The sequence below is a fragment of the Leuresthes tenuis genome, unplaced genomic scaffold (genome assembly GCF_036924035.1).
Source record: "Leuresthes tenuis unplaced genomic scaffold, fLeuTen1.0.hap1 SCAF_6, whole genome shotgun sequence".
Lineage (NCBI taxonomy): Eukaryota > Metazoa > Chordata > Actinopteri > Atheriniformes > Atherinopsidae > Leuresthes > Leuresthes tenuis.
This window is the reverse complement of record NW_027325360.1, coordinates 36,269,445-36,413,623: the sequence shown is the minus strand read 5'-3', so window position 1 is coordinate 36,413,623 and position 144,179 is coordinate 36,269,445. Positions and strand designations below refer to the sequence as shown.

At 40.9% G+C, this 144,179-nt stretch overlaps 2 protein-coding genes across 3 annotated transcripts; one reads left to right on the top strand and one right to left on the bottom strand.

Annotated features, from left to right (window-relative positions):
• The first annotated feature begins 31,176 nt into the window (after positions 1-31,176).
• On the top strand, positions 31,177-140,451 carry LOC140310335 (activated RNA polymerase II transcriptional coactivator p15-like). 2 transcript variants are annotated; one of them, XM_072388609.1, is made up of 5 exons: positions 31,177-31,181; positions 135,280-135,352; positions 137,323-137,442; positions 139,810-139,918; positions 140,112-140,451. In XM_072388609.1, exons 2-5 carry the CDS (start codon positions 135,284-135,286, stop codon positions 140,189-140,191), a joined length of 378 nt encoding a protein of 125 aa, XP_072244710.1. In that variant the 5' UTR covers positions 31,177-31,181; positions 135,280-135,283; the 3' UTR covers positions 140,192-140,451. The 2 variants fall into 2 exon arrangements, with proteins under 2 accessions (XP_072244710.1, XP_072244709.1); XM_072388608.1 differs by lacking the exon at positions 31,177-31,181 and adding an exon at positions 134,132-134,211.
• hmgcra (3-hydroxy-3-methylglutaryl-CoA reductase a) lies at positions 55,669-88,165 on the bottom strand. Its single transcript, XM_072388607.1, has 20 exons — positions 88,010-88,165; positions 87,392-87,568; positions 81,355-81,466; positions 81,158-81,245; positions 80,996-81,080; positions 80,807-80,912; positions 80,018-80,124; positions 79,824-79,940; positions 79,589-79,749; positions 74,300-74,526; positions 74,052-74,218; positions 72,607-72,801; positions 72,371-72,529; positions 69,892-70,049; positions 69,687-69,792; positions 65,547-65,717; positions 62,673-62,813; positions 62,425-62,583; positions 57,102-57,256; positions 55,669-56,061 (listed from the first exon to the last, which is right to left on the bottom strand). The coding sequence occupies exons 2-20, from the start codon at positions 87,554-87,556 to the stop codon at positions 56,016-56,018; spliced, it is 2,625 nt and encodes an 874-aa protein (XP_072244708.1). The 5' UTR covers positions 87,557-87,568; positions 88,010-88,165; the 3' UTR covers positions 55,669-56,015.
• Positions 140,452-144,179: the final 3,728 nt, after the last annotated feature.

The following is a 144,179-nucleotide window of genomic DNA, read 5'->3' as shown; positions in this document are numbered from 1 at the left end:
GTTACAAAAGTTTTTTTAATTTAATTTAAAAAGTTTTTATTTTTATTTTAAACAAGTCTCTTGTGTTTCAGGGGTGAATGCAGTGCAGATTTTGCAAATTTGCAAGCTCCAATCAAGAGACTCTACTAAAGCATTTTCGCCTTCATCACGGACAAGTTGCACATTTCCCTTGCGTCCACGCAGACTGTGTATGTATATTTAAAACACTTGCGGTCACACCTCTCAAGATCACACCCAACTGTGAAAATACACAAAAAATCCACATTTCAATGTGAACTGTGTGATTTTAAAGAGATTTGCAGTGAAAAAACATTTTGGAACCATCTTTGTCCGTTTTTAAGATGAAACTTTAAATCAAATGCTTGCCCAACTTTCAGTTCACATCATAGTTGAAATCATAAAAATTGTACACTTGACAATTTTCAAACAATAGCAAGAACTGTTACTGAAGATGAGAGAATTGATGGTGAGTCAGATAGTGAAGCAGGGACATCATTTCACAATGTTGTGAGAGCAGATGAAGTTGAAGAAATAGTTGAAAATGTGAATAGTGAGACACTTGAGCACAAATTGGCTTCTCTTTCTGTCAATGCAAACAGTATTGCATGTTTCTAGAAGTGCAACACAAAAAATTGTTGAGGATTTGCATAATCTACTGTCTTTCTCTAACATTCAGACTCTCAGCTGTGTCAAAGAGGTCCTTTCAAAACATAAAATTGAAGTAAATTAATCTGTTTTGAAGGAAATTTCTGTTGCTGTTGTTCAAACCAATCCACTGCTTTTGACGACATCAGAGACATGTTCCCTATCTACAGATCACAGACGAAATTTATATTTCAGGGGTTATAAAGAATTTGTAGTTTTACATTATGTTAAAGTTCACTAGAGTACTATACTGCAATGACTGAAAGTTTTGCCTTTTTTTTTTCCCCGACTGGATACTGTAGACATCCAACATTGTGTCTCACCGAAAGACAGCAGCTTTGAGAGGACTGCCCCTCTTCCTCCGGGATGAAGCATCAAAGTTTTACCTGACATGTTTGGTAAACATAACTGTAAAATATAACTTTATCTGTACTTATCTGTATGCTTAATTCAGACCATCTTTTATGAGCTTGGTGGCTCTCGATACTCGCAGCGCATTGGGTCTCTAAAAACAAAGTTTTTGCTGTAAGTTTTTAATGGGGTAGCCAATCAGCTTTTACCTCTGTATAACCTGTTCTAGTGCATTGTTAATCCTGCATTTTAAGATTGTTATTTTCAGCCGTTTATCTTTTGGAATGGTGTGAGTTGTCAGTTACAAAGAGATAATGGTTCAGTATTGTATAATTGAACAGTGACTTATTTTCTTTCAAGGTGTGCTCTCAACGTTCCTGTTTGTTGTATGCAGAAACTTCTCTTGTGTGGCAACTGACAGGAGTATTGGTAGTAAATCATGGATTTTTATTTTTTTACTTCGATAAATTGTTAAATTGATAATCACTAGAAATGTCACTGAGGAGTCCATTTCATAAAACAGGACTGGGGCTACTGAGTTTTATTAGCTTTTATTATGCCACTGTCAGCCACTTCACAAGAAGCAGTAGTAGTTCATTGTTTTAAAAAAGGAAAAAGAAAAAAAATGTTTGCTCTTTGTAGAAGTTGCTCATGGGAAACAAACTATTGATGTAATGGTACAAAGCCAGTCAGTATCACTGTTCATGTCCTCATATACCACCTGAACAAATGTAGAAATGTGCCAATTTTTCCATTCATTTCATGTGTAATACAAGTGCACAGTTGACATTTTATCTAAATAAAAAGGATTTCAGATCATTTTCAGCTGTGCTTTGTTTTATTATTTTATCTATCAATTGAACTTTAAAAAAAAATACAATTAGTCACATTTTCATTAAGATATGGAGAGATAAAGTAAAATTAAATTAAAAAGATTAATTTTTTTAGTGAATATTTGTGTTTGGTAGAGGTAGAAATACAAAACATTGAAGTTATAATTGTATGTTTATTAAACAAGAATATTTGTATTGGGTAGAGGTAAAAATGCATCACATCAAAGTAATATTCGTATGTTTATCAAACAAGAATATTGGTGTTTGTTAAAAATATCTGGTATTAAAGAAAGAATTTCTTTGTTGGTGTCACAGAATTATAATAATTTAATGAACAAAAAAAATCAAAGAAGGAACAACTATTGTCTGAACTTGTAAATCTTAGTACGGTCAAAAAAAGCAGGCAGAAGTTGAGAAAACTCAAAAATCTCTTGCATCATGTTGCCTTGATATTTTATGTTTTCTCAACTTATTCAGTTTTACGGTATATGCATCCAGCACAAGTGCTGCCAAAACAACTTTTTACAATCATAAGATCAGCACTTCGACAGTTAATAAGAAATGGCTGAAATTTATGCCTTTGAAATACTATTCATTCCACCTCCACCAGCCACAACAGTCTCAGCTGATAACTAGAAAGGTAGTGGCTCTCAGCAGCATTTGGACAGAAAGTGGTCTTTGTTTAAGGACATATCACCCTCCCTGGCCAGCACTCTCTTTAAGAGCAGAGCATCCTATAACATATAGTTCTACTATATGACCATTGCACCTGTACCTCTCGGCCTCCTGGAGGCCATGATATTGCTAGGAGGAGCAGCTTTTTATGTCACCACAGCTTAGACAACTACCTAACGCTACCCGTCATTCCCACCAGATGACCCCACAGTCAGATATCCACATGGATGAGTAAATTCCACCTTGGACAAAAAGTCTAAACTTATTCCAGCGAAAATATATATCCTTCATAATTATCCAAAATTATAGCCATTTCATCTCTTGCTGCCAAACCAGTTATCTTTTTCCAGCAGTATTGCTTCTGTCTGTCAATCCTGCACATTTGCATTTTAAAATATTTGAAAATAACAACGTTGTATCTGACTCAGTATGACACCCTTATCTTGCTACAGTCCATTATAACGACTTAGTCACTGCGATGCTCTTGTAGAAGTTCTCCCAGCACACAGGGAAACGCCTACAGATGGTCCAGAACATAGTCGCATGTGAATCCACTATGTATTTAACATAAATTATTCTTTCAAGAATATATACATGCAATTGTGTCGTCGTGATGAACCAAAATTATCATTAAAGAAGTCAGATATACAGATTTAAAAACTACCTGCTTCTGCAGCTTGTGGTATGGCACTTGATCATAACGTAGCACACAAGGATCTCCAATTTTCATTGACATTCTGTTGTACTTCAGGCTCTACACTGCTGCACCCTGTAATGCATGGTGGTTGTGACATTTCCACGACTTCTGGAAAACATCAGAGTGGTAAATTAAGACCACCTGCAGATGAAAAGCTGTTTTGGTTCAACTGGAGTACAAAGCATGAATTAAAAAAACCTTAATTTATCCCAAAGGAGAATGTTATATATATATATATATATATATATATAGAGAGAGAGAGAGAGAGAGAGAGAGAGAGAGAGAGAGAGAGAGAGAGAGAGAGAGAGAGAGGAATATTCAGTACCAGTCAAAAGAACTCTATTGAACTCTTTTGTTCTTTTAAGTTTATTTTTTAGACTTTTCAGAGTTGTCACTGTTTGCTTTACTGATACTATTGTGCACTGCAGACACACTTGAAGGTGAATTCAGTCAACAGGTGAGTAAATAGGTAGAGACTGATATTTTTCAAAGTTTCTTGAAGTGCCGAAGCTACCCCAAATTGTGGGATTAAACTGTTACTTATGTGGACAACCCGAGGGAAGGAAGACTAAGAATTCAAGGCAACATTAAACCAGTATGGCTTTCAGAGCATTCTCAATTTTTTTTCTAATACTACTTTGCTAAATGACCTCATATGGCTGAGATAAGTTGGACCTCAGAGAAAAGAAGAAACAGCCAGCAAGTGTGCAAAGCTGTCACCAAAGCTACTACTTTGATCTTCTTTCAATGACCGAAGAATCTGAAATATATTTTGTTTCGTTTAGATTTTTATCTTTAATCTGGGGAATTTCATAGTTTTAATTATTCTTATTAATTTTAGTGTATGGTGTATGGCCAGCCTGTTATAGAATTATACTGATCAGCCATTAAGCATATGTTGGTTTGAAACAGTAAATAGTGTATATATACAGTGTATTTCATTATTTGATACACCATGTGCACTAATCCACCATTCTGTCACTGCTGTTGCCAATTGAACTGTATGCTGACAATAAGTCTAATGGTCCCTCTGCTTTGGAGCCTGAAGGGACTTTGTTTTGTAATTGAACTCAGGTTTAGAGAGGGTGGATACATTTATGGAACTTGTGTATATATGTTTGTTTCTGAAGCATTGATGAGTTCATGCAGTGATCTCCACCACAGAATAAATGTTTGTTTTTAACCCTTTATTGTCATAACTGAGATTTAATTTCCTTGGGGTAAGAATAATGGGATGCACGGTGGTGTAGTGGTTTGCACCAATCACCTCACAGCAAACAGATTACTGGTTTGAATCCCAGCAGGGTTCTTTCTGTGTGGAGTTTGCATGTTCTCCCCGTGCATGGGTGGGTTCTCTATGGGTACTCTGACTTCCTCCCTCCATTCAAAAATATGCATGTTAACGCAATTGGTGTTTATAAATTGACCGTGGGTGTGAGCATGTTTGGTCTTGTTTGTGTCTGTGTTGGCCCTGTTGTGCCCTGTCCAGAGTGTACCCCGCCTTTTGCCCAATGGGGTTAGGGGAGGAGTTAGGGGAGTGGTTTCAGTTACGTCATTTTCGGTGAGATATAATTGTTGAGTGTATAAATGAAATAATATTTTATTACAGAATAAATGAAAGAATGGTTCATTAAAGAATAGGAAAGGTTGATTTTAGGAGAGAAGCTGCCAGCATTTAAGTATCGTATGAGTCGGGGCCAGGAAATGATGAAAAATCGTCATTCTGGTAGCTTCGACGATTCTATCCCTGTAAAGATGAGAAAACAATTAGATGTGGGAGGTATTGTCTGTCCCGTGACTTTGAGAAACTAATGAGAGGAATGTGGTGGAGTTTTAGTAGTGGATAAAACCCCGAGAAAAGCCATGTGTGAAAGATAGCTGGTTCACGATGGCTAAGACAAGAAGCAGAGTGAGGCTGGAAGAAGATAAATCTACACAGACAATGGAGAGTTTATGGAGACGGTATGGACTCCTCGGTCTCTCATTTGCGAGACTCCAGTAACGATACATCAAGATCCTCCTGATACCAAATGCTCCTAAGAAGAGTATGGTGTTTCTGTGCAGAACACAGCAACCACTGCCTGGATCTCTCCAGGAAGAATGGTCGCTGGAGCCCTATGGAATGCGTGGAAGATGGGGCTATGTGTTCAAGTATGAAACAGGCGACCTCTGTCTGTATCAACTCGACAAGGAAGACGAGAAGCTGGGCCCTCTGACCACTGTGGGTATGCTAACTTCCAATGCCTGGGGAGTGTTGAAACTCGCGGTTCCCCGTCTTCTAGGAGGAGCAGGAGGAGGTTTGGACTCAGCGGTTGAAGTGGTATCAGTGAAAGAAGAATCTGAAGAAATCCCGAGCTGGCCAAGAGAAGGGTAGTTTTCACTGCTGTGTGGCAGTCGAGAACAGGTGTTACTGGCCGCTGGTTCTTCCGTTCTGGCTACCGGAAATCTGATGAAAAGACACATGGGGATCTTTTTGTTCTGGAATGCTTTAACTCTGACTGCGGAATGTTTAGAATCTTGCTAGCGATACCTAAAACAGAGTGGGTGGAGAAGATGAATGAAATAGCGGATCGGGTTTCCCAACTCTTCCACGGCTCCCAGCTGGGTTGAAATTCTAGCAGTCAAAAAAAACACTGGCTTTGTAAACCCGTTTACTGCGAGGTTGCTCCTCCTCCCAGACATTAACCACACCCCCTGCAGGTTTATAAGGAGGCATTCCTACACAGACCCAGACACACAGCAAACAACATGAAGAACGGGTTGAGAACCGACGTCCAAAAGATGCTATATGAGGAGGCCCCTGATTGGGATTCGGAGAGTGGTGCTCCAACGCTCTTGATCACACCAGGGAGTCCTTCTTCATCGTCCACAAAACCGCAGTTTGGATCATCAGACAGCAATAGATACAGTCAGGATCTGTATCACCCACCTTCACTAGCGACTTCGCCGGAGAGCTTCTCCGCCTCTTCTCCCGAGATTGAATTCTCACATTCGGCACCAGACGGGGTCCTCCTAACGTTCTTCCGGGTAGATTCCAAGACCACCACCGACAGGACCGGGGTATTGGAGGAAGCAGAGTCTGATGAGATGGAGGACTCTCAGCTTCCATCAGGTCAAGGGACCCCGACAGGATCTCGGGATGACAGAGGAGAGGAGGGAGAGGATGAATTTGATGGGTGGATACCTTCAGGTTTTACCAAAGTTGTAAAAACTGCAGTGATACACCTCCTGAATGAGACCATTAAAAAGTTTATGGTAGAATGCTGCTATGGTTGTACGGTGGACCACCCCAGTTTTACGTCAACATCAGTACAAAGACATGCTTGAGGACGAATTCTCTCATAAACATTACTGCAGTCTGATGCGAAAACTTTATAATCAATGATTCATTGCTTCTATTCAATATTTTCTGACTGCACGCAACATTCGTGAGGATGACAGCAGAGTCAGGGCTGTGGTGGAAGCTTACTTGTATGAACTGACATTGATGAAACAAATCAACACTCCTATTCACGACATGTATGAGCAGTTGATTGGAGAAGATGTAAAAAAATTGCAGCAGCAGCTTCAGACCATGACAAAGTTTTGGGTGGGATAAAGGAGGGATGTAGCTTTAACTTTTTTTTTCCTGCTTAGATTAATATTTGTGTTTAGACTAATATTGTAATCATGTATGATGTTGTTATAACGATTAACTTTTTTATCTTTTATTAATCATATTTTACTAACATTTATACTTTTCATGAATACGTACGCGGATGTGTAATGGTACAATACAAGAGAGAGAATAAAGACCAGGTTGAAATATACTTGCGTTTGGTGTTTTCTGTCATTACAAGCCAGAGCCTGCATAAGGTAAGATGGCTGAAAAGAGGTTATTGAAAAAGACTTACTACGATCCTGCTCACCTGGGTAGTTTCGGAGGAGTAGAGAGGTTACATAAAGCTGTGCAGGATGAAAGTGGTAAGAAGGTTATGATCGAGAAAGTGCAAGAGTTTTTATCAGAGCAGGATACATACAAGCTGCATAAACCTGCGAGAATACGTTTTCCAAGAAACGTTTTTGTCACGAGTTTTTGTCACCAGACCTTTAAATCAATTCCAAGCAGATCTCTGCGACATGCGAGCCCTGGTGTACCACAATGATGGGTATAATTATCTATTGACCGTCATTGACATATTTTTCTAAAAGGCGTACGTTCGTGCTCTGAAGAGAAAAACTGCCACAGAGGTGGTAAAGCTTTTGAATCTGTTTTTAGAGAAAGTGAGACCCCTAAAAAGCTTCAAACTGATGCTGAATTTCTAAATAATTTTTTAACAAACATTTTAGGTTTTACTGGAGAACCACAGCATTGAACATTTTGCTACGCAGAAGTGAAGGCTTCTGTGATTGAGCGGTTTAACCGCACGTTAAAAACCAGGATGTGGAGATATTTTACCGCTAATAACACGCGTCGAAACCTCGACATCCTGTAGGATCTAGTGAGAAGCTACAACCACAGTTACCACTCCAGCATCAAAATGATGCCGATGGAAGTGACTTTAGAAAATGCCCTTCAAGTGTTTCGAAACCTGTATGGGGTAGGATCTGGTCGACACTGCAAGGGCTAGAGGATAAGGTTTAAAAAAGGAGACCTTATAATAATAATAATAATGATAAAAATAATAATAACTAGAAAAAGCTGTTCCTGCGAAACAGCAGTGAGAATGCTGATGAGCTGAATGGGGATAGCTGACCATGCTAAAAAAGTTGAAAATATTGAAAATTTAGCAGAAAACCAGTTGCTGAAGTCTTGGTTGAAGACCTGATTAAAAACAGAAGGAGAAGAATTCAGATGATAGTTTTAAATTCTGTTTCAATCATAATAGAATGATGGCACCTAAAGTTGTTGAGAAGAAGAAGGAGTTGAAAATATGGAAACAAATTAGCAGAAAATTAGTTGAAAAGGGCTGAAAAATAATTATTGAAGGACCTGGGGCCTCATGTACAAAGACTTGCGTGGATTTCCTACTGAAACATGGCGTACACTCAAACCAAAATGCCCTCCAACGTACAAATATATCCGGATGTATCAATGTGTGCGCGCACGCATGCATCCAAGCACATTTCTTTTGTACATCCCAATCAACGTGGAATTGAGCGCACACGTCGGAGTACCCGACTCCTCCCTGTCCACGCCCCTACTTAAATATGCAAATCATATTTAAATTAGCCCTGCACCTGCGATTCCTCTCACTGCAGGATCAGAAAATAAAGAAAAAAGAATGAGTAAGACGGAAAAAGAATAACTTAATGGAAAGCGAGATGGAGATGACACTTTCTGAAGTGGAGGCCCGCAAAAATGTCCTCTTTGGCACGCTGTCCTACGATATAAGTAGCAAATGTAACAGGAGTGGGTGGGAGAGCGTGAGCGGGGCCTTTAATCCTTTGGGGTCTAAGAAGCGCACACAAGCAGAGGTGAAAAAGAAGTGGTCCAATATTAAGGTGGATGTGAAGCGGAGAGTGTGGCCAAAACAGGCGGGGGAGGCTGTTTGAACAGAGAGTCAGCACAACTATGGGTGACACTGCTCTCTCAGGGGTGGTGGGTGTGGGAGTGGGACTCTGATTAAAGGTAAATATCGGTATTTGTGTAACTCACAACAAACGTGCTCATACAGTAACTAGTGCAGAAGTGCGCCGGGGAAAAGGTGAGACTGATTAAGACATTTCACACTTTACGCACGGGGTTATTAACATTTGCACACAGAGACGATCAGGGGCTTGTTAGAAAGATCTTAAGCTGTTGTTTAACCAGCAAAAAAACTGCAAATTACTAACTTTAACCACCAACTATGATGCTGTGAAGACGGGATAGAAATTTTCTGCGCACATGCTCAATGCACTTCATAGGGAATAATATTAGGACAATTACACGAATAAAGTTACTCACCAAGAAGCCCACCGTCGCGCACAGTGCCAGCTTGTAGTCTGTTCCCAACAATTTTGTTACTTAATGTATGTACAAAGGGTACGTACGCACAAAAAAGTGGCACTCTGCCAATTGGAGCCTCCACTCTATAAATGAACATTCCATATCATTGGAGTGCATTGTAAACTCAGAAATCATCAAGGATTTTAGTACATTTTTAAACTGTGATAGTTCAAAATTGGTTGACTATTTTAAAAAGCTGAATCATTTGTCAGGTTACCAGGGGACTCAGGACACAGATGCAGGGTCGTATGGGTTTCAAGAGGGTTTATTATTTAAATGCAGCACACAGAGCACAGCAATGCAGGGTGATCTCCTGGCAGCGCAAAAGGAAAAGGCTATGAAAAAAACCTAAGCGCTCTTCTCTGTAACCTAGCGGAGGAAGAGCGCAGCTATGAAAGTTACAAACATAAAACTCTCCAACTGGGAGGAAAACAGAAAGGCTATAAACATTAAACAAAACAAAGCCCTAACCCTAACCCTCTCCTAACGAGGCGGAGTAAAACGAAGACGCACTCTGACCAAACAGAGGCTCTATAACGATGAACTTAAAACTCTCCTTTAACGGAGGTGACTATGAAAAGTTACAACAAAAATCAGTATTGTTCATTGTTCATTCCGGTAACCCTGGTAAGTAAGCAGCCGCCCATGTTCCGACTATAGGACAGCACTGTGGGGCCGGTGACTCAGGGCATCAGAGTCTTAAATGTTGCCCAGTCTTCTATGAGGACTAGCCTCAAAGCACAACAGAACACTTTGCACCACACACGTGGTTACTCCAGTAACCAGAGGCCAAATCAAACTTCCAATTGGATTACTTCAAATTGCCACCTTCACAGGTTTACATCCGTTGACTTACTTAGAAGTCAATCCGTGGATGCAACGGGACCTAGACACCAGACCTCAAACCGGCTTGTAATAAGCCTCGATCAGGGTCAAAGTGGACAAAGACAACCCCTTATCCTTTGATAACGGCCATTTTGCAACAAGGCCGCCATTTTGGATCCCATAGACACACCAGTTCGGACACAAACTTTAACGAGGGCAACCCCTTGTTCACCATAAAACAAAAACCCAATAAAATAAAAACCGAAACCAGGGCAAGCTTAAAGATAAAAACTTTTTTTATCACCTAATCACCAAAAAATTGGACACTGGACTAAACCCTGGAATTGATCAACCAGGGGGCCCCCACAAGGGAGAACGTATGGTGATAAACAGCTGAAACGTTCGCTGATCTTGTGGTACACCACTGATGAATTAGTCCTGAAATTGTACAAAAAGAAAATAGCCTAGCTTCCTGATAGTGTGGAAATACAACAGGCATCCCCACACTAACAGCGTTAAAAACACTCAAACCATAGGAAACAAAATAGAAAGCAAAACCAGACAGGGCCAGATCGAATTCCAAAGATAGTTAGAACAAAGAAACAACAATTGAGCCAAACGACGTAGCTATATGGGTTACAACACGGATCCGGAACTGAAACCAGAACACCACCAACAGAAGTCGGAATCAGTCTCAACACCTATGAGCACAATGGAAACAAAATGCAGAACTGGGACCTGCACCCAACCAAACCACACATAATTTGTGGAGACTCAAATCTGAAGAGGTTACCAACAATCCAGAACAGTGAAATCCGGATTGACAGCTACCCTGGCGGAAATCTGACCAGCAAATATTATTTTTATTATTTTTTCTAATTTATAGTTTACCACCTACCCACCATCTTTATACCCTCCCCTCCCATTTACCTGTACCTTAAAGGTCACAGGACGCTAGCCCTAACCATAAGTCCTTCCCCTGGCCACACCACGGGAAAATTAATTTTCATAAGCCTAACAATTTTGGCTAAAACTAACAGTCTCCGGCTATCTGACCACCTGATTCCTTTGTCTCAGGCCTTTCCCGGTCATTTATCCTTACCCTAAGGTCACAGGACGCTAGCCCTAACCATAAGTCCTTCCCCGTGCCACGCCACGGGAAAACTAATTTTCATAAGCCTAACAATTTTGGCTAAAACTAACAGCCTCCGGCTATCTGACCACCTGATTCTTTTGTCTCAGGCCTTTCCCGGTCATTTATCCTTACCCTAAGGTCACAGGACGCTAGCCCTAACCCTAAGTCCTCCCCAAACTCTCTCTCTCTCTCTCTCTCTCTCTCTCTCTCTCTCTCTCTCTCTCTCTCTCTCTCTCTCTCTCTCTCTCTCTCTCTCTCTCTCTCTCTCTCTCTCCCTCGCCTCCCCCCCCCCCCTCTCCACATACACAAACCAAAGGCCTCGAGCCTACTGCATACAGTACACACTCAAACACTTGCACCACTCACCTCAAGGGAAATTCAATTTCCTATCGCACCCGCAGCACACCACAAATCCAAAAACATAACCCTCTCTCTCTCTGTCTCTCCCCCCCCCCCCCCCCCCCCCCCACACATACACAAACCAAAGGCCTCGAGCCTACTGCATACAGTACACACTCAAACACTTGCACCACTCACCTCAAGGGAAATTCAATTTCCTATCGCACCCGCAGCACACCACAATCCAAAAACATAACCCTCTCTCTCTCTCTCTCTCACCCCCCCCCCCCTTCCACATACACAAACCAAAGGCCTCGAGCCTACTGCATACAGTACACACCCAAACACTTGCACCACTCACCTCAAGGGAAATTCAATTTCCTATCGCACCCGCAGCACACCACAATCCAAAAACATAACCCATCCTCTCTCTCTCTCTCTACTCCCCCCCCCCCCCCCCCCCCCCCCCCCCCCCATCCTAGCAGCACATAACACACACCATAAGGACCCTGAGTCTATCGCACCCACATTGCTACACAACTCAAATTGCACGGAGTTTCCCAGGGTCTCCTGAGTTACTCCAAGACCATGGCACTACACGCAGCAGCTCCCAGCGAGATCACGAGTTGAGCGTGCACCCCCTTGGTTTCTACACCAAACTCCATGGTAACCAGCTGGTTGCGTAGGAGGGAGACCACTGAGTAAAAACTCTTGAGCCTCTCCTAACGAGGCGGAGTAAAACGAAGACGCACTCTGACCAAACAGAGGCTCTATAACGATGAACTTAAAACTCTCCTTTAACGGAGGTGACTATGAAAAGTTACAACAAAAATCACTCCTTGCAAACAGAGGAAAAACAAATCTATGAAACTTACCGTTTTAGAATAAATAAACTAAGGCTATGGACGAGGATAATCTATAAAACAAGATAGCACTGCAGGAGGATCGCTCACTGCAGGCTCGTGGAAACTATGACTGAAAGAACAAGACAAAGGGCTAGTAATGATACTTATGTGGTGAGACTGTTGTTTCCCTTGTCTTGTGTCAGGTGGGAACACTTGGAAATCAGGGAATACAATGAGACGCTTGACACGGGAGGAACGGCAAGATACCTGAAACGAGAGGAGACAGTTAGTGATTTCAAAATAAAACAGGAAATGACGAGACAAGACATGGAACAGAACATAAACCGTGACAGAACCCCCGTACAGACGTACGTACAGAAAATATAATAATAATAATTATAATGATAATAAAGATAAACAGGAAATGCTTAACAGCATTCTCACAATAATAATAATACCTTCGTTTCATATAGCACCTTTCAAAACACTCAAGGTCGCTTTACATAATATCTGTGTAAGTGTGTGAGAGTATGTCGGTGTGTGCTTATGGACACTAGAAGCCAAAAGCCTCCAAAAAGAGATGGGTTTTAAGGAGTTGTTTAAAAATGGCCAGTGAAGGGGCACCTCTGACTGAATGTTTGCTTGATACTGACCAGTGTCCCTGTGGTTAGCTCTTTTATATATATATGACGAAGAATCTCGGGTCCTGCGGAGATAGAAAGTCAAGAAGGATCAGGGATTATTGTTCTGTCACGGAGACCGAAGAAGCGACTGCCTGGTGAATTTATGAGGGGATCCCAAATACAGAGAGTGCGTAAAAAGAAGTAGTCAGTTGCACAGAGCAAGCGTAAAGGAAGAAAGTCTGCTCGGAGCAGGGATATATTTCAGTGAATCATAAAAAGAGAGGGAAAGAGACAGAGAATAAAACATGGGTCTTTTACATCACAAATCCTCTTAATGCACCCTAGCGGAGTTGGACTTATTTTAAGTCCCAGCTTTCTATCGAGGATAAGGTCTACATGGAAATTATGCCTCTATCCGCCATTACTGAGAATGGACCAATTGAGTTTTTTATACCGGGAGATGGTGAAAAATATCTGGATCTGAATGATACCTTGTTACATCTACGCGTGAAGATCACGAATGCAGATGGAATGACGCACCTGTGGGTCTCATCAATTATTCTCTTAATATACTGTTCAGTCAATGCGACGTTACTCTGGGGGACAGATTAATTTCACAGTCTAGTGTCACCCATCCGTAGAGAGCTGTGATTGAGACTCTGCTCAACTTTTCTGAAGATACTTTAAAGAGTCAGTTCAGCGCTGGTCTTTATTATAAAGATACAGCCGGAGCCATAGACTCTATAGTGACGGTCCAAACAGAGGATTAAACCAGAGAGCTGCCATTACAGCTAATTCCAGAGAAGTACACCTAATGGGGCCCATTAGGTGTACTTCACAATAATGTTTTTTTCTGTGAAAGACTCCTGCTTAACTCTGTGGATATGAGAATTAAACTAACCAGGGCCGGTGAAGCCTTCTGTCTCGTGGGCGCAAGAGACTCAACTTTCCGATTAATGATATTAGGCGCCTCTCTTTTTATCAAAGAAGTTTCCGTCTCCCCCGCTGTTCGTTTAGGCCATACATCGGCCTTAATAAGAGGAAACGCTCTCTACCCACTGTCACGTGTGAATGTAAAAACATACTCCATCCCTGAAAATTCGAGGATATGTAATCAGGAGAATCTCTTTCTGGGTGCAATGCCTAAATATATTGTTTTAGGTATGGTGCATCATGAGGCATTCACAGGAAGAAGGGACCTGTCACCCTTCAACTTTAAGCATATGAATATAGAATATCTAGCCCGAACTTGGTAAACAAGTTCCCGCCAACGCATTCCAACCCCACTTCAACCAAGGCATTTCAGTCAGAGAATTTTACAGCATGTTGACCGCTACGGGTTGCCGTCTGAAAGATCTTTCTCTGAGTATCACTCATGAAGAATTTAACAACGGTTACTCACTGTTTGTCTTTAATCTTAACCCGGGTCAGGATACTGACGCCTTGTCACCTGTTTCCAACAGTAATTTAAGATTGGAAATTAGGTTTAGAGCAGCGGTCCCCGACCTTTTTTGCGCCACGGACCGGTTACATGTCAGACAATATTTTCACGGACCGGCCTTTAAAGTGTCCGGGGTAAATACAACGAAATAAAATTATACGACTGGCATAAAAACAAATATAAACCGCATAACAATAAAACTCACCATTACATTGAATTAGTAGGAGCCCTGAGTTTGTTTCTCCGAAACGAGCCGGTCCCATCTAGGCGTAATCGGAGACAATGACACCCGAAGTGTGTTCCTGATGTCCAATCTGCTCCGTAGCTTTGTTTTGGTCGCTGTAACCGCAGAAAATCCCGCTTCACAAGGATAGAATGTGGGAAAGGGAAGCAGGGTTTTCAATGGTTTTGTGGCGATCTTAGTATATTCTGCCTTGATTTTAATTCAGAACACCGGCAGAATTGTTGTCTGAAACAAAGTTTTAAGGCCTCCGTCATTTTCAATCTCCAGCAGTTGATCCTCTTCTGGCACCGACAGGCTCGATTCATGTGGTTTGTTCATAAATGGATTGCGGACCCATTCTTTCGCAGTTCGTGGGTCTTCTGTGGTTGGGAAGTACCGCTCGAACTCTGTTAAAAGCAAAGACAGGCGATGTGTTTCAGCTGTGAGAATGGCGGTTCAGGCTCAGTCTCTTCCAAAATCCCTGCTAATGCTTGAAACGTCAAATATCCCTCTGTTCACTCGCTGTCCCCACAATTCCAGTTTGGCTTTAAATGCAGCGACTTTATCTGCCGTCTTGAAGATACTTGTCATTTTCCCTTGAAGTGATACATTGAGTTCATTGAGCAGGTTGAATATGTCGCATAAGCAAGCAAGTTTTAAGACCCAATCCTTGTCACTGAAATGTGCTGCCTGTGGTGACTTTTTCTGAAAGAAATCTCTGCAGCAACTCTCATAAGTCTAACACTGGCCAACGATCTCCCTTGAGATAGCCACCTTACTTCTGTGTGTAACAGAAGGCAGCTGTACTGCTCAAACAGATGCGAATTAAGGGCATGCGCTTTGACATGGTTAATAACTTTAACAACATCATTCAATACGCTGTTTAGTTCAGGTGACATTTATCGGCTAGCCAGCATTTCCCTGTGAATGACACAGTGAGTGGTCTCACATTCAGGTGCAACCTCCTTAACCCTTTCTTTACGTTTCTGAGGTGTGGCGTGGTACAGATCTCTGAGTAAGGGAGCATTCCTTTTTATACGGGCTGACATGATGACTAACTTACTTTGCTTTAGGGATGTAGACAACCGGCCAGTGACTAGGAAGTAGACCCGATCTGGGTCTGTACTGTTCTGGGCAAGAGTGAGTGAGATCAACGATTAAGTACCCATGCGGCTCTCTGGTGGCATCTTCAAAACTCTCCAGGAAGATAGCTTTCTCTGAGGGGAATATTTGACGGGCTAGTATATTCACCTGCAATTTGTCTCAGGAATTCTTGAACAGCACCAGGACATTACTGTTCAGACTAATGGTGCAGCTGTATTTCCCTTGATGAAATACATTTTGAGTCAACATTATAGCTTATATTTCTGTGATGTCTGTACTGCGTGAAGATTTTCACCACTTCGGGATGGTCCGAGGCTTGAAAAATAACATCATCTAAAATAACCATTCAAAAGAATGAGTCAGTCCTTCCACAAACTTAATCTTTTTATCAATTTTCTGCAGTTCAGCATACAAGGGTTGGAAGGAAGTGTAAATCCATACAATATTATCAGGTACAACATCCATCGCATGGTTACAATTCTGTAAAACACTTAACAAAATAAGATTTCCCACATCCACTGGGCCCCACAATCAGACATGAAAAAGGAGTCTTTAGTCTGGGGTCAAAATCAATCTCCTTCACATCAGCGAAGCGCAACATTTTGTTTTTCTAGTTCTTCCTCTTAATCACCTTAATGCCTTAAGTACCAAAAGGCAGAGTTTTCCCGTCAGGAAAAAGGCGTCTCTTGTCATACACCACCCGAAAGTTTTTCAGGAATGTTGCATTTTTTAACAGAAACCTCTTTTTATCTCTTCTGATGGTACGCTGAGGGGTCTCGATCACAGTTTCTCTAGAGTCACCCAAATAACCCTCCACTAACTCTCTGATGCTGTCAAAGTTGACCTTCTCGCAGCATTCGTGTGTCTGAGTGATGACTTTAACGCGCATCGATACCTTTTTCTGTTTTTTGGTCTGGCAGTCGTAACTCTTGAGTCCTGCTGCAACATATTCCTGAATTGTGTCACCCCCCAGCTCGTCGGTCAAATCCCCCAGATAGTTTCAGAGGAGTCTCACCTTTTTTCACCACATAGATCAGACTGTCTGTGTCTATGTAGAGAATTCTGTTTTGCATTACTTCCAGACAGCTGTAAACATGCATAAGCGGTGGTGAATGCTGCAATGAATACATTGTTTACCTTGTTGGGAGGAGCAATGCATTGTTTGTTGTAACTCCACTGCACCATGCATGCAACATGGTTGAGGAAGTGGAAGTACTTGATCGTGTATTTACCCGAGAACATGAGATTAAAAAATTAATTTGGGTCAGCAACGATGGTAGTCTGAGCCAGATGATTCCTCTGTGCGAATTTCCCCCAAAAACTGTTCAGACACAATTTAGCCACCTGTCTTTTAGCAGGGTTCACCTCTATTTTGCTGACATCCAGCTGGATACCTTGATGGAGTTTGTAGTCTCTGACATACCTTAACTTGCTCTCCTCATCACCAGCCTCAGTGGGGTAACCTGACGCCTCCTGTTTTTCTCTTAAGAAAAGTGTGTATGTACCCTTCTATCAAAGTGCCACACCTCTGTGATTTTAGCAATGCGATAACCAAGTTTCAACGCCTTGCTAAACTCCACACTCACCCACACACCCGTTAATTCAATTCAATTCAATTCAATTCAATTTTATTTATATAGCGCCAGATTACAACAATTGTCATCTCAAGGCACTTAAGTAATATAGTCCAATTCAAGCCAATTAGAATTCAATTCATTGTAATCATTATCCAATTAATTCATATAGAGCCAATTCAAAAATTAATATCCTAGCTAAGGAAACCAACAGATTGCACCGAAACTTGTCTTCAGTCCAATCTCCCGTCCTGAGCGTGCCTGTGGCGACTGTGGAAAGGAACGACTCCCTTTTAACAGGAAGAAACCTCTGGCAGAACCAGAACCAGGAAGGGTGGCCATCCACCTCGACCAGCTGGGGTTTGAGAAGACAGAAAAGAGGGATAAGAGGGGGGAAAAACACCATAACACCATTCAAAGGATATCTGTTGGAACAGGGAAACATAGGTTAATAATCACAATAATGTCACATGTACATAAAATCAATTGAGAAATTAAACAGGAGGAAAAAGAGAGCAAAGTGAGGAAAGGTGTGACAGATGAGGTCCCCCAGCAGTCTAAGCCTATAGCAGCTTAACTATGGGATGTTTCAGGATCACCTGAGCCATCCCTAACTATAAGTTTTATCGAAAAGGAAAGTTTTAAGCCTAATCTTAAAAGTGGAAAGGGTGTCTGCTTCCCGGACATTTACTGGCAGCTTATTCCACAAGAGAGGGGCCTGATAACTGAAGGCTCTACCTCCCATTCTACTTTTAGAAACTCTGGGAACAACAAGTAAACCTGCAGTTTGGGAGCAAAGTGCTCTGTTAGGAAAATACCTTACAATTAAATCTTTAAGATATGATGGAGCTCGGTCATTAAGAGCTTTATATGTGAGAAGAAGAATCTTAAATTCTATTCTGAATTTAACAGGGAGCCAATGAAGAGAAGCTAAAACTGGAGAAACATGATCTCTCCTGTTAGTTCTCATCAGAGCTCTGGCTGCAGCATTTTGGATCAGCTGGAGGCTTTTCAGAGAATATGTGGGACAGCCCAATAATAAGGAATTACAGTAGTCCAATCTTGAAGTAACAAATGCATGAACTAGTTTCTCTGCATCACCCTGAGACAGGATGTTCCTGATTTTAGCAATATTACGAAGGTGAAAGAAGGCAGTCCTAGAAACCAGTTTTATATGTGCGTCAAATGATAAATTCTGGTCAAAAATAACTCCAAGGTTCCACACTGTAGAACTAGAAGCCAAGGAAATACCATCTAGAGTAACTATATAACTAGACAATTTCTCCCTGAAGAGCTCAGGTCCAAAGAGAACAACTTCAGTTTTGTCTGAATTTAGAAGCAGACAGTTCTGAGTCATCCAGGTCTTTATGTCTTTAAGACAGGCTTGTAGTCTGACCAACCTGTAGGTTTCATCTGGTTTCATAGATAAGTACAGCTGAGTATCATCAGCATAACAATGGAAATTTATGCCATGCTGTCTGATAATGTTACCTAATGGAAGCATGTATAAAGTAAAAAGAGTCGGTCCAAGCACAGAACCCTGAGGAACTCCATGACTTACTTCAACGTGTGAGGAAGATTCTTCATTTACAAGAACAAACTGGAATCTATCAGATAAATATGACTTAAACCAGCCTAATGCAGTTCCTTTAATCCCAATAACATGTTCAAGTCTCTGTAACAGAATGCTGTGATCGATCGTATCAAATGCACGTCTGTCAAGTGCTTTCTTATACGTTATTAAACTATCTTTCCAGACTAATTGAGACTCTTCTAAATTAGAGGAACGCCACTGTCTCTCCAGCTTTCTTGCAGTCTGCTTTAACGCACGCAGCTGTGAATTATACCAAGGAGCCAACCTCTTCTGACTGATTACCTTCCTTTTCAGAGGGGCAACATTGTCCAGTGTTGTACGCATTGAAACTGTAGTGCTGTCAACAAGAGAGTCAAGTTCTACTGGAGTAAAATTTAGGTAGCCGTCCTCTGTCATATCAGCACATGGCAGTGAAGAAAAGGATTCAATTCAATTCAATTCAATTTTATTTATATAGCGCCAGATTACAACAATTGTCATCTCAAGGCACTTAAGTAATATAGTCCAATTCAAGCCAATTGGAATTCAATTCATTGTAATCATAATCCAATTAATTCATATAGAGCTAATTCAAAAAATTAATATCCTAGCTAAGGAAACCAACAGATTGCACCGAAATGTGTCTTCAGTCCAATCTCCCGTCCTGAGCGTGCCTGTGGCAACTGTGGAAAGGAACGACTCCCTTTTAACAGGAAGAAACCTCTGGCAGAACCAGACTCAGGAAGGGTGGCCATCCGCCTCGACCAGCTGGGGTTTGAGAAGACAGAAAAGAGGGAAAAGAGGGGGGAAAAACACCATAACGCCATTCAAAGGATATCTGTTGGAACAGGGAAACATAGGTTAATAACCACAATAATGTCACATGTACATAAAATCAATTTTGAAATTAAACAGGGGGAAAAAGAGAGCAAAGTGAGGAAAGGTGTGACAGATGAGGTCCCCCAGCAGTCTAAGCCTATAGCAGCTTAACTATGGGATGTTTCAGGATTACCTGAGCCATCCCTAACTGTAAGCTTTATCGAAAAGAAAAGTTTTAAGCCTAATCTTAAAAGTGGAAAGGGTGTCTGCTTCCCGGACATTTACTGGCAGCTTATTCCACAAGAGAGGGGCCTGATAACTGAAGGCTCTACCTCCCATTCTACTTTTAGAAACTCTGGGAACAACAAGTAAACCTGCAGTTTGGGAGCGAAGTGCTCTGTTAGGAAAATATCTTACAATTAAATCTTTAAGATATGATGGAGCTCGGTCATTAAGAACTTTATATGTCAGAAGAAGAATCTTAAATTCTATTCTGAATTTAACAGGGAGCCAATGAAGAGAAGCTAAAACTGGAGAAACATGATCTCTCCTGTTAGTTCTCATCAGAACTCTGGCTGCAGCATTTTGGATCAGCTGGAGGCTTTTCAGAGAATATGTGGGACAGCCCAATAATAAGGAATTACAGTAGTCCAATCTTGAAGTAACAAATGCATGAACTAGTTTCTCTGCATCACCCTGAGACAGGATGTTCCTGATTTTAGCAATATTACGAAGGTGAAAGAAGGCAGTCCTAGAAACCAGTTTTATATGTGCGTCAAATGATAAATTCTGGTCAAAAATAACTCCAAGGTTCCTCACTGTAGAACTAGAAGCCAAGGAAATACCATCTAGAGTAACTATATAACTAGACAATTTCTCCCTGAAGCGCTCAGGTCCAAAGAGAACAACTTCAGTTTTGTCTGAATTTAAAAGCAGACAGTTCTGAGTCATCCAGGTCTTTATGTCTTTAAGACAGGCTTGTAGCCTGACCAACCTGTAGGTTTCATCTGGTTTCATAGATAAGTACAGCTGAGTATCATCAGCATAACAATGGAAATTTATGCCATGCTGTCTGATAATGTTACCTAATGGAAGCATGTATAAAGTAAAAAGAATCGGTCCAAGCACAGAACCCTGAGGAACTCCATGACTTACTCCAACGTGTGAGGAAGATTCTTCATTTACAAGAACAAACTGGAATCTATCAGATAAATATGACTTAAACCAGCCTAATGCAGTTCCTTTAATCCCAATAACATGTTCAAGTCTCTGTAACAGAATGCTGTGATCGATCGTATCAAATGCAGCACTGAGATCCAACAGGACAAGCACAGAAACAAGTCCGCTATCAGAGGCTAACAGGAGATCATTGGTAACTTTCACCAGTGCTGTTTCTGTGCTATGATGCACTCTGAATCCTGACTGAAACTCTTCAAACAGATTATTTCTATGTAAATGATCACAAAGTTGAACTGCAACTATTTTTTCAAGAACTTTGGACAAAAAAGGGAGATTGGATATAGGTCGATAATTAGCCAACACTTCTGAATCAAGAGTAGGTTTTTTAAGTAAAGGTTTAATTACAGCAACCTTAAAAGTCTGAGGTACATATCCTGTCAACAAAGACCGATTGATCAAATCCAATATGGAAGTGTCAATTAAGGGGAAAACCTCCTTGAACAGTCTGGTTGGGATTGGGTCTAACATACAAGTTGATGGTTTAGAAGAGACTATTGCTGTTGTTAGCTCAGAAAGATCAACTGGACAGAAGCTGTCTAAATACAATTCAGGTTCGAAAGATACTTCTAAAGCTGCTCTACTTGATGATACATCAGTGATAATAATGGGAAGGATTCCATTAATCTTCTCTCTGATAGAAACAATTTTATTGATGAAGAATCTCATGAAATCATCACTGCTGAGAGTTAAAGGAATACATGGCTCAACAGAGCTCGGACTCTTTGTCAGCCTGGCAACAGTGCTGAAAAGAAACCTGGGATTATTCTTATTCTCTTCTATCAATAATGAATAATACGCAGTTCTAGCTTTACGAAGTGCTTTCTTATACGTTATTAAACTATCTTTCCAGACTAATTGAGACTCTTCTAAATTAGAGGAACGCCACTGTCTCTCCAGCTTTCTTGCAGTCTGCTTTAATGCACGCAGCTGTGAATTATACCAAGGAGCCAACCTCTTCTGACTGATTACCTTCCTTTTCAGAGGGGCAACATTGTCCAGTGTTGTACGCATTGAAGCTGTAGTGCTGTCAACAAGAGAGTCAAGTTCTACTGGAGTAAAATTTAGGTAGCCATCCTGTGTCATATCAGCACATGGCAGTGAAGAAAAGGATGATGAAATCAACTCTTTAAATCTGGTTACAGCATTCTCTGACAGACACCTTCTATATGTAGAATTCTTCTCAGAAACCGTGTAGTCAAGTAATGTAAATTCAAAAGTTATTAAAAAATGGTCAGACAAGACAGGGTTATGAGGGAACACTGTTAACTGTTCACTCTCAATGCCATAAGTCAGCACAAGGTCAAGGGTATGATTAAGGCAGTGAGTAGGTCTGTGAACACTTTGAGAAAATCCAATAGAGTCTAATATAGAATTAAAGTTAATATTTAGGCTGTCATTTTCAACATCTACATGAATATTAAAGTCACCCACTACAATGACTTTATCTGTACTCACCACTAACTGGGATAAAAACTCTGAGAATTCAGACAGAAACTCAGAATAAGGGCCAGGTGGACGATACACAACAACAAACACAAGAGTTTTTTGTGATTTCCACTTTGGGAAAAACTGAGAATCAGAGATTCAAAAGAGCTAAAACTAATCTTGGGTCTAGGACTGATTAGTAACCCTGATCTGAAGATAGCTGCCACTCCTCCTCCTCTGCCTGTGGTTCTAGGAACATGAACATTTAAATAGTCAGAGGGAGTTGATTCATTAATGCTAACATTATCCTCCTGCTGCAGCCAGGTTTCTGTAAAACAAAATATATCAATATGATGATCACAGATCAAATCATTCACTAACAGAGACTTCGAGACTTCGGGAGAGATCTAATATTCAGCAAACCACATTTAATAGTTTGATGTTTTTGTTCAGTTAAAGTTTTTGTTTTAAATTTTTTTTGCACAAGAGGATTTGCTCCTTTTGTGTTTTTTGATTGAGGGGGGGGCAGCATCAGGTGGGAAGCCGCAGAGAAGTGTGTAAGACTACAACTCTGCATCCTGGTCTCAACCCTGGGATGTCATGTTTTTGGATGACTAATAAATTCGTCCATATTTCTAGAAATGAGAGCCGCTCCTTCCAAAGTGGGATGGATGCCGTTTCTCCTCATCAGACCAGGTTTTCTCCAGAAAGATTGCCAATTATCTATGTAGCCCACGTTGTTTGCTGGACACCATCTAGACAACCAGCGATTGAATGAGGACATGCGGCTAAACATGTCATCACTGGTCAGATTTGGCAGGGGTCCAGAGAAAACTACGGAGTCCGACATTGTTTTGGCAAAATTACACACCGATGCAACATTAATTTTAGTGACCTCCGATTGGCGTAACCGGGTGTCATTACCGCCGACGTGAATAACTATTTTAATGTATTTACGTTTATCCTTAGCCAGCAGTTTTAAATAGGATTCTATGTCGCCCGCTCTGGCCCCTGGAATGCATTTGACTATGGTCGCTGGTGTCTCTAATGCCACGTTTCTGACTATAGAGCTGCCAATTACCAGGGTTTTGTCATCAGCAGGTGTGTCGCTGAGTGGAGAAAATCTATTTGAAACGTGGACAGGTTGATGGTGAACCTCTTCCTGACAGTCACCCAGCCACTCTTAAGTCCCGGCTGCTCGGGATCTGCTTGGGGACGACTAACAGAGCTAGCTACGCTAGGTGGCTCCGCACTGACTAAAGGGGCCTGGCTCGCTATCGGGTGGTTTTCAACAGTGCAGAGCCAAGCTTCCAATTCAGATAACCTTGCCTCCAAAACTACAAAAAGACTACATTTGTTACATGTACCATTACCACTAAAGGAGGCAGAGGAGTAACTAAACATCTTACACATGGAGCAGGTGAAAGCAGGAGATAGAGGAAGAGAACTGGTAGCCATGCTAAGCTAGAGAACCAGACACACCGCTAAAAAGTGAAAAATAAAGACTAAAGATCTGTAAGAGTGAGTGTTAGAATATAACAAGTATGGGATAGAGTTAACTATGCAAGATGTGTAAATTATAGGGAGAAATAAGGTGATTATTAGTAGTTCAAGAGGAGCGAGAACTGTCACAGTGCACACACAAAGCAACAGGAAGTGATGCAATACGTCTTACCGCAAAGCAAAGCCGTCAGCCAATCCGTCTCAACCTGATGCATACAAGAAGTTAATGTCAATGTTAGTGCTCTCTCCTCATCACTGTGGCTGAAGGACCTGCCTGATTATTCATTTCCGCACAGGTGCGACAGAGAGTGAACATTAGTTTACCTCGAGATGACTTGTAAGGTAGAACAGGGAAGAAGAGACCTTGTGGTGGATAAACGACGGCTCTAATGAAACCAAAGTATTTGTCAGGGTCATCAAAATCTTTGCAGATAATCTCAGGGTGGCCCAAGGGGTACGGAAAGCTGCAGTTTACATAGGGGTACAGAGATGTAAAGTCTGCATAGTGCACAGTTTCATCTATCCCTGCAGTGCATCTCAGTCTGAGTACACAGTTCCAACCACCGTACAGAGCCTGCCAGGGCGAGAGAGGCTCGGAGGCATTCAATTTCTCAAGAAATTTGATCACCCCATGATGGGATTTTTTCATCTCCGACCAATCGTGCTCCCACATGACCTGCACACGCAGACCATGCAAAGACTGTAGCACACGTTCTCTCTCAAGAGAGAGTCGCTGCATAGACCTTCTCGAATGATACCTTCCTCAACGGACATGTGTCCTGAGGCAGATAACAGATGGGACACCCGTGAAAGAAGCAGCCATAAAACTCAAAAGCCTGCCTCACGACATCTGTTTCTGCGTAACCGTCTAGGTGATGGGGCCCGATTTTCTTTTCCCCCCCGTGTTCAATGCATGGTGGATGTTCACGTTTCTGCTAGAAGATAACCACTCCAACCACTGTATGAATGCATTTGAGAAAGTTTTACACTGATGTCTGTAGTCAACGGGTGATGGTATTGTCAAGGTTTTAGGCTGCAGAAAGTTGGTTACAAAAACCTTCATACAGGCTGATTTAATGGCGATGCATGTGAGGGGATCCACACGTTAAAGAACTGATCCCTGAATTTAAGGCACAATTTAAGGAAAAGTATGTCAACATCATTTTTACAGTAAAGAAGACTCTGTTCCTGAAAGTTAAAGGTGCCCTTGCACGCTTCACCGTACCATCTGTCGAACTCTTCCCTCTCGCGGGGGTTCATGAGTTCTACAGAGTAGTAGCTCGGTGAAGGAAAGGGTCCCACGTATTTCAAATTCTGTTCTGATGAGAATCTGTGGGGGAAGAATCCTTGGTGTGATCGGTAAAATGGTAAATGGACTTGTACTTGTATAGCGCTTTTCTAGTCTAACTGACCACTCAAAGCGCTTCACTACATGCCGCATTCCCCCCACTCACACACACTCATACAGCACGTCTTAAGATACTTATCTAATCTGCTTTTTCTAATCATTCATACACACATTCATACCCCAGTGATACACTGGGAGGCAACGTGGGGTTCAGTGTCTTGCCCAAGGACTCTTCGACATGTAAAGCCATGGGAAGCCAGAGTCGAACCACCGACCTTCCGGTGGGCGACTGCTCTTCCTCCTGAGCTACAGCCGCCCGCTGCTTTTGGCATTATACTCAGTTTCATAGCCAGGAATGACAAACTATCGATGAATTTCAAACCATAATCATGGTCTGTAAAACAGAGAGTTTTGCTTCTTTGCATGGTGAGCGAGGGTTTAATACCTAGCTGTAGCATAACGTTGAGGATCAGGTAGCTATCGTATCCTCGCACGTTGTATGTAATAAACGTGCACCCTTTGTGTCGAGGCCTCCTGAAATGGAGGAGAAATTGTTGGACACAATCCAGACCATAGGCAGACCACTCTACACCTTTCAGCGTTTTTGCACAGACCAGAAAGGGAACATGTACATCGTTCTCATTGACAAAGCATTCAAAATAATAGAAGATTATTTTTTCACCGAGTTGATCATTACCGACGCGAGGTTGAATGTAGCATAGGTGTTCACCAAGAGTTACTGCAGCATCGGCAGGTCATTTCTCACCACAGATGTGCATTTTAGCCCTTCACACACGTGCAGAGTTTTTTCTTTAGTCATCGCAACATGATAAAATCTCTTACACGACGGACACCTTTCAATCAGGTCACAATCACTCACACACATACCGGCTCTGGGTCTCTCCCGAGGTTCTTTGTGTCTGGTGAAGCATGACGAGTTACGACAGTTCCTAATACAATCAGCACAAAACACAGGGTTGAACTGTTGGCTAGTACAAGAAGGATCGTAACAGACGGAGCAGTAACCTGGACAGTAATGCGTGTGGGGATGATTATAGCTGGTGTAGCAGTATCCGCAGACGTATTTTGACCCGATAAAACCTGTAAGATTTTTTATGCCATAATAGTGGTTTTGGAGTAATAACAGAAAGAGAGGGTTCGATCGATCTCTGAAATCAGTCTCAAATTTAGACAAAGCTTGGTCATCTGAGGCCTCTGTAGGATGTTTTCAAATTTTCCAACATCACTGAAGGATACAGGCGTCTGCTACCACTCTCTCCCTTGTACTCCCTTGTACTAAGGCCTGGTTATCAGTGAGGTTAGGGTCAGAAACATGTGCGAGGCTGATGGCAAAGCAGAGCTGGTTGTTACAATTATCTGTAAAGTACAAGTGACACTTTTTCCTCTGAAGCAACTCACAGTCTAAGTTTTTGCAGTCTTGTGTTTTGAACCCCCTGTGGGGTTTTTTACTACTTGAAGGATTAACTCCATGTTAGTATCTGAAGGCATCTCAGAATTACATTTTCCTCGTCAGTGACGGGAACTGTGATGTGTTGAGAGATACCTTCACTCACAAATTCTAACTGTACGATATAGTTACTTCTAGCCAGTGATCTCGCTGATTCTGCCAGTTCAGTAAGATTTCTCGTGACTGCATTGTAGAATTCATAAATATCAGATACAGTACCGAGGCATGGACGCGGAACTGTGAAAGAACGCCTTATTTCAAAATTACTGAAGCGTTCACGTTCAATCGGCGGAGGAGAATCTCTCTGATTATGAGCAGGGTTGTCTACAATCTCCTGATTCAAATTCCCACCATGCTGCTGAGTTTGTTCTGATACTGCTGCACGATTTATTGAGACAGTTTCTGAAGACTCGTTTTGCAGACTGCGGGTGGGAGAGATAGGTTAATTTAAATTTAGGATGGCTTGATCTAATTCGTGTAAGAAATTGACCCGGTCATTTTCAGTTATTTCATCCTCTTCACTATCACACGTAGGTAACGGATCATTTTATATGTAGGAGCGTGTTCTCAAGCCCACCAAAGAAGTCTGAATCATACCCTGCTGTAGGTCATCCTTCTGCTATCCCTCACAGGTTGTCTAAAGCTGATTCTACTTCATTTCAAATCAATTAATTTGGAACAATCCCAGCTGTCTGACTATCCATGTTTACACAGGTTTAAGAATGATTCAGAGGGGGGAAACAAAAACAAACAAAATTTAAAAAATAAAAAACTGACACATTTAGTTTACTTGAAAATTACCTTCAAGTCACGGGACATTTTCTGTAACAAAATCTGACTCCTATGCATGAACATGAGGGCTCTTGACTTTTCACATTGTATGACAGCTCTGTTTCTCCTCTGCTGTGGGTCTGCAAGGAATCTGGGGTGTATCCGATCACAGCCTCTGTGGTGAAAGGAAAATAAAAAAATAACTTTAAATATTCAAGTACGAGGTTGTGAACATTACAAAGTAAAGAAAAGAAAACACACCTCTGATTAATCCTTTAATGAGCAAATTTCTCGAGCACACTCTGCTGCTCAGTTGATTTGATACCACAGACCTGACCAACTTCACAGGATTTAAATTCTCAAATTCTACGAAATAGAGCAATACATAGTTTAATAACAAAACAAGTAAACAGACATTTAGAACAAGATGCTTGAGTGTACACTATGCTAAAGATGCATATAGGTTACCGGATAATGAACTGATTGAAAGCAGCACTGGATATTGGACGGTCCGTTATCATTATATCGGCAGACTTATTTTACACAATGCACACAGTTCAACTGAATGCGTGACATTTAGAACGTTGTTTCAGTCCTCTTTTTATCCCCACTCGTCAGTTACACAGTGACGTTGTATGTCGGAAATCCGGCTCCACATTCAAACGCGAATGTAAACTTTTCCCAGTAACAGAAAGAAGAAGCAGGAATAATAAATAAAGAATGGCACCTTTTAACTTACCCCGAACATCCGATAGCTTCTCAAGAGGTTCTGTGATTTCCACGGTTCTTTCTCCTTCTTCGCTCATGTCATGAGCGAGGTTTTCCATAGTAGTGAAGCGCTGTGGTTTCCCCGTGAATTCAGCTCTGACTGAGTCGGCTGAGTATAATGCAGGGCGGTGTATGTACGCCCGATTCTGTTTCCTTTCCCTTGGAGCCGTGGAGCCGTGGGCTGCTGCTGGAGGAACCGCTGGAAACGGGTTATTTTGCGGACCGCATATTATGCGTCTTCTGATCCTGTTTTTCTTCAATGTAAGACGTTTACTGTCCGGCACGATTGTAGTTATAGCCCCTTCAAACACGGCCGGATTCCTCCTGGAAACCCCATGCTCAGAGTTGTCTGAGATAGTTATTTGTAAATAGTTACAAGCGTTGTTGTTGTTTTTGTTATTTTATTGAATTATTTGAATCGTTAGAGGTTATTGATATTACCAGTACCATAATCTGACTGTGGTAGCACAAAATCTTCCAATTCACTTGGATCAGGTTCTGAAAATAACAGTTAGAAATGTGTCATGGTGGTATATAAGTATACATAACATACACACATATATATTCATTATTAAGATATTTTACTCACTGCTGAAGAGTTCCGAGAATTCATCCTGTTCGTTACATCTATGGACCTCAACTCTGACATTATTTCCTTAAAAAAAAAAAGCTGTTTTTTTTAATTGACACTTTCTTAAATTAATTGTATTGTTTTCACTGTAAGAACTTTAAAAGGAAACTTTTGCGTACCAGAGGCCATGGTCCCGGTCTTCTCTTTAAGGAACGCTGATAGTAAATGGTTGAAGCATCATTTTTATTATATACCCCTCCTACAGAAATACAGGCTTGATCTGTAGTGTCTGACTTGACAGAGGTTCAGAAGGGCATCAGCTTCATGTGTTCAGTGTGTCCAGATAGGAGGTGAAGAATGGTAAACATAGATATCTGGAGAAACACTCCACCCCCACCCTTAACTGCCTCAGATAAGAATGTCCAACCATACCAGGTATATATAGATATACATATAGCTTTCAACCTAACTTTTGAACCCATCCAGGCGTAACCCCATGGCAGCTTCTCTCAGGTTCATGTGTTCAATGTGTCCAGATAGGAGATGAAGAATGGTAAACTTGGACATCTGTAGAAACTCCCTCAGATATACATACAGCTTTCAGCCTAACTTTTGAACCCATCCGGGCTCAACCCCATGGCAGCTTCTCTCCTAAAATCAACCTAAAATGAACCATTCTTTCATTTATTTACTCAACAATTATATCTCACCCAAAATCACGTCACTGAAACCACTCCCCTAACTCCTCCCCCTAACTTGGGCGGCTGTAGCTCAGGAGGAAGAGCAGTCACCCATCAATCAGAAGGTCGGTGGTTCAACTCCAGCTTCCCTGGGCTATGTGTCCTTGGGCAAGACACTGAACCCCATGTTGCCTACTGATGCATCCATCGGTGTATGAATGCGTGTATTAATGATTAGAAAGCATGTAGTTAAGTATAGACATTAAGACGTGCTGTATGAATGGGTGAATGTGGTATGTAGTGTTAGAAGTGCTTTGAGTGGTCAGCTAGACTAGAAAAGCGCTATACCATACAGTCCATTTAACTCCTCCCACACCCCCCTCTACTCAGGTCATCTAAAGGTCACCTATCAAAATTTGACGAAAGTGTCCCGTATAATTTTTTCACTTTTATTTATTTTTCAATGTTATACAGGGTCCAAACTTATTGGCAATAAGGTTGTATGACTGTCACTATCGACAGAAGTGTCAATAGGATTTCTTTCCTTCATTCCTCCATTTTTCTACGCAGAGCCCCTCTCCCTTTTCCACTGAAATGTTTCAGCCGTAGCTTTGACGACTTTGTGTGTCCTGACCAATGAAGATAGATTATTTTAATCAAGCAACGCAGACAGCAGCATCCCATCGGGAGGCAAGACTCATTAATTCGATCAGTTAAATTTGAGTAATAGAATGTTAATGGGAAAATGTCTCTGGCAGGTTTCTAAATGAGGAGGCGTGTCGGAAAAGAAACCAGCGTCCCTGAAGTGTCATCTGATCTCTGAGGGATCGTTAAAGTCAGAGTCAGACTGCGTTCATCTCTTTATCATGACACTTTTTCAGGTGTAGCCACGAACCAAAAATGTGAACAGATCCTGTGACTGCATTGGTGAATCTGGGAGATTACTGAATTTACTAATTTTCCACCTTTTGTTAAATTAAGGATGAAGGATCAAGTTTTGTTTAACTGATGGTTAAATGTTGTTGTTTGGATACAGTGCAACCCAATTTCTCATTATGACCTTCGAACAGTAAGTAATATTTGGTTTATAGGTCTCCTATCACTCTGTTGAAGAGTGGTTTCCAAAAATGGAATCAGATCATTTCTGATGTTCTTCCTGAACATTGTTAGAGTGACTGAGCAAAGCTGGGGCCTGCAGACGAGAAAACCTGTGAGCCAAGGAAATGGATTAAGATTTGTGCATTAAGCATATTTTGAGGACCGGGACTAACGTGGGTAAGATATTTCCATTCCTTTTCCCAGCTCTCACAACTACAACTACATGCTGTGCCAGGAGAAAAGAGAGTAAACCTGTGAAAAAGAGTGAGAAAGGAGGGCCTATGGATGAAGCCAAACCAATCCAACACAAGTCCCTGATGTATGCCTTCAGTAAATATAAAATGTGCATATTATCGAAATTGTTGTGAATGAAAACACAGGAGACTTGAGGTAAAATGATCAAGGAAAGTAGTCTTTAAGAGAAATCAGCACAGAATGACAGCGCACAATGTTTCTATTTGTCTTACAGTACGTTTGCAGCCTACTAACATTGTGTGTCAAGAGATGCTGATAAGCATGTTTCTCTTACTACAGATAATTTGCTTTCAATTTGAAAATCACCATAATACCAAAGCAAGAAATAAGTGGGACTTTTGTGTTCCTGATGTTTTTGTGAGGATTAGCATCATCATATCATAGCAAAAAAAAGGTTTCTGGTTCAAACCTCGGCTTGTGCCTTCCTGTGTGGATCTTGCGTGTCTCCACTGTACCTCTTTGTTTTCTTCTGATTAATTTGTGACTTACAAATACATGGCTGTTTGTCTAATTTGTCTCCCTGATAGAATTGCTACCTATCCACAATATACCCTATCTTTCACCCGATGACATTCAGCACAGACTACAGCCACAAATGCAAACAGACCCAAACCCAGTAGCACTGATGTAGCACAGCTCAGTCCCACCAGAAAACATTTAACAGGAATACATCCACCTATCCAATACGCAGTAGTGTCACAACCCATGGTTTGAAATTGTGAGTTGACAACGCTTGGCTGTTGGTTTCTGCTGGGTGGTGTTTATGTGACACGAGGAGTCACAACTCTTTAATATTAAAATGCGAAAAACCATAAAGATGCAGATTTTTTGTCATGGCGAGACCATGTATTTTGTAAAATTCCAACATAGCAATGGGTTTGGAGCTCCCAAGTCTACCCATTCACAGGTGAGTGCACAATAAAAAAGTCAGGAATGACAGATGGGAGGGAAATAAAAAAGTGCAATCATGCAACAAGTGAAATTGTGCCGTCTGTCATCCCCTCCTTCCTTCTTTTATGCTTATGTAGCCAATTGAACACTATCGTGGAAAGAGGACGCCATCAGATAGGTTAACATGTAGAGATATAGAGCGTTGATGCGTATCACTATGTATCACTGTAGAGCACAGAGTCAGGAACATGTAGTAAAGCTTTTAAGGTTATATGTAAAACTGCAACTTTTTTGACCAAAGTAGCTTTTTCACTATCTGTCATGATATTGGGTTGAAGAATCCTCATAAGTCATTTAAAGAAATAAAGTCCTTTACTTTTCTTAATTACTATGCAGCTGATATAGTCTGTGTAAACGGAGAATACAGAATTCACATTGTTAGGGTTTTTAACATTTATCTCATGATACACCCTGTGTTACAACTACCTTACTGTGCCTTTAATTGTATTGCTATGCTTTAACTGCATTTCCTACGCTTTACTATATATATATCCTATATGACATATACTGCATTAGTTCCAGTCATGTGGCGAGGAAATGAGGGTGCTTGTGAACAAAGAGAGATGCCTCAGGACGGAGTCTTCCAGAGGTCAACCGAGTTCACCCGAGTTCACACTACAAACCAACAATGGCTGATTCACACTAGTTTATTGATGTATCTCTTTGTATGATTGTCGTCAAGGTCTCACACTCTAATTGGCAGATTTGCCTCCAGTTGGAGATGCATACGTAAACGAACAACGTTCTGATTTTTCTATGAAACCCTTTGTTTTTGTAAAGCTCTTCCCCCTTTCTTATCTCTGAATAAAATAAAACCAGGCTGCTGCAATGAGGGAGTCGGAGATTGTTGTTGGTTGCTTAGACACATACACACCTGTGGCTGAAGCAGCGACGGCTCTCCCCTTTTGCAAAAGCTGAACTTTATATTGATCTCTTGTGTGGTTCTTTCTTTTTAAGAAAAACCCCATCACACATGTATTGTATTTCTTTAGCTCTTTTTAACCTTGATTTTATTTGCTTACATTTTATATCCTCCATCCTCCAAGTAAAGCATATATCTCTCTTTTTTTTTTAAATGTCTGACTGAAACATCCATCTATCTATTCATCCATCCATTTCCTTGACCGCTTAATTTAGTTCAAGGTCACTCCGCTGCCCCTGAGCGACAGGTAGGGTGCACCTTTGAGGAGTTGCAGTCCCTAACTTATTGAATCTGTACTGTGTCAGTGTCCTGATTGACAGATCTTTTACACTGGCTCTAATTTAGCCATCTATGTAATAGTTTTCAGTGCTCATTGCATCAAACCATTAATGCCTCTTCTTTGAGGAAATTAAATTCTCTTGCTGCATACAAAGTGGATGAAAGTTAACAGAGACGGTAATGAACATGAGTCAATTTTTAATGGTACATTAATAAAATATTTTTTGCCTGATCATTTCCTGAGGCTGCGACACAGCCTCTTTAAACTTCCTGCAGCTGTCTGTGTGCTCCATGCTCTTTACTGGAGCTAATTTTACGTATGGTATGCAGAGAAAGGAAGAGAGGGCAATGTGCAGCTCCATCAAAACAAACATACATCCTAAAAGACTAAAACCTGCTTACATGAGTTGTGACATGTATGCAAATACATAAATCTATAGATTAAAAGTAGAAAGCAAATTACTTTATAAGCTTATCAGAGACTAAATGTCTCAGATCAAAGCACACATATTATATCTATATATGTATACACACACACACACACACATTATAGTTATAGCTAACAGTTTCTATTTTTGCTTTGATTGGCATTGTGTCAGCTTTCTACATGTAATCACCTGGAATGTTTTTCCTTCACTCTCCTCTCATCCATTCCCAAACCATCTCAGCTGGATTTATATTGGCTGAGACTGCCTCAAAAGACAGTCTCAGCCTGGAACCAAAAATATAAACTATAGACCAATAACCCGACTAAATTAATCTGTGAAGCACTGATTCACGTCTTGCAAATATCTGTTGGGAAATGTGTCTGCTACTTGAACTCTTAACGGTACAGATATGTGGAAGTGGAGAAGCCTGGAAGGATGACAAAACTCAAACACCAAGAAAATGGGGGCAGACATGAGGGGAACACACACTGCTTACTATACTTGTGAAAAACAGTCATTGTTTTATTTATCTGAGCCAAAGTGCTTATCTTAAATATTTCAAGGGATCAGGTAATGAGAGTCATGCTTAAATGGGCTGTGTTGTAACAAGAAAAAATCTGCGCCTGTGTCATTGGTGAACTACAGGCGCCTGGTTACCAACAGGTCTGCTTTTTTATCGTTTAAAAAAAAAAACACTAATTAGATCAACTACTTTGGTCATTACTGAAATACCCTGGTTGGACTTGTGTTTGTACATAAGCACAGTTTTAAGAACTGGACACTCCCATTGGTGCTGTTTAGGATTTGCGCTAACTTGCCTGGTTTTGTAAATGTCGCTAAAGTATTGCTGCCACAAGATTAAGATTTGTGATTTTTCTGTTTTCATCCACAATAATCATTCATCCATCCATTTTCTACACCCGCTTAATCCAACTGTCGGGTTGTGGGGGGGCTGGAGCCTATCCCAGCGGTCAAAGGGCGAGAGGCAGGGTACACCCTGGACAAGTCGCCAGTCCATCACAAGGCCACATAGAGACAAACAACCATACACATGCTCACACTGACTCCTAGGGACAATTAAGAGACACCAATTAACCTAACATGCATGTTTTTTGACAATGGGAGGAAGCCGGAGTACCCGGAGAGAACCCACACATACATGGGGAGAACATGCAAACTCCACACGGAAAGGCCCCAGTTGGGAACTGAACCTGTGTGAGGCAACTGTGCTAACCACCACACCACCATGCGGCCCCCCACAATAAACAGCACTGTATGTTTAACACTGTAATCTTCTTATGATAGGCATACTAGCATTCTTTAGCGCCCATCATGTGTAATTTAGTGTTCTTTAAAGATGTCCAGTGTGCATCAATGTGTGGTCAACAAGAAAACAGTCTTACTCACAAGTTGCTGATAAAACATACAGGATGTGGAAGATTAGCATGCTGTCTTTTCTACTTTGCACTCACATGGTTGGACTCCCACATTATATCTGGAGGGAATTCAGGCTTGTCAAGGTGTATCTGTCAACAGATAAACCTGACTCCACCAGTGCCTACCTGTGTCATGAGAAAAACAAAATAAAACAAAAAGTAACATCTAAAATTACTTTTAGTTTTAAGCTTGCGTCTGATTCAGTTCATGTTAAGGAAAAAATTATTTCCACTAGGTTAAAGCATCGGTTACCTTGGAAACATCAAACCGACGGGACTCCAATCATATAGCTGTGGAAGACTGAATTCAAATGGCTTCCTACTAACATATGCAGGAACTTCCTGTCAGTCAAGTCATCTGCATTATTCATGCACTATATTGAAAATCCACAAAACCTTGATTGGCCAATTTTCCTGTTTGTTGATGTCTGGTTTTGGCATCCCCTAGAAGCTATTTTTCTGAGGGTTTGTACATGTCAGGGCTGCTTAGTCTTGCAGGTGGGTCTTGTTTACATAATTGATCTGCTCTTCAAAAGATCAAGCCAAACACTGTCAAATTTACAGAAAAGATGTATGTCTACGGGTATGCAGTTATGGTAGTGGCTCTGACAGGCTAGGCTATTAAACACAGCTTCTTGTTATCCGAACATGTGTTTCATAGCAGGTATAACAGAAAAAGTCTTCCAACTAAAAAGAACATATAAATTGTTGTTAATACCCCTTGCATCGGCCCATAACAGCATCCTGTAAAGTTCTGTAAAATTTTCTCACTTCCTGGTTGTTTAAGCATAAGCACTCTGTTAGAAAAAAAAAATTCTTACAGTGTCAGCTCTCACAAATACATTTTTTGACAACTCTTACTCAACTTGTTTTCAGCCTACCTGAATAGAATAAGAAAGCCAGTATTGGGGTTGTCGTTTATGAATTTTAATAGTTTTTTGGCAAACCATGCATTAATTCCACCCAAATGATGTGGTGGAGTTGATAAGGTGGCAGGGTTTCATTGCCATCTTTGGATCCACTGCAGCTTTATCTGGTATTTCTTCATATTTAACATACACTTTTACACTTATGGATGGTATGAAAGTGAAAAATATGTGGAAGACCACTGAACCATTTTCATCATGCCCTATTAATAAAACATGATTTCTGTTGGAAACAGCTACCTTATATCATATCACACACCTCATAGGCTTTGACATTTGTTCCTTTAATCAAAGTAGGAACCTCTGGAATTGTTTGCGATTATCAGAAGCAGATATCAAGCACCAGTCACCTAGGGGGTCTCTTGTTAATTCAGCCACAAATACGGCCTCTTCATAACTGATGGACACAAAGGGCAGCAGGATGGCTTTCACCCCATATCTCCACATGAACATCTCAATTCCCCAGAGAGCTTGAAAACATCACTACAGAAGAGCAGGAGTGATTCCCTCAACATGATCACATTAGCAACTCAAGGGAATCTCATCTCACATGAGTTACATAGATCATCATATCGTGCTGTATGTTGCAATTACAGCAGCACCCAATTGTCAGTTTCACCTGCGGGGTACAGAATAATGTATGTACATCTGCAGGTCCTGTCGAGCCAAGCTATGTATTTTTAATTAGCAATTTTTTTTACAGTTTGTTTGAAGGATGTGCGTGTTTATGTGTTAGGTAGATGGTGTTTTGATTTCATGCTGCTCATCTGCATGCAAGTGCCCAACAGGGAGACTCCCGGGCACAGTAACAGGGAAAGCCTCCTACCAAACTGCATTCATCAAAGATTCATTGGCTACACACATTAGGAATAAGACACTCATTTTGGCAAATGTCACTTGTTCTTATGTTCACTCTTTATCCCTGGATGACATAGAGGCCTGCCTATCTCAACCATACCTTTGAGATAGAATCCAGCAGGGAAAGACTCCACATCCATGTGAACCACTTACATTAACATAGTGCTTGTATTTTCATATGTTTAATTCAGATATCATAGTTATTTTACAGATAATGTATGGCATTTTAATTTCTGGTCTTTCTTCAGCATATAAATGCAATTTCTGTACCAGCACAGGGTCATGGTACAAATATATCCATGAATAATTCACTCTCTTCCCCATTTAATTTTATGTTAATAAGGCAAAAATACATCTTACTAATTGGAGCTCTTGTGTCTTTTGGAAAAATTAGGTCCCATTGCAGAACAACAAAGTATTAACATTTACAAAATGAGAAAACCGCAGGTCCAGTCCACTTAAACATTTATTATATATCAGGCAGACTTAATGAAAATAATGAAAAAGCTAATAAACAAAACTATATAATGTAAACACAAAAAAACCAAGATGCACTGGAATCTTTAGCTTCCATTTGCTTTTACCGATACTGATAACACAAACTAAATCCTCAATATTGTCACGAACCGTGAAGCACTGGACGCAGATGCAGGGTAGAAACAATAACCAGATTTTATTTATATAATGATAGTTACTTGCAGAGCAAAGCAATAGATTATAAATTCCTAACTCACTCTTCTCGATACCTATGGGGAGAAGAGTGAGAGTATAAAACTTATCAAAAGAAAACTCTCTCCACGCCAGGAGGAACAAACAAAAGGTTATATAAATCTCACAATTAAATTTACCCCTCTCCGAAACGTCGGAGGCTCTATAGAAATTTAACAAAATCAATAACCAAAAGAGGCTCCTTCTAATGGAGTTTCTATGAAAATTAACACTAGAAATCAAAGACACTCCTCTACCGGAGGTACTACTGAAAATACAAAAATACAAAGAAAACTTCACTTCCCTATATCTATGAAAAAAATCGCTCTCAAGGAGGAAATCCTTAACAAACAAGATCTTTGGTTTACGTAGGCGTGGATCACTGTGGAGGCTAGCGGACGAAAGCTCGAGAGACAATTCAACACACTGGCAACGAGACAAGGGAAGACGCAGACTAAATACACATGAGGGACCAAGGGGAACAGGTGGAAACACTTGGGAATCAGGGAAGACAATGAGTCACATGACACGGGAGGAAGGGCAAGTTATCTGAAACGAGAGGAGTTGTTAATTTCAAAATAAAACAGGAAGTGACAAGACAATATACAAAAACTTAAGAGTCTCTGTGAGACCTGACAAATATTGTATTTAGTGTTGCTACTGTCTTTTTGTCCAAGGGAGTGGTTGATGGTTGAATAATAAAACATATACCATATATCAAAGTGCTCATCTACTGCTTTGTGATTCAATGATATAAAGTTGAGAAGCGCTCAGACAGTCACTATCTTGGGTCTAAGGTCATACAATTCTAATAGTCAAAAGAGAAAGAACACATAGCAGATTACATTTACATCAATCTTTTCATAATATCATGGGTGACCCTAATTGTACAGAGAAATGGCATAGATTATATCAAAGTTGGTTGTTCTCAGACATGGACAAAATAGGAAAAGGCTGCCAGCCACTGGCTCAAAACATCTTTGCTTTAATCTCTAGTATACTCCCATTTAAAAAAATGTAACTTCTCCATGAGAATAATTAGTCATTACATTTTCTTTCACAAAGCATTATGGTGCCATTGGCCAGATTTACTTTTCAGGTCAGTGTGCTGATGGTGTTTCTGCAAATGATTCCATGATAAAGTCAATTTCAGGCCTAAAAGATACATATTTTTGTAGAGCAAGGTTCCAGTGTCACTCTCCAAATCCACCCTCTTGTCCAAATATGATCACTTCTGGCTCCAAAAAGACCAATATGGCAATAGCCAAATTCTGAACTTGTGATGGTAAATTTTATGTCTCAGGACTGACAGACTCTCCAATCCACATTAACCATTTGTATCACCCAGACACGCTAATTGTTTTAAACTATTTACCTCTTAATTAACACTCAGACAAGATAATTGTTTTAACCTCCTGTTTCTTAATTATCATCAAGACTGCATCCTGCCCCCCTCTGGAGATGTTGTTACACATCTAAAGAACAAAGTCCCCCCTCCTCAGGTATAAATACTCTGTATTTCTTTTGTCTGTATCTTTTCATATCATTGCCGCTGAATGGTGTGGACTGATCTTTTTCCTTGCAACGAAGAATAAAAACTTAGCCGGCCGGCAGAAAAAGTAAGTTTTTCTATTTCATTGCTCATCAGAGGTATTGGGAAGGAAGCGATTGAAAACTTCCATAACAGTTTGGCGTTGTAGGGCAGGACCCCGTGAGCAGCCGTTCAGGACGAGGCACGGAAAGCGACAGGCCATCCTGGAGAAATAGATAATTTCCAGCCTCCAAACCTCAATTAATTTGTGAGACGGGAGGGCTAACCGGTAACACGTCCTGAGTCGCTGCCACCGGGGTTCCAAGAACAGAGTTCAGCAAAACTCGTCTGGTGAGTTTTGAAATATTGACTTAATACATTGTCTTTCAAATTTGGGTTTTAATTAGGCAAATTTGAGTTTTTTCATGGTCTCCACAGTTGGCCAGCTTTTTGCCACTTGTGGCGTTGAGACGAAGTGGCCATGCTTTTTGTTACTTGTAGCAGTTTAAATAAGACCAAGTAATGTTACGGATCTTGGATAAACAAGTAACGGGGCTTCTTTTTATTTTCTTTATTTCTATTCTTTCTCTTTTAAAACGAACACGTAATAATTCCGTTTGTTGCTTGTATCCTTTGGACAAAGAAAAAGAAGAAAAGAAAACACAAAAGGAAGGGTTTTTTGCTGTTTGTGGCCAAAATACGAAACAGTTAGCATTTGTGACTTGGCATTTGAAAAAAGCACCCAGTACAGAGACGTCTGGACTGGATTTGTCGTTCGGCCTCCCCATCCCCATTCGGCTTGGGGAGATTTTCCGTTGAGGTGGTCGAGCCTCCGGAGGGGCCCATCATGGAAATCATGAAAAAGAAATTTGGGGATAAAAGTCTAAATTATTTAAATGTATGGACAAATGAGCTCAGATTCCCATTAGGGGGGGCCTTAGTTTAAAAGAAAAAAAACAAAAACAAAGAAAAACTGAAAAACTAGAAGAGAAACTGGAGAAAAAAAAATAAATAAAATGTTGCTTTCTAAAATCTGTCCCAGTAACCTGACAGGCAGGAACTGGATGTGTAAATGAAGCCTTTGTCTAATCCCAACCCCAGTTGCCTTCCACACCTCGAACATGACATATGCATCTGCAACCACTAACAACCTTCCCTGAGTTTGTTTCAGCAAAAAACATCATTTCAACAGACTTCATGGCCAAAGAGGACCTGCAGTGTACCTCCCATCTGTCACCAGAATCTGACGAATCTTACGATGAAAGCTGGTTAAGAGAGAGGTTTGACAAACTAACACTGACACACATTTTTTGGACAGAACATAAATGCGCTGTGTAAGTCTCTCTCACACCAGCTCAATGTAACATGTACACCATGGACTATTCAGTCCCACACATTCCACTAGAAAAACACACATCGGATAGCTGGGAAGATTGTGTAAGCCTACAGCCGAAAGGCAACAAACATCTGATAGATAAATTTTTTCACCTTCACTGACATCTTTTGTGCACACACAAAGAACAGTCAACAGTAAGTATGATGTTAACCTTGTCAAAGATTGTGAAAATGTTGTCATCATTCCAAAATCAGACTTTAAACCTTGCAAGGCTCAATACTCACTTAAACAAAAAGCTCAACCAACTAATGCAAAATTATTTTCAGTAGTCAACCTTTCAGACATCTTCAGTGTTCCAGGTCACCCAGGAAGCTAATTTTGGTTTGCTTTCAAATTCAATAGGAGAGGCTACACATTCACATGTCTGTGCCAAGGATACTGTGAAAGTCCCACCATTTGCATTGAAGCTCTGAGACAGTCTTGAACCCTTTGTTCTCTCCCCAGACACTGCTTTGTTACAGTATGTTGATGACCTCATGATCTGCAGTCTGACCAATGAGCAGTGTGAAGCCAACACAGTCAAACCCTTGAAGCATCTGGTTAAAACTGGTCACAAAGCCAGCTTGTCTAAACTTCAATTTGTCCAGGGAAAAGTTGTCTTCTTAGGTCATGTCATCACTTCTGAAAGAAAGACTCTTTCACCAAAAAGGGTTGATGCAATTCAGAACCTTCCAAAACCCATCACAATTTTCTTGGTATGTGCTCTTACTGTAGACAGTTCATTTCTCACTATGCCATTCTTGAAGCTCCACTCGCCTCCCTCATTCATGGCAAAGGCCTGCAAGCAAAACACGAGATCAAATGGACTCCTGAAGCGGAACAATCTTTCACTGAACTAAAACTTACCTTACAAAGCACTCCAACTTTGGGCCGGTCTGACCCTTCCAAACCGTTCACTCAAACAGTAGTTGAAAAAGATGGATGTATGACTTCAATTTTGTTGCAGGATCATGGAAATAAGCTGCGGCCTGTAGCTTATTTTTCTTCAAAACTGGACCCCGTGGCTGCAGATCTCCCAAGATTTATTCAGATATGTGGCAGCAGCTGAAAAGGCAGTTATGGCCTCCAGAGACATTGTGGGGTATTCTGATGTAACTCTCCTGGTCCCACATGATGTGTCCATGATTTTACTTGAACAAAAGACTTCTTACCTCTCCACAGCACGATGGCAACGATACAGCAAAACACTTTTAGAAATGTCTAACATCACTGTCAAACACCCTGTGTTAAAACTTGCCACCCTCCTCCCCACACCAGATGACAGAACACAACATAACTGTGTTGCTGTCCCCCAACCGGTTTGCTTGCCAAGAAACACCATTTACAAACCCGGATTTGGTTCTCTTTGCAGAAGGATCAGCTTCACGTGACCCACAAAAGGGTCACAACAGAGTTGGTTTTACTGTTGTCACTAATCATGAAACTCTTCTCTCCAGCTCACTCCCTCCTCACCATTCGGCACAGGCAGCAGAACTGATAGCAATGGCAGAGGCATGCAGACTAGCTAACAACAAAGCAGTAACCATCTAATCTGATTCCAGATACGCTTTTGGATTGTCCAGGATTTTGACACTCTGTGGAAACACAGACAATTCCTAAAATCTAACGGCAAACCCATTCTCTATCATGACAAAGTCACAGCTCTTCTTCATGCCATTTTACTCCAAAAAGTCCATCTCTGTTTGTAAATGCTTTGCTCAAACTAACAACACAGGTCCTGTCTCTCAAGGAAATGCAAGAGCGGATGCTGCTGAAAAAGAAGCTACACTCCTACCCACTATAATTGATTCCTGTCACTATTTCCACCTCTTTCACAATAGTACAGTCTATTGCCACACCACAGGAAGATGTGTGGCGAGGAACCGATAATAAGCCTTGTCTACCTAAACATTTTTTCCCTCATTTCGCGAAATTGACACATGGATTGGACCATGTGTCAAAAGGGGGGGGATAATGGATGCCATAACCCAGCACTGGTTCACCAAAGGATTTTCAGTTCATACAGCAGAAGATCAGTCAACCGCGTATGGTTTGTGCAACGCATAACAGGTAAAACCAAAGCAATCACACACATCGCTCACCCATCACCAGACAGACCATTCGAACACTTAATGATGGATTTCATAGAACTGTCACCAGCAGAAGGAAAGAAACGCTGCTTAGTAATAGTTGACATGGTCAAAATAGATTGAAGTATTTCCAGCAAAACACCAGAGTAGCCAAGTGGTAGCAAAGGCTCTGCTAACAGAGATTACTCCCCATCTGGGAACTACAACTAAAACTGAGCAGCGATAATGGCTTTCACTTTGTCAATTCTGCAATAACCCAAATTAGTGAATTTCTTACCATTAACCTCAGACAACATTGTGTATAACACCCTGCCAGTAGAGACGTTGTCAAACGAGAAAATGGCACTCTGAAAGCAAAATTCATTTTGACAGACCTCCATCTCTGGGAGTAAAACCTGTAACCAGGCCACTCCCCTCCACTGGCCTATGTGAGGATATATGCTACAATATTGCAAAAACTTATTCTCTCCCTCTCTCTCTCTGCAGACTTCCAACCTGGGTGGTGAGAAACGACTTCAGAAAGGAGCAATGGAATTCCAAACGGTGACGAGATCCATTCTGACAACGCATACCATTGCAAAGATAGCCGAGAGGGCAACGTGGGTTCACGCCATCCACTGCAGGAAGATCCCCGAGGAAACGGAGGAGCCCAGCTGCCAACCTGATCGACGCGAGGACGGATGGACGACACGAGGACGAGCAGAGGCCAAAGACGACGGACGGTGCAAGGACGCACAGACGCCAAAGAGGACGACCCGTGGAATTGGCCCTGTGGATTCAACAAACACCAACTAGACGTGTTCCACCAAACTCCACCATGCATCACCTGATTCTGATGCTGTCATGTTTGGCACAGCTGATGGAGGCTTACACCTACAAACCTGCCAGGACTGTCACTTTGAGAGAAGGTCAAAGTGCAACATTCACCTGCCTCGTTTACCCTGAAATTTGGCGATCAGGACGGGTTCAGGCATATTATGCCAAGTATGACAAATACCTATGCAGAGACCCCTGCAGCCCACACGATTGGCACTTGATCGTTGCCACAACTGACAAAACCATTGCTCCAAACAGAAATCCCCGCTTCACAATAACAAAACTTCCAAATTCCAACGGAGCCCAGATCACCATCCCTGATGTCAAACCCACTGATGCAGGCACGTATTGGTGTGGAATTGAATATCCAAGCTCGGATATGTACAGACAACTCACAGTCATAGTCAATGGGCCACCAGACCCACATGACGCCCTACTTAACATGCTGTCAGATGTGAACACGGTCACGCTGACCTCTGGAATTGAAGACAACCACTCCGACGAATATGAGAACATTACCAACATTATCAAACACATGAAAGATGCCATTCAACTCCCTCCTGTAATAGATGACTCATGGTTCCCTTGGCTGAAATCTTTGGGCCAGGGATGGCCAGCATGGTTTTTAACAATAATCCCATATGTAATGATTTTCCTTTTGCTCTGCACCTTAATTCCATGTGTATTGAAATGCCTGTCTAACGTGCTCATGAAAGAGATGCCTCATTCCTCCACACATGTTCAGGTGAACGCCAATAATGCTGATCAAAATTCAACCTCTCGTTAGTATTTTCTCTGCTCTAATCAACTACCACGGTGATACATTTTAACATTTTGTAAAATTTTATTTCATTTTGGGGTTTTTTTGGGTTGTTTTTGTTTGCTTTCTTTTGTCTCTTGCATTTAGTTTTCATCCATTTTATTTTTCTTAAGTTTGTTTTCTGTTAGTGATTAATTAATAATCAAAAGAGAGAATTGTGATGGTAAATTTTATGTCTCAGGACTGACAGACTCTCCAATCCACATTAACCATTTGTATCACCCAGACACGCTAATTGTTTTAAACTATCTACCTCTTAATTAACACTCAGACAAGATAATTGTTTTAACCTCCTGTTTCTTAATTATCATCAAGACTGCATCCTGCCCCCCACTGGAGATGTTGTCTAAAAAACAAAGCCCCCACCTCAGGTATAAATGCTCTGTATTGCTTTTGTCTGTATCTTTTCATATCATTGCCGCTGAATGGTGTGGACTGATCTTTTTCCTTGTAACGAAGAATAAAAACTTAGCCGGCCGGCAGAAAAAGTAAGTTTCTCTATTCCATTGCTCATCAGAGGTATTAGGAAGGAAGCGATTGAAAACTTCCATAACAAACTCCAGGCTTCAAAATGGCAGATCGCAAACGATGAGGTGATGTCACAATGATGTCATTGAAATGAATACTAAATTAATCCCAAAAGCAAGTTACATTTTTGATGTATTAATTAAAAAGCAAATATTTATGCAAAGCAAAGGTTAAAAAAGAGAAAGATTCATAAAAAGAACAAATAAAATAGAAGATCATGTACTTCATCTCAAAGGAATTCTGTCTATAAGAATAACTTTGAGTTACATCTGTATTGAACCATTAGCAAGTGATTTGGAATAAAAGACTCATAGCTTTAATGGGAGCAATGCACTGGTAATTTTATTCAAATACTTTTGTATGGGTGTGGAATCTAAGCCACAACAAACCTGATTTACCTGTAACACCAATATAGCAGTGCACAGGCTGTCAATTAGTCTAATGACCTGTCAAAATTTAGATCAAGGCATAGCTCCAAACTTAAAGCAGTACCAATTGAAGAGATCAGATTGGCTGGTAAAAATCACCACTTACAATGGCAGCTGACACCCACTAACTGTGGGTAAAAGTGTTTAATCGTATCGCATCAGAATTATTCTGCAGTTGTTATGGGTATCCGTTGGCTCCTGCACAGCCTTGATAGAAACACAACAACAACACTCTCAATCCTGCTGTCTGATTGAGTCGTGATAAGTCGTGATAACCAGAAACGGTGTTCCAACACAGCCTGCTGGAAACAGTATAATGTCATATAAAGGTATAAAGTATAAAGGTTGTGATTGAGAAATATGAAAACCCTGGGCTGGGAATATCCTGAGAAGGCAGGCACTCAAACTCATACCCTTTAAAAATGCAAGGAGGACAGAGAAATACACAGATAGATTATAATAATGATCTATAATGGTGTATAAGAAGAAAAAAAAGAAACCGGGTGAAGATTGGGAGGAGCCTGCCAGAGAATGAAAGGTGAAGCCCTGAGGCAGTTAGTTAGTCAACCCTGGGGTTATCTCACTGCATGTTCTGCCTGTATTTTTGATATTCACAGAATAAATGCATAATGCTTGCTCATTGCTGTCCTTGAAAGATCATTTAGTTTCATTGTCCTACATTTATCACAGATATAACTGAACAATAACTTCTGAGTATCTAACCTAAATTGTTCCTGTGCTCCTGACTTACTGAGGTGACCAAGAGAATGTTGTGGTCCCACAACATCCCTGTGCACTTGGTGGCAGACTGGATAGATAAGTTGTAGCACTAAGAGGATAAAATACTGAGGATAAAAATAATCAATGACCAACTACCTGCACTTTCTTTAGTGGGTGTACCAAAAATATTAAAAATAGTTTTCAGCACAATAGATACATGGCATTGGTAGAAGCCACCTTTTGTCTGGTTAAACACTGCACAGAGCTTGTAATCACTGCCCCTCTGTCAACATTAACTGTAGCCAAACCAGAAGGCACTATTATGTGCTTCAGGCCAGAGGCTGCCTGCTTTTCGATCTGAAGGCTGGGTGGTCAGTACTGTGGGAATCCTCTAATGACAGTTATAGGTCTAGAGCAATGAAAAGTTGAGCCTGCGTTTCTATCTTTAAGTGTGTGATCTACGTCTAAATTACATCTGGAATATCATTATCCGGACTCCCTCCTCACTACCTCTCTCCTCCCTCACAGTACCGCCTTACCTGAATTCTCCTGTCGGTCTACAATCACCTCCTCCGTACAATAAACTCTGTTAACCTCCATGTTTCCAGTGTCTACTAATTTTAAGGCGGCTAGCAACCTAGCCGTGACAAAATTGACCTTGGGAGTGACTGAGTGTGCATGGTTGTTTGGTTCTTTTGTCTCTGTGTGGCCTGTGATGGACAGCTGACCTGTCCAGGGTGTACTCCGCCTATCACCCAATGACGGCTGGGATAGGCTCTGGTTTAGCTTCTCACTGTTCTGATTTCTATTTCTTGTTCTACTTTAGTTTGCCTTTGTAGCCCACCTTTACCCTCTGTCTTAGGTAAGGGCCCCTAGATTCTTATGTGTAGCATTAATGACTAATAAATGTTAACTACTTTTAAAATAGCTGACCTTTAAATCCAATGCACCCTCTATCACACTTAATTATCTCTTAACTTCCTCCTAATACACCTGGTGATCAACTCACACACACTCACACACTCTTAACTAAGAAAAATAACCAAACAGTAAGTTAAAGATGAACTCAGTTTACTGAACGTGTGGCACTAGACAACATACACAATAAAACGACATCTGCAATCAGATTGTTGAGCGAAGCTTGTGAGCGGTGAGGCCCAAAACTTAATGGCCGTTTCACTCTCTGAGCAAATAAACAAACAAAGCAGTACCTGGTCTAAGTAGTTCAGTGCATACGGACTCTGGTTCCAGGTCAGGCGAAGAGGAAAAACCCAAACGACGTCCTAAGATGGTGATGCAATCATCCGTCTGCTGGTCCAGGGTTTAACACCAATGAGCAATGTCCGGGAGAAGGAAAAGGAAACATATATTCCAAAGGTACTTTTAACTTCAGCCTATGTATTTTAAACAGATTTCAAACCTTTTACAACATACATGAAATACAATTTTAGCCTTATTTCTAACGCATTTAACTCCTGTAAATTTGAATCTTTCTCTTTCTCTCTGTAACATAGATTATGAATTTAATCAATGTATTAATATATTTATCTGTGTTACACCTTGCTTCCTGTTCACTTAGTGAAGCCTGGTCCCTTGTGTTTTCTGGTAATGTTACTTCCTGTTCTTGTTTTCTTATTATTATTGATTTTTGTCTTGACTATTGTTATTGTTTTTTTGACTTTTCTCATTGGAATTGGTTTTTTTTTAAGTTTACTTTGTTGTTGTAATGTTCAAAATAAACTAAACTAAACTAAAACTAGTTTTCTAGTCATTTGCTCCCTCAGTATGAATACTCAATGGTTTCCTCTGTCTTTAACCAGATCTTTGCGATGATTTTCTCCCCAGTGTTAACCAGTTTTGCATTTTTGCTTTAGATATGTTTACAGTTTGATTCATTTTTAGGTTTATTGAATCTCCTGCTATTGTAGTGTTTGTTTTAAACTAAATCCTTTATTTCCCTTTATTTATGCCTGCCTCCTATTCATGACCCTGCACTTAGGACCCCCACCTTGTGACAAAAAGGCAATGAAATTTGAAATCTGTGATGAAACTATAATACAGCAAACGTTTAACAGACACTGTGGTTTCAGTATATTGAATTGTATTACGAAATACAAACACATCTGAAGCCACCAACACACTCAGTTGGGACAGAGTAATGTTTATCATTGTGTTACATCATCCATCCTTTTAAAAACATTTTTTTTAATCATTCATGAAATGAGGATGCTCATTGTTGCAGTTTTTCAGAGGAATTCCATTTTCCATTTTTGATGAATACAAGATTTCAACAGACTGCACACATGTGCTAGTCATTCTCACTATGAACACCAATACATTCCCAGACCATCATATATTCTGGATGGTGTTAAGGATCACCAGACCGTCTGCTAGCCATTTTTCATAAACAACCGAGTGCCGAAAGCAGCAAATATGCCAACTATCATCTCGTTTTAAAAAAATCTCCAAATACTCAATCTGATATCTTATAAACACACATACATATATATATATATATACACACATATACATGTACAGTATGTACACACATATGTATTTGGATATAAGATTCTAATTCTTAATCTTGGGTACCTCTACGTTTCCTGTAGCCTCCGATAGTTCGCCGATGGGGAGGGAATGACGAGGCATCCTGAACATGGACAACTCCTGTTGGCAGTTAGGAAGGCACAGTGACTCATAAAGGAATAACACTTTGACACACATGCTATGCTTTCAAGCATGTTGTTACCCAAGGCTAAGTACTGGTTGTTTCTCGTAGTACGCAGTTTACGAAATGCATGGAGGGGTGGTTAATGCAAACCAAGGTTTCTTCTGTGAGCAACTCCACATTTTAAGCAGTTGTAGAAGCAACAAATGGATACTTTTGGTCACCAAGTGCACAAATGTATTAACCTAAAGCACTGTTTGCCCCTTAGCTGACTTTTGACTCAGTGTGCCCATGATGTTTTCTCCAAACTGTGACTCAACACATTTGAAACAGATTCACTTGTGGCTCAAATAAATGCCCATTTAGCGTTGGAACAGCCTCAACTCTTCTTTTTCTTCTTCTCCTCACAAAACTAGTCTAATAATGGTCTTTGCTCATAAAACAGTCACCACAGAGATGTAGAAAACAAATCCAACCTTTTCGTGACTGTGTTGCTGGCCAGGAAAAACAAACTGCACATTGATCCATGATCGCTTGGTCTTTAGGAAGCTGGAAAGGGTCAAAGATAAATTTTCTTTGAGACATCTCCAAAACAAAAACAAAGTGCCTTGCTCTAAGGAGTGGAACACACCCTCCGGGACCACCACCCCGATCTGCCAGTCCAGAGGCACTGTCCCCGATGTCCACACGATGCTGCAGAGGCGTGTCAGCCAAGACAGCCCTACAACATCCAGAGCCTTCATTTTATAGAAAAATCCGAAATCATGAAGAACACATGAAAAGAAGCTTATTCTCGGATTCCTGAAGCTTTAGTGTTGCTCTTTCTTATACTGCAAAGTACAATGTTGTTTTTAGTTTAAATCTATTTAGACATGGATAAATAAGAAGGACAAAGCAGTTTTAACTTGGTTTGAGTGAAGGAATTCATTTGATAGAAAAATCCGAAATCGTGAAGAACTCTCCATAAGGAGCGTATTGCTCAAACTAAAAGTTTGTTGCTTTTTCTTACAGGGTAATATGAAGAAGTTTATGCTTGAAACATGTTTAGACATGGATAAATAAGAAGGACAAAGCAGTTTTAACTTGGTTTGAGTGAAGGAATTCATTTTATAGAAAAATCAGAAATCGTGAAGAACTCTCCATAAGGAGCATATTCTCGGACTCCTAAAGCTTTAGTGTTGCTCTTTCTTATACTGCAAAGTACAATGTTGTTTTTAGTTGAAATCTATTTAGACATGGATAAATAAGAAAGACAAAGCAGTTTTAACTTGGTTTGAGTGAAGGAATTCATTTTATAGAAAAATCCGAAATCGTGAAGAACTCTCCATAAGGAGCGTATTGCTCAAACCAAAGGTTTGGTGCTTTTTCTTACAGGGTAATATGAAGAAGTTTATGCTTGAAACATGTTTAGACATGGATAAATAAGAAGGACAAAGCAGTTTTAACTTGGTTTGAGTGAAGGAATTCATTTTATAGAAAAATCAGAAATCGTGAAGAACTCTCCATAAGGAGCGTATTGCTCAAACCAAAGGTTTGATGCCTTTTCTTACAGGGTAATATGAAGACGTTTATGCTTATAACCTGTTTAGACATGGATAAATAAGAAGGACAAAGCAGTTTTAACTTGGTTTGAGTGAAGGAATTAATTTTTTAGAAAAATCCGAAATCGTGAAGAACACATGAAAAGAAGCTTATTCTCGGACTCCTAAAGCTTTAGTGTTGCTCTTTCTTATACTGCAAAGTACAACGTTGTTTTTAGTTGAAATCTATTTAGACATGGATAAATAAGAAGGACAAAGCAGTTTTAACTTGGTTTGAGTGAAAGAATTCATTTTATAGAAAAATCCGAAATCGTGAAGAACTCTCCATAAGGAGCGTATTGCTCAAACCAAAAGTTTGGTGCTTTTTTTTACAGGGTAATATGAAGAAGTTTATGCTTGAAACCTGTTTAGACATGGATAAATAAGAAGGACAAAGCAGTTTTAACTTGGTTTGAGTGAAGGAATTCATTTTATAGAAAAATCAGAAATCGTGAAGAACTCTCCATAAGGAGCATATTGCTCAAACCAAAAGTTTGGTGCTTTTTCTTACAGGGTAATATGAAGAAGTTTATGCTTGAAACCTGTTTAGATATGGATAAATAAGAAGGACAAAGTAATTTTAACTTGGTTTAATTGAAGGAATTCATTTTAGAGAAAAATCTGAAATCGTGCAGAACTCCTCATAAGGAGCATATTGCTCAACCATAAGTGTGGTTCTTTCTCATACAAGGTTATAAAAAGAAGTTTATACTTGAAACCAGCTTAAAAATTGATCAATTTGAAGGACAAAGCAGTTTTAACTTGGTTTGAGTGAAGGGATTAATTTTATAGAAAAATCTGAAATCGTGACGAACACATGAAAAGAAGCTTATTCTCGGATTCCTGAAGTTTTAGTGTTGCTCTTTCTTATACTGCACTTTATGGAAGTGAATCACCCGTGTCCTGGAGGTTTTTTAGTGTATAAACTGTATGGAAATGTAGTACATGACATGCGATTCTTCGTCAAACATGATAATACAAAGTTTATGCTTGAAACGTGCTTAGACATGAATAAATATAAAAGGCCAAATCAGTTTTAACTAGGTTTTAATTATTTATAGTCGGGCATTCGCACCTTTTCTTACCCACTTTTTGCAAACTATGGTCGGAAATACACACCTTCTTGCAGCCGACCACCTGCGCTCCCGCTTTTGATCGTGTATGGTCGGACAATCGCACCTTTTCTTACCTGTTTTTCAGCAATGATGGGCGGACATTCACACCTTCTTGCAGCCGAACACCTCCGCTTTTGATGATGTATTGTGGGGCATTCGCACCTTTTCTTGTCCGCTTTTTGCAAACTATGGTTAGACATTCACACCTTCTTGAAGCCGAACACCTCTGCTCTCATATTTGATCATGTATTGTCCGGCAATCCAACCTTTTCTTACCTGCTTATCGGAAAATATGGGTGAACATTGACACCTTCTTGCAGCAGAACACCCCCGCTCTCGCTTTTAATGATCTATGGTCGGGCATTCGCACATTTTCATACCCGTTTTTTTGCAAATTATGGATGTACATTCACACCTTCTTGCAGCCAAACACCTCCACTCCCGCTTTTACTGATGTATGGTGGGGCATTCGCACCTTTTCTCACCCGTTTTTGCAAATTATGGTTGGACATTCACACCTACTTGCAGCCAAATGTCCCACTATAGTTTGCAAAAAGCGGTTAATCCAAGAACTGGCTGAGTTTCCCAGCCAGGAGTGGAGAGGACCCTTGGATTGCCACCATCTGGGCCAAAAAGAACTTGGGGCACCCTCCAGCACACGGAGACCTTCCTGGCAATCAACCTCACCCGCCAGCTGCAGCCCACAGGCAGGGTAGTGGGCCAGAGCACCCCCCTGGATACAGAGGTACCCCCTGCCATCTCAAGGGCTCAGGCCCACACAGCCCCACCCTCCCAGCCTGTGTCCACACCTTTGCCCCCACCGGTTCAGTTTTATTTATATAGCGTCAAATTACAATAAATGTCATCTCAAGGCACTTAAATACTATATATATGAAATCCAATTAATTAATTTCAAAATAATCCAATTCATTCATGTAGACCCAATTCAAAAACAATATCCTAGTTTAGGAAACCAACAGATTGCGTCAAAACTGTGACAGATGAGGTCCCCCAGCAGTCTAAGCCTATAGCAGCTTAACTATGGTTTGTTTCAGGATCACCTGAGCCATCAAAAAGGAAAGTTTTAAGCCTGATCTTAAAAGTGGAAAGGGTGTCTGCTTCCTCAGCTTATTCCATAAGAGAGGGGTCTGATAACTGAAGGCTCTGCCTCCCATTCTACTTTTAGAAACTCTGGGAACAACAAATAAACCTGCAGTTTGGGAGCGAAGTGCTCTGTTAGGAAAATACCTTACAATTAAATCTTTAAGATATGATGGAGCTCGGTCATTAAGAACTTTATATGTGAGAAGAAGAATCTTAAATTCTATTCTGAATTTAACAGGGAGCCAATGAAGAGGAGCTAAAACTGGAGAAACATGATCTCTCCTGTTAGTTCTCATCAGAGCTCTGGCTGCAGGGTTTTGGATCAGCTGGAGGCTTTTCAGAGCATATATGGGACAGCCCAATAATAAAGAATTACAGTAGTCCAATTTAAGTAACAAATGCATGAACTAGTTTCACTGCATCACCCTGAAACAGGATGTTCCTGATTTTAGCAATATTACAAAGGTGAAAGAAGGCAGTCATAGAAACCAGTTTTATATGTGCGTCAAATGATAAATTCTGGTCAAAAATAACTCCAAGGTTCCTCACTGTAGAACTAGAAGCCAAGGAAATACCATCTAGAGTAACTATATAACTAGACAATTTCTCCCTGAAGTGCTCAGGTCCAAAGAGAACAACTTCAGTTTTGTCTGAATTTAGAAGCAGACAGTTCTGAGTCATCCAGGTCTTTATGTCTTTAAGACAGGCTTGTAGTCTGACCAACCTGTAGGTTTCATCTGGTTTCATAGATAAGTACAGCTGAGTATCATCAGCATAACAATGGAAATTTATGCCATGCTGTCTAATAATGTTACCTAATGGAAGCATGTATAAAGTAAAAAGAATCAGTCCAAGCACAGAACCCTGAGGAACTCCATGACTTACTCTGGTGTGTGAGGAAGATTCTTCATTTACAAGAACAAACTGGAATCTATCAGATAAATATGACTTAAACCAGCCTAATGCAGTTCCTTTAATCCCAATAACATGTTCAAGTCTCTGTAACAGAATGCTGTGATCGATCGTATCAAATGCAGCACTGAGATCCAACAGGACAAGCACAGAAACAAGTCCGCTATCAGAGGCTAAGAGGAGATCATTGGTAACTTTCATCAGTGCCGTTTCTGTGCTATGATGCACTCTGAATCCTGACTGAAACTCTTCAAACAGATTATTTCTATGTAAATTATCACAAAGTTGAGCTGCAACTATTTTTTCAAGAACAAAAAAGATTGGTCGATAATTAGCCAACAGTTCTGAATTAAAAATAGTTTTTTTAAGTAAAGGTTTGATTACAGCAACCTTAAAAGTCTGAGGTTCATATCCTTTCAACAAAGACAGATTGATCAAATCCAATATGGAAGTGTCAATTCAGGGGAAAACCTCCTTGAACAGTCTGGTTGGGATTGGGTCTAAAATACAAGTTGATGGTTTAGAAGAGATCATTGCTGTTGTTAGGTCAGAGAGATCTTTCTCCTCCTGTGTTGCTTTCTGCTGCAGGACAGAAATGTTTGTGTTTGATTTTCTTTTGGTAGCAGCACAGAATCAACAAAGCACCCATTTCTTCTCACTGAGTAACTGATTAACCTGTTTGGGATAAATATTGTCTTTCCTCTCTCAATTCAGCTCAGAAGGAAAATTTCAGGATAACCTGCTTAATTCTTACAATATACTTATTACCAAATTGTCTTTCATTCTTACAGTGACAATTCAGGATCAGCATAAAGTTATTCTGCTTCGTTTGAATAAGAAACACTTCATGTGGTCCTAACAGTGTGACATCAGAGCTGCTTCCAACATGTGATGCAACAACAACTTTTCATACAGATTAGAATTAAAAACAAAGGTTTATTTTTCAGCCTTGTGCTGCTAACTTTTTCCTTAGCAGTGCCACAGCATCATGCTTGTGTTGTCAGACATCAGATCTTTGGTTGGTTATTGATCACTGTTACCTTGCATGCATGCTTTGACCTAAGTGTTCAGATCAGGTATGCTATTCTCACTTTCCTTTTTAATATTGTTTGTAATAATTTATTTGCTCATCACAGTTTTGGAATGTTAGCTAAATTGTTGAGGATCCTTCTTCTTTTTCCTTTGACATAAATTAGGCCTTTAATTGTGTAGTGCAAAGCTCTGTGCTTTACCCTACTTAGAGCAGCTTTGCCTTCAGTATATTCTGTTTTACTTAAGTGCACCAGATTAACCCCAAAACTGTACACACTGCTTCAGTGTCACTCAGAATCAACAATTTTTAATTTAAAAATCAGATTAAGAAAGAATCATAGATTCAAAAGAGCTAAAGCTAATTGTGGGTCTGGTTAGTAACCCTAACTCCTCCTCTGTCTGTGGTTCCACCAATAGGAGATCTTCACTTGTAATGGAACAGCTGAAAAGCATGGGTGGTGTTTTAGAATGTCGTGAATGTGCCATGAAAATAAACCAATCAGAAAATAACCCATTACATCAAATGAACATTACGTTGAATCCAGGAAGTACTCCTACACAAACAATTCTTTGAAACGCTGTTTCAATCCACACCCGTCTCTCACTGTGACTCACTGTTTAAGTGAACACTGATATTGACCTCACTTTTATAATTCTATACATAAAGATTTGTAAAGTGTTAAGTTTAACACTTTAGATCTAAATAAACAAAAGTAATCTAACAAGAAAAATATAGTTAATTTGCCTTCTAGACGAGGTAAAACTGGACTCCGCTTTGCTTAATAGTGTGGGCTTGATATTTAGGATGATATTTATTGTAATTTAGTGCTATATAAATAAAAGTGAATTAAACTGAATATACAGTATATATGTAAATGTATGTACAGATTGTTTTTTAATCCATTAAACTGATGCCTTTAATATTCTGTTCCATATTACAGCTCATCTTTTAAGCTTTTGTTCTGAGACAGTTGGATTGGAGCTTGAGTTTCGTCTTTTCTTCTTCTTTATAATCAGCCAGTTATCTTAAGTTAATTCATTGAAAGACACTTCATTCATTCACAAAATTATTTTGTTGCACAAGCATAAAATGAATATCTCATTAGTCAAGATCAGCACTTTCTTGAACAAACTGATAAACACAATCTTAAAATAGAAATTGAAATATTTACACAAATAAAAATAAATAAATGTGAAAATAAATTAAGATGATTTTAAATGTTCTTTAACATTTAGTTATTTGTCTTTATATTTCTACACTTATATCCTAATTTAATTTCTTAATCTTTACTTGATTTATTCTTTTTTGTGGTACTAATTTCATTCCATTACCATGGATAGCCAGGTCCAAACTATTCCACGGGGTTGAGGTTAAGGTTCAATGGGACAGGCCCACGCACCTCTCTATACCAGGTCCGTTTAAACTCCCAGAGCAGGCTGCCAGAGACAAAGGGCTCTTGTGGATAGCCGCAATGGTGGACATTAATAATGAGAGGCCCAAGCAGCAGTGAAGGAGCCAAAGCAACAGGAACCAGAAATACTTCACCTCTGCTAAGCCACTGATGATGAACCAGTTGGGAAAGATCTTTGGCAGGTTATATCCAGAGTGCAGTAAGCAAACTTTGCCATTTGTTGTCAGATGTCAAGGATCAATACTGTTGTTTTTATTAAGCACCATTTAATGTTCAGTTCATTCACACTGAATCATAAAAGATGAAAAAAAAGTGAACATAGCAGTTGTGGCGGTTGCAGAGCACTTCCTGCTGGTGGCCGACCTATACAGCAGTGTTATAAATTTGTGGTTACTGTTATATCTCTGGGATCCCTTTCATATCCTGAACAGTAATGGTCAAAAACACATTTGAGTCTGACAGAAAGCCTTACAAGATATCTGAAATCTTTCTCATTGATGAGTGATTAGTCCCCCTCACATTGTCCACATTTTGGTGGCTGAAATGTTCGTTGCTGAAGGAGGACAGTCTGGAGGCTTTACCTGGCCCATGTTGTTGGAGTACCCTGTAGGTTCACCTTAGATCTGCAGATAAAACAGTTTAATCAGATTGTATTTATATGTCTAATACAAAGTAGCTCTAAGTTATTTCATTTAAAAAAAAATAATTAGGTATGGCTTTATACACTCCCCAAGTGGAGTAGAAAAAACCTTCGTCTTTCTTTTTTCTTTTCTTTCAAAATGTACAGTAAATAGGAACACACATCTCCATTTTCACCCTGAACAGAGTGTCTAATCTTCTTTATATTATCCACCCATGATGACACGCCCATCAAACCCTCCAACACCTTAGTAAAATGTACATATGACATAATGATAATGGGACTGACATAGTACAGCCTGGCTCTCTACACTACAATAGCACCTCCTCATTCTCATCCATGGAGAAGCAATGAGATTTTGCCCCCACGTCGATCTTCAGTTGTTTCACATGAGTGAGCGAGGTCAAGTTACTACTGGCTTGTGCTCAGAAGAAATAGGTTGGAAACCAGATCAGACAACCCTAAACTTTTCCCTAAACTTCCTGAGAGGTTCTGGATGATACTTTATTTCTCACAAATTTTCCAGAAAATTGCATTAACATGTTGACCTTCAAACATTTCTTTGCAGGCAGGTTTCTTCTTCAATCACACTCTTAGTAAAATAACACATTTAAATATAAGTCAGTGTCCGAGTTCTTATTTCAACACCTTTCCCTCAATTCCTTAGTTAAATGTACAGACACTGCAATAAGGAACAGTTGCTTGCCCTCACATTACTTTATTCAAGGTGATGCGGCTCAGAAACAATAACTCACATCTGTATCGTTTTTGTTCTTTAAGTAGCTTTCCTTGGTTAGGTATGTTAGCGTGTATGCAATGTGCCACACACAGCTGGATGGACGTAACACTGGGATCTGACACCATTTTGAGTGTTAGTAGTATTGAAAATTCTACCTGCAGTGTTCGTGTTTAATGTCCCTTTAGTCTATGGAACATGCTGAACATTCCAGGTGTTAGGGGTAGTAAATAGCTAAAAAACAAATAAAATACTTCTTAAAATCTGTTAGATTTAATTGTTCTTACCTGTTGTGTGTCATGTGACTCTTGACCAGGTGCCCTGCAGCCAGAGCACCCATCAGTGAGAGTTCTCCAGTCAGTACTGTTGCACACACAATCCTGGCGAGCTGGCGGGCATTGTCCCCTGGACAGTCCTGACTGGCTCCCTGTACACCCAGCATCTGCACACACACACACACGCGCACGCACGCACGCACGCACGCACGCACGCACACACACACACACACACACTTGAATGAATTAAATTAACCAGCAATAATTTGGATCCTTGTAACTTTAAACAGCTTGGTGCTCTTTGAAGACGTCTTCAGGAATGGATGCTGCACTGAGCATTTTCTGTTGAAAAGACATTGGCTTAAATTAGGTTTAAAAGTTGAACATTTTGTAATCGTCTCAGTTAAACTAAAGGCACTGAATTAATATTTGCATTTAGCTGAGATTTCAACATGATCGGCAATATGAATTTAATCTCCACTTGCCAGACATGATAAGGTACACGGTGGCTATGTTTAATCTGATTTTAGTCAACAGCAATAGTTGAGAGTTGTTACTCTTACGCCATGGCAAGCCTTTAAAGTTTTTTTTACATGGCCTAAATGTCCAGAGGCATCTTCTTGTCAACTCTTGGCCTGTGTGGTTCCATTATCAAATCAACTGTGCTGGAAAGATGTCTTTCCGTGGACCATATTTCATCTGCAAGTGAAATCTAAATAAATTATTGTCCAAGATAGATGACACAATCTCTCTACCATCCTGAAAATGTGAGCCAGATCTATCCATCAGTTCTTATCGTAACTTCTGGCCACAAATATGCTTGAAAAAATCCTAATTCACAGCTCATACAATACAAAATTCTTCACAGAACACATTATACAGGACAAAGGATGTTCAGGATGGGTCTAACACACTCAAACATCTGCTCACATTGCACAGATAACACACCTAATGATTATGCACACGCTTTGTGGTTTTGTGCACCTGTCCAGAAGTTCTGGCTTGAGGTGTGTTTGGACCTATCAACATGGCTAAAGTGTAGCATCCCTGCATGCCCCACACTGTGCATACTGGGTGACTTAGATGTCATCAACATGGAAATTAACTCAGCACACATGGTTCTCACAGTGTTATGTATCGCAAAGAAAACTATTCTCATGAACTGGAAAGCGAAGAACAATCTGTGTATTTTGTCAGGTCATGTTTTGAGTTTGGTTTTTTGTCATGTCTTGTTTTCAGGTTTTAGGTTTTGCTGTGTTTTTCCTTTTCACATCATTGGGTTCACTCAAGTCTCTTCCCTAGCTCCTGAAGACAGCAAACACAAGTAGGGTTTTGGGGGGCATGTGTGTTCTGTGGGGTATAGTGGTTGGGACCACTTAGGTAGTCCCCTTTGCTGCCCTTATACGGCCCCCTCGCCCCTCAGTTTTAATTACACCTTAGACATAATTACTTATCACACACACACAAGGCCCGGGTGGGTGGGTGTGTTGAGTGGTATCTGGTGGGCGGGGCTCTTTGAGTAGGTGGGACTGCTCGAAGGGCCGCGCTTCCAGTTCAACAAGGTTGCCTGCCCCTCAATTTTAACTGCTCACTATTAGACACTGAGGGCCTTTGTTAAAAGGGGGAGAATTCTCCCATACCTGCCCTCAACCCACTCAACTATTGACGAGCCAAGGGGCCAAGGGTAAGGGTCCTCCTACACTCCTGTTGCCTGGGTGCTGCCTGGAGCAGGAGGGGCCAGGAGGAGGAGTTGGTCTACTGATTCGGGGTCTGTGGTGGCTGGGTCCATAACGTCCATGGAGAATTTCACCGGCTGATTCAGGAGCTCTGCTTTCATGATGTTTGGTTCCATCAAGCGCTTTTTTTTTTTTGGTTGTCTCTGTATACAAACAGGCTTGTATCGTACAGCTCTGGGAAACCGGAGACCAGAGACCGCCGGTCGTTTACCCCGCCGGTCGTTTACCCCGCCGGTCGTTTACCCCACCGGTCGTTTACCCCGCCGGTCATTTACCCCGCCGGTCGTTTACCCCGCCGGTCGTTTACCCCGCCGGTCGTTTACCCCGCCGGTCGTTTACCCCGCCGGTCGTTTACCCCGCCGGTCGTTTACCCCGCCGGTCGTTTACCCCGCCGGTCGTTTACTCCGCCGGTCGTTTACTCCGCCGGTCATTCATCGTCGCCAGGGTACATTGAAAATGAATGGCCGCGGTCGCTCAAGTTGCTTTTGGTGTGAGCACCCAGTTATGCTTAGTTTATACTTCTCCATAACGTCGAGAGCGTCGACGTGACATCGTCATTGAGCATTCGAACATCTGCGTCGAGGGAACACGTTGCTCTGCAATTCACCATGCCGCCAGGGAGGTGTGGCTGAGTGTTTGTGTGGTTTCAGAGGTTATAGCCGAATCCTTGCTTTTTCTTCCGGTCAGAGGTAACAACAGTAAACAGTGGCAACCGAGGTGGTCTGTACGATCACTAAACCGGTCGAGGATGGGAACGGGTAAATTCACTCAACTCAACTCAAACTTTATTTATAAAGCGCATTGGGGTGGTCGGTGGCTTAGTGGGTCCCATATACAGAGGCTAGTCCTCGATGCAGTTGGCCCCTGTTCGAGTCCCGAACTGGACGGCCATTTGCTGCATGTCATTCCCATTCTCTCTCTGCCCTGTTTCCTGTCTCTCTCCACTGTCCTATCAATAAAGGCATTGAAAAGCCCAAAAAAATACTTAAAAATACTAAAAAACAACAAAAAACCTAAGTGCTGTACAGGTTAAAGTGCATAATATACATGTAATACATATAGTGCAATAACAATAACAAGATATTACAAGAAAGATTTAAAATGATGACTAAACTTGGTTAAAAGCCAGGGAGGAAAAGCGTGTTTTAAGGGATAATTTAAAAACCTCAAATGATCCTGCAGATCTGATATGCCAGGGCAACTTATTCCAGGGCTTTGAAATAAGTCGGCCGCCACAAAGGCTCGGTCACCTTTGGTTTTTAGTTTTGTTGTAGGGTTGACCAGTAGCAGCTAATTGGAGGATCTCAGTGCTCTGACTGGGTTGTGAATTTGAATGAGCTCGGTCAAATACTGGGGGGCTGGGCCATTGAGAGCTTTAAAAACAAACAGTAAAATTTTAAAATTTATTCTAAAAGCAACCGGGAGCCAGTGCAGTGACGCAAGGACAGGGGATATGTGGTCACGCTTGCGTTTGCCAGTGAGGAGACGCGCAGCTGCGTTTTGTACCAGCTGTAGGCAGTGCAAGAGTGAGTGGTCCAGCCCAAAATAAAGTGAGTTACAGTAATCCAGTCTTGTGTTAATAAAAACATGGATTACAGTCTCCAGATCTCTAGGTGGCAGGTATCCTTTTACTTTCAATAAAATCCTCAAATGATAAAAACTGCTTTTCACAACCAAGCTAACCTGGCGATCAAATTTCAGCCTGTCGCCAAATATTACACCAAGAGTTTCTTACAGAGGACCGAATGTTTGGTGTAAGGGGGCCCAGAAAGCCAAAAGGAAAGTCTACTGGACCACATCCAAACATTATGATTTCGGTCTTGTTTTCATTTATATTTAGAAAGTTTGAGGTCATCCAGGATTTAACATAATTTAAACAATCAAGCAATGTCTTTACGGAATCATTGGATTTGGATGTCAAAGGCAGATAGATCTGAACATCATCAGCATAACAATGAAAAGAAAGATTATACTTGAAAATTGACCCTAATGGTAACATATATAACAAGAAGCAAATCGGCCTGAGGATGGAACCTTGGGGGATCCCAGAAGTAAGAGGGGCTGAGGATGAGGTGAATTCACCTAGCTGCACACAAAAACTCCAATTGGTCAAGTAGGACTGGAACCATGAGAGAGCAGAGCCTGTAATGCCCACCCACTGGTCTCGTCGTGCTTGGGGGATCCCATGATCCACAGTGTCAAAATCAGCAGACAAATCAAGGAGCACTAGCATAGCTGGGTTTCCTGAGTCGACGGTGACCATTAGATCATTAAAAACTCTCAGCAGTGCTGTCTCAGTGCTATGTGATGGTTTAAAGCCAGACTGAAACTTCTCAACGTATCATTGGCCACTAGGAATGATTGAATCTGAATAAAAAACACTTCCTCTAAAATTTTGGATAAAAATGGCAGTTTAGAGATAGGCCTGAAGTTGGGCAGCACAGAGGGATCCAGTTTTTTCTTTTTGATAAGAGACTGCACAGCAGCATGCTTGAGAGCAGCTGGAACACATCCAGAGCTAAGACAGGAATTAATAAATAAAAGTATATCAGAGCCCAGCGTACTGAATACCTCTTTAAGAAGACGAGAGAGGATGCTGTTTACAACACTGGTTCACCCACTGAGGGACCTGGATGAACAAATGCACTTTCGATACTTTCGAATGTCAACCGGCCAATTCGACAAGCTTCTTTGCCGTGTACAGCCATTAAGACGGGAAAAAACAACTGCCGGAAATGACCTTCTGAGCGGACCAATCACAGCTCTTACGGTCCGCGTCTACGCGATGTGTAGTTAGAATTTTTTTGAGGTGCACCTATGTCGTCAAAATGACAGTGAAGTATAAACTACGCTTTAGGCTGAAAATACACGTACGCTCTGCCTCACATATCCTGCATTCTTTTTGTGTCTGTCATTCACGTCCTCAGAAATGAATGTTGCTGCAATATGTAGGTGATGTGTAACCATGTGTGATAATATACCATCTATGATACCCTCACTGTTGCTATTCCTGTCGTGCTAACCTCTTCTATTGATGCCATGTTTACCGTTTATCAGAGTGCATTTGCTTACATCCTGTAAATCCAGCAGCAACTTCTGGTCTAAGTGATCAGGTGTGCCCCCTTGTGGAATCCTCCGGTTACACAGGCAGGTATTGTATGTGAGCAGTGATGCCGAGAACAGAGACAGTTGCTTACGTGAATGCGAGGTGAAACAGCAAGTGCATTTTCAGCCTTAGTTGTGTTAAAGTTTTTGTTGGTTCTTGTAATTGACTGACAAACTGCTCTACTCCTGGATGAGTCTACGTTCATACAAACGCCTCTCTTCTTTGTTAGCACTAATGATTAGATCTACAACGAACACATAATTGATCCTCCTTGTGCACTACCATCATTTTAGCTGTAGGTTGTAGGCTACCATGACTTCGCCCTTACACACCTCTGTTACTGCAGAGGTACATGAGCTGTGAATCAAATTCCAGCCCCCTCGTTGCTTCTGTACTTTCATGCAGGACACTGATATGCTAATTGGGTGCATCAATCCTGGCTTAAAAGGCATACCTAACCTCAGAGAGAGAGAGAGGGAGTGTGTGTGTATACCTGGAGGCAGGCTTGTTGCGCGGGCAGGTTGGTGCCTCCTCCTACAGTGCCCAGTTCTATAGAGGGCATTGTGCAGCTGATGTACAGGTCCTCCCCTGTTGGTCCTGATGGCTCCATGAGTGTGATGCAGTTACTGCTGACCACTGCCTGAGCTGGATCCTGGAGGGCACGTGTTCAGAGTAATATGTATTTATAACAGAATGCACTGATATAAAACGATGAACAACACTTCCTAACAACCTTTTTACCTGCCCACAGGCTATGTAGATGGCAGTCACCAGGTTGGCTGCATGAGCATTAAATCCACCAATGCTACCTGCCATGGCAGAGCCCACTAGGTTTTTATTGATGTTGACCTCTATCAGAGCCTCTGCTGTAGTTTTCAAAACCTAAGTCACAGGGACAAGGAGGGTAAATGTGTCTGTCATTGTAGGATTAATGTGAAATAGGACTATTCTAAAACATAACGCACAATTTATCCTCACGTAGACTCACGTCAAAATACAACTCAACTGAATAATTGTATTGTTTTTGTAATTTAAGCAATTTGACAATATTGACAAGCATTACACAGACATATGCTTCTGTTAACGTTTCCATTTTTTTCTCTTCCTGAACATGAAGAGCCAACAATGCAAGGGATACACCTTCCCAGAAAAGCTGTAAGAGAGAAAATGTTCATGAAAAATATATACCCGAATGAAGTGGTTTATGAGACCAAACTGTTCTTCCTGGTGGGCATACACATCAATGATAAATATTTAATAATGCAATAATTGGTGTGGAAATTATAAATTAAGACTAGCAAAGTACTCAGGTCTACATGATTGTAAGTTTAAAAATTGTTAATGGGTATCAAGAATGAGTTTAATTCTACCTAGATACTGAAATCTAGAACCTGGATCCAAGATGAGAAGAATTTGTCCTAGGACAAAGTGAGTATCTTATTTTCTCTAACTATGTGGATTGCATCAAGTCACTCAGTAACAAAGCCGTTTATAGCAATTTATCTGCATGCAAGCAGGGTTGAAAAAGCAGTGATATCTTTATTTCCAGTGACCTCGCCAAGGTTTTGGAGGGCCTTGTTCTGGAGCCAGGCCTGTCCTCAGTCTGAAAACGGTGGATTGCCCACTCCAGGTTGGGGGTGAGTCACTGCAACATGCAGGGGAGTTTAAGTATCTCGGGGACTTGCTCATTAATGGGGGTAGAAAGGAGCGGAAGATTGACAGGCGGACTGGGGCAGTGTTTGCAGTGCTGCGGATGTTGTCATGGTGAAGAGAGAGCCAAGTCTGAAGGTGAAGCTGTTGATTTACAATTCGATCTACGTTCCGACCCTCAACTTACCTGGGCCTCTAAATCTAGGCTAAAAACCTACTTATTTCACATGGCTTTTAATACCCAGTAGTATGGTGACACTTTTATCTTATCTAATTTTGCTGTATTTTATTGCTTTTACTGTTATTTTATTGTTTTTTACTTATTCTTTTCTTTATTTATTATCTGCTGTAAAGCACTTTGGTACACCGAAATGGATTGTTGTAAAGGGCTGTATAAATAAATTACATTTACATTTAACTATAGTCACAAGTTGTGGGTAGTGACCGAAAGAGGGAGACTGCAAATACACGCGGTGGAAATGAATTCCCATTGAAGGGTTGCTGGGCTCACCCTTACGGATAGGGTGAGCCATCCAGGAGGGGCTCAGAGTAGAGTTGCTGCTTCTATGCATCAAAAGGAGCCAGCTGGAGTAGATTGGACATCTGTTCAGGATGCCGTCCATATGCCTCCCTGGTGAGATGTTGCAGACATGTCCTACCACTGAGAAGACTATATCTCTCAGTTGGTTTGGGAACAACTCCATTTCCACCCAGAAGAGCTGGAGGAGGAGATTGTGGTGGAGGTCTGGTGAGCTCTGCTTAGACTGTCGCCCGACCTGGATCCGGATAAGCGGCAGAAAATGGATGGAAGAATAGAGTACAAGAACATTTACAGTGACAAACATATTTTGAGCCTTAAATTTTAAGCATGTAGAGGGGATGTATGCTATCGCTTTCAGTGCTGATATCTGTAATGTGCAACACATTGCACTTTACACTGGTATCGCGATGTGTCGATGTCCAACAGTAACTCCTGAGGCTGTGTGAGCACTTTACATGTCCCTTTGACATTTTCTCAGGGCAAAATGCCTGACATTCTGAATGAAGCAGGTTGTATAAAGGAGTATTGCTGCAGAAAGCTCTTAACTTTAAACTTGATACTCAAGAAATGCAATTTGCTCCAAAAATGAAAGATGGAAACCAAGCGTTACCAAATGACTTCATAGTTTCCATGACAATATTTATTGTAATCTCGGGTACCATACTGACTGGTGCATGTGTGTATGGCCTAATCATTATTTTCTGCTATTTTCTGCTTTTATACACTGAATCTTTAGTCAGAATGACTTTCAATTTGACAAACCAGTTCGATTCAGTGTACAATGAAGTGAGCATGACAGATGTTTAGCTAATCTGCAAATTGAAAAAATTGTCAAGTCTACTATGTCAAGTCACAAATCTACTATATAGAATTTCACTGTATCAACATCAGATTTTGTATACAGCGTTCTGGCACTTAGGCACAAGATTCTACTTGAATAAATGAACATGATCGTTACAAGAACAGAGCAATTTCTTCCTCTGCAGCAAATAGATTTAGAGATTTACTGCTACATTTAAAATGGTTTGTTTATACAAAACTGGTCATTGTATTTTTCAAGATATTCCAAGCACTTGCTTGCATGAATGGACTTTCCACTTCACAGATATAAGAACTAGACCCAGTTCAGGGGTGCCACTAGTATTGATACAGCTCTTGATATCTTAGTTTCTACCAAACATTGCGCCAAATGTTACATTTGTTAAAATCTAGATGATTTTGAGGGGTTAACAGTTGTACAGTCTCTTCTTGATACAACCTAATTTAAAAAACAAGCCACGTTAAGCATCTTCACTGACTTCACTTTCAACTTTCTTACATTACACATTCCTGCCATATGTGTAGTGATACATAAGCAATCACAGGTTTTCAGACTGGAACAAAGAGTAAATGGCAGTAAAAAAGTTCATCCTGGCTTTTCCTACCTCTTGGACCACCTTTGCAGGAATGGTAGCTTCACACACAGCAGACCTGCCTCTGCCCTCTATCCAGTTTATGGCAGCTGGTTTCTTGTCTGTGCAGTAGTTCCCACTGACAGCGACCACCTGCAGCTCGGGGAAGTGCTGCTGCAGAGTTTTCAGAGCCTTCTCTGTGCCCTGCAGGCACAGCGGCACAACAAGCATTTATCATCATAGAGAAGTTTCAATGAGCTGAACTGAAATAATGTGCATTGGCCTGGCAAACAAAAACAGACCTTATGTTTATGTTTATGCATTTAGCAGAAGCTTTTATCCAAAGCGACTTACAAATGAAGATATAACAAGCTATATAAAAAGCTAACAATAAACCAAATAGAAGGAAACCACTACTGTCAGAGGTGACAGAGAGATTATTCAACCCCATTATGGTAAAGAGTTTTATCAAGTTTGACATCTATTTTTTATCTTGTTTATAATCAGATCAAATAAGGACTTGTAAAATAGACAAATGCAACTTAAATTACAAAATTACAACAAGGGCGGTGCTTTTCCCCTGTTGGGGGGGGCTGGGTGATGGTGGGTCTCAGGCCCGGGCTGCTGCGACTGGTGTGACCGGGTGGTTTGTTTGTTTGTTTTTTGTTTGATTTTTGTAGAGGTCCTCCGGGGTGGGGTTGGAATATGGTGACTGCAGGCCCCGAGCCTGGTGGACATCAGCCCCTCCTGCCCTGGGTTGGCTCCCAGGTAGCGGGGATGCCTATTGCAGCCAGTCCCTGGCTGCCCTCTCCGGGGGAGAGTAGCTCACCCGGTGTATATCCCCATACCCCTCTCCCTTCTGGCTCCTGTACACAGCACACACTCACACATGAAGGGTTTTGGAGGCTCGTGTGTTCGGTGGGGTGTAGTGGATGGGGCCACGTAGGTGGTCCCCTTTGGTTGCACTCTGCAGTTCCCCGCCCCTGTTTTAATTACACCTTACACATTACTACTTATCAAACACACTCACACACACACATTAGGTCTTGGGGGGTGGTTACACTGAGTGGCATCTGGTGGGCGGGGCTCTTTGGGTATGTAGGCTGCCCAGAGGGCCGCGCTCCCAGTTCTACAAGTTTGGCTGCCCCTCAATTTTAATCGCTCACTATTAGAAAATATTGAAGAGCCAGAAGGGTGAGGGGAGGGGTCTTCTTCCCACACCCCTGCTTCCTGGTTGCTGCTTGGGGCGGGAGGGGCCAGGAGGATTAATTAATTGTTCTGCTGGTTCGGGGTCTGTGGTGGCTGGGGGGCTGCTGGCCCCCTGGTGTGCCCGCTGCACTACACCCCAGCGGAGTTGAGGGAGGGAGGACGTGTGGATGTATGGGACGTGAAAGTGTGTGTGGTAATGATTGGGCCTGGATCTGGGACTTGCTGTCGCCTGGCCTGCCTGTGCTTCTCCCGATGGGGGGGCGGCATTGCCTCTCCCCGCTGCTCGCGGCTTCACCCTCCTGTGGGCACGTCTTGGCTCCCAGGGCACTTGGCCAGGGGCGCTGGGGCAGGCGCTGACCCACTGCGTGGCTGTCTGGGGCGCTTGGCCCTCCTGGGTATTGGGTGGGGCCTCTGCCGGGGGGTTTGGGGGCGCTCGGGCTCCTGGGGCCCGGGTCCAGTGCACGGCCCATGTCTGGGCGGCTGGGGCCTGGCGGGGTCGGTGGGCTGTTGCCCCTGGCTCCCGGAGGGCCTCTGCCCTATGCTTATGGGGGCTCTGTCCGGGGGCTTCCTCTGCAGTCTTCTGGGTGGATGCCTGGTTGCCCCTGTGGTGGGCTTCCTGGGTTCTGTGCTCTGTGGGGGCTGCTGGTGGCCTGGGTCTTGTGGCCCTCTCTGCCTGCTTCTGATTGCTTGGGGGGGCTGTGGATTGTGGCCCTGTACGCTTATACACTCATAACTAAGCACGGTTACCATGTAGGTCCTATGCCATGGGTGTTGCATGTTCTCACACACACACACACACACACACACACACACACACACACACACACACACAACCACATTCATTAGCCCAGTAGCATGATCACTAAGCAGTTGATGTATTATCATGTCGTCTCAGGTCATCTATCCACAGCTGTGTTGTATGCCATTGCCGCTTCTTGTGCTTGTTTTTGTTTGTTTGTGTGTTTGTTTTTTCTCTACTTGTCTGCTTTCAGGTGCTCCTGGTGGCTCTAAGGCTGGATTCCCAACAGAGGCCATGGATTGTTGTCTGTTTTGTTTTTTACAGGTGTAGCAGCTGGTTGTCTGGTTTTTGTTTCTATTTTTGAAAAAAGTCTTCAAGTCCCACCAGAGATTTTCTATAGGATTTAAGTCGGGCAGTTGCGATGGCCACTCCAGAATCTTCCAGCCCTTCGTCTGCTTGGGATCGCTTTTATCCAAAGCGACTTACAAATGAAGATATAACAAGCTATATAAAGCTAACAATAAACTACATAGAAGGAACCCAGGAGTCCGACTCTGTCAGAGGGGACAGAGTAGAGATAGGGTGCAGGCATAGAAGGAAGTGCAGAAAGATAAAGTGCAGAGATAGAGGGGGGAGGGAAGTACAAGGTAAGTGCTGGGATAGGAGATGCTCTCTGCAGAGCTGGGTTTTCAGGAGCTTCTTGAAGATAGACAGGGACGCCCCTGTTCTGGTAGCGCTCGGTAGGTCATTCCACCATCGTGGGACGACACATGAACAGAGTTTGGATTGTCTTAGGCGTGGTGTAGGCACTGCTAGACGACAATCCTGGGACCAACGGAGGGACCCAGTTGGGACAGAAGCCTTTGCAAGAGCATTCAAGTAGATGGGAGCTGTTCCATTAAGCTCTTTGTAGCTAACATCAGGGACTTGGATCTGATGCTGGCGGCTAAGGGTAGCCAGAGGAGCTCAATGAACAGAGGGGGGGCGTGTTCTTTTAGGCTGATCCAAGACCAGACGCACCGCCGCGTTCTGGACCATCTGCAGAGGTTTCACAGCACAGGCTGGGAGACCAGTTAGGAGAGCGTTGCAGTAGTCAAGGCGGGAGATGACCATGGCCTGCACCAGGAGCTGGGTGGCATGTTGGGTCAGGTATGGTCTGATCTTTCTTATGTTTAGTAATGCAAAGCAGCACGAACGAGCAACCGAGGTAACGTCTTGTTGGAAGGTCCAACGTCTCCCAAGCTCGTGGCTCCAGAGAACAGTATCCCAAAACCTTTGTGGTTTGTCCACCTGGTTTCTGGCATACTGGAGTCGACTCTTCTTGTGCTTTGGAGACAGTGCTTTTTGGGGTACGTCTGGGAGTTCTGGCATGGAGGCCTTCATCTCGCAGTGTGCACCTTATTGTCTGGGCCGAAACCTGAGTACCTCCCTCTGACAAGTCCTATCGCAGTTCCTCAACTGTCACCCTGGTATTTTTCTCCACTTCAGGTACCGACAGCAGTGGCTGACAGTATCCTCTTTCTGCGTGCCCAGGTAGTGTTTCCACTGTGCCATTAGCTTTAAACTTGCGAATTATACTTCCAATTATGTCTCTTGAAATGTTTAATGTCTTGGCTATCTTTTTATTTCCATATCCTTGCTTATGAAGAGAAATTACCTCCTCTCTTGACTCCTTTGACCATTCCCTGGACTTCACCATGTTGCAAAGACACCATTAACTGTCTAGAAGGAGCTGAGTATTGCAGTCCTTTTAAATCTGCACCTGATTGAAACCTTTATTCTTAAGAGTGGTAATCTTTAAGGGGTTGAACAATTTTGTCAGTGAGGAAATCACAAAAAGGACATTTGTTAGTGTATTAGAATAAGTATTGTCGTAATTTTAGTGACATTTAGCTAATTTACAAGTCTGTGTAAGATTTCATTATAAAAAAGATTAATAAAAATGTTACATTTCCTAAAACCCTTTACCTTAATGGGGGTTGAATAATTTTGAACACAACTGTATATATTCATGTGTGATGGGTAGGTAACAGAACCATATTAAATGTTTGGGACACAACTGTGTATCTCTCAGATGATAAATTTTATCACTTGTCAAACTTTAAAGAACTAACCTTATGGGGAAGAATGTTTAGAATATCACATTTTCTGAAAAAGACATGTTTACACCTTAAAATAGTCTCCTGAAAATACTAGACCATCATGTTTGAAACTCTCAAATTTACCTTAGAGATCATATTCATTCCCATGGCATCTCCAGTCTTGGAATGGAATCGGATGTAAAGATTTCGCCCTGCCAGGCCAACCAGAAGCTTCTGAAGACGGGCAAACCTGCCACAAGATGTTTTTAACATGAAAATAACATGAAGCATTGAAAATAAGTCCATACACCCTATACTAATTGTATCTATATCGGCTGTCATATGTTACCTGCTGGTGTTGTCAAAAGTCTCTTTAATTGCCTGAAAACCGTCACAACTCTCCAGCCAGGCCTTGACCTCTGCAGCCTTGCAGGCAGAAGGTAACCTCACTACAGGTCCGCGAGTCATGCTGTCAGCCAGGATACGACTGCTGGCTCCACCACCCAGCTACAGCATGGAGGAAAAAACAAACTGATGGTTAGTGTTATTACAGATGGTTTACAGTGTTCTTGAACATTCTTAATAAAAAGCCTGGACAGAATAATGGTGCACAATAAAGTTCTCTAAAATAACATTTCTTCAGAATTTATGCTATGACCCTGGCACTTGAAGGATATTTGTTCCGTTTCATGCTATTTTATTCTGTAATGAAAATACACAGATAGGATATCTCATACAAATTAGCCCCTATTAAGCTTTTAACATTACTGCCAATTGGAATCTGACTTCTGGTTAGGTTTGCCCAGAGAACAAGTGACAAACCTTTTGGTTTCTCATATAAGTTATGTCTCCTTGCCTTCTTTTGCATAATATTTACCTATGTATGGTAAGAGCAAGTCTTTGTTTTTATTTATTTACAACAGTCACAGACAGGATTGTTTTCTGAACTTCTTGACCATCTCATTCCAGTGACACAGCCTGTCCATATCAGAAAGGGGACGAATGGAACACACCCACTGGTCACTGTGAACATCACATGATGCCCTTTGGCATTACCACTTCCCCACCAATTATTCATAAGCTGGCAAAAGACATTTTTGTGGGATATGTTAAACCATTTGATGTTTTTGTATATTCTCTTATTTTCTAAGAATGAGCAGAAGCATAAACAGCATGTTACAGCAAGTACAAAAGAGGTTCTTGTAAAACAAATTGTTCATGACAGCCTCTGAATGTAAATCCCATATTCCAAGGATCTCACTCCTAGGGTTGATCATGGCAGCTGAGAGCAATAAGATGGAGACTGTTAAGGTAAGCCCTGTTTCAGAGTGGGCCCAACCCAAAACTCATCAGCAGGTACAACATTTTCAGGGGTTTACTAACATTACATTTGCTAAAAGCATAAACATAAACATTTGTATCTCCCTGGCCATCCCTCGTTTTACCACAACACCTATGGGGGCAGTCCCAACGCAATGCTCAGAAAAAGATGTTACAGTGTTTTTTTTCTAAGAAATTGTTCCTGCTAGGTAAAGTTCTGATGATGCTGCCAGTTTGAAGACAATAGGCCTCATGCAAGAACATTTTCTTATTCTTATTCAAAATTTCTCTCACCTTCTTTTTTCCTAAGAAGGTCTCGTATGAACACACCATGTCAGATTCAACGAATGCTCTTAACTTCGGAAAAACTGGTGAAACATGATGAATGCCACCCGTGCGTATTTAAGTACATGTGTACAAGGATAGTAAATTTGCATATTCCACACCCAAAATAATACCATATGAGGCTACGCTTCCTCTGTCCCGTGCCAGGAAGTGTTGAGTCATGAGAATGGCATCAAGGCGCAAAAAGAACAACTTTACAGGCTCTGAGATTTAAATTCTGCTTTCAGAGATTCAAAAAGGAAAATCTGTCATTTTTAGCAGTGTCAGCAGTGGAATTATGGGACCTGGTAGAGTGAAGAAATGGGAATAAATTATGAGTGCTGCTAATTCCATGTCACCTGTAGTTCGTAATGTCACCGGAATAAAGAAGAAATGGTTTGATATGAAAATGGCTTGAAAAACTGTTGTTGCTGTTCTGAGCTCACCTACCATTCCGGCATAGGTTTCCTCCAACAGACTTTTCTAGCTGCCTATACAACTGTCTTCTCTTCAGCATCCAGCTGCACTGTTGCACCCACTGGCCATTCACCAACAACCATAGTTCCATATTTCACAAGGTGTGACTAGTGTGATAAATCCCTGAAGGCAACACAACAATCCTCATTACAAGTGAGGATTTTTTATGTTTTTTTCTATTATGCCTTCTGCCAAAGAGACTACTGAGTGTGTTTAGGCACCATGGACTGCGTCATAGGGTTGTCAATTTCAAACTTGATACCAATACAAAGGAAAATACTCTATATTTCAACCCACTTTCAATACCACAGATGAAAAGTTGACAGTGTTATAATATGGGTTTTTTTTTTTACTGAGCTCCCTACTACTTTTATGTTACTATAAAAAAAATAAATAAAATAGTACTATACAACTAAAATGGTAAACTTTAAAAAACAAAAAAACAGGAGTAGCAGCACAAAAAGAAGCTCTGCTGACACTGACTTCAATCAAACACTTTCATATTTTGTTTCATCCTGACTGCATTACTGATGGATAAATGATTTGGTCACAACAGACAATGTACAAAAACAATCATGCCAAGTTTCTTTACTTCTGACATCACATGACCATGTCCATCTTTCATATATACACTATATGTGTATGCGTTTCAGATGTTATGTCCACTCTTGAAATACCTTGAAAGTGCCACCAAATCTGAAACTCACCGCGACTGCTCGACAACCACGGTTGGTGCTTGCAACCAAGCAGCCTTCCGTGGTTGCCATGGGAACCTGGAACTGTTTCCCATCCAGATGCAGTGGTCCAGCCACTCCTACTGGTACAGGTATGTAGCCAATCACATTTTCACAGCAAGTGCCTATAACCTGAAGAACAGAACTCAGTAAAATAGGAAGTGCAATGCTGTATGAAAGTTGTCAATTTGTCCTGTTTGTGTGGTCACCTTTGAATAGTCATAGTTGGTGTACGGCAGAGAGGAGAGCACAGAGGGGTAGGGCAGTTTGGGAGAGATCATCTGTCTTCGTATAGCCACTCCTCTCTCTGGTCTCTCCATCATGGCTTCCAGTTTGTATGCAGGGATATGTTTGGAGGTCACCAACAGCATTACCTCAGCATCACTCAGAAAACATGGCCCCAACTGCACAACACACAATCAAACTTATAGTTCATAGTGTATCTGGGTTAGGAAGTAGTAATTATTTAGACTACATACAAAAAAAGGAAAACATTATTCAGACTAATACCAGATTTCGATTTATAGTCATTTCAGACTGATAAACTTGACTTGAACGACATATACAGCATAGCAATGGAAATTTATGCCATGCTGTCGACTAATGTTACCTAATGGAAGCATGTATAAAGTAAAAAGAATCGGTCCAAGCACAGAACCCTGAGGAACTCCATGACTTACTCTGGTGTGTGAGGAAGATTCTTCATTTACAAGAACAAACTGGAATCTATCAGATAAATATGACTTAAACCAGCCTAATGCAGGTCCTTTAATCCTGATTACATGTGGAAGTATACGAGTCGAGTTTGTAACAGAACGTTGATTAATCACAGATGTTAATAAAATGTATTAATAAACTAATAAAAATGATCATTGTTGTTCATCACAAACACACACATTAGAGTGTTGTGTGAAGTAACTGGTAACATGCATAGAAATACTGTCACCAGTTTACCAAATACTGACATTGTGGGGAAAGCAAAAAGGGGAGCTGCTAAGTGAATGTTAGGTAACACAAGTCAGTGAAAGCATTTTTTCTATTGCTGCCATTATCTAATTAGGCCTGAAACAGCGTAAGCTAATTGTACTACAGCAGTTAAATAAAACAACTGCAACATAGCCCTCCAGTCATTGGGGTGGGAAAAAGACTGTGACACACAAGAGTGACTGTTGGAACATCAGGATGGATGGTGAACATCTGTCGCTCTGGTGTATTTAGTTAGTTTCACAGCGACAGAGGTTTTTTCAGCCATTCTAACGGGTTGAATCAGCTCATAACGAAAAGTACATTTTGTTTCACCTTCAGCTTTCTGAGTAGTCAAAGCATATTGAAGCATGGATAGTAATAAACACTGATAATGAGAACTTTATGCAAACATTGCTTGTTTACATTTTTTATGCTCAGGTGTAATTACAGCCTAATCTTTGACTCCATGTTTGTGGTGTGTTCAAAGATAACTTCTCTGCCTCGATACAGGTAAGAGATGAAGAGACACAGCAGGAGTGCATTTCAGTGCTGCTGTTTCTCTACATCAGTTCGGCCTATTGAGATCTCAAAGCTTCATGAACAACAACAAAAAAAGCATTATAAGGCATTTGAGGCGAGACTGTCTGCGTTTGTAAAAGGGAAATTTTGGGGATTTGTAATATTTTACCTCAGGGTTGATGAGGATGGCCACACAGTCATCCAGTTCTCTGGTTTTTTGGGGGAGACTAAGCTGAATGGTTTCGGACATGAACTTTTCCTCCTCTTCTCCAATGACAAAGCAACTCTTTGGCTGATAATCAGAGGCGGTGGCGGGAAATGGCCGGATAACTTCATCTAGGGAAACAAGGTAGAGTTGGATATCACAATGCTACATAAGTCCATCTGCTACAACATCATCACTGAAGATAGACACACCTCTCTCTTCCTTATAGGCAGGGGTAAGGGCTGAGGATGTGGGAGCAGACAGCTCCTTCATGTAGCAGGTGTCCTGGTGAATGGATGGGGTTGGAGCAGACATAGTGATGGGGTTCCTTAGGGACAGCATAGACTCCATTTCTACTTGCTCAAAGAATATGTACTTGATAGCAAGCAGCAGGGCCAAGGCCAGACAGATCACCTGCTCTATGTCCATGGTTATCATCCTGCAAGGGACAACAAGATAGTAAACCAGTTCTGTTATTGGTTTCAGAGGTGGACATTAAGTTTTAATATGGTAACTTCTAACTCATAATCTTAGAACTGGGAGGCAAAGTTAATGCAAATCTTGGGTTAACCCTGTTCACTTTACACAGCAGCTGAAAAGCCAGACGGTGACTACTCTTTTATACTAAAATTTACATTTCTGTGTATACACATGCACGCACACATGCTGTGTTATACAGCAATCAGAATTTTATTTTTCAGAATAGCAGATGAGGTTCCTTATTGGGTTGAATGAGTACAGCATGTATCTGTACGTATCCACAATAGCAGGTAGGAGGAAAGTATAAACTCCCACCAGCACACACAGCAAATACTTTGGAATATTTTCTGGACACATTCATAAATTGTCTCATTTGCTGATGTTCAAGACATTTTACAGGGTGGAGAATGAGTGTTGCAGATAATTCTATTCTCGCATGCCACTGCTCTGGAACTTCACAAGAGAATATCAGGATTCCAGTGCTTAAGGAAATTGACTTATAAAGCCAGCAAGGCTCTACAGGCATACTTTGAGACCAAAGACTGCGATGCCCTCCACATATCTTATAGGGTGTCACTATTATCAATCATTTAGACACACAGACTAACTAACTAAATAAATTCCTTTCTTTAAAGTTAAAAAGCAATTTAGTGTTCTATTATGTAGAAAGGCATTCCTGCAGCTATGTCTTGGTGAAATACATAATACTGCATTCTCAATATCCTCAACATCTCCTTTTCAACTAATCTGGATTTAGAGTTTTATTCCTGGCTTTGAAAAGCTCATTTAACTGCTCCAAATGTTAGAATCATCAGCAGAAATATTTCCAGCAGCACATCACATGAGCAAAATCAGCCATCAATTCTATGGCTGAGGATTTCTGTTTTTAATCAGACTCTTAGAAACTTGAGTTACTGGCTAGCTGCTCGACCTAGCTAAGAACTACCTGGGAACTGAGCAGCCACGTTAGTAGTGAGCTAACCAAGTTAGCAGCCAAATGAGCCAGGACATTGGAGCTAAGCTCTTTGCCAGGAACTTAAAAGCTAGTCAGCTGGGAGCCAAGAGATAGGCCGGTTAGCTGCAGCTAATATGTTGAAACCCTTAGAAAGTGAATACATTATCATTCTGATACTTTCACTTGCTCGTGATCTTAGATAATTTAGCTTTAGCTTTCTTAAGAAATGGTTAAAGGATTTATGGGTGTAGATGTGGTTGAGGGAATTTAGTATTTTCAAAGATCTCTGGTCACTGCATGAGGAAGAAGGTGGAGAGTTAGCACCAAGCCATCTTATGACCATGAGAGGTTTTCTTGTGGCAAAACACACGTTTTAAAAGGGATCAATAACAGTCAGAGTGAGTCTTCAAATGTAGAGAATGGCAGCTCTTCCAAAGAGGGTGGATGTCATCTCGGTCTCTTCTGATTAGTTATTTCCAGTCTGTCATATACTGCAGACATGTTCGCTGCTGTTCATCACGCATGCTTAAAGTTTGTGGTCGAGTCAGAATGCTTGAAGGCATTCTTACTATTGTTTTCCTGTTTCTCTTTCGTATTGTGAGAATGCTTTAAGGCATTCTAACTATTGTTTTCCTGTTTCCCTTTATTTTGAGAATGCTTTAAGGCATTCTTACTATTGTTTTCCTGTTTCTCTTTATTATTGTGAGAATGCTTGAAGGCATTCTTACTATTGTTTTCCTGTTTCCCTTTATTTTGAGAATGCTTTAAGGCATTCTAACTATTGTTTTCCTGTTTCTCTTTATTATTGTGAGAATGCTTTAAGGCATTATTTTTGATGTTTAACTAGTCCTGCATACTTTAACCAATTTCGACCATTTTGGTATCAAAATGTTCAGCTCCTTCAGAAGATTTATGCTATGACTTTTGGTGTTTTGGTGTATTTAACTTTTATTAAAATTTTCTCATCATTCAAATGAATGGAAACTGACTTCAAATCTTCAAAAACTTACTCCTCTTTCTAGCCGAACTAGTTGAGCATACTTTTAGCTGGAGACACCATTCAAACTTTAAACGGGTCACAAAACATTCAGCTATTACCAAATGATTCAGCCTTTTCAAAAATTAAGCCAATTTTGAAATATGACAGTTTAAAAAACATGAACATTTTTGCTCCTTCTTGATTTTTATGAATGAGAAGAGCAGAGTGGCACACTGTGTCACGGTTTATTTTCTGTTCCATGTCTTGTCTCGTCATTTCCTGTTTTATTTTGAAAAATCACTGACCTTCTCCTCTCGTTTCAGGTATCTTGCCCTTCCTCCCGTGTCAAGCATCTCATTGTCTTCCCTGATTCCCAAGTGTTTCCACCTGTTCCCCTTGGTCCCTCATGTGTTCAAATAGTCTGCGTTTCCCTTGTCTTGTGCCAGTATGTTGTCTCCTTTTGAGCTTTATTACCAGCCATCTGTCTTGTCCCATGTTCCATGATTCCACGAGCCTGCAGTGAGCGTTCCTCCTGTAGTGCATCTTGCTTTGTAATTTATTGTTGTCCATAGCCTTAGTTTATTTATTGTAACGGTAAGTTTCATAGTTTGTTTTTCCTCCATTTTTACGGAGTGATTTTTCGTTGTTACTATTCATAGTCGCCTCCGTCAAAGGAGAGCATTTAGTTATTGCTAAAGTTCCATAGAGCCTCTGTTTTGTTAAGAGTGCGCCTTTTGTTTTATTCCGCCTCATTTTGAGAGCGTGTCTTTGCTTTGTTAAGTGTTCACAGCATTTTGGTTTTCCTCCCAGTTTGGAGAGATTTTATGTTTTGTAAATTTCATAGCTGCGCTCCTTCTCCACGATAGATACGGAGGAGAGCGCTTAGGAGTTTTATAGTTTTTTTTTCCTTTTGCGCTGCCGGGAGATCGCCCTGCAGTGCTGTGATCTGCTGTGTTTGTTTATTGAAATAAAACCCTCTTGTAACCACACGATCCTGCATCTGCATCCTGACTCCCCTGGTAACTGATGCACTGATCATTTTAAGTTTTTCTGATATTCAAACAAATTCTAACTTTCATACTGTTTTACTCAGACAAACAAATATAGGTACACATGTCCTCTTTCAGCTGATGTAACTACTAAAGAGCTCACATTTACAGAATTTAAGCTATGAGCCTTGAAGCCAGAGAAACCTTTCGATTTCTCTCACTAACTCCAATGAACATTTGGTCTGACACCAGAGACAGGTTCAACTGTGTTCAACTCGCTGCCGTTTAAATGTTTTTCACTCCATTGAAATAAAAACTACATTGCTGCGTTCCTCCAAGCCTTCTGCTTCTTACAGTCTTCAAATTATTTTCCTCGCTCTTCCAGTTTTCTCACAGGAGGTCATAGTATCCAAAAAAGCCATTTCTGCAGGTTATACAGGGAGAGAGCTCGTTAAGCCGCAGCTGTTTACAAACAATCCTGTCACTGATGACATCACTGATGACATCACTCTTCCACTCCCTGCTGTATATTACACTGAAGCCATTTTAACTATTACTCACGTGATTTCTGCTAAATTTTCACTACATTCAGCTTTTTGAGCATGGTCAACTAATCCCATTCAACTTAAAAAGCAGTCTCACTGCTGTTTTGCAGGAACAGCTTTTATCTAGTTTACTTTAAAACAGCCTATAACTGAGTTAAAACCATGTTGGATAGTAAGAATTGAACTATTAATGACCTGAGGTTTTACAAACCTTGTTTTGTTTACCATACTGAAAAATTTCTAGACTGTACAGCAAAGTTCTGTCCTCTTGTGCATGCATAAATTCAGGGTTGGCAGTTGGAGATGTCTTTGCGGTGTGCTAAAGAAGAAGGTTTTTTTCCCTGATGCTGCCAACGTGAGGACACAGCAGGGAAATCTGACATTGACCCTTGTTCTTAGCATTGGTTTGGTGTATAACAGCCCTTACACAATCAGTCAAAGCACTCGTGTCATCTCCAAGCGACTCACAGAGTACATTCCAGGCTGTGGCCTCAAAGTACCCCAGCAAAATATCTTAAGCTCATCCAACCTGTGATTTCTTTGTAATCACAGGTTGGATGAACAATGGGTGTGTAGGTGCAGAAAAATGTACCAGACTGCGGTCGGATTTTTCTTACTGATGATGGGCAGAGAAGCAGTGTGTATCTCCTACATTTATTAGAATAAATTTAACTTTTTCTTTCTCTGGTAATTTGACAGTAATCTTACATTCCATATGATGGTTGGGGGAAGAAGTTATTTAAACTACGTCCTCTTTTCCATCAATCTGCCCCACATCCACAACACCTTCTCTTCGGTTTGTTGGGACGTTCTTATTTTAGCATTGGAAAGCTCATTCAGTTGCCGCCACTTACGAACAACATTTCTGTTGGTTGTTCACCATAGCAGATGCACCAAGGAGAAATCGTTCTTGTCGCACAGCATCCAAATCATCCATCCATTTTCTATACTCGCTTAATACAACTCAGGGTTGTGGGTGGGCTGGAGCCTATCCCAGCGGTCATTGGGCTAGAGGCAGGGTACACCTGGACAGGTCACCAGTCCATCACAGGGTCACACAGAGACAACCATCCACCCTTTATCCAAACCAGTTTAAAATATTTTTTTCAAAAATCAGTATTTTATCATCAGAAAATAATCTTTAAAAAACCTAATAGGAATATCTCATAAGATACAAAGAAAAAACGCTTGTACCAGAACACTGCAACAAGGTTTGCTCTATTAGCGATAGTCGAAATGCGTACAGCGCTACCGATCGTACCGGGGTATTGCATGCTTTGTGCCAGTGATTCGATTCATTCACCGCCATATATCCAAGGATAATTACCCTCAGATAAGGAGCAGAACCCAACTGTAGCTATAATCGAGTTAATCTCATCATGTAGACCCAATGACTGCTAACAGCAGCGCCTGATAGCAAAGGACACCCTGAGCCCATGATGAGACAATTAAATTGCTGTTAATTAACTTCACAACCCCCCACACACACACACACACACACACATACTCACACATAATAGTTAGTTAAAGACAAAATATATCACTCTTTTCACCTGGTTAGATAGAAGTGCCAAAGCGATTTCTCTGGCTCAATCCTTCTGGCTGAGAGGTGTTCCAGCTCCATGCCGACCTGTGGGATGTTTGTTGTGGTGTTCATGGAAAAGGGCTTGGAAATCCAGCGGCTGTGGGCATGAACCATCACCAGGCCCAGAGACTACAAAGACAACAAAGACCTTTACTCTCATGTTCAAATTAAAACAAAAAAGGGTACAACATGAGAGGTGTTACCATGATTATTTTGACTCTCTGAGTAACAGGATTAGGCTTATTGTCCTCCTCTTCCATCACTCTGGAGAAGTGACTCAGCTGCCAGATAGGATGGCCCTCCTGACTCTCACGTGACAACTACAGTAACAAATACAACATGATCAATCCAAAATTACATTAATACTCACTCATGTATGCTTGTGCAGTGGCCTTACCTCCAGCACGAGTGAGACACATGCAGGGAAGAAAGTCATGAACACAAAGTAGTTTGCCAAGACAGACATACATCCAAAGCAGCACATAATTTCCAACTGCCTCACCCCTGAAAGGTACAAAACAAATACATGGGCAGTCAGGAGAACAGCTCACAAGAAGACACCATCATATTCTCATGTCATCAGCCAATCTTTTATTCACAACCATAACAACATATCAAATGCGAAAAGGGAGACATTTCACTGCTTCATGACAAATATCAGCTCATCCTGAATCTAATGGCAGGAACAAAACAAAAGGTTGAGTTTCAAAAGAGCACCTTAGCGAGGTAGAGTTTCTCAGAAGTAAAGATGGACTGACGTTCAGCTGCCAAAAACTGAATCAACAAAGCTTGGGGCAATTTCAAAGTAATGTTTTTCAACATAAAACTGCTGCTTTGAAAATTCAATCATTTTCCATGAATAATTAATTCAATGAGTCAGAAACATCTACCAGATGTTGCAGATGGGATCGATGCATGTGGTTGATTAAAGGATATTTTTGAAAGTTGTGTGGCGTTGAATTTACTGGAGATGCACACAGAAAAGTATTTTAAGCCATGAAAGCCAAGTTAAAGTGTCAAACTATCTGTTACTGAAAGAAAATATCAGAACAACAAACTGATAAATGTTGCTCATTGAAAATTGTAACAATTCACTTCAAGCAACCAAGATCCACAATGAAGTAAAAACTTCATAATGTAAACTCTAGACCTAATTTAAGTATTTTATTTCAAAGGCAGCAAGCACCTGACATGGTTCCAACTCCAATCACTAAGCACTCCACCAGAGCATCCAAGGTAAAGGTAGGTCCTAGTACAGCCATGCCAGAGGCAATGTTGTCCCTCACTTCATCCTGAAAAAGAGTTACATATGTCACTTCAGGTATATATTTTCATGTGGATGCTGTAATATGCTGAAAGGATATTATTTTCATACCTGAGAACTTGAGCTCAAGGCAAACTTTGCAAGAGCGCATGCTTTAGAGAGGTCGATGAGAAGCAGAAAAAAGGGCAAAGCCTCACTGGAAGAAAGGAAGAGTCTGTTGGACTTTTGGGCATCGATTCTGATCAATATGACTGCATATTGAATATGTCTTACTTGAGACCTGTGAGCTCTTTATCAAAAAAGTGAATGACAACCGTGCTGAATACAAAGCTAGAGAATATTGTGAAAAGACCAGCAATGCCTAAAAAAAGCAGATGAAATTTAGTCAAAGTTAAGGCAAACCACGAGACCAAGAGCATCTTAGCTAACTGTGAAATTCTGTAGGGATTATGAGACCAACAATGACTTACCTAAAATGTATTTGGATCCTAGTTGTCTCAAGCTTCGGAACTGGAAATAAATATAGACAATGGCGATGCAGCGTGTGATGGTCAAAATGATGATATCGCTGCTCAGGATTTCCTGTGAAAAAGAGCAGTGGTAAAGCACAAAAATGCATCCCTGTTTGTCTGCAGTATCGTCCGCTGTCTTGCAGCTCCTGCGATCAAACACAGCGTAATCAATATTAACCATTATAGGTAAGGAATACATGATATGAATGGCACGGGTTATGGTGACAGGCAGCATCAGCTCGTGCACTAACAGTGCTTTTGGTATTATGGCACTTGAAGTGCAGATTTTGAGAGTACTGGGAGCCTCTATGGGGTGCTGACTGAGTAGCTGTGTATGCGTGCTGTGGAACCTTTGTCAGCTCTTCTCGCTAATGAGGAACATTTCCACACCTCTCCTTCTTTGTGTACCAAAGTATTCTTGAGTCAAATGTGAGGCCATTTGTCCGACAGCTAAAGCTTGGCTGAAACTGGCTCATCAACAGGACAATGATCCCAAACACAGCAGCAGATCTACAACAGAATGTCTGAAAAAGAAAATGATCAAGGTGTTGCAATGGTCCAGTCAAAGTCCAGACCTCAACCTGATTGAAATGCTGTGGTGGGACCTTAAGAGAGCTGTGCAGAAACCAATGCCGCAAACCTCAATGAACTGAAGCAACGTTGGAAAGAAGAGTGGGCCAAAATTCCTCCGCAACCATGTGAGAGACTGAGAACGTCACACAGAAAACCATTAATTCAACTTAATGTCTCAGTTTTGGTTGAATAAATAATGACACAGTGTGACATGGACTGGCTGCTGTGTCGGACGCTTTGCTTTGTGGTAAAACGTATTGCATCTATTACGTATTACGTCTTTTTGTAGTTTTGGAGGCAAGGTTATCTGAATTGGAAGCTCGGCTCTGCACTGTTGAAAACCACCCGATAGCGAGCCAGGCCCCTTTAGTCAGTGCGGAGCCACCTAGCGTAGCTAGCTCTGTTAGTCGCACCCAAGCAGAACCCGAGCAGCCGGGACCCCAGAGTGGTTGAATGACTGTCAGGAAGAGGAGTCATAGTCATAACATCATAAAGTCAACCTGTCCTCGTTTCAAATAGATTTTCCCCACTCGGCGACACACCTGTTGAGGACAAAACCCTGGTAATTGGCAGCTCTATAGTCAGAAACGTGGCATTAGCAACACCAGCAACCATAGTCAAATGTCTTCCGGGGCCAGAGCCAGCAACGTAGAATCCTATTTAAAACTGCTGGCTAAGGATAAGCGTAAATACATTAAAATAGTTATTCACGTCGGCGGTAATGACACCCGGTTACGCCAATCGGAGGTCACTAAAATTAATGTTGCATCGGTGTGTAATTTTGCCAAAACAATGTGGGACTCCGTAGTTTTCTCTGGACCCCTGCCAAATCTGACCAGTGATGACATGTTTAGCCGCATGTCCTCATTCAATCGCTGGTTGTCTAGATGGTGTCCAGCAAACAACGTGGGCTACATAGATAACTGGCAATCTTTCTGGAGAAAACCTGGTCTGATGAGGAGAGACGGCATCCATCCCACTTTGGAAGGAGCGGCTCTCATTTCTAGAAATATGGACGAATTTATTAGTCATCCAAAAACATGACAACCCAGGGTTGAGACCAGGATGCAGAATTGTAGTCATACACCTGATGCTACCTCCCCAATCAATAGATTAAGATTACTTAATTGTCATGTACACACGAATGTTAACATGAAATTACTCCTCTGCATTTGACCCATCCAGGTTGGCACCTGTTGAACACACATGCACACAGTCACTCACTCATGGAGACAGATGCCATTCACTGGAGTGGTGGGCAGCCAATCACAGCACCCAGGGAGCATAGGGTACGATGCCTTGCTCAAGGGCTGCCACAACCACCCCTTGAGTGGCCAGAGTGAGAATCAAACCACTGACCTTCTGGTTAATGGATGACCCACTCTAACCACTGTGCCGCCCCTAAACATCAGACTATTAAATGTGGTTTGCTGAATATTAGATCTCTCCTTTGGAAGTCTCTTTCAGTGAATGGTTTGATCTGTGATCATCATATTGATATATTTTGTTTTACAGAAACCTGGCTGCAGCAGGAGAATACTGGGTAGGGACTGGATAGTGTAGTGGTATGATTGCCACCTTCTGTGTGGGAGATCTAGGTTCAAATCCCTAGCATGAATTTAAAAAAATGATTAATGAATCAACTCTCTCTGACTATCTAAATGTCTACATTCCTCAAACCAGAGGAGGAGGAGTGGCAGCTATCTTCAGATCAGGGTTATAAATCAGTCCTAGACCCAAGATTAGTTTAAGCTCTTTTGAATGTCTGATTCTCAATTTTTCGCACCCAAAGCGGAAATCACAATAACCTCTTCTACTTGTTACTTGTTATGTATCGTCCACCTGGCCCTTATTCTGAGTTTCTCTCTGAATTCTCAGAGTTTTTATCACAGTTAGTGCTGAGTACAGATATAGTCATTGTAGTGGGTGACTTTAATATTCATGTAGATGTTGAAAATGACAGCCTAAATATTAACTTTAATTCTATATTAGACTCTATTGGATTTTCTCAAAGTGTTCACAGACCTACTCACTGCCTTAATCATACCATTGACCTTGTGCTGACTTATGGCATTGAAGGTGAACAGTTAACAGTGTTCCCTCATAACCCTGTCTTATCTGAACATTTTTTAATAACTTTCGAGTTTACATTACTTGACTACACGGTTTCTGAGAAGAATTCTACATATAGAAGGTGTCTGTTGTAACCAGATTTAAAGAGTTGATTTCATCATCCTTTTCTTCAACTGCCATGTGCAGATATGACAGAGGACGGCTACCAAAATTTTACTCCAGTGGAACTTGACTCTCTTGTTGACAGCACTACAGCTTCAATGCGTACAACACTGGACAATGTTGCCCCTCTGAAAAGGAAGGTAATCAGTCAGAAGAGGTTGGCTCCTTGGTATAATTCACAGCTGCGTGCGTTAAAGCAGACTGCAAGAAAGCTGGAGAGACAGTGGCGTTCCTCTAATTTAGAAGAGTCTCAATTAGTCTGGAAAGATAGTTTAATAACGTATAAGAAAGCACTTCGTAAAGCTAGAACTGCTTATTATTCATCATTGATAGAAGAGAATAAGAATAATCCCAGGTTTCTTTTCAGCACTGTTGCCAGGCTGACAAAGAGTCCGAGCTCTGTTGAGCCATGTATTCCTTTAACTCTCAGCAGTGATGATTCCATGAGATTCTTTATCAATAAAATTGTTTCTATCAGAGAGAAGATTAATGGAATCCTTCCCACTATTATCACTGATGTATCATCAAGTACAGCAGCTTTAGAAGTATCGATAGAACCTGATTTGTATTTAGACGGCTTCTGTCCAGTTGATCTTTCTGAGCTAACAACAGCAATAGTCTCTTCTAAACCATCAACTTGTATTTTAGACCCAATCCCAACCAGACTGTTCAAGGAGGTTTTCCCCTTAATTGTCACAGTTTATGTTTTTCAGGTCACAGTTTATGTTTTAATAGTCTTGTTTTCAGTTTGTCATGTTTTCAGGTTATGTTCTTGTCATGTTTCTCCCCTGTCACGTTAGGTTCACTCATGTCATCTGTTTCATTGTTTACAGCTGCACCTCATTCACTAATCACTCCTTTCACAGCATTTCGTCTCCTGGTTTCCTTTCACTCATTGCAGAATCCTCACCAACCCTTCATGTCGTTTTCACGAAAGATAAGGCTGGTTTCCTGCCTCATAGTATTTATTCATAGTCATAGTCTTGTTCCTTTGTTTGTTCATAGTTATTCATAGTCTTGTCTCGTTTTTCATAGTCTGGTTTACTATTTAATTCACAGTTTAAGCATATTTTTTAATCTAGCTCTGCCGCACCCTCTGTTTTGCCTGTTTTTGTGTTTTTGAAATAAACCCTTTTTGAACTGAAAGACCTGCATCTGGCTCCTACCTTCCATCGATCCTGACATTAATTGACACTTCCATATTGGATTTGATCAATCTGTCTTTGTTGAGAGGATATGTACCTGACTTTTAAGGTTGCTGTAATTAAACATTAACTTAAAAAAACCTACTCTTGATTCAGAAGTGTTGGCTAATTATCGACCTATATCCAATCTCCCTTTTTTGTCTAAAGTTGAAAAAATAGTTGCAGTTCAACTTTGTGATCATTTACATAGAAATAATCTGTTTGAAGAGTTTCAGTCAGGATTCAGAGTGCATCATAGCACAGAAACAGCTCTGGTGAAAGTTACCAATGATCTCCTGTTAGCTTCTGATAGCGGACTTGTTTCTGTGCTTGTCCTGTTGGATCTCAGTGCTGCATTTGATACGATCGATCACAGCATTCTGTTACAGAGACTTGAACATGTTATTGGGATTAAAGGAACTGCATTAGGCTGGTTTAAGTCATATTTATCTGATAGATTCCAGTTTGTTCTTATAAATGAAGAATCTTCCTCACACGCCAGTAAGTTATGGAGTTCCTCAAGGTTCTGTGCTTGGACCGATTCTTTTTACTTTATACATGCTTCCATTAGGTAACATTATTAGACAGTATGGCATAAATTTCCATTGCCATTGACATAAAGACTTGGATGATTCAGAACTGTCTGCTTCTAATGACAGACAAAACTGATGTTATCTTTGGATGTGAGCGCTTCCTGGAGAACTTGTCTAGCTATATAGTTAGTCTAGATGGTATTTCCTTGGCTTCTAGTTCTACAGTGAGGAACCTTGTAGTTATTTTTGACCAGTATTTATCATTTGACTCGCATATAAAACAGGTTTCTAGGACTTCCTTCTTTCACCTTCGTAATATTGCCGAAATCATGAACATCCTGTCTCAGAGTGATGCAGAAAAACTGCTCCATCCATTCATTACTTCAAGATTGGACTACTGTAATTCCTTATTATTGGGCTGTCCCACACATTCTCTGAAAAGCCTCCAACTGATCCAAAATGCTGCAGCCAGAGTTCTGATGAGAACTAACAGCAGAGATCATGTTTCTCCAGTTTTAGCTTCTCTTCATTGGCTCCCTGTTAAATTCAGAATAGAATTTAAGATTCTTCTCCGCACATATAAAGCTCTTAATGACCGAGCTCCATCATATCTTAAAGATCTCATTGTAAGATATTTTCCTAACAGAGCACTTCGCTCCCAAACTACAGGTTTACTTGTTGTTCCCAGAGTTTCTAAAAGTAGAATGGGAGGTAGAGCCTTCAGTTATCAGGAAGCAGACACCCTTTCCACTTTTAAGATTAGGCTGATTACTTCCACCAGTTCATAACTGTATGTTTCATACTTTATTCCAACCATGTATCTCCACTGTTAGGGCCCTCATACACCAAGCCGACAGGGATTTTCAGTGAACCTCTATTTCTCTTACACTTTTGGCGTGTAACCCACTGTCAATATTGGTTAATGGTCTTCTCAGCTTATTCAAAATGCTGAATTAGTGCACAAGGCAGCAGTGAGAGTGGAAATCTAATGGCTAACTTGACATTGTTACAAACAGAACCATGTCATGTGTCATCTTTATTTCTCAGAAAAAGCTCAATGTGTGTGGGGAAAAACGGAGGCCCACCTGACAATAATCAGTTCTCTCTGCTTGACATCATTGAAAACTCAAAGCACACACTGACCTAAAAAATAATATTTCATTACTGAATAATGTTGACATTTTGCCCCGCTCCGCACTGGCAACTTATGTCTTCTTGTGCATGTGTAAATGGTATGACCTGGCTGGCAGTTGGAAGTAATCTTTGTGAGTGTTCAAGTGCTCGTTAGTTCAGATACCAGCAACAGGAGGACACCCAGCAGGGGACCTTTCGCCTCCTCTGGGTCCTCATGTTGGTTTGTTGTAAAGGGAGCCCCTCAGAACACAATCTTTGCCGATTCTACATCCCCAAAGTTAACCGTCATATTCTTAATCACTTTATAATTATTTTCTCATTAATAATTGTATTCACCTCTTCTGTTTTGGGACAGTCCAGGTTCCAGCCACAGATCTGGTCATTGCCAGTGAACATGTTCATGGACATCATACAGATGGTGAGGGTGACTGTGCCAACGATCACCTCCCATGGGTGAGAGGCCACCAGGAGGCCATGTGCACGGAACACAGGGCTCAGCATGGTGTCACAGAGCTGTGAAATATCACACAGACTGTAACTTACAGCAGGACTGCAGACACACACAAGGACAATCTGATTATATACAACTGCAATGGAAATGCATCCAACTACAACATGTAAATAACAGGAGAATAATCCAAGTGTTCATGTTGTAATGGAGACTATTTTCATGAACAGGTCGAACATATGAAGGGTAAAACAATAAACCGTGTGGAAACCACATAAACTCATTCTAACGAACAATTAAAGTGACTATAATAAATAAAGACTTCCTTTCTTCTCCTACAAAAGACATAATTTACATTTAAAACTGTTAAAGCTCAACAGATTACTTTTGACCGTTTAAAATAGCTTGTTTAAATATGAACATAAATTTGCAACTAATTCATGCGCTTGTAACGCAGGTTCGGCTGGAGGCAGCCGGTGTCCAACAGTGTGCTCAGAGTAACTTACCTCAGGAGAGAATGGAAGGAAAGACTGAACAGAGACCTTCTGTCGCTGCGTCCCGAACCCCAGACTAAGTCTAACGTGATTTGCAGAGCCGGTCTCACCGAAAGCTGAGGGGAGCTTCAGCCGCTCACACGTTGCAACACAAATGGAACCATAGTACGCTGGTACATCATCCGAGACTTCAGCCAATCACGTCGGTCACCTGTTTCACGAGCGACTTAACCACGCCTTGCTGCCTAAGAGACTGGAGCAAATCGGTATGACTGTGTCGTAGACAGCTGATCTCGTCACACAAATAGGTCAAGGTTTTCAGGCCGTTTCTGTGCTACACTTTAATGTTTGATCACGGTGGGATTTACGACTGATTTCACCGCCGCTTTTCAGGCAGAGTTAAATTGTTAAATAACTACGTGAACAGATTTCAGACAGCCACATTAGCACCGTTTGTGTGTGTGTAAGTGAACCTGTGTTATATTCTCCTGTTATCATCACAGGGCTTAGAAAGCACCATCACTGCACTGAGCTGCTGTATATCCTCACTTACGGATACTAATACAAGCTTTGTTTGCCGTGTGTGTGTGTTAATATGTCTTTGTTTAAGTAGCGATACATCATATATAGCTTTTTTCTTGTTTTGTCTTTTACTGTTAAAAATATACGTTTTCCCAGCAAAGATAATTTGGTGGCAGCCGGCCAAATTCCTTACAGCCACCAGCTCACGGCTGGTTTTCAGTCGGTAATTTCACCAAGCGTTTCCGTGTCGGGATCTGTCATTTAATTCATAGGTAACTGCAGTTGCACAAAGCATATTTTACTGCAACATCCAGAGAGACGAAGAAAAATTAGTTTTCACTGCAATAAACACGGATCGTTCGAAAAAAAAGTGTTAGTATTGTTTCTTTTGCACCCAAACACGTCCAGTTCCTTTGGAAAAGTTAATGTTACATGCTACATACATTCATATTACCAGTATTAGTTAATGATATCAGTTTTGCAGGTATAGCGTAACGTAAGATCAGCGAATTATTTACAAAACGAGTGCGAGAAGAGGAGAGACAAGACAGGTGAAGGAGTGTAGACACTGAAGACAGGCAGCTAAAACGCAGTCATTTGTGTTATTGATGAGATGTTGAGATGTGGTAAGTTTGTCACATACGAAAGCAATACAGCTCAGCAGATGTTGAGAGGCAATTTACTGCACTCATGATTGAGAACACTATCACAATTCATGTCTACACCAGAATAAGACAAAGTTTATAATGCATGCTATTGTTTTTTGTTTGTTTGTTTAAAGATGAATAAAAAAAAACCTGCGCAACATACTCAAAGAGAGACACCTGGATGTATGCTGTAAGATGGTCCAAACTGGTCAAAAAAAGGTTCTACATGCATCAGGAGGTTCTACAGGATGAAACCAAGGAGGGCCAAATGTTCGGATACTGGCTTTGCCCTGTACAAGTAAATGGTGGTTACGCTGCCATGTAACTGAACTGAATGTTAAACAAAGCACATAAAAAAGAAATGAATATGCTTTAAAATAATACTTTTTTATAGTAATACATTTTTTTTTTAAATTCATGTATATACAGCTCCTAAAATAGACTGCTAGTAAAACACTTGCTTGAGCCAGTTGAAGGCACGGTGCATGTGCACCTGTGAGCTCCTGATCAGGTACCACCACTACCTAATTTTAAGACAGGAAAAACCCTGTCATAATTATTATGATATGATATGTATTGGGCTGCATGAACTGTATGATATATATGATATAAATGATATGTTAAGAACATTGTAATCCACGGGCTTCAGAAACATATTTACTTACACACACACACACAGTTGATCTTCAAATTCCACTGAGTAAAGACGTGAAATCAGTTAGATTCACATTTCTTAAGTTTTGGCTGGAGTACAGGAACATTAATGAAACGGGTAGACATCATTATGATATTCAGAGAGTTGTTCGTGGTTCAAGTAAAAAGTCAGTAAAAAAAAGCTAAGAGGAATCAACCATCATAGAAACAGTGCATACAGCACTCAGTAAGTGTCATACAGTGTGAACATCCAACAGCATGATGCATTCACTGCTCTCAATCAGTGTGAACATCCAACAGCATGATGCATTCGCTGCTCTCAATCAGTGTGAACATCCAACAGCATGATGCATTCGCTGCTCTCAATCAGTGTGAACATCCAACAGCATGATGCATTCACTGCTCTCAATCAGTGTGAACATCCAACAGCATGATGCATTCACTGCTCTCAATCAGTGTGAACATCCAACAGCATGATGCATTCACTGCTCTCAATCAGTGTGAACATCCAACAGCATGATGCATTCGCTGCTCTCAATCAGTGTGAACATCCAACAGCATGATGCATTCACTGCTCTCAATCAGTGTGAACATCCAACAGCATGATGCATTCACTGCTCTCAATCAGTGTGAACATCCAACAGCATGATGCATTCACTGCTCTCAATCAGTGTGAACATCCAACAGCATGATGCATTCGCTGCTCTCAATCAGTGTGAACATCCAACAGCATGATGCATTCGCTGCTCTCAATCAGTGTGAACATCCAACAGCATGATGCATTCGCTGCTCTCAATCAGTGTGAACATCCAACAGCATGATGCATTCGCTGCTCTCAATCAGTGTGAACATCCAACAGCATGATGCATTCACTGCTCTCAATCAGTGTGAACATCCAACAGCATGATGCATTCGCTGCTCTCAATCAGTGTGAACATCCAACAGCATGATGCATTCACTGCTCTCAATCAGTGTGAACATCCAACAGCATGATGCATTCGCTGCTCTCAATCAGTGTGAACATCCAACAGCATGATGCATTCGCTGCTCTCAATCAGTGTGAACATCCAACAGCATGATGCATTCACTGCTCTCAATCAGTGTGAACATCCAACAGCATGATGCATTCGCTGCTCTCAATCAGTGTGAACATCCAACAGCATGATGCATTCGCTGCTCTCAATCAGTGTGAACATCCAACAGCATGATGCATTCGCTGCTCTCAATCAGTGTGAACATCCAACAGCATGATGCATTCGCTGCTCTCAATCAGTGTGAACATCCAACAGCATGATGCATTCGCTGCTCTCAATCAGTGTGAACATCCAACAGCATGATGCATTCGCTGCTCTCAATCAGTGTGAACATCCAACAGCATGATGCATTCGCTGCTCTCAATCAGTGTGAACATCCAACAGCATGATGCATTCGCTGCTCTCAATCAGTGTGAACATCCAACAGCATGATGCATTCGCTGCTCTCAATCAGTGTGAACATCCAACAGCATGATGCATTCGCTGCTCTCAATCAGTGTGAACATCCAACAGCATGATGCATTCGCTGCTCTCAATCAGTGTGAACATCCAACAGCATGATGCATTCGCTGCTCTCAATCAGTGTGAACATCCAACAGCATGATGCATTCGCTGCTCTCAATCAGTGTGAACATCCAACAGCATGATGCATTCACTGCTCTCAATCAGTGTGAACATCCAACAGCATGATGCATTCGCTGCTCTCAATCAGTGTGAACATCCAACAGCATGATGCATTCGCTGCTCTCAATCAGTGTGAACATCCAACAGCATGATGCATTCACTGCTCTCAATCAGTGTGAACATCCAACAGCATGATGCATTCACTGCTCTCAATCAGTGTGAACATCCAACAGCATGATGCATTCGCTGCTCTCAATCAGTGTGAACATCCAACAGCATGATGCATTCACTGCTCTCAATCAGTGTGAACATCCAACAGCATGATGGATTCACCACTCTCAATCAACATTGGTCAAGCTTGATTTAATGGAATGTACATCATATAAGGGAGAGAGAAAGTTTTTCAGGGAAGCAATAAAACTACACCATCTTCATGTTACAAAGAATGAATTATTTATTTATTTATATTTTAAACTGTCAGCGTCCTGTCCACACTCCTGGGCAGTATTTGACGGCGTGGTGTTTTTGTGCTGTGAAGTTCTGTCCGTAGATGAGTGTAGACTAGCTTAACCACAGTCTTTTACGTTTCTTTACCAACCGTGATAAAAGCCACAAAGAAGAAGCAACCAGAGTCAGCAAAATTGCCACGACATTGGGGGATAATCTTAAAGCTGAACTGTCTCAGTAGAAACAGTCACGGGGGGTCAGTGGTTGGGTTACATGGGACAGAGTGATGCCGAAGTTAGCTGGAATTTTCTAGCACGGAGGAGTTTGGTTTACTGGAGTGTATTTTTTTTGGAATTCAGGACTCTACAGTGGGTTTAAAGGGGAACTCCGGTATTTTTAAACCCAGACCTTATTTCTGGCATGAAATGTGTTTATCTGCTCACCGAGTACTGTTTAGCGAAAGTCGGCGTCCTTCGGAAGCTATTTAGATAACTCGCGATTGGCGTATATCCATATAACGGAGTGAATGGGGCAATGACGATGCAGGCTCTAAATAAGGCATTATCTGTCTTTATTTCACCAATACATTAAGACAAATTCATGAACGAACGCGTACTATTGCTCTGTTAGCACATAGCTACTGTTATGTGGCTACTTGCAGCTATAGAAGAGCTAACGGAGGGAATTGTGGTAGTTAGCACTGTCGCCTCACAGCGAGAGGGTTCCAGGTTCGATCCCCACCTGGGGCCTTTCTGTGTGGGTTTGCATGTTCTCCCCCCGTGTATGCATGGGTTTCTCTGGGTACTCTGGTTTCTTCCCACTGTCCAAAAACTTGCATGTTAGGTTAATTGGTGACTCTAAAAATTGTCCTTAGGAGTGAGCGTGAGCGTGCATGGTTGTTTGTCTCGTTTGTCTCTGCATGGCACTGTGTAGGTGTGTATCTAATGTGCCAGACCTACCTGATGGTGCTCCACTGTGGGTGATGACACAAAGCTCTCAAAGTCAAACTTGTGTTTTTTCTATTGTTTTCCCTCACCTTTATATGAAGGTGAGGGAAGGTGAGGTGACTATATCAGCTGGTGCACTTCAATCTGTGTCCCTTCAAAAACTGTCCGTGTCTTTCCAAATCAGAAGTCCTAGTTTAACACTGACATACGCACTAAAATCAGAAAAAGTATAAGCGGGCCCAATATGAAGTACAGAGGTCCATCAGAGCTGCAAAGAAGGCACTCTCCCAAAAGCTTGAAAACTTCTACCTGCAAAATGACACACGCAGTATGTGGCAGGGCGTCAAATCACTCACTAACTATAGAAGCAGTGCCAACAGCACGGAGGCTAAGGACACAGATCTGCCTGACCGTCTTAACAGGTTTTACACCAGATTTGACTAAATAAACACAGACTCTCCCTCTAAACCTCCCACTGACTCGGAGGACCCCGCTCTCCTGGTGACAAAGACACAGGACCTGAGGGTTCTGAAAAAGGTGAACCCCCACAAGGCTGCGGGACCGGATGGTGTGTCACCAAGACTGCTCAAGGCCTGTGCTGAGCAACTGGTAGATGTGTACACCGACATCTTCAATCTATCCTTAAAACAAGCTGTAGTCCCACGCATATTTTCAATTCAATTTTATTTATATAGCGCCAGATTACAACAATTGTCATCTCAAGGCACTTAAGTAATATAGTCCAATTCAAGCCAATTGGAATTCAATTCATTGTAATCATAATCCAATTAATTCATATAGAGCCAATTAAAAAAATAATATCCTAGCTAAGGAAACAACAGATTGCACCGAAACTTGTCTTCAGTCCAATCTCCCGTCCTGAGCCTGAGGGACTGTGGAAAGGAACGACTCCTTTTTAACAGGAAGAAACCTCTGGCAGAACCAGACTCAGGAAGGGTGGCCATCCGCCTCGACCAGCTGGGGTTTGAGAAGACAGAAAAGAGGGAAAAGAGGGGGGGGAAAACATCATAACACAATTCAAAGGATAATGTCACATGTACATAATATCATTTGATAAATTAAACAGGGGGAAAAAGAGAGCAAAGTGAGGAAAGGTGTGACAGATGAGGTCCCCCAGCAGTCTAAGCCTATAGCAGCTTAACTATGGGATGTTTCAGGGTTACCTGAGCCATCCCTAACTATAAGCTTTATAAAAAAGGAAAGTTTTAAGCCTAATCTTAAAAGTGGAAAGGGTGTCTGCTTCTCGGACATTTACTGGCAGCTTATTCCACAAGAGAGGGGCCTGATAACTGAAGGCTCTGCCTCCCATTCTACTTTTAGGAACTCTGGGAACAACAAGTAAACCTGCAGTTTGGGAGCGAAGTGCTCTGTTAGGAAAATATCTTACAATGAGATCTTTACGATATGATGGAGCTCGGTCATTAAGAGCTTTATATGTGAGAAGAAGAATCTTAAATTCTATTCTGAATTTAACAGGGAGCCAATGAAGAGAAGCTAAAACTGGAGAAACATGATATCTCCTGTTAGTTCTCATCAGAACTCTGGCTGCAGCATTTTGGATCAGCTGGAGGCTTTTCAGAGAATATGTGGGAAAGCCCAATAATAAGGAATTACAGTAGTCCAATCTTGAAGTAACAAATGCATGAACTAGTTTCTCTGCATCACCCTGAGACACGATGTTCTTAATTTTAGCAATTTTACGAAGGTGAAAGAAGGCAGTCCTAGAAACCAGTTTTATATGTGCGTCAAATGATCAATTCTGGTAAAAAATAACTCCAAGGTTCCTCACTGTAGAACTAGAAGCCAAGGAAAGCAACAGTGCTGAAAAGAAACCTGGGATTATTCTTATTCTCTTCTATCTAGAGTAACTATATAACTAGACAAATTCTGCCTGAAGCACTCAGGTCCAAAGAGAACAACTTCAGTTTTGTCTGAATTTAAAAGCAGACAGTTCTGAGTCATCCAGGTCTTTATGTCTTTAAGACAGGCTTGTAGTCTGACCAACCTATTGGTTTAATCTGGTTTCATAGATAAGTACAGCTGAGTATCATCAGCATAACAATGGAAATTTATGCCATGCTGTCTAATAATGTTACCTAATGGAAGCATGTATAAAGTAAAAAGAATCGGTCCAAGCACAGAACCCTGAGGAACTCCATGACTTACTCCAATGTGTGAGGAAGATTCTTGATTTACAAGAACAAACTGGAATCTATCAGATAAATATGACTTAAACCAGCCTAATACAGTTCCTTTAATCCCAATATCATGTTCAAGTCTCTGTAACAGAAGGCTGTGATCGATCGTATCAAATGCAGCACTGAGATCCAACAGGACAAGCACAGACACAAGTCCGCTATCAGAGGCTAAGAGGAGATCATTGGTAACTTTCACCAGTGCTGTTTCTGTGCTATGATGCACTCTGAATCCTGACTGAAACTCTTCAAACAGATTATTTCTATGTAAATGATCACAAAGTTGAACTGCAACTATTTCTTCAAGAACTTTAGACAAAAAAGGGAGATTGGATATAGGTCGATAATTAGCCAACACTTCTGAATCAAGAGTAGGTTTTTTAAGTAAAGGTTTAATTACAGCAACCTTAAAAGTCTGAGGTACATATCCTATCAACAAAGACCGATTGATCAAATCCAATATGGAAGTGTCAATTAAGGGAAAAACCTCCTTGAACAGTCTGGTTGGGATTGGGTCTAACATACAAGTTGATGGTTTAGAAGAGACTATTGCTGTTGTTAGCTCAGAAATATTAACTGGGCAGAAGCTGTCTAAATACAAATCAGGTTCGAAAGATACTTCTAAAGCTGCTCTACTTGATGATACACCAGTGATAATAGTGGGAAGGATTCCATTAATCTTCTCTCTGATAGAAACAATTTTATTGATGAAGAATCTCATGAAATCATCACTGCTGAGAGTTAAAGGAATACATGGCTCAACAGAGCTCGGACTCTTTGTCAGCCTGGCAACAGTGCTGAAAAGAAACCTGGGATTATTCTTATTCTCTTCTATCAATGATGAATAATAAGCAGTTCTAGCTTTACGAAGTGCTTTCTTATACATTATTAAACTATCTTTCCAGACTAATTGAGACTCTTCTAAATTAGAGGAACTCCAAGTCATATTTAAGTCCTCTATCATTATACCAGTCCCAAAGAAATCTGACATATCGACCCTGAACGACTACAGACCAGTGGCACTTACATCAGTGGCCATGAAGTGTCTGGAGAAGCTGGTATGCACACACATTGACTCTCTGGTTCCCGGCACAGTTGATCCCCTACAGTTTGCGTACCGTCCCAACAGATCAGTGGATGATGCAGTAGACATGGCCCTCTATCATGCACTACAACATCTAGATCGCAGCAGGAGGTTTTGTCAGGATGCTTTTCCTTGACTATAGCTCAGCCTTTAATACCATCCAGCCTGGCAAACTGATTATAAAGTTAAGTGACTTGGGGGTCCCACCCACCACCTGCAACTGGATTCTGGATTTCCTCATGGACAGACCACAGGTGGTGAGGATGGGAGGGAGGATTTCAGCTGAGCTCACAGTCAGCACAAAGTCTCCACAGGGCTCTTAGCCCTAAACTCTTCACCTTGTACACCAGCGACCATCCTGGGTCTGATCAAAGGTGGGGACGAGTCGGGGTACAGGGGTCTGATCAAGGACATGCTTGCTTATGGTGAGAAGAACGACCTTATCCTCAACGTAGACAAAATCAAAGAACTTACAATGGACTTTAGAAAGAAAGCCCCCCCTCTGCAGCCCATTAACATCAGGGGGACTGAGGTGGAGAGAGTGGCCAGCTACATGTTCCTTGGTCTTCAGTTAGCAGCAAATCTAAGCTGGTCTGCAAACACCACTGCCACGGTGAAAAAGGCCCAGCAGTGGCTGCACTTCATCAGATTGCTCAGGAAGGCTGGCCTGACCCGCCGCCCCCTCACCCAAGCATACAAAGGTTTGGTGGAGAGCATCCTCACAACCGGCATCACTGTGTGGTACAGTAACACCACCCAGGCAGAGAGGAGGGCTCTTCAGAGGGTGATCAAGACTGCAGAGAGGATCACAAAAACAAAACTTCCCTCTATGGACACCATTAACGCACAACGCTGCACGAAGAAGGCACATAGCATCATCAGAGACACACATCACCCAGCACACAACCTCCTGAAAAATAAACACTCTACATACAGCCTTGGACAAAGCAGAACGGACAACAGTTTCTTTCCTGCTACAGTGAGACTGATGGCAAAAGCAAAGTACCATCAGTCCTCTTGACCAATCTACCTCTGTTCATTGACAATCAACTGGGAAACGTGCAATATCCTTAGGTGAAGTGTAAAGCGTCTGATATTTTTTTATATTTATTGTTATTTTATTATTTTTATTGTTGTTTTAGTTTTTAATGTTCACTCCTTATCATATTGTATTCAGAGTGTCCTCTGCACAAGAATTCCTATGTACTTTAACAAATGGCAAATAAACTTTAAACTAAACTTTGATGGACTGGCGACCTGTCCATGGTGTACCCTGCCTCTCGCCCGATGACCACTGGGCTTGGCTCCAGTCCCCCCGTGATCCGACCAACGGATTAAGCGGGTATAGAAGAAGAAGAACTTTTTATCATATTTAATTTTTGTTCTATACTTTTTTTTTAATATGTTTTAACTACATGTTTTAGTTAGATGTTTTAACTACACGAACTGAAAAGCATTTGATCTATTTTGTTAATTTTACACCTTTTTATCTTATTTTACTGCTTTGGTTTTTCATTTTTTTTAGCTCCAGTGTTTCCTCATGGGGGCCTACCATGCTGGGATCTGCTTTTGGTCCACTGACAAGGGTGCTGTCCTGTGGACTGCTCTGGCCCGGGTGGCTGTAGGGCTCTGCACCTTGGTGTGGGGCCAGGGTCAGAACTGTCTCTGTGGCGGCGCTCCCTGTAGTTGTGGGCCAGGAGCCCTCTCAGTGTGGTCAGCCCTCAAGGGTGGCTTTTTACTTGCCTTAGGTCTCGGTGCCCGGCCATGTCTCTGTCTGATAGGTGCAGTGGGTCTTAGCTTATGTGTTTGTGTTTGTGTGTGCATGTGTGCGTGCGTGCATATGTGTGTGTGTGTGAGTGTGTGTGGGTCTCTGAGATGAGAGATGGTTTCTCTCTTTTCTCTGATGATGGGGCAATATAGAAGACAGGTAGGAATTTGACATTTAGAGTAAAGAAAACTACTACTACTACTACTTAGGGGCCATTGTTGGAGTAGGAGTGGTTGCTTAAATGAGAATTGATATTTTCTGCACACACATCATTTTAGAAAGTAATGTTCTTTTGGGAGGGGAAAAGCATTAACAATTTAATATGAAATACATGTAATCATGATGACATTACAATTTAGTTTTTTGGGATTTTTAGATGAAAAAATTATTTGAATTGGACATGTTCAGACAATCAGTGACAAATGTCAGAGAGTATTTAATGTTGTGAGATGTTTGTTTGGAAGTTGATGTGAAACTGAAGAGACAGCAACGAAGACCATTCACACGGTTTTACACTCTGGCAACAATCAGGCACTCTGCTCCTGACTAAACAGAAACTTAACTTACAAAGTTTACATGAACAAATGCGAAACAAATCTGGAAAAAGATGAAAACTGAACAGCGACTGAACAAAACAATAGGTGGATGAAACAGTAACTGGCCTGGCCTAGCAGGAAACTGGGTTCACCAGAAATAAATAGAGAAATAAGGGCTGACAACCACTCACCACCACCTAGGAAGCCTGAGCTCAGGTTCCAGGAGCTTGCAATGTCAATACCTTCAAAAGATAAAGGAGAATACTCAGCAAACGACGAGGAAGAGTGAAAAGACTTAACGTGCAAGATAAGGCAGCTGCCTACCAGTAGGCCACAATCAGGAAGGGCAAGTCAAGGCAAGTTGAGCACAATTCATACACAAGGCAATTCAAAGTGCTTTACAGCTACATAAAATCACAAGAAGGCAAATAAAATCATTAAAACAATTAATTAATTCAATTAAAAGCGAAGAGTGTGGATGAAATACTTTCCACTGTCATATGCACAGCTAAATAGAACTGTTTTCAGCCTGGATTTAAACATTGTCAGAGTTGAGGCCTGTCTCACATCTTCTGGAAGACTTTTCCAGATTTTAGAAGCATAAACCTGAATCGCAGCCTCACCTTGTTTAGTCCTGACTCTGGGCACCAGCAGGAGACCCCTCCCTGAGGTTCTCAGAGACCGAGTTGGTTCATATGGCTCTAACATGTCAGAGATGTACTTTGGCACTAGACCATGAATAGACTCTATTCTCTGAGCGACAGGAAGCCGTGCAGAGACCTGAGCACTGAACTACTATGGTCATATTTCCTGGTTCTAGTCAGGACTTGAGCACCAGCATTCTGGGTGTCCTGCAGCTGTTTTACAGCCTGTTTAGAGAGCCCAGTGAGCAGGCCGTTACAGTAGTCTAACCTGCTGGAGACAAACACATGGATTAGTCTTTCTAAATCTGGTTTAGACATTATTCCTTTGATTCTGGCAATGTTTTTTAGATGGTAAAAAGCTGCTGATGTTATTGCTTTAATGTGGCTGTTAAAGTTCAGGTCTTAGTCAAATATTACTTTTTTATAATTATTCATTAGATTTATTATTGGATTTCTAACTTGATTATTAGGTTTTAGAGAGAGAGAGTCTCAAGGTGACTGATAATGCTCTCTTTTTGTTTCTGTGGGCCACAGACAATGATTTTAGTTTTGTCTGAGTTTAGCTGGAGAAAATTGTTTTGCATCCACACTCTGATCTGTTCGATGCAGTGACACAATGTATCTACAGGCCCATGTTCTCCTGCCGTCAGTGACACATAGATCTGAGTGTCATCTGCAAAGTTTTGGTAGGACACATTTTAGCTGCGTATTAGCTGGCCTTATGGAAGCATGTACAGATTGAACAATAGGGGAACCCCACAGGTCATAGCCATTTGGTCTGAGACACAGTTACCAATTTCAACAAAGTACCTCCTGTCCTAGAGATAGGACTGGAACCAGTTTAAAGCACTACCAGAGATTCCCACCCAGTCTTCTAACCTCTGTTATAAGATTGCACGGTCAACTGTGTCAAAGGCAGCGCTCAGGTCCAGCAGAACTAAGACTGAGACTTTGCCTGCGTCTATGTTCAGGCGGATATTGTTTGTCACCTTGATCAGAGCTGTCTCAGTGCTGTGGTGGGGCCTAAAGCCTGAAAGTATCAAACACATTGTTAGGCAGAAGAAAGTCAGTAAGCTGTTGGTATACAACTTTTTCTAGGACTTTGCCAAAGAATGGCAGGCTTGATATGGGCCGGTAGTTGTTCAGTACTGTGGCATCCAGAGTGCTCTTCTTTAGAAGAGACTTAATGACAGCAGTTTTTAAGGTCTTTGGAAATGTTCCAGTCTGAAGGGAGATGTTAACTAGATGAGTGAGTTGTGATAACAAACTGCTCAGCACAGACTTTAGAAGTCTGGACAACTCATGAAGGCAGCACGTTGATGAACTCAGACTTCAGATGATCTCTTCCACTGTTTTGTCAGTGACAGGTGTGAAATGTGTCAGCTCTAGGTGTCTAGCTGGCGACAGAGTAGTTATTTGTGTTGTGGAAATTATTGCATTTTTAATGCCTTGAACTTTGTCATTAAAGAATATTGCAAACACGTTGCACTTAGATGTAAAAAATTTTTCTAAAGCAGTGAAACTGGAGGGTTTGTTAATCTGTTTACTGTAGCAAACAGGACACGAGAGTTGTTACTGCAATTTTTGAGAATTTCAGAAAAATAACTCTCCCTTGTTCTACACATAATCTGGTTGAACACACATAGCTTTTTAAATCTCATGATGAACCTGGAGCTTTGACTTGCACCATTTCCGTTCGGCTCTCCGGCACTTCCTTTTCTGTGCCCTGACCGACTCTTCTTTTCTCCATGGCGCCCTTTGCCTACTTATCATTGATCTATTCTAACCCTGACTGGAGCAATGGTATCCAAAACATTTAAGAGACTTGATGTGTAACAGTTCAACAGATCATCAACATTAGAGCACGGGGTGTTCTCAAACCTAATCATTTCCATAAATTGTGTCCCTGTTCTGTCGTTTATGAGTCTTCCCTGAACAACTGCAGACCCAACTGCTGGCTTGGGTATCACAGACAGGTCAAAGAAAACACAAAAATTATCAGATAAAGCAACATCCACAACATCCACATTTGAGATAACAACACCCTTTGAAATGAGCACATCTAGAGTGTGCCCTCTGCTGTGGGGGGGCTCAGTCACACGCTGAGTTAGACCAAACATTTCAAGGACAGCAGTGAGTTATTTAGCTTGCTTGTTATGGCCATTTGCACATTTAAGTCCCCTGTTAAGACTACACAATCAAAAGCAGTGCACACAGTAATTCAGTAAAAAATAGCAATAAAACAATTCTGTGGTAGTTTGTAAATGGTGATATAAAGTATGGAAGATTGTTTTATCTCCATTTTGAATGTCACATACTCAAATGATGAAAAAACCATGAATGACAATTTGAGGGTGGGTTTATTGTCCCTGAATATGGCACAAACACCCCCACCCCTCTGGTTTTGTCATGTTTCAGACACAAAACTGAATTGAGATGGACTAGACTCAATCAGGACTGCATTAGCTGTGTTTTTGTCTTAAAACCAATAAATCACTCAAAGGCCTAAGTATTTTACTTGCAAGGGGAGAACAACACATGAACCTTCTTTTTGCAGATTTATAAGGGTTCTCCAGCGTGTGGTTGCCTCGCTTTACTTTTTATTTGGTATCATATCACACACACATACAATTTTCTACTATATTTCATGTGCCGAGACCTGGGATATATCATAAGTATGCAGTCATCGACTTATTTGGGCAGTGTGAAGATAACGATCAGACTGAAGATAACATTCCCTTTTAGTACATCATTCTCTTTGTCTCACCTCTCCTCCTTGTGAGTTTTGATATATAATGGCCTCTCTGGCCTCGACATTTATGCAGTGATAATATGCAGACTTTTCAGACATCAAGCCATGTCTCAGTTAAAAACATAAAATCAAGATTGTGAGAGGAAATAAAACTATTGTTAAGAATGATTTGTTACCTAAAGATCTGCCATTGAGTATTACGTGTTTGAGATTAGTTAAAGCTGAATTGGATGCTGTGTTCTTGCAAGGGATATGGAAAAGATTTCTCTATTTTTTCTCTATAACCATTTTAATCCCTGACTTCACCAAGATTTCAAGGTGATCAGGAAGTCTCATGGGTGACCGTGGAGAAGAGAACGATAGTGAAATGTCACTGGAGGGTGTAGATGCAGCAGGTGGGTCCCAGGCCTGTGGTGAGGGGCCATGGTGAAAGCCACGGTGAAGGCTGTGGTGAAGGCAATGGAGGAGCTGCTGAATCCTGTGTTCAGAATGCCGGAGGGGCTGCTGTGGCTGCAGTGGTTGAATCCTTTGCTGGGTCCTTAGGTGGCGAGGCAGGAGCTCTTCTCTCGCTCCTCTTGTCTCTTGGCAGCAGCACAGGACCCGGTCCTGGGTCATTCTGATGCCTCAGAGCATGGAGGAGATTATCCGTCAGTCGTCTCACTCCTCCTCTGTTCAAGTGTGGGCCTTTTCCTTTAAACAGATCATCAATTTGCCAGAAAAGGTTAACGTTCTCAATGAAATGCAATCTTTGGACAGCCATGTGTTCGACTGAAGCAGCCAGCTGAATTTGTTTATCCTCCTGTCAGTGTTTGGGAGAGGTCCACTGATGAACGTTGGTATCGCCACTTTATCAAGACTTTCAAATAGTTTCTTAAAGTCTTTTTTTAATATTTCAGACTGATTCTTTCTGATGTCACTGCACCAACGTGCACAACCAGCTGTTTCACCCCTTGGTGTTTTGACAGTACCTCAGATAGTAATTTTGTGGTATCAGGGACAGTGGCACTTGGATAGCTGCAAGTAAATATTCCGTTTATGTTTCTATTAGATGTGGTTCCGTCTCCAAGCACAAGAGTACCTTTGACCTTGACACATAGCACAATTGTTTTGTCCATCTGCTGCTTTGTACTGTCTCTCTGTTTGTTACACTCAGTCCCATTTGGCTGACAGTTGACAGTGGTAAAAATCTATTTATTAACTTTATTCTGGGTGATGTTACATATCCTCCATTGATATCAACGGTTTGACGTTTCAGTTTGACTTCCATCCATCCATCCATTTCCTATACCGTCAATCCATCAGCCAGGTAGCAGTTTGACTTCCATTTTTCCATTTTTAAGTCTTTGCTGAGACTTGGAAAAGACCCAGTATCATTTAGCTTTAAGTTGTAAGAAGCAGTTTTTTCACCCCTTCCTTTGGAAGACTTCTTACCACTGGATTACATTCGGAGCTTTCATGAAGTCCCATTTCAGTTTATATGGTAAAAATCATTACTTGTAGCGCACATATTTCTTGTTGATATATCCGACAGCTTTGTTTGGATTACTCCTTCAGGCATGTTGATAGTCGTTGTAGTCGCTGGCTCATCAGATAAGCTTTAAAAAGAATAAAAATAATTTTAAAAAGTTTTGGTTCACTTAAAACAAAAAGAGCCCCACTAGATATGTTTGGGTTCTCTCTGGATTCTCCAGCTTCCTTCCACCATCCAAAAACAGCTTTGTGACTCTAAATTGACCCTAGGAGTGAGTGTGAGCGTGTATGGTTGTTTGTCTCTGTGTGGCCCTTTGATGGACTGGCGACCTGTCCAGAATGTATCCCACATCTTGCCCAATGACAGTTGGAATAGGCTCACCCATCCTTAATTCACTGGGTGAGTTTGAAAGGATAAAATGAAGGTCATCAAATATGACATACTCTGAAGCCCAGCTGGAAAAATGAGAAAAAGAAAAAGATGGTTGAAAAGAAAGAAAAGGAATTAAGAAATGTATCAAGTCAATATCAGTTTAACTATACCACAATCAGAAATACACAGGGTGCGACTTGTGAAAAAAAACAGAGGGGAGGAGAATTTTGAGAAACATTTTATTCAGAAAAATTACCACACAACAGTGTGAAAACATGAAAACTGTTGATTCTTGTGTAGATAAACCTTAGACTTAGGCTACATAACGTAGGCAGTTGGCCTATTTTGAATGTGAACTTAATCACTGCATTTGCAGAAATATTTTCTTAAAATATCGAGATTTTTCACCATCCCCGGCGGCAAATCTTTGGCCTTGTTTTTCACTCATTCGGCCGAATACCGAATGTGGCCCTTTTTGGAATATTCGGCCGAAGGTTACCAAATATTCGGTGCATCCCTAGTTACAACTCCAGACAAAGAGGTGTAGCCATTCTGATAAGTAGAAGAGTAAATTTAACGGTAAACAACACAGTTATGGATCCAGAAGGTAGATTCATAATAGTTAACTTATTGATCCAAAATATGAATTTATGCATTCCTAATATATATAGTCCAAATGATGAACCTTCATTTTTTCACCCCTTTTTCACTTCTCTCTCTGATCACTCAGATAACACACATCATAGGAGGGGACTTTAACATGGTATCTGACTCAGGAATGGACAGACTCAGTACTTCAGGAAGTCAGTGGTGCTGGCAGTCCATAAATATTGTTAAACAAAAGATTTTGGTCTTTGTAATGTTTGGCGCTCCCACCACAAAATATACAAAATATAAATAATACACTTTATTTTCACTTTCTTCACACCAGTACACCGCTCATATTCAAGAATGGATTATTTCTAAGTTAGCAGTTCTTTGATGAGTGATATTTAAGACACCAATCCGCCCCATCACTATGAGTGATCACGCTCCAGTTTCTATCACACTGAAAAATAACCACCAGCTAGAAATTGGAGATTTAATACATCATGACTAAAAGACCCTAATTTAATTAATTATTTCAAAAGGGAATGGTCTGTATGTCTTCAAAATAATCACCTGCCAAGAACATCAGCTTGTGTTTTCTGGGAAATGGGAAAAGCAATTATGAGAGGCAAAATAATCTCTTTTTCATCAAATAAGAAAAAGAGGGAAAGTACAAGAATATCAGAATTAGAACTCGGGATTAAATCATTAGAAGTTGCCTTAAGTGCCTCCAAAGAGGAGAGCATACTGAATTATGAAAAGCTAAACTTGTACTAAATGAAATTATTGAGAAACAAACACAGTTCCTGGTACAAAGACTTCGCTTGGAGAATTCTGAGCATGGCAATAAATCTGGAAGATTCTTAGCCAATCAATTAAAGATAAACAAAGAGAAAACAACAATCACTTATGTTAAAAGGAAATGTCACCCATGACCCTGATGTAATCAACAATGCTTTTACCAACTTCTATAAAACCTTATATTCATCACAAAATGATCCACCAGACAGTAACATAGATCAGTTTCTGAGTAACATCAAACTTCCAAAATTACAACCCAAACAGACAATGGCTTTGGATTCACCTCTCTCAATAGGAGAACTCCATGAAGCCCTTCAACATATAAAAGTTCTTTTTAGTGACAGTCACATCAACAATGATCAGGTTATAACTTTGGCACAAAGCATCAAATGGCAACAATTAAGTTTAGTTGTGAACACGGTCCCTTTACAAATAATAGTAATAAGGAGTCTGCTACATCAATCCGTTGCTTTGCAGCTTTCAATGGACTCGAACGGGATGTTGATGGTTGGTTGTCCCCGTCTCATTTGAGGCTCCACAGCATCCAGCCGTTCCAGGACTGAACAGAGGTTTACTATGGCAACCTCATTAATATGTAAATCTGTGACAGCAGAGTATGCAGCCAAGCTCCCTGACTTGTTCTACTCGGCCACGGGCATCAGACCCAGATATATTATTAGATTCTACCTGCTCAGCTAATTCTAACAGTGTTTGCACAATTTGAGGGAGCGCCATGATCTGTGATGCATCCTCTAAAGACCCGGCAATTCAATCAATTTCCCGGCTTGTTTGCAATGTAATGCAATGCAGATTTGCACAGCGCCCCCTACCGAACAAGATGTGTAGCTCAGTCAGCAGGGAGCTGAAGAAGAGCTGACGTCACTCTGCTGCGCCGCTCAGAATGCTTTTTCGTTTTTGAATCATGGGCAGTACTTTGAAAACGAAAAAACAATAATGTGCAGTCTTGAAGAAGAAAATGCAAATGTAAATGGAATGATTAATTACTAATTTGATTTATGAGTCCAATAATGCAGCCACATTCTTAAAATGAAAAAGTATTTGTGCAAATGCATTTTAATTTTCAAATTTTACATTTCACATTGAATTTTGGTATCTATTTGCTGGGGTATATTTTGAAAATTAAATCTCAAATGTCTATTTCGTTTTAGCTAAGTGAAAGATTGAGCACTCTTGAAGAAGAAAATTAAAATGCAAATAGAATGATTGATTACTCATTTCAATTATGAGTCAAATAATGCAGCCGCATTCTTAAAATGAAAAAGCATTTCTGCAAATGCATTTTGATTTGAATTATGGTCAAGATTCGCTTCCATACCAATGTGTCAAATGTGAAGGCAAACTCTGTGAAACCACACTCTCAGTTGTCACCACATCAGCGCACATTAAAGCGCAGGCAGAAAAGGCAGCGCTGATGCAGCGTGTTGCTGCTCTAAAAAGGAAATATCTAATCGAAGTTGAAGAGGAAAAACTGAGGAGAGAAAAGAAACTGAACTGGCTGCAACAAGTACTTAATATTCTGGAGATTAATGCTTCTGTGTGTGGCTCAAAACGTTCAGACAGGATGAACTCTTATTTTGAAAGGAACATTTCTCAAAGAGCAATTGTGTTGAATCCTGATGCTGACATGTCTGTACCAGTAACTGTAACGAACTCAAGTGTGGAATTTAATACAAACTTAAGATTTTAAATGACTGCAACATTCTTTTGTGGGGATGGTCAGTGTGGAAATACTAGATTACTAGGGATTTCTACATCAAAGAAGAGAAATTTACCCTATGGGGGAGTTTTCTCAGCCCCTCTTTCCACAGACCTGTGCCATACATTTAGGTGAATGCATTAATAGCTTGGTGCTAACTAAGCTGAACAAACAATGGACCCTTTCAGGAGAGTATTGGGGAAAACCAGAACAGGACCCTCATGACCCTATATGGGTCAAAGTAAACAATGGTGACAGTTTGCCCTGACTCTGACTCAAGCCAGAGACAGTCGCACCATGGACCTCTCAAAAGGATCTCACCCAGAATCACTTTTTAAATCAAATCCAAAACTAATTCAACAACTTGCATATGACATGTGACATTTATATGAAATAATGCAACTATTAACCAATAATCAGCTGTTTCTTATTGTATTCTGTGTTTAACACAGGAAAATAACAGTTGGTTTGTTATTCATACGTCATAACTTTACAGATATCCATCTGAATTTTGAGACTCAGAACCATCATGTTATGTTATGTTGTTTTTTATGTCTTTATATCCTAAGTTTATGCTATATCTTTAACCTTTATATCTTAACAAGTTTTTAGAATCCTCTGAACAAATGTTTATGAGACGGAGGAATGCAGAAGTCGAAATCCTTTAAGGCACCCTCTTGCAGGTCGCCTTACAAAATACACCCCGGCAGACGTCACAACAGTTTCAAGCATGTCATTGGCTGAAAGTGTAGCGTAGGCCTACGTCATGCCCCGCCTCTGCGAATCAAACTCCGAAAACCGCGAGGAAAAGTCAGAATATTGACAGTTCTTGAATAGGATATGGACGGAATATTGTAAGAGTATATTGAAGGTCCAGATCAGATGAGAAGATGAAGAGCAGAGAGCTGTAATTGATGGAATGAGAGTCTGGCGGAGAGTCTTTGGAAATGTCAGGAGAAGAAGATGAGATGGAAGAAGAAGGTCCGAACAAAGACAGAAAGAATATAGTAGAAAGATACATTTTGCGTTTTTGTTGGTCCGTCATCCTGTCTCCTCTCTATAGCACGTTTTAAACTCTGCTGCTGCAGCATCCTCACCTATTTTTGATCACCAAAAGGAGCCAGCGTTAAGCTTGTCAACCTTTTTGTCAATCTTTGGTGAATTTAAGTTCACCTCATCAGAGTTGGTCAGCTACCAAAACCAACTCCACCCTTGGACAGTTTTATCATTATTTGCGTTCGTCTTCCGAGCTATCAGAAGGAAGCCATTCTCCGGTGCAGGAAAGCGACCGGTCCAGTCCCTGAAAGTCAACCACAACGAACGCCGCGAGACACGGAACCGAGAGAGACCCAGTGGGACCCGCTGGTGATGACCTGTGGTTCGGACCTGACCTAACCGTAAGATCTGCCCTGTTCTTACATTTCAGACGGTATGCGGTGGGTGTCGAGAGAATTTGCTATTAAAATGATAAATTAACCCAAGCTGTTAGCCTTTAACTTCAAATAGTAACAAACAGACTATTTGAATGATTCCGGTATCCATCCATCCCCTCCCCTTAGTTCTTTTCAATTCACTAAGTGTTTCTTATATAATCATCCATATTCAAAGCATTTCTCCTGTTGTCTTAAGGTTCATGTCTTTGGTCATATCATTTTAATAAATGGTTCATATATATACATATATAAAATCAACTGGTTTTTTGTGTATGTGTTCTTTACGTATGTGTGAGTCCAACAAAACGAGAATTCATGAGTAGCGACTATATGAGACTGGAATTTATTAGTTATGAATTAATAATTGATTATTAATTTAACATACCAGAATGGTAAGATTCTATCTTTTTCCTTCGATTGAAGGTGGTGCCCTAAAGCGAGGTAAAATAAGGCTTATTCAGATAGTGAGAACTTTCGGATAAATCCTTATATCTTATCACATCACGCTACGTGTGTCCGCTATAAATATATATTGTTGGTGCCTTGTGTGCCGGCGATATATGATTTGGCTACATAACCTTGGATAAAAAGGTGAATGTTACTGATGTGCCTGTCATACCTCAACCTCAAGTTGTTTGGCCCAAACAAAGCCGAGACACACGAAGGGATGAGATACTTTTGGATGTTGGTCAACCAGTTCAATTTGCATCGGCTGCTGATCAAAATCAAGCAGGACTCAATATCATGCTCTGACAAATGATTCTCAGGATGAAATTGTAAACATTATGCAGAGACAAAATTACATCGCTGCTCTGCTGGTTCAACAAAATTTAAGTTTGATGGAGACCCTCTTCACTGCAGGTCTTTCATCAGAGCTTTTGAAAATGGAGTGGAGGAAAAAACATCTAATTGGAGTGATCGTTTACATTTTCTTGAACAGTTGTAGCGTTCTAGCTAGGACATTAATTCTTAAGACCCCGTTTAGAAATAGGGCACCACCTACCATTTACGCTGGCAGGAACGGCAGGCTTATCTCTCCCAGGATAAGAGAGACATGGGACTTGGGATGAGTTTACCGCGTGAATGAAAACTTGGTTATTTTAACTCGGCCCTATTTATTACCAAACCACAGCCGATGTTTCTTGAGAGGTAGACAAGGGTGGACCTTTCTTTGAGCAGAATCCAGAGAATTTGGCCGCCGCCTTCCCAGGAGTTTGGATCATCGGATAAGCGAGTCCATGAGCTGGTAGATTCTCTTTTTCCCGGTGGAATGGTGGCCGGTGGAGCAGCTCAGGATCCTTGGAGCGTGCGGTCCAGTCTCTGGTTCTGGTTCGGTTTGAAGGCACCTGATGCGGTATCTCGTCTCCCCTTCTTGCCGACGGGTGCGGGCAGGTGGCTGAGTGGCTTTTGAGCGGGGTCGAGTCAAAATAACCCCAACAAAAATAGGGTTTTCAAGTAAACTTGGTCAAAAAGAGGGATTATTGGTTGAGTCTGCCCCGTGGATTTTGCTTAGGAAATGAGCGTCTCAAAAAGGTAACAAAAATGAGAGAAGTGAAATAGTCTAAGTTGAGGGTAAATAAGTGACAAAAAGGGAAAAAGGAGTCTAGAGTCTGAAAGTGTAAAATAAACTATAACTGAAACAAACAAAATAAAAGAGACTGAAAAGAAAAACTAAAACTCTCGAAAAGAAACTAAAGACTACTGAAAATAAATTAAAGACTATTGAAAATAAATTAAAGACTCTCTAAAAGGAAACTCAAACGGCAGCGCGCTTCACTTTCACTGGCGAGGGCAGAGTTTCGTCACTGGTTTACATCCAATGAAATGGCGGGTTTGCCTTTGGGCGTCACAGAGGGGCTTTGATTCTTAAATTAACTTTTCTTTTATAAAAGTTAATCTCTCTTATCCCGGCATCCCAAAGCACATTCAAAGAATACGTTAATGCCATACTTTTCACACAGGCATTAAATATAAGCAATGTAAACATGAGTCAGTAGATATGTTCAAACAAGAGGTGACGATGGGTTATAGTGAGTGACCAATAAACTGAAAATGTATTATTCACACGGTTCATTGACTGACGGTTATTCCGTCGGTTGGACCTCCAGTTCATTGTAACACACACACATTTAACACACTAATGCAGTAGTCACCATATTATAAACGGGAATAAAATACAGAATGATTTTAATCCCAAGATTCGCTGTCGCGACCTGTAGATGGCGCTGTGGTTCCACAGCACGACGGTCGGGTCCCACGGAGTAATATTAACTTTCCTGGTGTTTTATGTACAGCGTCGTGGAAAGTCTTGAAATGATGCTTGAGCTGTCCTTTTTCATATTCCACAGTCAGTAGGTAATTATGAGGCATATTGGTAACAGATTCATTAATCCATCTGAAACTGGCTCTGAAGTTTTCCCTTTATTTCCAACAAGAGTCTGTCTGTTATCCAGATGGTGGGTGTCACATCTTAATTTACAGCTCTTCAGATAATGATGGTAATGTTCTCTTGGCATGCACCCCACTGATCTATCTGGTACCAAAAGGTGAGGCTGTGTTTATCCAACCCAGTGCTGGTCGGCCGAGCAGATGTTAATCTGACTCCAGAATCTTTCAAAGGTGGAATGTCCTTGTTTAGAATGTTGTTTTAACTCCGTTTCTCATGATTGTAAATTAAGGGGTTTGTTATTTTGCAACCACTCCTAACAGATCAAAGCTGGTCATCAAGAGTACGCCAGGAGGGATCCATTAGTGCACAGTTGTCAACACCTGCCTTCAGAGATGGGATACAACAAGGCCAAAATTCTTCTAGCAGAGCATTTTGGAAATGAATACAAAATTGCAAGTGCTTATATGGAAAAGATTCTTAACTGGACACCTGTTAAAAGTGAAGATGTTAAAGCATTACAGTCATTCTCTCTATTTCTGCGAGGATGTTCAAATTTAACAGATTAAATGAAACAAAAGAAAGAGCTGGACTTGCCGTCTAATATGAGAAGCATCATAATGAAACTTCCTTACAAGCTAAGGGAAAGATGGAGGAATGTTGCTTGTAATCTACTTGAGAAAAATGGTCAGAGAGCACTGTTTGTTGATCTTGTTACTTTTATTGAAATGCAAGTCAAAATTGCCTCAGATCTGCTTTTTGGCAACATTCAAGACTCACCACCCACCAAATCAAAGTCCTCCAAAACCAGCCATTTCATACAAAGGAAAGCACTTTTGCTACTAATGTCACCGCGATAAAGGAAGGAGACATGACTCAATGTACAGGAAATAAAATCAAGCCCTCCTCAATTCAAAGTTGTCTGTTTTGTTCACAAAGTAGTCACTCACTGGATAACTGCCCTCAGTTTAAAATGAAATTGGGATAAGATTAATTTCATCAAGGAACAGGGACTATGTTTTGATTGTCTGAAAGTAGGCCACATAAGCAAAGACTGTAGGAGTCGTTTGGATTGCAACGTGTGTAACCAAAAGCATCCAGGAATCCAGAATCCTTCATATCGAGCGGCGGGATAAAGGCACATTCTCCAAACAATTACAACAGACTGTGAGCCCTCCAAATGTTTCATCTGTAATGTCACAGACCTGTGGTCATATTGGGGCCGGTGATGAAGATGATTCCATATTTTCTGTTGTTGCAGTTAACGTTAGGAGCCACAAGAGCAACAAAACTGTACAGACATATGCTTTTTTGGATCCTGGAAGCTCAGGAACTTTTTGCACAGAGAGCCTGGGAAGAAAATTAAATGTGAATGGCAAAAAGATAAGTTTTTTGATGAGAACAATGGGGCAAAAGAAAATTTTTGTCATTTGTCAATTTTGTCAGGTCTTGAGGTGAGGATATGTTAATTGATTCATTGGCTGATGTGCTCCCAATTATGGTGGATTCCTCACAGGTGTGTGTCATGTGACTGTGCCGTGTGATGTCCTATTTAAGTTGAATCTGTACCAATAAACAAGTGATTTGAGTGTTCTCACTGTATTGAGGCTCCACACATTTTTGTTCTCACCAAGTTAATGGAATATTCAGCTGGTATCTATACAAGCTCTGTTTAACAGGACATGAACGATTTCATCCAGTTACCTGATGTTTTGACACAGAGCTCCATGCCTGTCTCCTCACCCAATGTCCCTCAACAAAAGGATCTTGTTCAGTGGTCTTACCTGAAGGATGTAAAGATCCATGATATTGATGCAAAGCCTCCAAAGGAAGATCGCATGAGAGTTAATCTGTTTGGTGCTGTATCCTCGCCAAGTTGTGCATATTATGCTCTAATTAGAACAGCACAAGACAATGCACAGCATTTCCCACTTGAAGTGACCAGTACTGTGAAACATAACTTTTATGTGAATGACTACCTGAAAGCCATGGCTTCAGAGGAAGAATCTGTACAAATGATAAAGAGTGTGACTGCTCTCTGTGCAAAAGGAGGATTTACTCTTTCAAAATGGATCAGCAACAGCCGTACTGTGGTGCTGTCAGTCACAGAGGAAAGGAGAGCAAATAAGATTATGGAGCTGGATTGGAACGCCATATTAAACCCAGAGACTTTGGAGTCCCAGTTTCAGCACAGATGCACCACTTTTATGATGCCAGTCAAGTTGGTTATGGAACTGTGTCTTACTTGAGACTAGAAAAGTATCATAAAATACAGGTAACATTTCTCTTGGGAAAGGCTAGAGTTGCTCCTCTCAAGCAGACTACAATCCCAAGGTTGGAACTCACAGCTGCAGTTCTTTCTGTTCGAATTGATAAAATGCTGCATGAGGAGTTGCAATTTATGCTGGGGAAATTGATTTTCCGGACAGACAGTGATAGGGTTTTCGTTCTTATTAACAAAGTCCCACCTTAAACAGAAAGAACCACACGAGATCAATATCAAGTTCAGCTTTTGCAAAAGGGGAGAACCGTTGCTGCTTCAGCCACAGGTTTATGTGTCTAAGCAACCTCCAGCAATCCCTGACTCCCTCCTTGTAGCAGCCTGGTTTTATTCAAAGATAAGAAAAGGGGAAGAGTTTTACAAAACAAAAGGTTGCATAGAAATTTCAGAGCGTGTGACTCTGTCTAATGTTTTGATATGGAGACACATCTGCAACTTCAGAGTGTGAGGCCTTGACGATAATCATTCAAAGAGATACATCTACAAACTAGTTTGAATCAGGCATTGTGCGTTGTAGTTTGAACTCAGTTAAACTCAGTTGACCTCTGGAAGGCTCGGTCCTGAAGCATTTCCCTTTGTTCATACTCACACACACATTTCATCATCACATGATTAGAACTAATGCAGTATAAGATCCATGCATCACACATATGATTTTTATGGCATAGCATATGAGTGCAATTAAAGCACAGGAATATAATTGTAAAACAGGGTATATCATGAGATAACAACTAAAAACTCTAACAGACAGCACAACAGTTCTTAAATACATCACAGATGAGACCAAAGGATTCCACACTTTTGTGGCAAACAGAACTTCTGTCATCAGAGAATCTTCAGATATTGAGCAGTGGAGATATGTGGGTTGAAAAGAAAATCCAGCAGATGAAGCATCAAGAGGAATAAAAGCTCAGGATTTCCTGACAGGCAGGAGATGGTTAAATGGACCTGAGTTTCTCTCCAAACCAGAGTTGGAATGGCCTAATCTGAAAGGAGATTGTGATGTGGTTTCTGACGATGACCCAGAGGTCAAAAGGGACTTGACAGTGAACGCTATTGTCAAAGATGTGGAAAAGGCCACCGGTGAGCTGATCAATGACTTTTCATCCTGGATTAAGTTAAAATAAAAAAAAAAAGTTTTTAAAAATCAAAGTAGCGCTTATGACATCGGCGCAGAGGAGGAAGGAGTTTAGCGCTTCCACAGGCCTTAATAAAGTACAATAAGTGGACAGGAAAGTCCAGAACTTCAAACTCGCACTCAAAGGACAACATCTGACTCCTGAAGATCTTGTAAAGGCAGAAGAGTCCATCATTCTGTACAAAAACACAAGTTTGAAGCTGAAATCGCCTCACTCAAGAGTGGATTTAAAACCATCTCCAAAGAAAGCATGCTGTACAAACTGGATCCAGTGTTGGATGATGGAATCCTCAGAGTTGGTGGTTGGTTGAATAAAGCAGCATTGCCAGAAGAATCTAAACATCCGATGATTCTTTCTAAAGACATATGTCTCCACACTCATTTTGCGCTATATCTACAACCAACTGGGGCATGCAGGGAGGAATCACATGCTGTCCAGGTTACGGCAAAAATACTGGATCACTAACTAAACTCTGCTGCCAGGAAGATGGTAATATCAGACTATATTGAGTGCAGACGCAACAGGGGAAAGCTGATTGAGCAGAAGATGGCTGACTTATCTGAAAAGAGGATGCTGCCTGAAAAGGCTCCTTTTACATTTACATTATTATTTTGGCCCCATTGATGTTCAGAGAGGCAGAAGTCATCTTAAAAGATATGGAATGCTGTTTGCATCTTGAAGTAGCTTATACACTAGATACAGACTCCTGTATAAATGCAATTCGGAGGTTTACCTTAGACGAGGTCTAGTCTTGGCTATCAGATCGGATAATGGCACAAATTTTGTTGTAGCTGAAGGAAAGTCTGGCTGTACTGAATCATAGCAAAATTCAAAGGGCTTTTGTTCAGGATGACATAAAATGGAGCTTCAACACACCTGCAGCTTCCCGTCAAGGTGGTGTCTGGGAACATCTGATTCGTTCAGTGAAAAGCGTTCTCCCTTCAGTACTGAAACAACAAACTCTGGATGATGAGGGGCTCCAGACCGTCTTCTGTGAGGTTGAGGCAATTCTGAACGACAGACCCATCACAAAAGTCTCAGATGATCCAGATGACTTAGAAGCGCTCACACCAAACCACATATTAATGTTGAAAGGAAAACCGATCATGCTACCTGCACTGTTTGATCTAAATGATCTGTACATAAGGAAAAGGTGGAAGCAAGCACAGTATATTGCTGTTTTGGAAAAGATGGATTTCTGAGTATCTACCCATGATGCAGGAGAGACAAAAATGTACAAGGCCAAGGAAAAGCCTCTCTCCTGGAGACATTGTTCTTCTCGTAGATGCCTCAGCTCCAAGAGGATCTTAGATCATGGGGAAAGTTTTGGACATCGGACCAGATGCACAGGGCCTGGTACGCACTGTGCGTCTTCAAACTAGGACTCTTATTCTGGAAAGACCTGTGAAGAAGCTCTGTCTACTACTGGAAGCAGCAATCATGACTCTCTTTCTTTTTCTCCAATTAACCTGTGTTTTATTTTGCAGATTCATCAGGAAGATGGTCCATTTAGCACTATTATGACAGAATAGATCTGTCTCGTAGATTTATTCCCAGAAGTAGCTCCTTTTTTGTCTTCAACTTTAATTGTGATATTATGCACAATTAGGGGCGAGAATGTAGGGGCTATTTGTAAAGTTAGTCTTTGTTTTTTGGTTTTAGTTGTAAATTTAATTAGCTAATTATGAGCAACTTTGTTTGATTTACTTAAGTGTTAGTTTTATTTAGATTAGATTTTTTGCTAATATTATTTGTTTAGGATATTTATTTGCATGGTTAGTATTTTGGTATATTTTTTGGTAAATGGGTCACCCTTGGCACTTATATACCAGTAATCACTTTACAGTCAGGAAATATTAGATATTTAGGCATAAACATTTCCTCCAGGCTCTCAGAGCTAACAAAGCTAAATTATGTTCAGCTTTTAAAGACAGTAGAGGACGATCTCGCTAATTGGATGTCTTGACCCATCTCACTATGGGGAGAGTTGCGACCATTAAAATGATGATACTACCTGTTAGAAAAATTATATAGTTATACTATGAGAAAAGCTGCATGAATAAGAGTTTCTGTGATGGGGGGAGGACTCCTCCTGTCTTTTGGTTCTCATAATACTATGTAGCAAGCAAAAGTGTTTTGACTGTCTGAACTCGTCTTCCCATAATTGTCTCATAATTGACTTGTCTCTTTCTTGCAAGAAATAAATGTTTTGTGTTAATCGTATCCAGCGACTCTGAGCCTAATTTTGAGAGAATTTTTCTGACACTACCAAAAGTTAACTACTTGTTTCCAATGATCCCCATAAAACCATCCGCTTCTTGGTTTAATTAAATTAAATTCAGTTTTATTTATATAGCGCCAAATTACAACAAATGTCATCTCAAGGACCTTGAGGTTTAAGTCACGAGATACATGTATCTCCAAATTTCTGTGGAAAAACAAACCACCACGTATTAGTTTAAAACTTTACAAAAGACGAAGGACAGTGGTGGATTAGATTTAGGCTACCTGATTTTCTATATTATTTCTTAGCCAATAGGTTGCAATATTTATCAAAATGTCTTAAACCTAGCCCATTAGATGGACCATGGATAAATATAAAACAAGCATTGTGTGATAATCTGTAAATCTCTGACCTGCCACTTATTAGTCCAAATATAAAACATCACAAATGTTTCAAAAGCATTAACATTTGTTATTTGTTTATTTTATTTAATTCATCAAAAGTTAAAACAAAAGAAACAATGCACATACTGAATGAAAGGGGGGCAGAAAGAAGCAAACTTATGTTGTCTACCCCTTTTTCAATAATCACTTTACAGATTAAATTGTGTGTTTAAACAAAAAAATGGAAAAAGAAGAACAGCAACAATAATAAAATGGCATGAAATAAGTTTAAGTGATGACTGCTGACCAGTCATCTACTCAACATCACATATATGATATAGTGGTATCATCCGCAAACAGTATACAAGTCAACAGCTTAGATACATTAACAATATCATCGATATACAGTATAAACAACTTTGGCCCAAGGACCGACCGCTGGGGCACATCACAGTTTATATTTAATAATCCAGATTTGATATAATTCATCTGTACAAACCATTTTCTGTTTTCTAGATAGCTTGATACCTGTCACGGTTCGTTGGAGAGGTAGGACCCAGATGCAGTTCTTTCAAACGTAACAAGGTTTATTAACAAAAACAGGGAGCAAGAACAAAAACAGGACAAGGCAAAAAAAAAACAAAGCGCGGCAGAGCCGGATCAAAATACTTAACTATGACAAAAAAAACAAGACTGTGAAATACAAAAACAAGACTATGAATAAACAAAGAAACAGGACTCTGAGGCATAACCAGACTTATCTCTGTGGCGAAGCATGGAAGGATAGTGAGGTAAGGATTCTGCAATGACTGAAAGAAAACCAGAAGACTAAATACTGTGGAGGGAGTGATCAGTGAATGAGGTGCAGCTGTGAACAATGAGCCAGGTGACTTGAGTGAACTGAGGTGGCAAAAATATTGACACAATTTCTCTACCATCCTCAAAATAGGAGGCAGATCTATCCATCAGTTTTAATCATAACTTCTGGCCACAAATATATTGGAACACATTCAGAATGACTCAAAATCCTAATTTCCAGCTCAAACAATACAAAATTCTTCACAGAACACATTATACTGGACAAAGGATGTTCAGGATGGGCCTTACGCACTCAAACATCTGCACACATTGCACAGATAACACATCTAATGATTATGCACACGCCTTGTGGTTTTGTGCACCTGTCCAGAAGTTCTGCGGTTGGAGCTGTCTTTCGGCGTGGGCTGGGGCAAGGCAGCACCCAGCCACCCGGCCCAGAGCCAGTGGCCACCACCCCAGGGCCCCTAAGTGACCCCAGCCCACGCCAAAAGACAGCTCCACCCGCAAGCCCCAAAAATTGCCAACCAGGCCAGACAACCAGTCTGCGGTAATGCTACACCTTCATCTACGGGATCATTGTCAAAAGGATATGCCATGTTCATGAAAAAAGTAATCTCCTACTGTGCCTAATGAACTTCTAGAACTAGAAGAACAAGGCTACGCCAAAACTCGCCTGATGACCGAATGAATGATTGAGGAAATCAAATGGCGTGTGTGGCTGAAAGAGGGCGGTGACAAAGAGAAACTCGAGGTTCATTGAGAAAAACCTGTTCCTGACCAGGTTAGGTTCATGGAGTCTGTTACTGCGGTAACTGACCGAGACCTTAAGTTACCTCTTTCTGAAACAGAATAGAGTTACCCCTCTTTCTCTGGTTTGAGTTACCTCCCTTTGTGAAACAGAAAGCTCAGTTTCCCTCATTTCAGGGTTAATAAACTCAGAGTTTTCACGAAACCTGCTTTGTGAAATGGACCCCAGATGTGTGAGAAATTCATCTCTGCAACTGTTTCTTAAGTGGACTGAAACCAAACGTTGCCTCAGCTGTCAAAATGTCCGGCATTGGTTGGAATGACGCACGCCTGTCTGAACTTTGCAGACACGCCATACATACCCATGACCAAATACTCTCTAATAAAAGGGAAAAAGAAGAGAAAACACAGAAAGAGATTCACATGGCAACAATAGCCATGTACAACATAGTCCGAGAACATGGACAACAACATCATGAACATAGAGGGAAAGGACGTGGCCGTTAAAGGAACTAGGAAAAGAGAACTCCAAGAGATATCTGTTTCCTCTGTGGCCAATGTGGCCATTGGAGGCGTGATTGTCACAGAAACACCTCATCTACCCCAGCATACAAGTCGTACTGTAAATGGTTGGGGGTTGTCGGAGAGTAATGGACTCCTGCTGACGAGCCAAACCAACTTGTAAAGAAGGAAGAAGGTACTGCACCACACTCACACACACATACTGAGCACATTAATTCACAATCTATTGAGAGCTCAAACAATACACATGCAATTGTTCCAACAGATGTTCAGTACACGTCTGATCATTTCAAGAAGTTTCCGGAACATACACTGAGCATCACAGAACAAAACATTCTTAGTTGACTCATGAGCCACACATTCTGTCATTAAAAACTTGAGAATTCACTAAGATACCAAAACTAAGTGGAGGTCATGTGTACTCTATTGGTTCATCAGGTCAAACAGTAAGAGAGAACATGACTGTCCCACTCAAATGTGTAGATGGGTCACATTATAGCTTCAAACATGCATTCTTGATCTCTGAACTCTAGCAGGGACTTGATGTGCAAATTAGGCCTTTGTCTAATCTCAACCCCAGAAGGTGTCAAAGTTCTCAAGCACCAAATTTTTCATACTCTTTTGTCTACCACATCCCAAACCTGACATATGCATATCAATGGCAATTGCAACCATTAACAATATTTCCTGAGTTTGTTTCAGCTAGGGAAACAATTTCAACAGCTGCAACAGACTTCATGGCACCAGAGGAACTGCAGTGCACCTCTCATGTGTCACTGGAACCTGATGAACCATATGGTTAGTTAAGGTTGGTTGGTTAAGGGAGAGATTTGGCAAACTCACATTGACAAACATTTATTGGACACAACATAAATGTGCTGCGTCAGCCTCTCTCACACCAACTCAATGTGTGACATGTACACCATGGACCATTCGGTCCCACACATTCCACTCGCAAAACACTCATCAGATAATTGGGAAGATTTGGGCCCATTCATGAAATCATGTAAACGTGCAGCCGATTGGCAAGAAACATATTGCCAATGCAGATATGACAGAGGACGGCTACCTAAATTTTACTCCAGTAGAACTTGACTCTCCTGTTGACAGCACTACAGCTTCAATGCGTACAACACTGGACAATGTTGCCCCTCTGAAAAGGAAGGTAGTCAGTCAGAAGAAGTTGGCTCCTTGGTATAATTCACAGCTGCGTGCGTTAAAGCAGACTGCAAGAAAGCTGGAGAGACAGTGGCGTTCCTCTAATTTAGAAGAGTCTCAATTAGTCTGGAAAGCTAGTTTAATAACATATAAGAAAGCACTTCGTAAAGCTAGAACTGCTTATTATTCATTATTGATAGAAGAGAATAACAATAATCCCAGGTTTCTTTTCAGCACTGTTGCCAGGGTGACAAAGAGTCTGAGCCATGCATTCCTTTAACTCTCAGCAGTGATGATTTCATGAGATTCTTTATCAATAAAATTGTTTCTATCATTATCATTGATGTGTCATCAAGTAGAGCAGCTTTAGAAGTATCTTTCGAACCTGATTTGTATTTAGACAGCTTCTGCCCAGTTGATCTTTCTGAGCTAACAACAGCAATAGTCTCTTCTAAACCATCAACTTGTATTTTAGACCCAATCCCAACCAGACTGTTCAAGGAGGTTTTCCCCTTAATTGACACTTCCATATTGGATTTGATCAATCGGTCTTTGTTGATAGGATATGTACCTCAGACTTTTAAAGTTGCTGTAATTAAACCTTACTTAAAAAACCTACTCTTGATTCAGAAGTGTTGGCTAATTATCGACCTATATCCAATCTCCCTTTTTTGTGTAAAGTTCTTGAAAAAATAGTTGCAGCTCAACTTTGTGATCATTTACATAGAAATAATCTGTTTGAAGAGTTTCAGTCAGGATTCAGAGTGCATCATAGCACAGAAACAGCACTGGTGAAAGTTACCAATGATCTCCTCTTAGCCTCTGATAGCGGACTTGTTTCTGTGCTTGTCCTGTTGGATCTCAGTGCTGCATTTGATACGATCGATCACAGCATTCTGTTACAGAGACTTGAACATGTTATTGGGATTAAAGGAACTGCATTAGGCTGGTTTAAGTCATATTTATCTGATAGATTCCAGTTTGTTCTTGTAAATGAAGAATCTTCCTCACACGTTGGAGTAAGTCATGGAGTTCCTCAGGGTTCTGTGCTTGGACCGATTCTTTTTACTTTATACATGCTTCCATTAGGTAACATTATTAGACAGCATGGCATAAATTTACATTGTTAGAAATTGTCTAGTTATATAGTTACTCTAGATGGTATTTCCTTGGCTTCTAGTTCTACAGTGAGGAACCTTGGAGTTATTTTTGACCACAATTTATCATTTGACGCACATATAAAACTGGTTTCTAGGACTGCCTTCATTCACCTTCGTAATATTGCTAAAATCAGGAACATCCTGTCTCAGGGTGATGCAGAGAAACTAGTTCATGCATTTGTTACTTCAAGATTGGACTACTGTAATTCCTTATTATTGGGCTGTCCCACATATTCTCTGAAAAGCCTCCAGCTGATCCAAAATGCTGCAGCCAGAATTCTGATGAGAACTAACAGGAGAGATCATGTTTCTCCAGTTTTAGCTTCTCTTCATTGGCTACCTGTTAGATTCAGAATAGAATTTAAGATTCTTCTCCTCATATATAAAGCTCTTAATGACCGAGCTCCATCATATCTTAAAGATATCATTGTAAGGTATTTTCCTAAAAGAGCACGTCACTACCAAACTGCAGGTTTACTTGTTGTTCCCAGAGTTTCTAAAAGTAGAATAGGAGGCAGAGCCTTCAGTTATCAGGCCCCTCTCTTGTGGAATAAGCTGCCAATAAATGTCCGGGAAGCAGACACTCTCTCTACCTATAAGATTGGGCTTAAAACTTTCCTTTTTGATAAAGCTGATAGGCTCATGTGATTCTGAAACATCCCATAGTTAAGCTGCTATAGGCTTAGACTGCTGGGGGACCTCATTTATCATACCTTTCCTAACTTTGCTCTCTTTTTCCCCCTGTTTAATTTCTCAAATGATATTATGTACATGTGACATTATTGTGGTTATTAACTTGTGTTTCCCTGTTCCAACAGGTATCCTTTGAATGGTGTTATGGTGTTTTTACCTCCTTTTTTCTGTCTTCTCAAACCCCAGCCGGTCTCCCTTCCTGAGTCGGGTTCTGCCAGAGGTTTCTTCCTGTTAAAAGGGAGTCGTTTCTCTCCACAGAAGAGAGAAACGACTCCCTTTTTGAATTGGCTCTACATGAATAAATTGGATTATTTTGAAATTATTTGATTGGATTTCAATGGATTATGATTACAATTAATTAAATTCCAATTGGCTTGGATTGGACTATATTATTTAAGTGCTTTGAGATGACATTTGTTGTAATTTGGTGCTATATAAATAAAATTGACTTGAATTGAAAGTGAATTTGCTAAAAGTTCGTCAGAGCTGGACAAGACAAAAACATATGCATAAGATTATAGGGTGAGTCTCCGCATCTGTCACAGACCATTATTTGGAAAAATCTGTGCCTACCTTGTTTTCGAATTATAGTATCTAAATACAAATTTAAACTGTATCAAGGTCAAACGGGCACAAATAGAGGTTTTGTGACTGACTTTCAGTGTGGAATCCTACCAGCATTCATCAAATATTAATCCCAGTTCACGCTCCCAAGTCTCATTTGTGTTGGTGGATAAATTATTATTATATGACTGGATAGAATTGCAAACCTTTGAGATTTAAAGACCTTTGTGAAGGATTAACTTGTAGGAGTTCACCCCATGGCTGATTGGGTGGAAGGTGGGGGAAGTTGGGAAATAGGGATTTTGCACTGTTCCTCACTTGGAAATATCTAAAAAGATGAGAGGGTAGAAGATTGAATTCAGTAACCAGGTCTGCGAAAGAACAAAAGATTCCTTCTTTATAGAAATACTCGAAACATTTCAGTCCCTTATCATGTCATTGTCATGACGGTGGGTTGATGACGAGGTGGTGAAAGAGGACCCAGATGCAGATATTTCAAAGTAAAACACTTGATTTATTATAAACAATCCAAACAAAAGCACAGCTGAGCCAGAATATAAAAACCTAACTATGGAAAAACATGGCAAAACAAAACCTGACTATGACTGTGAAAAACATGAAGAACTTGGCTTTGACTTGGACCAGAGTATACTTTTGTCTATGTTTGTGGCCCAGTAGTAGTAGTAGTTTGAATTGAAAATTAGGCAGAGGGAAGTTGCCATAGAGGTCGCCAATAACCAAGTGAACTTAAAAAAAAAATAAATAAAAAATTGGTAAAAATATAGACAAACATTGAAAAATAAATAGAAATTTTCCACAGGCCCTCCTGCCCTGTGGCAGGTCCCAGGAAACGGGGATGCCAATTGCAGTCAGTCTCTGGCAGCCCTCTCCGGGGGAGAGAAGCTCCCCCGGTCTATATCCCATGCCCTTCCCCCTTCTGGCTCCTCTGCACTGCACACACTCACACACGTAGGGTTTTGGGCGTGTGTGTTCTGTGGGGTGTAGTGGATGGGGCCATGTAGGTGGTCCCCTTTGCTGCACTCTGCAGTTCGCCACCCCTGTTTTAATTACAGCTTAGACATTACTACTTATCAGACACACACGAGTTGTTCTGCTGGTTCTGTGTCTGTAGTGGCTGGGGGGCTGCTGGCCCCCTGGTGTGCCTGCTGCACCGCACCCCAGAGGAGTTGAGGGAGGGGGGACACGTGCGGATGTATGTGATGTGGAAGTGTGTGTGGTGATGACTGGGCCTCGGTCTGGGACTTGCTGTCCTCTGGCCTGCTTGTGCTGTTCCCGATGGGGGGAGGGCGTTGCCTCTCCCTGCTGCTCGCGGCTTCACCCACCTGTGGGCACGTCTTGACTCCAGGGGCATTGTGCGCTGGCCCACTGTGCTTGGCTGTCTGGGGCGCCTGGCCCTCTCGGGTATTGGGTGGGGCCTCTGCCGGGGGGGGGGGGCGCTCGGGCTCCTGGGGCCTGGGTCCATGTGTATTGCATGTTTATGCACACACACATTTATTAGCCCAGTAGCATGTTCGCTAAGCAGCTGATGTGTTATCCTGTGGTTTGAGGTCATCTATATCCAAAGTTGTGTTGTATGTGATTTCCACTACTTGTGCTCTTTTTTGTTTGTTTGTGTGTTTGTTTTTTCTCTGCTTTACTTCTGGTGGCGGTAAGGCTGGATTCCCCACAGAGGCCATGGATTGTCTTCAGTTTTTTTTTGCAGGTGTAGCTGCTGGTTGTCTGGTTTTTCATTGTATTTCCCCGGTCCGCTTCGGCACTATTACATGTTAAATATTGTAACAGAAATAGATAAATAAGCAGATGATGGCCATCAAGGGGAGCTTTCCATTTATAAAGCTTCCCTTGGCAAAGCAAATCTGTTTGGCATAAAAGGTATTCAGATTACAATTCTGCTATCATAATGCTGGACAGGACAAGGGGGAAAAGAAAAAGAAAAATAAATAGAAATTTTGGCAGAACACTCATCTTGACATTATTTATTCTCCCAATCAAGGAGAGAGGAAGGGAACCCCATTTTTGAAAGTCTGCCTTAATCTCGGCTAAAAAGTGAGAGAAATTTGAAAAGAAAAAAAAAGACATTTGAACGACTTGGCTATGTTAACCCCAAGATACCTAAATTCTGAAGGATTCAATTTGAAAGGGATGGCTGACTGCAAGAGTTGCATCGCTAGTTTATTAAAAGGATAACGTTCACTCTTGCAACGTTAACTTTATACCCTGACAATCGCCCGAATCTATGAAAGAGTGAAACAATGACGGAACAGGCTCCTACTGGATTTGTGACGTATAGTAACATGTCATCGGCGTATAATGAAAATAACCGGATTGAGTGTTATTAGTGGTAATACAGGGGAGTGTATAGAGAAGGTGTAACAATGATATAAAACTTTCACCAAATTTAGAGCTATGATTAAAAATAAATAATTCCATTTAACTCGATCAAATGCCTTTTCGGCATCAATTGATATCACTACTTCGGGTACGAGTGTTGTTTCTTTCGAGTAGATTACGTTTAACAAAGTGTGAACATTGTAATAGAGCTGACGCCCCTTTATAAAGCCAGTCTGTTCCTTAGAAATTATTGTTGGAAGGACCTTTTCAAGTCGATGGGCCAAGGCCTTTGCAACAATCTTTGTATCGACATTCATTAAAGAGATTGGCCTATAGGAGGTACAAATATCAGCATCTTTGTCCTTTTTCAAAAGAAGATTAATAGAGGCTTGTCTTAATGTAGGGTGAAGAGAGCTGAGTGATAAAGATTTGAGATAAACAGAGTGAAGTAATGGAGTAAGTTTGGCCTGAAAAGCTTTATTAGTTTGCATGCTCTGTAAAGCTGAGTTTAATTCTTGAATGGTCAGAGCAGTATAATTGTTAACTAATTCTGGATTTATGGAAGAAAACTGAAGTTCGTCTAAAAACCTGTGCATATCAGCCGGATCGGATGAGAGTTCAGACTTATAAAAGGATTCAGAAAAAGATGAAAAGACATAAGTTATTAAATAATAACATCCGGGTCCCCCTGCAAGGCTCCAGATCCATCCTTACTGCGAGGTATTAGACGCAAAGCTGCTTGAAGACGCAACTGGTGAGCTAGTAACCTACCAGACTTGTTGCCATGTTCATAATATTTGGAACGGGAATGAAACAACAGGCACGCCGCCTCATTAGTTGTGATAAGATCTAGCTCAGTTTGTAAGGTCACACGTTGCTTTAAAAGATTGTCAGATGGGGTGGTCACAAGCTGTTTGTCTACTGATTCTAAGTCAGATGAGAGTTTCTAAATAGTTGAGATCCTTAATTTCCTTGTGTGCAGAGTATGAAATTATCGGACCTCACAAATATGCTATTAAGGAGTCCTATAGTAGTGCTTTAGAGAGGTTCTGAATCAGATTGGTTAAGAGCAATAAAATCCTCTATAGCACTAGTAATAAATGTATGATATTTGTTATCTGATAAAAGTGAGGCGTCGCCACTGGGTAGGATAGCGAGGTCTAGAGGAAATCTTAATATCTATGGACACTGGTGAGTGATCTGAGACAGTAATTGTGTGATACATGACATTTGTCACTTTTGGCATAAGTTTAGCATCTACAAAGTGTCTATGCAAGAAAATGTCTGGTGCACATGCAAATAAAAAGAGTATTGCCTACTGCTCATATTACGAAAATCTCCAGGGGTCGACATAGCCATTGCTAGACATGAAATTGCAAAGGGCCTTGGCCATTAGTGATTGGGTTGAGCCCGGTTTAGAATGGTCTAGTTGAGGATCAATAGCACAGTTCATGTCCCTTCCAAAAATAAAAAAACAGTCACTCCTCAGCCAACATTTTTATGTTGGGCCCATGTGGGTACAAAGTGGGCTGAATAATGGGCCCCACATTTGATTGTCAGATCGCACCCATATGGGATTGTTCGCAGGTTCCATGTTGGCCCCAAGCCTAATGCCCATGTGGGTTTAAGGCAGGAGAACACTGTTTTTCAAATAATCTAGCTCCATAATAGTACTTCTAAGAGTAAACTTTAAAATTTGTAGTTTTAATTGTACTTATGTTCTCAACCTCAGGGCCCCCCCTGAGGTTCAGAGTTGAGAGTTTAGCCGGGTGGCCGCTGCAGGGAGGAAGCTTTTCCTGAACCTGCTCGTCCGGGAACGGAGCACCCTGTAGCGCCTCCCGGAGGGGAGGAGTTCAAACAGTCTGTGGCTGGGATGAGAGCTGTCCTTGACAATACTGCTCGCCCTCCGCAGGCACCTCTTGCTCTGGACAGTTTCAATGGAGGGGAGTGGTGAACCTGCGATGCGTTGGGCGGTTTTCACCACCCTCTGGAGTGACTTCCGTTCTGCAACAGAGGAGCTGCCATACCATACTGAGATACAGTTGGTGAGTATGCTCTCGATGGTGCAGTGGTAGAAGTTCACCAGGATCTGAGGAGAAAGATGGGCCTTCTTCAGCCTCCTCAGGAAGAAGAGGCGCTGGTGTGCCTTCTTGACCAGAGTTGAGGTGTTGAGAGACCAAGAGAGATCCTCGGAGATGTGGACCTCCAGGAACTTGAAGCTGGTGACACACTCAACCTCTGTCCCATTGATAAGGATGGGGGTGGGTGTGCCACTCTTCTTCCTGAAGTCCACAATGAGCTCTTTGGTCTTCTTGGTGTTGAGAGCCAGGTTGTTGGCGGCCCACCACTCTGCCAGATGCTGAACCTCTTCTCTGTATGCCGTCTCATCGTTGTTGCTGACAGGGCGGAAGTCGTTGAGGCTCTCAGCTTTGGAATTTTTTGGCACTGGCACAATGGAGGTGATTTTGAAGCATGTGGGGACAGCTGCTTGGGCCAGCGACAGGTTGAAAATGTCAGTCAAGACCTCAGCTAGCTGGCCAGCACAGGTCCTGAGCACGCGTCCAGGGATGCCATCAGGGCCAGCAGCCTTGCGTGCATTGGTCCTGATCAGTGCAGCAGACACGTCGGTGGGGGAGAGTGTGAGAGATTGGTGTCCTGTCATGAGCACAGCCTTGGTGGTTGGCTCCTGGTTGTCCCTCTCAAAGTGAGCATAAAAGCTGTTAAGCTTGTTCAGGAAGGAGTTCACATCTACTGTCAAGAGTAACAACTTGAAAGTTTGTCCACTTTACTTTTGAGTGAAACCACATCATCAGTGCCAACAGCGAGCCATCCATGTCAATCACAGTTACTGTCAGAAAAGTTCTGCTCAAAATGGTGCTATTCCTATTTATATTGTTTATGTTTGCTGGCCACACAATGTTATGGGAAAGGGACATTCAATGTTATGGGAAAAGGCATTCAGACAGTCAAAACACTTTTGCTTGCTACATAGTATTATGAGAACCAAAAGACAGGAGGAGGCCTCCCCACATCACAGAAACTCTTATTCTTGCAGCTTTTCTTATAGTATAACTATATAATTTTTCTAACAGTTGCCTTAAGTACATCCACCTCCGACCGGATAGCCGCCATCTTAGCATTTATCTCTGTCTTCATACTGCAGCTCAGACTTCACCTGAGCAAAGTTATCTGTCATTGCCATCTACGATTTTGTCTTAAATGCCTACCATTTTTTCTCGTTCAGCCTTGAAGCCCACAAAAGTCATGCTCGGAAAGGTGGTAGCGTCCTCTGGAGGGGGGTCTTAGCGGGTGCACTCCGTGGCGAGGTGGCCACACCACTCCCCGGGGGTGCAGTCGGGGGTAGGCCTTGTTAGTGTAGCTGCCGAGTTATTCGTATGTTTCTGGTATGGAGGCATATCAGCACATAATGAAGTCACAATGAGCTTGTGGAGTCAAAATGTAATAATTGAAAGTTCATGAAAAATCCCTATACGTTAATTTAAGAGAGTTTTACAGGAACTCTCGCAGGCGCATCTTACTCCATCAGTGGCAAAGCCAGAAGTCACCCAAACATGCAAAGCTTGGTCAATTTTGGAGGTTAGGATAGATATATATTCATTCCAAGCATACAACCTCCAAACTCCTCCAAACATGCAGAGTTTGGTATAGTTTGGAGGTTGTATGTATTCTATCTCCACTTCCACGTTCAGTGTCGCCAGCCTACTGATAACCAGTTCTGACACTATAATTCACAGGATTCCTCTGTTCATGTCATCATTGTCTGCACTTGTGTCCTTGTCACTACCCTCATGTGTTGCACCTGTCATATTTCTACCCAGTGATCATAGCTTCCTTGTGTAGTCTTGTTATGTAATAAAGAATAAACCCTTTGAAGAACGCTAGCGTTTGTGTCCAGCAAGCATTGTTTCAGTCTGATACCTATGCAATTTTTTTGGAGAAAATGGCTCAGAAAGTTGTAGGGTAGTGAAATGAGATAACTCACCATAACCACAAAAGTGATTAGAAAAAAATTGTTGTAACTCTGTAGTCCATTGTCTTACAAAACTTCTATTTTGCATAACTGACAATGGCCCAAGCCTAGACACACGCACATCAGTATCCGCTCATAATCATAGCACCACCTGATGACTACTTGGAGAAAGCCATCTATATTTCAAATGTTTATCCTAAATGATGCAGGGACCTGGGATCTGCCAGGGATCCTAGATTTTCATGAGGCTTGGCAGTCTTGTACAATATGTCAAGACTGACAAATCTTCTTGAAGCTATGTACAAAACCCAATAGGAAGTTGGCCATTTTGAGTCAAGTTGTTATTTTGGTGCCACACACACGTTACATTTGAACAAACTACTTGAAGAGATTTCATCATAGAGGCCTGAAATTTAGTCCAAGACTGATTAAAAGTTATTAAAAGCTTTGGTGTACAGCATTTGGTATGGGCGTGACAGCAGCCCACACTTTGATGTTTCGCCATGAGACAGAAAGTTGATATATCCTCCGCATACATTCAATGAGTATCAAACATCACACACATGATCCCAATCTACTCCTGAACAGAGTAACATCTTAATATTTTTTCCTCGTCATAGACCCCGCCTTGTCTTTTCCCGACCCACTGGCAGCAGGAAGTCACACGTTTTGCTGTTGGGCTTATTACTCAATATTATATTATACAATATTATAATATAGATAACAAGTTGATAAAACTTTGTTTAAAAACAGTGGTTTGTCGCTGAAGGGCGTGTCTGTGGTGGTGTGGCAAATTTTATTATCATAGCATGACATTATAAATCGTACATATTCAATTTCGAGTTTAATCACTCTTACGCTCAGAACAGATCTAAATGCATATGTCTCACCAACACAATAGTCATGCCAACTTATAACAGGAAGTCATGTATCTTATATTTTGACATACAAATTCTGAACAGTTCATACCTGACACTAAAAAGTTTGGCAGAATATGCATAAGCTTTTCATGATGTAACCTTGTCAAAATGTATCCATGTCGAATTTGATGCCTCACGAAGAAACATGAAAATTTTACTCAAGCATTCAACCTCCAAGCTTCACCAAACTTTGTATGATTGGTTAAGATTACACCCTGAATATAGACCTTTGCAAATATTTTAGGAAAAATGGCTCAAGAGCACCATCTTCAATGTGTGGTGGTTAGCACCATCGCCTCACAGAGAGATGGTTCCAGGTTCAACTCCCAGCTGGGGCCTTTCTGTGTGGATTTTGCATGTTCTCCCTGTGTATGCGTGGCTTCTCTCCGGGCACTCCGTCTTCCTCCCACCATCCAAAAAACATGCATGTTTATGCATTTATTGGTGTCTCTAAATTGTGAGCGTGTGTGTGGTTGTTTGTCTCGTTTGTCTCTGTGTGGCTCTGTGACGGACTGGCGACGTGTCTCGGGTGTACCTCGCCTCTTGCCCTATGACCACTGGGATAGGCTCCAGCACCCCCGCAACCCGACCGACGGATTAAGCAGGTATAGAAAATGGAATCATACAGGAAGTCAGCCATTTTCATTTTAAATTGGATTTTTGACCTTTTTTTTAGGCCTCATATTTTAATGAATTCCTCTGACAGATTCAAATATATTACCCTGGAACTTCATCAGTGTAAGCATAGAGACCTTGTCATTACTAGTTATTAAAAACATTTTTCATGAAAAAGCACAATGGTCCAAGCCTGAACACGTTTGCACATCAGTATCCACTCATAATCATAGCACCACCTGATGACTACTTTGAGGAAGCCATGTATACTTTCTTCGAGTATAATCTGACCAAAATTAGGCTTTTGGCTGGGGCATAATTATGCCTGCTTGCCGCCTATGGATTTTGTAATGGAAAATTAATTCTTATATGCATTGTATTGAGTGTTACTGTGTATGACCTGCAAATGACCGAGCTGCAAGGTACCACCCTACCCTGTTTTTCTGAAATTCCTCTTTTCAAAGGTGGGCTTGTTATAATGAGATAGCTGCACTTTAAGGGGGACAGGGCTGAGGCTGGTATTTACGACTGTGTCTGGGTAACCTCAACTGATGGTTGGGGAGGAAAGATAGAAGAACAATCAACTATACCCAAAGTCAGATGACGTGACAAGCGGGCAATATAACTGTGTGTTTTTGCCTCAGTGGTCAGAGCAACTCTGTATTCTGTACTGTGTTGTTCTCTCTTGCAAGATATTATTATGAAAGCCTCTTATCTCCTCAGAAGAAAATAACTGACTGTGCATTACTAAATTTCCGCGACAATTTCCTTCGGAATTTTATTGGCTCTTCATCATGGAGGAATGTTAGAGCCAGTTGGACAGCACTAAATACAGCTGTGAACTCAGAATGTGTATGTGTTGAGATCCAATCACTCGAGCCTAAGGTTCACTGAGGCAGTCCAAGACACTTCTGTCTGCATTTTCTTGATAAATATTGAGAGGCAAATCTATATTGTTGGTAAGAACAGAACATTAGAAATCAAACTGAATGTCTTTTTTATTATTATTATTTATTTTTACCCCAAGTCTAGAAAAAAAACAGGATATTTCGAGTTTTGCATGAAGTCTAAAAAAAAATTGTTGGTTGTTGCTGGTTGTTTTGAAGCTGTTGTAGTTCCCTTATTTTAGTGTGATATTAATTGTGAAACTAATGCGTTTATCACTAAGACTGAGGCTAATATGCTTTAATCTCTGTATAAAAACTAGCAATAAAGTAGGCAATTAAAAATATTAACAATATTCTAAATATATATATTTTAATCATAGTTTGATTTTGAGTATTTTGATGATTACGAATAAAACAGAAAAATGCAGAAATGTAACTGTATCTGCTTAGATGGCCATAGGACCAACTTTCCATTACATAATAGAATTGCATAAAACTATGTACATGTAAGTATAGGTATTCTGATAGCGGACTTGTATCTGTGCTTGTCCTGTTGGATCTCAGTGCTGCATTTGATACGATCGATCACAGCCTTCTGTTACAGAGACTTGAACATGTTATTGGGATTAAAGGAACTGCATTAGGCTGGTTTAAGTCATATTTATCTGATAGATTCCAGTTTGTTCTTCTAAATGAAGAATCTTCCTCACACACCAGAGTAAGTCATGGAGTTCCACAGGGTTATGTGCTTGGACAGGTTCTTTTCACTTTATACATGTGTCAGGATCGTGGTGCGGGAAGGGAGGACCCAGACGCAGAACTTCAAGAAACTTCAAGAAACTACAAAACAAAAGGCAAGAACAAAAGATGCGACCGAGCCGGATATCAAAAATACTTACACAGTGGAAAAACAAAACGAGACAAAACAAGATTGGGATTAATAAACAAGACTATGAATTAACGAGACGCAAAAACCTGACCTGCCAAGACTGTGGAAGAAATGTGGCATGCAAGGTAAGGTGAGGAATCTGCAATGAGTTGAGTGAACCTGGAAACTAAATACTGTGGGGAGGTGATTAGTGATGACGTGCAGCTGTGGAACAGAAACAGGTGATGTGAGTGAACTTAATGTGACAGGGGAAAAACATGACAGAAATTAACCAAGAACCTGAAAACATGACAAAACAAAACTCAAAACGTGACAACATGCTTCCATTAGGTAACATTATTAGACAGCATGGCCTAAATTTCCATTGCTATGCTGATGATACTCAGCTGAACTCATCTATAAAACCAGATAAACCCAGTAGGTTGGTCAGACTACAAGCATGCCTAAAAGACATAGAGACCTAGATGACTCAGAACTGTCTGCTTCTAAACTCAGACAAAACTGAAGTCATTGTCTTTGGACCTGAGCGCTTCAGGGAGAAATTGTCTAGCTATATAGTTACTCGAAATGCTATTTCCTTGGCTTCTAGTGCTACAGTGAGGAACCTTGGAGTTGTATTTGACTAGAATTTATTATTTGACGCAAATATAAAACATCTAGGACTTTCTAGGACTGCCTTCATTCACCTTCGTAATATTGCCAAAGTCAGGAACATCCTGACTCAGAGTGATGCAGAAAAACTGCTCCATGCATTTGTTACTCAATTTGTTACTGTCATAATTCTTTTTATATACAAATAAACCTATTTATGACCAAGCTCCATCATAACTGAAAGATCTTGTTGTAAAATATTTTCCTAACAGAGCACTTCACTCCCAAACTGCGGGTTTATTTGTGGTTCCCAGAGTTTCTAAAAGCCCCAGTCAGTTATCAGGCCCCTCTCTGTGGAACCAGCAGTCAGTTTGGGTTCAGGAAGCAGTAACTTTGCCTTGTGTACACTCATCTGGAATTTAGTGAATTAAAATTTGATTGGATGAAGATTGTATTACATGAATTGGATTGTAATTGTTTTAAATTGTACTGTACCTCTGAAATGCCTTCAGATGACACTTGTTGTGATTTGGTGCTTCATAAATAAATCATTAAACTGAGATTAATCTGGGCTGCGTTAAATAGTCCAATCACCCGCTTCCCATCTACGCTCATTAAGACGCCTTCATAAGGATCTGCAGGAGCAACCAGTCTTTGCCAGACTGTTTATCACTGCTACAGTGGTAATCCAACTGACTTCTTAGCTCAGTTCCTAGTGAAACTCTCTATGTACTTACCTTGTTCTCCTGTGCTCCCAGTGTCTGTTCATCTGTTACTCATTGCACTCTGGATTTTCAAGCTAAAGGATTTAGCTCTCCACTGTGGATTCCAAGACATCTGCCAGCTCGCCCCACTGTTGACTCAGTACCTTCTTCACCACAGCCAGCACCCTCCCCTCCACTCTGGAAACCCTCTTGGACTCGGTAAGGAATAACACTCATATCTCTTAGACATATCTCTCTCCGAATTACTCCACCAACCTTTTGATAAACCTTGTCTTTACTCAAATCTCCCTGAGTTGCATCTGCTCTTGAGTACGATTTGTGAGTCAGCCCAGCTTTCGCCATGACAACAATTAAAAATTTTTTTTTTCACATATATTGTTTGTCATTCTTTACAATACAACACTGCAGTATTTAAAACAAACACCCAACTGCAGTCTATATTTGAAAACACTGTAACAATTTGGTTTAGTAGTGCAAACATATTTTACGTATTCCATTTTCATATTGACATGTTCTCATTCAACAATTTTAACAGTGCATAGCAATAATCAGGTGAGGGGGTCAGATTGAAGAAACAGACAACACCACCCTGGAAATTTCACCCAGAAAATACTCTGTAATCAAATAAATGAAATCTAAAAAAATGCATTCATGACTCTCTAAATAGCTCTCAGGTTTGTTATACTCGAGAAAACAGCAGATTTAATCCAATTATTTTTAGAAAATCATTCCTTTAAAGACTATTTAAGGAGACTGCTGGGAAAGGCTCCAGCGCCTCCAGCGTAATGAAGGAATTCAGACTGAGGGGGGCAGCAACACCTAATCGGTGCGTCATATCTATCTTACCAAAGAAGAAGAACACAATTCTAATTTTCGCTTCCTCTTAAAACGTCCGTGCAACTCCATATCATGTAAGCATTAACATTATGATACTCATGTTAAAAATGTATATGTATTATGTTTAGTCGAGTAATTAACAATTTGTGTCTCCATAACTACAACAGTTTGATAGGGCTAAGGAACAACGACACGGCTCACATGTCAAACGATCGCTGCTAATGTTAGCTACTGTGGCTAAACTATTCATGTAGTGTATCTTATTCGGAAACAATCACGACTGGATTCAGCTGCTGTCAGCTCAACACAGGCGACCAGAACTAAAGATTAGGTGGCTGAGATGATTTTCCGTCAAAAGTAGCGGAATGTTCGTGAGACGTTGTTTGATCACTTAACCATGATCAAATGAGTAACCCGGTCCTAAAATCAGCTACATATGCAGCCTTAATGATCTTACAGATGCAGTTAACGGTAAAACCACCCGGTCTTGAGCCTCATCATCGAAAACAGCCATTTGCAGCCTGAAGATCCTTTCACCCATTTTAAATGGGAAGAGATGTGGTAACAACTTGTGTAAAACCCTCATTATGCAATCTTATTTTGATCCTAACAGGAGAGTAAAGTGAGGTTTTATTTGAATGAAAACTACTTTGAGGGGCAGTGTCTTGATTCAGAAAAAATTTATTTTCCAACACATTAAATCTGAATTTGCTAAAAGTCTTTCTTAAAAAGGAGATAAAGGCTTTTTCAGAACATTCGCGTCTCTGAACCAGTTCATGTCATGTGTCCTTGGCTTCATTTCGGTAAAATTTGACACATTGTATGATCATAAGCATTGTAAACTTCCATAACACTGAATGTCTTTAAAGAAATATTGCTTGCTGTAATTATTTCTCTTGTTCATACTTGGTTGATAGAGATTTCATCAGAAGGCAGCTTCATGTCTAAATTAGCTTACAGTTATTGAATGTAGAAAAGCTGCTCACTTGTTCACTTAAAGCTACAAAGGCTGAATATTGACATTTTCTTTTAAAAATCTTACTTAAAGATAGGGTTCCTGGTTTTGTAGAGGGGATCTGGAGTGACCATGGCCCTGAAACATCTTCTTTAATTGATCACACACTGTTTTATTCCTGTTGCAGCACAATGCCAAAATCAAAGGAAGTGCTCTCATCTACATCCGGAAGTGACTCTGACAGTGAAGTGGACACAAAGGTTTGTGCTTTAAAGCTTACTTCTGATTAGAGCACTTCTTCCATGTACTTGGGATACATACACATTTCCAGTCAAACTGCGGAAACACCTACTCTGTGAAATTGAATGGGTCAGGATACAAACTTTTGACAGGTGCCATATACAGTGCTCAGTATAAATGAGTACACCCCACCAGATTTGTCAGAAAACCTTCAGTTCCCTTTCAGAATCAACATTTTCTGTGAGATACTACATTACAAAATACTCTCAAATGTGGGTCATTGATAGCAAACAAGATTTGTTCATTTGCACATAAAAAAGGAATTTTTTTTCCTAACATTCATTCAAGCCCATTTTGAAAAGAAAAAAAGAGTACACCCCAATTAAGGTCTTAGGAGAAGAGCCATAGCCAAAACCAATACTACAAAATTCTAACAAGAATTCAACCACAGGTGAGTATTTCTTCATTTAAGAGGTGTCCAGCAGACAGGTGACTATAAAAGGGCATTGCTTAGCAAAGAAAAGCCCTTCCCATTTCATGCAGTCAGTAATGAGGGCTACAAGAAGATCAGCAAAGTTTTACATATCAGTCAGAATACTGTAGCAAAAGTGATCCAAAAATGGAAGTGCAACATCTCACCGAGACATCCCAGCCGTCCACGGAAGTTAACATCTTGACAGGAGCGTCTTCTGATGAGAAGGGTTGAAGAAAATTGCTATTCACTGCTATGCAGTTGGCTAAAGAAGTAGAAAGCCAAGCTGGTGTGACTGTTTCCCGTGACACAGTGGAATGGCATGCATGGGTATCGTCCACGAAGGAAGCTTCTAAAGCCCACGCACAAAAAAAAACACACCTAGAATTTGCCAGGGCCCATGCTGAAGATGCGGACTACTGGGACTCTATACTCTGGAGTGATGAGACAAAGAGCAATACATTTGGAACTGATGGCTTAAAAACGGTATGGCATCACAAAGGTGAGGATTTCAAAGAAAAATGCATGGTGCCTAAAGTGAAACATGGTGGTGGCAGTGTCCTTATGTGGGCCTGCATGAGTGCTGCTGGTGTCGGGGAGCTGCATTTCATTGTTGGTATCATGAACTCACAGAAGTACTGCTCGATACTGAAAGAGAAGATGCTACCATCACTCCGTGCCCTTAGTCGTCGAGTAGTTTTCCAACACAACAATGATCCAAAACACACATCTAAAGCTACTGTTGCATTTTTTAAATAGAACAGAGTGAAGCTGATAGAATGGTCAAGTATGTCTCCTGATCTGAATCCAGTCAAACACCGATGGAGAATTCTGCAGATACAAGTTGAGCATCGCTCTCCATCCAGCATCCAGGCTCTAAAAGACGTTGTCCTTGAAGAATAGATAAAGATAGATGTTGTATGTTTCTTCCATGCCTAGAAAACTGTCCCTAGAAATCATGGCGGGCATACAAAATATTAGATGTATTAGTATTTGAGGGGTGTATAAATTTTTAGCTTCAACTAATTTGAGTAAAACTGAAGATTTTGTGATTTAAGTGATATTATTAACCTTAATTTCATGTTATGGAGTTAAACACGTGTTCTATAAAACTCAGCCTTGCTAAAAATGTGGAAATTGTTCTTGTGTTCATTGAGATATTGGTTAAAATCTTACTTTTCAAACCGGATTCTTGCTGAGCACTGTATATATATTTCTAAACTAAAATTTGAGCTGATTTACAGGAGGTATGCTTTCACATCTTAAATCATCAGTATAATAGTATACTTGTATTTGTTGAAGGTGTGTGTGTGTGTGTGTGTGTGTGAATTTCATACAGCAAGAAGTAGAAATGTATTTCTACTATTACTGCAAAAAGCTGGCTGAAACCTTATCACTACTCCCTCTAATTGTTTTAGTAAACTTTTACCCTGCTTTGTATGCTAGTTAACTTTGGACTTTAATACTATAGTCACCATCCTTAACGAGGACATTTTAATGGGCAACATCTGCTTATAGGCAAAGAGAAAGAAGCCGAGTGCACCAGAGAAATCTGCCAAAAAGGCAAAGAGTGGAGAGAGCTCGAAGCCAGGTGGTTCTGCAAAGGGCAGCGGCAGTGGGGACGACAATATGTTCCAGGTGAGTATCTCAGGTATTCTGTAGTGTTGGAGAAACCAAAGCTTTCTGAAGCACTGAATCATTATGAAGCAATTGTGTTGAAATAGCTGTGTTTAAAGCATTTGATATAATTGAATATGCTGACACCTGCTGGTCAACCTTCAGCACAGCCTTTGTATGGAACAATGAAGGCAAGGTGCCATGAGACACTACGACACTGTTATGTATTACAATAAAGGTTCTATGTGAATATTTTTAACTTTTTTTTTGTTGTTGTTGTTTAAGGACACTAATTATATTTATTGTAATGTTTGTTTATGCGTTTGGCAGAGGCTTCTGATTCCAGCATAACATCACTGGTAGTCTGTACTTCAGTTGTTGGGACAGGGAATTTATATGTAGGTATGAAGTATGAGAATGTAAGATCAAATTCACAGTCTGACTGCATTTGTTGACTATAAGATCAAATGTTGTTTTCATCAACCTGCCCATTTTAAGACGCAACAGGCCATAAATCCAACCTCAGCTGAACAACAACTCATGACATTTTACATTGTCATCATTTATGCAACAAAAACTGAACCAAGACACAGAAGCAGTGTGTGGAAAAACTAAGTGAACCCCCTGATCCAGCAGCTTCTCTAAGTTGAAGTAATGGTTTCCTGTGTGACATTATCAGTCTCTCACATGGTTGTGGAGGAATTTTGGGCCACTCTTCTTTCCAAAGTTACTTCAGTTAATTGAGGTTTGCAGCACTGGTTTATTTACAGCTCTCATAAGGTCCCACCACAGCATTTCAATCAGGTTGAAGTCTGCCAATGTATCAGTCTCTGAATAACCTTGACCACCACAGCTAACGGTGCGCGCTATCCTCACTCACTGCTCATCACCTCCATTCCTACAAATTTGTTCATGTTACACTTTTCTTATTGGGGTCAGATGTTTTTTCTTTGTCTTGGAGCAGAGCCAGTGCCACTGTGACAGTTTGTTCTCATTTAACTACTTTCGTGTTACAGTCCGAGCTCTGTCTCCTTATTTCTTATTATTTCAGCCGTACACCTTAAAGTTAATAGATTGTCACATTGTAATTGATTGTTAAGTAATTTTACAAATACTGTTAAGTAAAACTTAATTATGTAAAGTCTCTAAAATCAGCCTCTTAGTGATGGCTCAGGTCCTTCAATGTCTGCAGTGACATGATGTGCATGTTTTATCACACTGTCATTGAGAGGGAACTGTTCCATGCTGCTGTCTGCTGGGAGTTGCACTACAGACAAAAACTGTAGGCACCAAAACTGGTGGAAAAAGGCCAGTTCTGTGATGGGCAGGGACTTGGACCCTCTGAGAACTCTGGTGGAGCAGCAGATGAGACAGAAGTTATATTATTTGATGGAGAACAATAAACATCCTCTCCACAGCATCCTGGCAGGTCAGAGGAGCAGCTGCAGTGAGAGGCTCATCTCACTGCGCTGCAGGACTGAGAGCTTCAGGAGGTCCTTTAAGCCATAAGGCTTTTTAACAGTGATTGCTGACTTTGTTTTTCTCAAATGTGTTTATTAATTTGTTTATTTTTACTATCATTTTTGTTTTAATATACAAGCATTGTAAATATGTAGTTTATATTAGTTACTTGACTAATTTGAATTTCTCCACAGAGGTATTCTATTTTAGAGCTACATCAGGTAGCTCTAAAATAGCCAGGATAACATTTCTCCAGCAGAGAGCCTCTCGCTGTGATATGCCGTTGTGAATAACAACTGCGAAAAAAGAATGAATGCCCCCCCATTTGCTTAAAAAAAACTTGGACGTTTTGTGCTGCTATTATGTATATGGTTTTCTCAAAACGTGCTCATGTGCATTATGATGAAATATCTCCCCTCTTTGATCTAGCCTGTCCAAAGGACATTGTTCCATAAGTAAATGTATATTCTAAATGAGGCCTGTAGAGTCTGAGATGTTGGTCTCTTTGAGCATTGCAGGGTCTGACCTTGGGTTGAACTGTCAGGGATGTTCAGTCCCGGGAAGATTGGCAACTGTCTTGATTATTTTCCACTTGAGTTAAACTCATATTTTTAACTGACTGGCTGTACAGTTTGTTGCTGCTTATATGCCCAGATCAATGCATTTTATTATTTCATGTACAATAGTATATTTCAATTTAATTCAATTCGGTTTTATTTATGTAGTGCCAAATTACAACAAATGTAATCTCCAGGCACTTAAATAATATAGTCCAATTCAAGCCAATTGGAATTCAATTCATATTTACAACAATATAATGGATGAGGAAACAACCCTACCACCCTGCATTTTCTGCCTAGGCCTGCAATTTCTGAGCATTTTGAATAAACGTCATAAAACCATAGTTAAAACAACTTTTACTTGCAGATTGGGAAGATGAGATATGTCAGCGTAAGAGACTTCAAGGGTAAAGTCCTGATTGATATCAGGGAGTACTGGATGAATCAAGATGGTGAGATGAAGCCAGGGAAGAAAGGTAAACACATTCCCTAATGTTTTAAAAATCAGGATCAATGACATGCATACAGTACATTTTGATTTGGAAATGACACATAAGGCAAGTAGTCAAAGTAGCTGCTGAATGTTTTTATTAGTCTGCACTTGTGTAAGAATCCTGTGGGGGTTTTTTTTTTGGTCCCCCCCGATTTTTTCTTATTTTTTTCTTATAGGTATTTCCCTGAACCCTGAACAATGGAACCAACTAAAGGACCAGATTTCAGAGATTGACGATGCCATTAAGAGAATATAAGCATTCCTTCAAATGTTACCTGTTGAGCTAATTAGACATGTTTGTTAATTAGTTGTATAAACCCTGGGATTGTTTTCTAATGGACTTGTTTAAGTTGTAGTTTACACATTTAGTTGTCTACATTCTCTGGGTTTTTGTGCTAAACTTTGCTTTTGAGCTGTTTTAGTAAAGATGTGGGAGGATGATCATTACACTTGGTGGGTAGAGTGCATCAATACAGTGTTTTTGTACTGAATAATAAAAACAATGCACTAGCTTAATATTGTTGCTCCATTTTTAAAAAAAACTAAATATTCAAAATTGAATTAAAATGTAGCAGTAAATTATAGGACTTTGTCTCAGACAAAAGTATACCGTAGTAGGTGCTCTTCCTTTCAGTTTTATTTTGGAAATAATGATAATAAAAATGATGGGGAACATATAAATAGGAACGTTGTGCAAATGTAGGTGTAGTTGAGAAGGAGACATTGTGGATGAAAGGCAGGATCAACACAGCAATGAGAAAGATTAAACGATAATTTTCATCACCAACCATGCCTCCCTACAACCAGACCTCAGTCTTAAGGGGGCCATATCAAATGCATGGTAAGGTACCATTATTTCTAGCTATAATCCTATACTTTACTCGTGCAGCACTGATGTAACCATCACGTTAAACATAACCATCACGTTAAACATAACCAACAGCAAAGATGACCAGCTATAGTCCTCATAATTCAAGGTAATAAATAACAGTGAAGCAATGTTGTCCACAAAACAATTGACTATGCAACATAGATGTAACACCAGAACCGTCTCCATATTGGAAAAAAAGCACCAAAGCGGGTGCATTTAAAACAGTCAGAGGGATATGCATTTCTATAATATCATTTGATAAATTAAACGGGGAAAAAGAGAGCAAAGTGAGGAAAGGTGTGACAGATGAGGTCCCCCAGCAGTCTAAGCCTATAGCAGCTTAACTATGGGATGTTTCAGGATTACCTGAGCCATCCCTAACTATAAGATTTATCGAAAAGGAAAGTTTTAAGCCTAATCTTAAAAGTGGAAAGGGTGTCTGCTTCCCAGACATTTACTGGCAGCTTATTTCACAAGAGAGGGGCCTGATAACTGAAGGCTCTACCTCCCATTCTACTTTTAGAAACTCTGGGAACAACAAGTAAACCTGCAGTTTGGGAGCGAAGTGCTCTGTTAGGAAAATATCTTACAGTGAGATCTTTAAGATATGATGGAGCTCGGTCATTAAGAACTTTATAAGTGAGAAGAAGAATCTTAAATTCTATTCTGAATTTAACAGGGAGCCAATGAAGAGAAGCTAAAACTGGAGAAACATGATCTCTCCTGTTAGTTCTCATCAGAACTCTGGCTGCAGCATTTTGGATCAGCTGGAGGCTTTTCAGAGAATATGTGGGACAGCCCAATAATAAGGAATTACAGTAGTCCAATCCTGAAGTAACAAATGCATGAACTAGTTTCTCTGCATCACCCTGAGACAGGATGTTCCTGATTTTTAGCAATGTTACGAAGGTGAAAGAAGGCAGTCCTAGAAACCAGTTTTATATGTGCGTCAAATGATAAATTCTGGTCAAAAATAACTCCAAGGTTCCTCACTGTAGAACTAGAAGCCAAGAAAATACCATCTAGAGTAACTATGTAACTAGACAATATCTCCCTGAAGCACTCAGGTCCAAAGAGAACAACTTCAGTTTTGCCTGAATTTAAAAGCAGACAGTTCTGAGTCATCCAGGTCTTTACGTCTTTAAGACAGGCTTGTAGTCTGACCAACCTATTGGTTTCATAGATAAGTACAGCTGAGTATCATCAGCATAACAATGGAAATTTATGCCATGCTGTCTAATAATGTTACCTAATGGAAGCATGTACAAAGTAAAAAGAATCGGTCCAAGCACAGAACCCTGAGGAACTCCATGACTTACTCCAACGTGTGAGGAAGATTCTTCATTTACAAGAACAAACTGGAATCTATCAGATAAATATGACTTAAACCAGCCTAATGCAGTTCCTTTAATCCCAATAACATGTTCAAGTCTCTGTAACAGAATGCTGTGATCGATCGTATCAAATGCAGCACTGAGATCCAACAGGACAAGCACAGAAACAAGTCCGCTATCAGAGGCTAAGAGGAGATCATTGGTAACTTTCACCAGTGCTGTTTCTGTGCTATGATGCACTCTGAATCCTGACTGAAACTCTTCAAACTGATTATTTCTATGTAAATGATCACAAAGTTGAACTGCAACTATTTTTCAAGAACTTTAGACAAAAAAGGGAGTTTGGATATAGGTCGATAATTAGCCAACACTTCTGAATCAAGGTAGGTTTTTTTAAGTAAAGGTTGGGCTCCGCGAGGCTGCCAGCAATGGGCTCTGGCTCAAACTGTTGTCCTTCTCCATTCAGGAGGCGCTGGTTGATGTGATTTTGCAGAGGTGACCATCGGTGGGTTTTTAAACCACTTACGTAAATCCATAATAGCAACGAAATAGAAAGCCAGCAAAAACGCACAGATTCGCAGACTCATTCAAAATGCGCAGCAACTGTTGAAATTTTCAGTGTTGACTGACCAACTTGCAGTGTGTTTAGGAGACATGAAGAAATCTAGAACTTGATGCAGCAACACACAAAAGTTGAAAAAGTGATGCAACAAAAGACTGAAGTTGATAGGATATTCAAGCTACAGTGTTTTGGAAGATTCTACAATTACTTCCATAATTTTTACCTGTTTCTGTTAAATAGAGGGTTAGGGCTTTGGTTTTTGGGGCTTTATTCTGGACTCTAGTGTCCATCCATCTCTTCATTATCTTCTGCTTATCTGAAGTCAGGTAGTGGAGGCAACAGGTCCAGGAGGGAAACCCAGACATCCCTTTCCTCAGCAACACTCTCCATCTCCTCATGGGGGATCCAGAGATGTTCCCAGGTCAGAAGGAATGTATTCCCTCCGACGATTTCTGGGCTTTACCCAGGGTCTTCTCCCAACTGGACGTGCCCAGAAAACCTCCAATAGGAGGCGACCTTGAGGCATCCTAATTATATCCCAGACCACCTGAACTGACTTGTTTCGATGCAATGGAACAGTGACTCTACTCCCAAGTTTCCTTTGGACACGTAAGCCCCTCACCTTGTCTTTAAGGCTGATCCCAGCCATCCTCCAAAGGAAACAATTTCAGCCACTTCTGGAATCTCATGACCATAGCTGAGGGTTGTAACAAAGATTCACCAGTAAATTGAAAGCTTTGCCTCTTCATGACAAGGGACCTGAGCAGTGCCCTCATTACAGCTGATAAAGCCCCATTCAATCTGTCTATATATTGCTTAATTTGTCATCAGTCATTAACAAGCCCCTAAGATATTTAAAAACCTCCACTTGAGACAAGGACCCATCTCCAACCCAGAGGGAGCACTCAACCCTCTTTTGGTTGAGAACCATGACCTCAGACTTTAATTGGGTGATGTTAATCATGGCCGCTTCACACATGGCTGTGAACTGTTCCAGTGCTGAAGGTCATGGATTGAAGAAACCAATAGAACCACATCATCCGCAAAAGAGCTGATATACAACCCTGTGTTTCCCAAATTAGACACCCACCTCTTTCTGACCACACCTTTAAATCCTGAGTAACTCATTCCACTGTCCCTGTAAAACTTCCAACTATTTGGTAGTCACACCGTGGAGATCTCATTCAACATAATTATCTCGCCTGAGAATCCGTTAGTTTTTGGTCACCAGTCATGTTAAGATCAGCTACACCACCATCTAACAATCAGGAACAGGAAACTGAAGGAATGGATCTTACCTCTCTCCCCTCAGATTGCCATGATTTATCTGAAGTTTTTGGTTAGACAAAGGTGCTCTCTCTACCTCCTCACTGAACAGTCTCTATTTCCCCTCCATCAATGCAGACTGACTGGTATGGAGTTTTAGCTCTCCTAAAGTCCACCACCAGTTCTTGGTGGTCATGGTGGTGTTCAGGAG

What these genes read in the sequence shown, in the direction of transcription:
- hmgcra (XM_072388607.1), bottom strand. Translation starts at nt 87,556, where the DNA reads ATGCTGAGCCCTGTGTTCCGTGCACATGGCCTCCTGGTGGCCTCTCAC. An exon ending in ACTGTCCCAAAACAGAAGAG is followed by an intron (nt 81,467 to 87,391) that starts GTGAATACAATT and finishes TCTTTTTCACAG; the next exon opens with GAAATCCTGAGCAGCGATAT. An exon ending in CGCAACAAGCCTGCCTCCAG is followed by an intron (nt 57,257 to 62,424) that starts GTATACACACAC and finishes GTGTGTGTGCAG; the next exon opens with ATGCTGGGTGTACAGGGAGC.
- LOC140310335 (XM_072388609.1), top strand. Translation starts at nt 135,284, where the DNA reads ATGCCAAAATCAAAGGAAGTGCTCTCATCTACATCCGGAAGTGACTCT. An exon ending in GGGACGACAATATGTTCCAG is followed by an intron (nt 137,443 to 139,809) that starts GTGAGTATCTCA and finishes TTTTACTTGCAG; the next exon opens with ATTGGGAAGATGAGATATGT. An exon ending in GATGAAGCCAGGGAAGAAAG is followed by an intron (nt 139,919 to 140,111) that starts GTAAACACATTC and finishes TTTTTCTTATAG; the next exon opens with GTATTTCCCTGAACCCTGAA.